General features: G+C 31.6%; 4 protein-coding genes and 18 long non-coding RNA genes across 23 annotated transcripts; all 22 read left to right on the top strand.

Moving 5' to 3' along the window:
* Nucleotides 1-28,177: 28,177 nt before the first annotated feature.
* On the top strand, nt 28,178-36,106 carry LOC127110550 (protein SCAR2). Of its 2 annotated transcripts, none has more exons than XM_051046126.1 (10): nt 28,178-28,578; nt 29,821-29,984; nt 30,146-30,269; nt 30,387-30,516; nt 30,864-30,922; nt 31,018-31,928; nt 32,028-35,011; nt 35,099-35,185; nt 35,281-35,385; nt 35,473-36,106. In XM_051046126.1, the coding sequence occupies exons 1-10, from the start codon at nt 28,424-28,426 to the stop codon at nt 35,524-35,526; spliced, it is 4,773 nt and encodes a 1,590-aa protein (XP_050902083.1). In that variant the 5' UTR covers nt 28,178-28,423; the 3' UTR covers nt 35,527-36,106. The 2 variants fall into 2 exon arrangements, with proteins under 2 accessions (XP_050902083.1, XP_050902082.1); XM_051046125.1 differs by having other exon boundaries at nt 30,861-30,922.
* Nucleotides 36,107-38,856: 2,750 nt separating this feature from the next.
* LOC127110539 (solute carrier family 40 member 2) lies at nt 38,857-42,236 on the top strand. Its single transcript, XM_051046116.1, has 7 exons — nt 38,857-39,139; nt 39,364-39,514; nt 40,133-40,329; nt 40,420-41,071; nt 41,234-41,371; nt 41,510-41,620; nt 41,724-42,236. The coding sequence occupies exons 1-7, from the start codon at nt 39,021-39,023 to the stop codon at nt 41,856-41,858; spliced, it is 1,503 nt and encodes a 500-aa protein (XP_050902073.1). The 5' UTR covers nt 38,857-39,020; the 3' UTR covers nt 41,859-42,236.
* Nucleotides 42,237-61,133: 18,897 nt separating this feature from the next.
* LOC127110549 (uncharacterized) lies at nt 61,134-61,849 on the top strand. The gene is made up of 2 exons (XR_007797336.1): nt 61,134-61,227; nt 61,554-61,849. It is a non-coding gene; the product is annotated as an uncharacterized LOC127110549 (long non-coding RNA).
* A 4,385-nt stretch (nt 61,850-66,234) lies between these two features.
* Nucleotides 66,235-67,115, top strand: LOC127110542 (uncharacterized). The gene is made up of 3 exons (XM_051046119.1): nt 66,235-66,564; nt 66,705-66,830; nt 66,918-67,115. The coding sequence occupies exons 1-3, from the start codon at nt 66,235-66,237 to the stop codon at nt 67,113-67,115; spliced, it is 654 nt and encodes a 217-aa protein (XP_050902076.1).
* Nucleotides 67,116-68,519: 1,404 nt separating this feature from the next.
* On the top strand, nt 68,520-69,135 carry LOC127110537 (uncharacterized). The gene is made up of 2 exons (XR_007797335.1): nt 68,520-68,610; nt 68,931-69,135. It is a non-coding gene; the product is annotated as an uncharacterized LOC127110537 (long non-coding RNA).
* Nucleotides 69,136-71,564: 2,429 nt separating this feature from the next.
* On the top strand, nt 71,565-72,267 carry LOC127110509 (uncharacterized). Its single transcript, XR_007797312.1, has 2 exons — nt 71,565-71,658; nt 71,975-72,267. It is a non-coding gene; the product is annotated as an uncharacterized LOC127110509 (long non-coding RNA).
* Nucleotides 72,268-74,519: 2,252 nt separating this feature from the next.
* LOC127110527 (uncharacterized) lies at nt 74,520-75,306 on the top strand. Its single transcript, XR_007797325.1, has 2 exons — nt 74,520-74,695; nt 75,012-75,306. It is a non-coding gene; the product is annotated as an uncharacterized LOC127110527 (long non-coding RNA).
* Nucleotides 75,307-77,513: 2,207 nt separating this feature from the next.
* Nucleotides 77,514-78,300, top strand: LOC127110531 (uncharacterized). Its single transcript, XR_007797329.1, has 2 exons — nt 77,514-77,689; nt 78,006-78,300. It is a non-coding gene; the product is annotated as an uncharacterized LOC127110531 (long non-coding RNA).
* A 2,200-nt stretch (nt 78,301-80,500) lies between these two features.
* Nucleotides 80,501-81,287, top strand: LOC127110530 (uncharacterized). Its single transcript, XR_007797328.1, has 2 exons — nt 80,501-80,676; nt 80,993-81,287. It is a non-coding gene; the product is annotated as an uncharacterized LOC127110530 (long non-coding RNA).
* A 2,195-nt stretch (nt 81,288-83,482) lies between these two features.
* LOC127110529 (uncharacterized) lies at nt 83,483-84,269 on the top strand. The gene is made up of 2 exons (XR_007797327.1): nt 83,483-83,658; nt 83,975-84,269. It is a non-coding gene; the product is annotated as an uncharacterized LOC127110529 (long non-coding RNA).
* A 2,199-nt stretch (nt 84,270-86,468) lies between these two features.
* Nucleotides 86,469-87,255, top strand: LOC127110526 (uncharacterized). The gene is made up of 2 exons (XR_007797324.1): nt 86,469-86,644; nt 86,961-87,255. It is a non-coding gene; the product is annotated as an uncharacterized LOC127110526 (long non-coding RNA).
* A 2,202-nt stretch (nt 87,256-89,457) lies between these two features.
* On the top strand, nt 89,458-90,244 carry LOC127110528 (uncharacterized). Its single transcript, XR_007797326.1, has 2 exons — nt 89,458-89,633; nt 89,950-90,244. It is a non-coding gene; the product is annotated as an uncharacterized LOC127110528 (long non-coding RNA).
* Nucleotides 90,245-92,530: 2,286 nt separating this feature from the next.
* Nucleotides 92,531-93,242, top strand: LOC127110536 (uncharacterized). The gene is made up of 2 exons (XR_007797334.1): nt 92,531-92,631; nt 92,948-93,242. It is a non-coding gene; the product is annotated as an uncharacterized LOC127110536 (long non-coding RNA).
* A 2,296-nt stretch (nt 93,243-95,538) lies between these two features.
* Nucleotides 95,539-96,243, top strand: LOC127110532 (uncharacterized). Its single transcript, XR_007797330.1, has 2 exons — nt 95,539-95,632; nt 95,949-96,243. It is a non-coding gene; the product is annotated as an uncharacterized LOC127110532 (long non-coding RNA).
* Nucleotides 96,244-98,558: 2,315 nt separating this feature from the next.
* Nucleotides 98,559-99,263, top strand: LOC127110533 (uncharacterized). Its single transcript, XR_007797331.1, has 2 exons — nt 98,559-98,652; nt 98,969-99,263. It is a non-coding gene; the product is annotated as an uncharacterized LOC127110533 (long non-coding RNA).
* A 2,323-nt stretch (nt 99,264-101,586) lies between these two features.
* Nucleotides 101,587-102,297, top strand: LOC127110535 (uncharacterized). Its single transcript, XR_007797333.1, has 2 exons — nt 101,587-101,686; nt 102,003-102,297. It is a non-coding gene; the product is annotated as an uncharacterized LOC127110535 (long non-coding RNA).
* Nucleotides 102,298-104,641: 2,344 nt separating this feature from the next.
* LOC127110534 (uncharacterized) lies at nt 104,642-105,346 on the top strand. The gene is made up of 2 exons (XR_007797332.1): nt 104,642-104,735; nt 105,052-105,346. It is a non-coding gene; the product is annotated as an uncharacterized LOC127110534 (long non-coding RNA).
* Nucleotides 105,347-107,700: 2,354 nt separating this feature from the next.
* On the top strand, nt 107,701-108,412 carry LOC127110508 (uncharacterized). The gene is made up of 2 exons (XR_007797311.1): nt 107,701-107,801; nt 108,118-108,412. It is a non-coding gene; the product is annotated as an uncharacterized LOC127110508 (long non-coding RNA).
* A 2,352-nt stretch (nt 108,413-110,764) lies between these two features.
* On the top strand, nt 110,765-111,468 carry LOC127110507 (uncharacterized). The gene is made up of 2 exons (XR_007797310.1): nt 110,765-110,858; nt 111,174-111,468. It is a non-coding gene; the product is annotated as an uncharacterized LOC127110507 (long non-coding RNA).
* A 5,393-nt stretch (nt 111,469-116,861) lies between these two features.
* LOC127110521 (uncharacterized) lies at nt 116,862-117,532 on the top strand. The gene is made up of 2 exons (XR_007797322.1): nt 116,862-117,011; nt 117,328-117,532. It is a non-coding gene; the product is annotated as an uncharacterized LOC127110521 (long non-coding RNA).
* Nucleotides 117,533-119,698: 2,166 nt separating this feature from the next.
* On the top strand, nt 119,699-120,402 carry LOC127110522 (uncharacterized). Its single transcript, XR_007797323.1, has 2 exons — nt 119,699-119,791; nt 120,108-120,402. It is a non-coding gene; the product is annotated as an uncharacterized LOC127110522 (long non-coding RNA).
* A 4,774-nt stretch (nt 120,403-125,176) lies between these two features.
* On the top strand, nt 125,177-125,690 carry LOC127110541 (LRR receptor-like serine/threonine-protein kinase FEI 2). Its single transcript, XM_051046118.1, has 2 exons — nt 125,177-125,474; nt 125,566-125,690. Exons 1-2 carry the CDS (start codon nt 125,177-125,179, stop codon nt 125,688-125,690), a joined length of 423 nt encoding a protein of 140 aa, XP_050902075.1.
* Nucleotides 125,691-144,179: the final 18,489 nt, after the last annotated feature.

Raw genomic sequence — 144,179 nt, 5'->3', positions numbered from 1 at the left:
AATGTTTCTTGTTTTCAGTTTATATGCATGAAAGCCATACGTGTTGCCCGACACGTAATGGTTCATTGTAAGGGCCACCTCATGTTCATAAATTTGCATTTTCTGCATCATTAATAAATGGATGTTTTTCAGTCAAAAAGCGGTGTTCCCTGTTTTTCATTTATTTTTGCAGTTTCAAAACAAATAAAAATGGCAATGTATGTTTTCATTTTTCCTTTTTTGATTTGTCTCGTTCCGACTTCGAAAAATAATTCTCCGGATCTCGTTGATAACAATTTGGTTACCCCTCATATGAATTCGACAAACCGATCTATCTTGCTGAAGAAGAAGACGAAGAAGATTGTGATTTGCTGGAATTAGCCAGATTGTTTAAACAGGAGGAGGAGGTGATTCAGCCGCCTGAGGGGCGGATTGAGATTGTTATTCCAAGCACCGCCGAGGTCAGAAGGGAAAGGAAGGAAATTGGGGCCGCTTCAGGGGCAAGTCGAAAGCAGAATGGTAGCCCTGTTGAAAGTGCAGGTGGATACCTTCGCCTGGTCATGTCAGGATACGCCAGGGTTGAACATCGATGCCGTTGTGCACAAGCTACCATGGAAAGGAGACTGTCCTCTAGAGAAGCAGAACGCCAGTGCCTGTATCAGAGAGCCATGGTGACTTTGTTTCATGAGATGATTCAGCATGAAATTGAATGCTATGACATGATAGCAAAGTCCCAAACAGAAGTGGGGCATCTGGCAGATCTGGGCAAGTCGTTTGACCAGTGGAGATAATTCAGACTGAGGTTGAATTAGAATGAGTGCACTATCAGAGTGCGATCCGGTAAGATGTTGGGGGTTCATCATAAGTGGAAAAGAGGAATCGAGGTTCATCCTGCTAAAAAAAAAAAAAAAAAAAAAAAAAAAAAAAAAAAAAAAAAAAAAAACGCCTGGACCAAGGAGAAAAAGAAAGAGAGAGGTTTGTGGTTCCTTAGAAAGATTGAACTACCTGTCATGGTTCACATCTCACCTAACAGCCACGTGGGAACCCATTCAAGATGTTGAAAAAAAAAAGATCAAACGGTCAGGTGAAATAATGATTGCCAAGGGGCATTGGAAAAAAAAGAGAATAAGTTGCAGGAACTTCTGATTCTGATGCCTTCTGTGAAAGGAGCAATTGTTAATCTGTACTTGACAGCCTTCGAGGGGTCTACGAGGTGTACTGGGTCAGCATGACGCGTCTTGTCGAAAAGAGCATGCAATTTACCTTAGCAAAAAGTTTACCGATTGTGAAACAGTACATTCACTGTTCGAGAAAACTTGCTGTACTTTGGCATAGGCTGCTCGCCGACTGAGACAGTAGATGCTGGTTCATACCACTTTGTGGATTTCCGAGATGGATCCGATTAAGTATGGGTTTGAGAATCCAGCATTGACCGGGCGGGTTGTGAGAGTGCAAAAGAATATTGACTGACTTGTGCTACTCTCAGAAAGTAATCAAGGGGTGTATTGTCTGATTACATCTCTCTGCAACCCGTTGAGGTTATCAACCGATGAAGTTTGAGTTCCCTGATGAGGACATCTCGAGGTGCTCTAATCGAAAGATTGAGAGTGACCGATCCCGGAGGAGGGGCCTGACCCTGAATCCGAACGGATTCTGATGTCTGATGGGGAGGTTAAGGTGAATGAGCTTTTGTTGCCCGGATAACGTTTGAATGCACCAACGATGGCGGCAGAATACGAAGTTGATATCCTGGGTATCGAACCTCGGTGCGTCTATTGGGGCAACTCCTTTCTCATTGGTATATGGGATGGAAGCTGTGTTACCTGTTGAGGTTCAGATTCCCTCTTTGAGAGTCCTGATGGACGTGAAATTGCAAGAGGCTGAATGGGTAAGGACCCGGTACGAGGAGTTGAGCCTAATTGAAGAAAAGAGGCTGGCAGCCATCTGTCATGGGCAGTTGTATCAGCAGAGGATGAAGCGTGCTTTTGACAAAAAGGTGCGACCTCGGGTGTATCACGTAGGTGATATGGTGTTGAAAAGGATCCTTCCTCCTCAAAACGATCGTGGGGCAAATGGACACCCAATTATGAAGGTCCGTTCGTGGTCAAGAAGGTTTTCTCTGGCGGAGCCTTGTTGCTAACGACCATGGATGGTGAGGATTTTCCATCCCCTGTGAATGCGGACGCAGTTAAAAAATACTTCGTATGAATTGACCCGTTGGACGAAAAGAATAAAATAGTCCAGGCAAAAATGGGCATCCCGGCGAACCAAAAACAGAAAGAAAGGTTCGGGCAAAAATTAGGGATAAAAAGAAAAATGTACACCCGGCAAGTCGAAAACCTGAAAAGGCGACTTGGGCAAAAAGGGGTATCCCGGTGGACTGAAAACCCGCAAGGGCGGTCCAGGCAAAAGAGGGATTGAAACGAACAACTGCGTCCAGCATGATCGTTTGTGCTTTGGTTAAAGCATCATGGATAATACCCGGTAGGGATCAATCAGAAACGTCTTGTTCAGAAGGCAGAAAGCACGGAGAGTCTGAGGACATATGGGGTGTAACCGAGTTGGAACTCGATGAGATTACGGGTTTCACATTGCCACTAGGATAGATTTTTCCTTTTGAGCGCAATTACCTCTTTTTAGGAATTGCTTCCTTTTGTATTGCTCATTTGAGCCACACTTTTTCCAATCAATAAAATGCATATTCAGTCAAATAATTTTGTTTTTGTTTTTCATTACCGCTTTGATTACAAAAACATCCAGATATTTTTGATAAAGAATCTTGCATTTTAAAACATACAGGTTCCTTCCAATGCATGTTTATAAGATTGAAAGCTTGAAATCTTATTTGGAAGGTTGAGTGACCCAAGTGTTGAAATCTTGACACGCCTGGGGCACGGTTTTATCTAACGATCTGTCTTGCAGGAACTGTTGGATATTTTCACTCACTTGCAGGTTGTGATGTGGAAGCTTTGACAAAACAGGTCCCCAGAGAGTCCGGTCAGGGACGAGTGTATGAAGAAGGACGAAGACGTTGAGGCGTACGACGATCCTTGATGGTAATCAAGAAGACTCTTCAAAGTCGGAAGACTTGAAAGTATGCAATTCCCCGCAGAGTTCGATCAGGGACGAAGGAGGAACGGTGGAGAGACGACGACGAGAGACGTCCCACGACCTTTGGAATTAATCAAGAAGACTCTTCAAAGTCGGAAAATTGAAATTTCTTTATAACTCCCATGAGTACGTTCTCGTCGAGCGCGGAGCGATTTGGGGATACAAGATGATGGAGCAGAAAAGGTCCAGACGAGTCTGGAGTTCTCAAAAGTGGAAAGCTGATACGAGACTGGAAGGTAGATACTGTGGTTCGACGAGTCGACGGGTGTTCTGTGCCAACTTTTCTCATTTCCCAGCTAAGTCCCCAAGCAGAATTATAGGACTAGCTCCTCAGCAGATCCAAGGTCTGTGACTTCCTCAGCCGAGTCAAGATGGTTATCCCATGCAGGTTCAAAACGATGTTTCCTCAAGCAGTCAGGTCTGAAGATTGCTACTCCCCGAGTGGAGCGGGTTTCAATGAAATATATCTCCAGCGGTTCCCCGAGTGGAGCGGGTTCTTTTCAAAGAAATATATCTCCAACAGCGTTCATCCTATCGGAGGATTGAACAAGTTCCCGTAGTGGACAGATATCGGCATCCCCCAGCTGAGTTGATTCTACCTATGGATTGCATGGGTTGTCCCAGCGGAGTAGTATGCAGTTCCCTAGCAGGATCAGGATGGTTATCCCCGGCAGGTGATAGAGTGATGTTTCCCCAGATGAGTCTGGAGATTGCTGTTCCCCTGGCAGAGTCTCTGTGAGTATTTCCCCAATAAAGTCAGCAGGTATCTGTGAGGGTTTTCCCGAAGCAGAGTCAGGATTGATGTCCTCAACAAGTCAAAGACTGTTGTATCCCCACAGAGTGTTGGTGGTGTTTATCCCCAGCAGTTTCTCGAGCGGATGGGGTGCAAAGGAGGTTCTTCCCCAGCAAGGGTTGCCTATTTCCCAGCAGCAGTGTTATTCCCCAGCAGGGTGGAGTTGGAGCAGTGACGAGTTCCTCAGCAGAGAGTCTCGTATTCCCCAGAGGAGTCCCTTGAGGGGGATGTTTTTATTTTTGTGCATTCATCATGTGAAAAATAGCATGGCATATTGCATGGAAAAATAAATGGTCGCGTAGCATTTCCATAATTATGGAGCATTACGCAGGAAAAATCGATCATGCATCATTAAAAGCATGTGTTAGTCTCAAGCTGTGGTTACCGTTTGAGAGGTAATGTTGCATCAAGGTTTCTGTCGAGCGGAGATGGGAATGATAATCCAAGTTTTCCGGAGTTCAGACCGAGGCGGTGATCAGACCGAAGTGGCGCTCAGGCCCAGTTTCCGATTCTCAGATCGAAGAAGTTTCCGACAATCAGGTTGAAGTACTTGTGGTATTCAGACCAGTTTTCCGGAGTTCAGACCGAGGCGGTATCCAGACCGAAGTGGCGTTCAGGCCTAGTTTCCGATTCTCAGATCGAAGAAGTTTCCGACAATCAGGTTGAAGTACTTTTTCCGGTGTTCAGACCAAGGCGGTGATCAGACCGAAGTGGCGCTCAGGCCCAGTTTCCGATTCTCAGATCGAAGAAGTTTCCGACAATCAGGTTGAAGCACTTGTGGTATTCAGGCCAGTTTTTCCGGAGTTCAGACCGAAGTGGTGTTCAGATCAATTTTCCGGAGTTCAGACCGAAGCGGAGTTCAGACCGAAGTGGTGTTCAGACCAATTTTCCGGAGTTCAGACCGAAGTGGTGTTCAGACCGAGGTGGTGTTCAGACCAATTTTCCGGAGTTCAGACCGAAGCGGAGTTCAGACCGAAGTGGTGTTCAGACCAGTTTTGCCGGAGTTCAGACCGAAGCGGAGTTCAGACCGAAGTGGTGTTCAGGCCAGTTTTTCCGGAGTTCAGACCGAAGTGGTTTTCGGACCAGGTAGAAGAAAAGAAGATTTCGGGGTTCAAGAAAATAAGAAAAAGAAGCAAGAAAATTTCGGGGTTCAAGAAAAGCAAAAGAAAAAGAGTTGATAATCCTGAGTGGATGTGTGGTGATCAGGCCATGGTTATCCCTGTGTTACCATTTATTTTGGTATCCAGGTCGACGTTTTTCGAGTTTGTTTCTTCGCCGATGCTGACAGGCGTTGTTAATTATTATCCCATCAGAGTGCAAATTGTTCGTCTGTTCTTGGTATTCAATCACTCTTCATCCTGATCATCCGAAAGCCGAGGCTATTTCGTATCGACAGGTTCACAGTGGATTGAATAGGGGCAGCTGTAACACCTCAAAATTTGCCCTCCTTTCTTGGGACTAGCATTAACATATTTGCATATCATTTTAGGGCATTAGGCATTTCATATTGCATAGCATGTGGTTACATTGTGCAAGCCATTCTCCCAAATCTTGATCAGAAGATGGAGAGTCCAAGTGCAAGCCTAGGGCTTGTTGATTGATCATGGCCATCTGAGGATTGGGCTGTGAGATTAGGGTTTCATGATTCTCAATGGATGTTGGTCTTCATCTTGATTGTATTGATACATCATCATCATCATGGTTGGATGTCATCAGAAGATTGAAGAAGATTCCTTGAGATTAGGGTTTTGACCACTGGTCAACCCTAATCAGTTGCATTGGGCCAATCAAGGCTGGATCAGGAGATGGGGTTTATGATGGTTATGGGGTTCATTTTGTGATTATATTGTGCTAATTGAGGCTAGGGTTTCACCCTTGAGCCATTTCAGTTGAGGATTGGGGCTCAGTTTGATCTATGCATTGCCAAATTTATCTATCTGATGAAAAGTCAACTGTGGTCAACTGTACATGATCTGATGGATTTGGAGGTGGAAATGAGTTGGATACACTTCATTCATGTTGGAACAAGTGTTATATGACATCTCAAAGCTTAAAAATGAAGGAAATCAAGTCAGGACAAAAACTGCCAAAAATAGAAAGTGACTTGTAATTGAAGTTTCCAAAAATGGAAAGTTTTGGACCTCAAAGCCACGTGTCCAAGGAAGCTTCAAATGAAAATTTGTTCAACATGAAAGTTGTAGATCTTGTTCTCACCTTTCCAAAAAGTCCAAGAACTTGAAAATCCAATGTATGATTGGAAAGTTATGGCTCAGTGAATTTCAAAAATGACCCGTAATCAGGAGGCCATAATTTCCACATGCTTTATCCAAATTGCAAGTTCTTTATATGCACAAACTCCATTTGACATGTACTTCAAGGGTGCATCATTGGATTTGTCCAAAAATGGCCAAGGCAAAAAGTCACTTTTCAACTGGACAGTTGAATTGGACCAGGGGCAAAATTGTCCAACTCTCAAAATAATTGGAATTTTGAGATGGGACTTTTTTCTACACCTCATAAATGGAATTTGGAGTGTGTTGGAATCACCATTTCATACATAGGCCTTGTAAATTGGAATTTGGCTTGGAGAATGCAAGGGTTAAAAATGGACAAATGCATCCACATGGTGATTTTGAGATTTACACATCCAATGGGCATGAGGAAAGTTTCTACAGCTCACATATGACAATTGGAAGGTGTAAGTGCTGTCAAAACAGGTGGCATGAGCTGGCATAGTGGAATTACATTTTTGCCCTTTCTTACAAATTACCATTTACACTAACAATGCATTTGGCTAATTAAGTGGATTAAGGGATAATTAAGCTCATGTATATAAACCTAAACACTTGTTAATCATAACAGAAATCACAGTTACCAAAGTTGGATCTGAAAACTCTTCATTCTCTCAAAATTTCATCAAGAACTCAACACCTTCAATTCCAAGATTCATCATCAATTCTACACCAAATCTCGAAATTCCTTTTGATCTGAACTCCTTGCATCATCCTCTAAAACTGTTTGTGGTATTTGGAGTGGAAGAGGCATTGAATCGCGACTGCATCTTCAAGAGTCATCAATGGTGAAAGTTGATTTGGAGCAATAGGAGCAAGATCAAGTGAATTCAAGCTTTGCCTCGCCTTTCCTCATGCTCGTGCTGTAGCTGTTTCACCAAATCGCGCGCCAACTCGTCCCGTTTCACTGCTGCCATTTCCAGGTTGGTGTAATTTCGACTTTCACCGAATGCTTCGTGCTTATGTGCGTTAGGAAGAGCATGTTATGTAGATTGTAGTGGTGCTTGTAGTTTAGCAAATGATGAACCATAGGAGGAGAAATCTAAGTTCGAAATTATGAACACAAACCCTAAGTGATTCGATCCGTTCGATTTAGGAACAATTAGGACAAATAGAGTGGATATTTGGATTGTGTGTGGAGAGACGAGTCCAACGGATATCTACTTGTTCGTTCTCATTGACTTTTCGTGTTCTTCGAATTTTTGAAAATCTGGAAAATGTTGGAGTGAGAACGATGACTGTAGCGTGTTTGATCCAAAAATGCATTTGAAAATTCAAATCCGGTGTTTCCCGCTGGCGCCACTTTTATTTACAGCTATGCCATTGTCATTTTTTAATTAATTCATTTAATTATTAAAAATTGATAACACCTTTAAAAAATGCATAAAAAATAGTAGAAAATTCAGAAAAATATGGAGATTTTTTCTATGGTTTCCTTGTTGACTTTAGGATCTTTTTGACCTATTGGTCAAAGTTGTGCTTGGTAAAATTATTATTTGGCATAGGCTTGTTTCACATGTATCCATTTTTGCTACACTTTGCCAATTGATTCATGAAATGCACATATTGTAAAATAAATTCTTGGCAATTTTTGTGATGATTGTTGACTGACTGAGGTTTATTTCCATGTAAATTTCATGCATTTTTGATACCTGGTCATGTAGTTATGAATTTTGGAACTTAGGTGTGACAATTTGTGTCACACCTCTTGATGTCAACTTGTTGAATTTAATTGATGGACCTATACTTGTTGAATTAATGTGAAATTTTGCATGATGCTTAGTTAACATGTTAGGAAGCTATGAGAATTTTTGGGGAATTTTTCATTGCATTTTCAAATTGATTGTGATTTTTCATTTCTGTTGACCAATTGTGCAAGCTTGTGTGACATAGGTTGGTAGATTGATTGGGAAATGCTCATATGGTGCTGTATGATCATGAAATTTGATATGCTTGTAGTAGACACATGTTAGGACCTCCCTGTTTTGGTCTCATCCATTTCTTTATTGTTTTCATTGAGTTATGAATTTTTGAAGTGGAAGCATGTGTTGATGTTGTGATTTGGAGCCTATAATTGTGTCTGTTTTTGTTGATTTTCATTGACATGGTTCCATTTGCCCAATTAAGCTCAAATTTGGTGTGCCATACCTGGATTAGCCCCTGTTTAGGTGTATTTAATTTGAGAATTTTTGGATTTATTTTGATGTGGATTTGAATGCAATAGTTCTGTTTGTATGCTTGGTGCTTCATTTGAACTAGTTTGCCTTATTTTGTGCATAACATGAGCATGATGGATGATATAAACATGAGACCAATGATGTTTGCTCTTGTTTGACTTTAATTTGAGATTGGTGGGTGAATACCTTGCTGTTTAGGAATTTTTATTGCCTTTGGACCCTAGGCTTAGCCTAGTGGTCTAGTTGCTAATGTTTGCTTGATTTTTCAGGATCAAAAGCATAATGCACATGGAGAATGATCCAAATCAATTTTAAATGATGTGGTTTGATGTTTGTACACTAACATAACATTGTTTTGTAGGTGGTAAAGCTTAGGCTTAAGCTTTGAGCTTGCCTTGTGTTGTGTATTGAGTTGTATAGTTTGATTGATTGAACACTTGCTGTTTGGTTTTGTCTGTCTGAGTACTAACTGTGTTTGATTGTTTCCAGGTACTTTAGTTGCTCAGTTCCTTGTGAACTTTTGCTTTGCGTTGCTTAAGCAACTTGCATAGAGGTAAAATCTCTTGACTTCATGTAGTCTGGAGACCCGGCTGTTACCGGGCCGGGCAAATAAATGTCTGAAGTCCTCCTTAAGAGGCAATGATTGTGGTTGTTTATTTTTAAGCCCAAGCAGGTGAAAGTCCTTTAAATAAGGCAATTGGTGGAAGGTAGGGGTATGCAGCCTACCCCCCACTCTTCAGTTGAGTCTTCTCCTTGCTCCCATTACATGGTTGTAGCATTGAGATCCTAGCCCAAGATCTGTGCAGTGCACAATCGAGTCAGTGTCATCGAGTATAGAAGGGTTCCCCCATTCTGGACCCATGCTCATTTGTCAGAAGCTCTCCCTGGTTAGGGATAAGAGCTGTGAGGTCTGATCCTCACTTCACCCATCATCTGCTTCACCTTAGCCTCGTAATGGCAAGGTTAAGAGCAAATCCAGCCTGTACAGACGACTCGCTTCGGCAGTCAAACCTATTGTGTGAGCCCCTTGTTTGGCTATAGTGCGTGCTATGTGGATATCTGATTGACATGCTTGTTTGAGATGCTTGTTCTCATTTCATGTATGATATATGATTGTATGCTTGTGTGCTGGCTTCTTTCCTGGTTAGGATAGGCTTGTGTATGCAAGTAGGATAGAAAACCGAACTTAGGTGAACGATGCATGACAACATTAGGCTCGAGTCTCAGCTCCCTAGTCGTGTGTCTCTCCCCGGTTTCTGGTTAGCAATTTAGTCCCTTTCAGGGGAACTACATCGCCCTGATCCTCGTTCCAGACGAGGTATGTAGGCAGGTGGTCGTGCGAGACCACTCCGGGCAACCTTTTTCTTTTTTGCGTGTGTTTACTTGTTATCTGATTATGTGTTTTGGGTTCGGATGCTGACGTAAGCCCAGTGATTGGCAGTCGGGCTCCACGTTTGCCCTTTTGAGTGTGTTTTGGTTCGGATGCCGACGTAATTCCATCCAGTGGTTGTCGGGCTCCATGTTTGCCACCCTTGCTTGTTTGTGTGTTTTGTGTTGTTTGGCGTGCGTAAGCCGAACTACAGTGGCTCTGATTCTTGTTCCAGACAAGATATGTAGGCATAAGGTGCGACGCCTTATCGAGCTCGTTCCTCCTAACCCCACCTGCGTTCCCCGTGTGTGTGTGTGATGTTTAGCAACCTTTTCTTTATTCTAGGACGTGGATCCCGTCGAGTACGACGGACGTGAGGGGTGCTAATACCTTCCCCTTGCGTAACCGACTCCCTTACCCTTTCTCTCTGGTCGCGAGACCATGTTCTTTCCAGGTTTCTCTGAGCGTTTCCTTTCCCTATCTTGGGATAAATAACGCGCAGTGGCGGCTCTGTGTGTTTTTATTTTGAGCTTCGCCGGTTGATTTTTCGCAGGATGCGACACCCTCTAGCACTAAATCCTTTATCTTTTCTTTTTCTTTTCTATGATATATAGTGACTGTGATCGAAATTCAAAATAGGAGTGTGATACTCACAATGAGTGTGTGGTAACACAATCTCTTGTAACATTGTTATGTTTTTTTGTAGTTTAACAAAAAATCAAGAGAGGATAGTTGACCAATCATTTAATTTAATTGATCAATCTCATAACATTCACCAAGAACCAAAGAAACCCATTTTTCCGAGAACCTTGAGAGAACCCAATAGTGTTTTCTTCATTCACCAACACATATCTCATTGTTGATACCTTGTATTAACCTCTTAAAATATGGATCTTCTGGGAATTAATTGTGTATGTGTGAGATTCTTCATATATTTTTCACCATCCTTCAACCTTTGTCAATAACCCTTTTTATGGATCTTCAACTATAAAGATTGGGTTTGAGAGGTAAACTAAAGGTACATTAAGGAATATAATGTTTTTGTTTAAAGTTATGTTTTGTGTATCAGGTGGAAGAATCATTTCTTGAGCATGGATTATGATTGTGTGTTGTTCATCAAGATATAAAAGTTTTTCTATACTCCATTGAAGACTTTGGTGAAACCATGGAAAGGTTGTCGCAGAAAAAAATTGGGAGTCGTCCAATTATTTTAAGCTCAAATGAGTCTTTGTTAAATATGAGGAAAGAGTGATGCAAAAATGGAACTTGGGGTAGGTTATGGTTAATAACAAGATTATTGGATCAAGATCATTGAAGATCTTGAATGTAGTAGTTGAGTATCTGCATCAACATAAGGGATAATCAATTGATCTATGTGTAAGCTAATGAAGTGTGGTTATTAGTGTTCAGATTGATGATAATTCATTGTATTAAAGTACTTGTACATTAAGTCTTGAAATAATGGAAGACCTGGTTTTTTATGGTTTTAGAACCATTAAATACTAGAGTAGGTACTTGTGAGGATGATAGCACTGGACCAATATATATCTGTTTGTAATCTTTTTCTTTCCTATCTCTCTTTAATTATATGCATCTGTCATGTAACAGTTGCATTATAGCACCACTTGTATGCCATCTATACTAGATCGTGCTTATAGTGGTTTATTGTGTAAGCATAATTTCGTGTTGCATAAAACCTATTGAACTTTCTTTAAATTCAAATATGATTAAAACATTTCTATGTTGAGTATTTGAGTTGCTTGAATTAAGAAACTTGGCTTATCCGGTTTGGTTGTGTCTTTGAAAAGAATCTTGGTTAGAAATCATCTTGATGAGTTTTTAAGCTCTCATCTTTTATGTTTTTGCTTTCGCCCATAAATCTATGATTTTGTTTTAAAAGTTTATGAAATTGTTTTAAAGGGGAACGATTTATTCAAGTTTAATGATATGAATATAATTTTTTATGTTTTTGCTTCCGCCCAACATCGTTGTTCTTAAATATGAATTGATTATTAACCTCTTCCAAAAATGATCTCAAGTTTAATGATATGAATATAATTTTTTGTTTTTGCATCCCAATATTGGATTATTAATACTTGAGTTTAATATTGACCTCTTCCAATAATGCTTATGTATGCTGAATCTTTATTTGTTTATTTGAGATTTAAACGTTTTTGTTATTCTCAAACAAGTTATCATGTCAACACTTTTTTTACTTTCTTATGCAATATTGTTGTAGTGTGTATTTAACTTCTAATGTTGCAGTATGTATGCTACAAATTTAAGTTTTCCTCCATCTTAGATAACCCTAGAAGCAGGTCTATATGAGACACATATATCAGGTTAACATTTTCTTGCATTATTGTTTTCTGATTTCGTTGTTTTGATTTGGACAGATAGATCAAAGTCAAAGTAGTATAGAAAGAGTCTTAGAGCGAGGGCAATGTTATTATTAGTGTATTCAACTTTGTGTATTCATTGGGTTATGTATGAAACTATTTGAGACAGTTTGAAATGTATGTGAACTGTTTGAAATTTAAATGTATGCAAACTGTAACAAATGTATGCAAACTTGTTTTTCATACTAATTTTCAAACTGTTTATCAAACTATCTTCAACCTGATTTTCAAATTGTTTCCAACCTGTTTTCCTTTATATGGCATGTTCATTATAGTCACCTGATACTATCTCTTAAAATGTATTCAACAAAGCCAATAAAGAAAGAGAAATTTTTTCAAGAATAAAATAATTTGATTTTGAACTTTCCTTTGCCATGGTCTTGTAAGTAGAAACATTAGATAAATCTAGAGATTGGTAGTGTGTGAGATTAGTAGTGTATGAGATTAAATAAATTTAAAGTTTTCCTTTATGTGTGATTGGTAGTGTATGAGACTACTTGAAATGTATGCAAACTGTTAGAAATTTTCTGGTACTGTTTGTTAGTTGTTGATTGTATGATCGGTGGTTGTTGATTATGGCTCCGTAATTATTTCAGTGAGGGTTTACCCTAATCAAGATCTAACGATTCAACATTTCAATAATGAAGTTGGTTCAGCAGTAACAACTCCAATTGCTGGACCCGGATTTGTTAATATGTAACCTACAAAGAAGAGGAAATCTAGTGCAAGTGGTTCTAGGCAATCATCTGCTTGCTGGGAACATTTTATTAGATTACTTGATGACTTAGTTGATGCACCAAGTGTAGCTTGTAAACACTACCATAAAAAACACTAGTGTAACTCTAGGACTCACGACACCACCAACATGAACCATCATGTTTTAAAATGTCCAAAGAATCCCCTTGTTGTGTCAACTCATCCTACCAAACTATTCTTACATACCCAACTATAGTGCAATTGAGGGTGAAAGTTTTAAATTTTATTCTAAAGTAATACAACCTCAATCTATCATCCCATCTAGGCGTACCATAGCTAGGGTTTTTTTTCAACTACACTTGGCTACAAAGCAAAAGTTAAAAGTCTTATTTAAGTTTAACTACAATAAGGCAAGACTTACTACTGATGGTTGGACTTATATCCAAAATCTTAACTACTCGACCCTTACGACACACTTTATGGATAATGAATAGAACTACTAAAAAGAATTATAAGCTTTGTCGTAATTCCACACCACATGGGTGAAATTGTATGTTAGAAGATTAAATAAGTGTTAAGGGATTGGGGAATTAGGAATGTGTCTATCATAACTATTAATAATCCCATTGCAAATGATGTTGATGTAGCATATCTGAAGAAAAAAACAGCAAATATGAATCGGTTGTTGTATGATGAAGAATGTTTATATATAAGGTGTCCTGCTCACATATTGAACTTGGTGGTAAATGAGGGTTTAAAAGATAAACATTTATTTATAACCAATGTTAGGGATGTTGTTAGATTTGTCAAGTCATCACCTCATAGGGTAGCCAAGTTTAAAGAATGCTTTTAATTTGCTGGAATATCTTGCAAAAAACCAGTATGTCTCGATATTTCAATGCGTTAGAATGCAACATATTTGAAGCTAGAGGCTGCAGAGAAGTTTCAACTTGCTTTTGAAAAGCTTGATGTTGAAAAGTCAAGCTACATGGAGTTATTTGGAAAGAGTAACCCCCTAGTAGTGTTGCTTGGGACATTGTTAGGGCTTTTTCTGCTTTTCTAAAGTTATTATATGAAGCAACTAAGGTTTTTCTATAACACTCTAACCCCAAAACTCTTATTTAAAAAGATCATGCAAATTATTTATTTTAAAATCAACACAAGGTGTCACACCTCTCTCATAAAACATCCTTCTCAACTTAAAAAGTAAGCAGCAGAAATTAAAACATCACCAGCTCAACATAAATATCTTATACTTTCATAAAACTACTTAGTTCCAACATAAGGAAATAAATCCAACAAACTCTCAAGAAATCATCAAACAACTAAAAATCCGCCCCAATGTTACACTATTAGAGCAAAATATGGAAATACTACGTACACTCGAAATGGTAAATAAAATGAAACATGTATCTACATTAATCCTTCCTCATAGCAGCAACTAATGTTACTTTACCTGGGTATTTGTACCATTGGTACAACGAGCCACACAAACAAACAAGGTGGTGAGAAATACGTTCATGGTGTATATAAGCAGTTAGGATGGTTCAACATCAATATTCAACAACCACACAAAATAGTTCACAGACATAAAACAATCAAAGATGCAACTTTATGTAATTCAATGTGATTCATCACTCCTAACTTAACATGCATGTAGTACCAAGTTTTTGGATTTCATATTTATGTTACTAATTGATCCACATATCTGGTTCCTCATCTGAACCAACAATTCCACCAATGAATTTAAGGCTTGCCCCTGGTTCCTCATCTAAACCAACGATTCCACTAATGAATCAGATGCATGTCTCTGGTTCCTCGTTTGAACCAACGATTCCACCAATGAATATGATGTATGAAATGTAACTAACAACATAAATATGCTACTCAACAACAATTCCTCATCTGATCCGAAAACTACGCCAATAACATACCACCATTGTAGTTCCTCATCTAAACTACTCATCTCAATAATATATACGTGTAAGCACAACTCAACACATGCATATGATTATATTTTCATTCAACATTATTCACCATTCACCACCAGGGAAAATATTAACATATGTACTCAACAACACTCATCAGTAGAGTAAACATATTATTACTCATGTAAGCCCACTAACAAGGTAAGAAAATTATTATACATGCTCAACATTACTCTTCAACAAAGTAAAACATATTATTACTCATGTAAGCTCATCAACAAGGTAAGAAAATTATTATACATGCTCAATATTACTCATCAATAGGGTAACAATAATATTCTACAACTCTCACATTCAACAGGGTCAACCCATAATCCAACAGACAACTCAATACAACACATTATTATTTACTTCAACTCTAACATTGTCAAAAGGACTCCAAAACAATATGTCTAACTTTAAAATAGCCCCAAAAATTATAGACTTATGATAAAATTATGAAACTCTTCATTTCAAAAGATCGTTAAATCGTATTTCTAACGCAATTGACCGCACCTCAAACGAACTTATGAAACTCAAGTTACGCGCAAAATAATATGACCAACACAAAATCTAAATTTGACTACACCTCTGGTATAAAAACCAGAGAACTTATATTGTTGTAGCGCTGCTAGACCCAATTTCCCCACTTCAAAAGAAAGATCATTGTGTTAGTTTTCTAACGCAATTAACGACACCTCAAACGGACTTATGAAACAAGACGATCGATCTCGTTGTATGTCTATCTATGATTTTCTGCATTTTTCTCCATATTAAATAGATTCAAAACTCTCATATTTTGCCTATTTGAGTTTTCACTTCCCCAAATACATTCACACAGATAAGCATAGCCATTGAAAATTAATTTTTTTAACTCTCGCCTTATCATAAGGCAATAACAAAATTGACTCTCTCCTTATCAAAAGGCATCAACGTGTATATCAATTACTCTCGCCTTATCAAAGGCATTAACGTAGGTTAACCAATGTTAATAGGAACTTAAAAGAAAAACATACAGATTCATATGTGCCCATCTTATCATAAGTCACAACCCTTACTTATTTAATCAATTCCGCCTTATCAAAAGGCATCAACAAATTTATCAAATCATAGTGCATACCAAATGAGAATTCATATCATATTACTCAGGAGTAAAAACATTATCAATTGAAAGACTCAAAGGGTTTTACCCAAACCCTTTTTGGCCACAAAGAACAATTACATATTAAAGGGAAAAGAGAGAAGACAAGAGGGTAAGAAAACCTTATTATCCCTCTGTTTAACCACCCATATATAAATAATCCCCTACCTCAAAGTTGCAGAGTGATGAACTTCACCATTTGGGATTTCTCTATGTTCTCCCAACGCTCTCGTAGGTTTCGTTCGACCTCTTTCTCATTTTTTCTCTCAAATTTCACGATCTGACTAAAAGTCTATTCCAATTCCCCTTTTAAAAATAAAACCCTATTCTTCTTTCTAATATTTCTCTTAATTCCACTTATTTTCACTATTACCACCTCTTCCCTCTATTTTTATAAATTTTCTAATTCTTGCCCAAAAACCAAGTAATCTCATATTTTTATTATTTTTAATATTATTTAAATATTTAATTAATTTTTAATAAAAGCTCAACCACCCAACATTTAAATAACACTTAATTAAATAAAATCATATCAAAACTCAAATAATTATAAAATAAATAAAATTAAAAATATTAAAATAATACTAATAATATTAAAACTAAAACTGGGGTGTTATATTTTTCACCTCTTAAAATGTGAGTTTGCATACTGCTTTTCACCCGGTGTTTGCCATTTATTGTGAGCTAAAGCAAGCTATTATGAAGTTAAATGATTTTTTTTTAAGTTTGGGTGGGGAGATGATGGAAAAGTATAATATATATTATGGGGGGTGCTGATAAGATGAGAAAAATGATATATTTTGGTATTATTCTTGATCCAAGATACAAGTTGAGTTATATTGAGTGGACTTTTAAGGATATGTATGAAGCTGGATCCAAGATTGCTGGTGAGTTGGTCAAATCCATAAATTAGATTTTACAAAAGTTGTATGATTGGTGTAAGCAAGCTTGTGAACAAAAATATAATTCTAGACAACCTCTTGGTAGTGGTGGAAACAATGTTTCTAATGATGAAACAATTACAATTGTTTCTCGTTCTTCACTTATGGCTAGAGTCAATGCTTTTGAACAACATTTAGATGAATAAGACTCAGTTGATCAACAAAATGAGATTGGGGGTTATAATTTTAGTAAATTTGTCGAAAGAGATCCTAGTTTTGACATTCTTATATGGTGAAAACGTAATCCAGTTGAATATCCTATTTTATCTACAATGGCTAAAGATATTTTAGCCATATCAGTGTCTATAGTTGCTTTCGAAAGTAATTTCAGCATGGGAAGAAGAGCCATAGAAAGTTATATGAGCTCTCTAATAACTGGAATGACATGGACATTAATTTGCACCTGAATTAGTTAAGACCTTCTTTTACCTATTTCAAAGACATGAACCTCATGGAAGATTTTGAGCTTTCAGAAGATATTGTAACAGGTAAACTTATTACTTTATTTTGAATAAATAAGATGTTGTAATGTTATATAGTTATATCTTTCTAAAAAATGTTTATGTCATTATTTAAGAGTTTCAAGAAATGTCTTCAGCAACAAGAGGAGGATCTGGAAATTCAGGTGTCTCATCATCACAGTCTTAACCACAACCTTCTGTTTTGCTTGAAAAATATGGATATATGTTTACTTAATTAATTTTATTTACTTATTACTCTGTTTTTTTTAATACTTAACATTTTTTTGTCCAATTTTCCAATTCAACAATGTTTTTTGATTTTTTTGGGGTCATGCGTGACTTATATATCACTACTCAATGGCTGAATGAATAATATATATTTTGTCCTGTGGATTTTGAAGAAACTAGCTAGGCAAGTTTTGGTAATAATAAACAAGTACTTTCCCTTTTCTATACAATGAAGGAGAAGGGTGATCCAAAACGCAGCGGAATTTAAAAGTTCTCCTTTAATGATCCTTACGAATGGGCATGATCAGTGATAGAATCGTTACCTCTTGTGGTGATTATAACCTTTGATGCAGATCTACGGAGCGATCACGAACGTTGAACAATGACAACGCCTCTACTCAGTCCACACGAACGAATTCCTTCAATCTCAGTGCTAGCTGCTACGAATGAAGGCTTTGAGTGAGAGAGAGAGAGAGAGAGAGAGAGAGAAACGAAATTGCAACTGCAATAATGCTTCTACACAAGGGTTCTATTTATAAAACCACTTGTGTGGGCTGCAAGCTAAAAAGCCCACTCAAGTGTATATGGCCCATATCTTATAATATGCCAAAATCACTTAAGCGCATGGTACCTTACCATATTTCGTATTCTACTTAAGTACAACGTACCTTACGATGTTCTATAATTCACTTAAGGGCACCGTACATTACGGTATTCCTTAATTACTATATCTTTCATCAATCCGTCCTTTGTGTGTGACCCTATAGGTTTTCGCGGCATTGGACATTATATTAAATCACGTATCTAACATAATAAACAGTGAGCGGTATCTAGCAACACATCACTGCTACCCAAGACACGAAAATGTCATGTGATCTGACAAATCCTTCTGTGATAATAATTATGTGTATAATTACCCTTTTGCCCTTATGTCTATATTGAACACAAGGCATAGACCGTGTCATCCTTGTCCATTTCAATATTGGGCCCATAGACATTTATCCTATTACGCAGGATGGGCAAATTCCATCTAGGTCACTCATGTCCCTTAGCATGCTTCGTGGAGTACCCATCAACTGTCTTTATGGTCATCCAATTACGGACAACGTTTGATCAGCAATAAGGCACTCGACTCTACATCTAGGGTCCATAGTGGTTTCAGGTCGAAGGGTGGTATACACCATTATCACCATGAGAATAACTTATGACACCTTGCATAACATTCTATATAGTATTCTCATAGCGGGTCAATCCAGTATAAATGTTACTCTTAATATTCATACATATGTTTAAGACTTGATAACTCTTTATCCATGATCCATGAGATGTGATCATCAGTCTATAAACATAATAGTCTTAATGCTTTAATGTTATCCCACTTCACAATAAAGCTTGACTACGGATACTTTAAGAATAATATCCTTATGTTTAATGTGATCTCATGATTAAGTCATACTTGATACATTAAATGGACTAGCTATTCTAGGGACTTTATTAAACAAACATAATAAAGAAAAAACCTTTTATTATTAATGAATAATTCGATACAAGTACCAAAAGTATTGGCCTCTAGGGCTTACACCAACAATCTACCACTAGCACTAGAGCCAATCAGGCATACCCCTAATGCCCATAGATCTAGTATGCCCATCATGCTTCTGCTGCGCAAGAGGCTTTGTTAGTGGGTTAGCAATATTGTCAAGTGTAGGTACTCTGCATATTTTCATATCTCCTCTATCTATTATCTCTCGAATGAGGTGATAACACCTAAGTATGTGTTTAGATCGTTGGTGAGATCTAGGCTCTTTGGCTTGTGCGATAGCACCATTGTTATCACAATAGAGACCAATGGGATCCACAATGCTAGGAACTATGCCAAGTTCACTAATGAACTTTTTGATCCAAACAACTTCCTTTGCTGCACTTGAGGCAACAATATACTCGGCCTCGGTTGTAAAATCAGCAACTGTATCTTTCTTTGAACTTTTCCAGCTCACAGCGCCACCGTTTAAGCAAAACACATAACCAAATTGCGATCTAAAGTCATCCTTATCTGTCTGGAAGCTAGCATCGGTGTATCCAATTACAGCCAACTCTTCCTGACCTCCATATATCAAGAATGAGTCCTTAGTCCTTCTCAAATACTTAAGGATATTCTTGACAGCTACCCAATGGGCATCACCAGGATCAGATTGGTACCTACTCGTTGCACTTAAAGCATACGAGACATCTGGTCGAGTACATAACATGGCATACATGATAGATCCTATTGCAGATGCATATGGAATCTTATTCATGCGATCCCTTTCTTCCTTAGTTGAAGGGGATTGTGTTTTTTATAGACACATGCCATGTTGCATAGGTATGAATCATTTCTTGGAATCATGCATATTAAAGCGTCTCAGCACTTTGTCTATGTACGTACTCTGACTTAGGCCAAACAGTTTTTGTGATCTATCTCTATAGATTCTGATTCCTAATATATAGGTTGCTTCACCTAGGTCCTTCATAGAAAAAGCATTTCCCCAACCAAGACTTTACTTGTTGTAGGGTAGGGACATCGTTTCCAATGAGTAATATGTCATCTACATATAATACCAGGAAAATGATCATGCTCCCACTAACCTTCTTGTAGACACAAGGCTCATCTTAGTTCTTGATGAATCCATATTATTTTTCCATTTCATCAAAACGAAGATTCCAGCTTCTGGAAGCTTGCTTCAATCCATAGATTGATCTTTGTAACTTACATATCTTTTGGGCTTCTTCTGGTATGTCAAATCCTTCAGGCTGTGTCATGTACACATCCTCAAGAAGATTCCCATTAAGGAAATCAGTTTTGACATCCATCTGCCATATTTCATAATCATGATATGCAGCGATAGCAAGTAAAATCCGAACAGATTTAAGCATTGCAACTGGTGAAAAGGTTTCATCATAGTCAACCCCATGAATTTGTTTATATCTTTTTGCAACCAGTCTTGCCTTATAGGTATGTACCTTACCATCCATGTCAGTCTTCTTTTTGAAGACCCACTTGCATCCTATAGGGTTAACTCCTACAGGAGGCTCTACAAGGTCCAAACTTGGTTTGTGTACATGGAATCCATTTCAGATTTCATGGCTTCTAGCCACTTCTCAGACTCGGGACCAGTTATGGCCTCTTGGTAGGTCACGGGCTCATCTTGATCCATGATTAATACAACACCTTGATAAGTTATGAGATATCCATATCTCTCAGGTTGGTGACGTATCCTGCTTGACCTACGCTGGTTTTGTTCTACTTGAGCAGGTTGCTCTTCCACAACTACTTGTGTTTCCTGCTCAAATTCCTCCATAGGTGTATCGATGCTTTGTGAATCTTGAATTTCTTCAAGCTCTACTTTCCTCCCACTGATTCCTTTGGAAATAAAATCCTTTTCTAGGAAAACTCCAGTTCGAGCGACAAACACTTTGCCCTCAGAAGGATTGTAGAAGTAATACCCTCTTGTTTCTTTAGGATACCCCACAAATAAGCATTTGTCAGATTTGGGCTCAAGCTTAGTTGAAATTTGTCATTTCACATAAACTTCGCAACCCCAAATCTTCATGTAAGACATATGTGGTTTCTTACCACTCCATATCTCATATGGTGTCTTCTCAACCTTTTTGGATGGAACATGGTTAAGTGTGTAAGCTGCTGTCAATAATGCATGTCCCCAAAAGGAGTTTGGAAGATCGGCGTGACTCATCATGGATCGGACCATGTCTAACAGGGTTCGATTTCTTCTCTCAGATACACCATTCCATTGGGGTGTTCCAGGAGGAGTAAGTTGGGATAGGATCCCACACTATTTCAGATGGTCATCAAACTCTAGGCTTAAATACTCACCACCTCGATCTGATAGAAGAGTTTTAATATTCTTACCTAGTTGGTTTTGCACTTCATTCTTGAATTCCTTGAACTTTTCAAAGGACTCTGATTTGTGTTTCATTAAATACACATAACCATATCTACTGAAATCATCAGTAAATATGATGAAGTACTGAAAACCTCCTCTGGCTGGTATGTTCAGTGGTCCACATACATCAGTATGTATGAGTGCCAAAAGATCATTAGCTCTTTCACCTTTTCCCTGTGAATGGAGACTTTGTCATCTTTCCAATTAAACAAGATCTGCATGTCTCATATGATTCATAATCAAAAGAGTCAAAGAGTCCATCTTTATGGAGTTTGGAAATGCGTTTCTCATTTATGTGGCCTAATCGACAATGCCAAAAGTAAGTTGGATTTAACTCATTAGGTTTCATCCTTTTAGTATTAATGTTATAAATAGGCATTTCAAGATCAAGGACATATATTCCATTGTTCATTTGTGCAGTAGCATAGAATATATCATTCAAATAAATTGAACAACAATTGTTCTTTATTATAAATGAAAAACCAAACTTGTCCAAACAAGAAACGGAAATAATATTCCTGCTAATTGCAGGTACATAATAACAGTTCTCTAACTGAATTATTAAACCACTAGGTAAAGTCAATACATAAGTTCCTATGACTAAAGCAGCAACCTTTGCTCCATTGCCAACTCGTAGGTCAACTTCACCTTTTGCCAAATCTCTACTCCTTTTTAGTCCCTGCACATTGGTACAAATGTGAGAACCACATCCAGTATCTAATACCCATGATGCAGAAGTAGATAAATTAATTTAAATAACAAAAATACCTGAAGTTGAAGTCTCTACTCCATTCTTCTTATCTTCCAGGTACTTTGGGCAGTTTCTCTTCCAGTGTCCGGTCTTACCGCAATGGAAGCATGTGCCTTATTTTGCTATGCCTCCACTAGGCTTCAAAGTAGCAACAGTGGGTTTGGGTTTGGCAACTTCCTTGCCTTTCCCTTTATCACCCTGCTTGGTGGGCCTTTTGTTCTGTCTCTTTCCATTTCCGATCATCAGAATGGACTTCCCTTTTGACTTCAGATTCTGCTTAGCAGTTCTTAACATGACTAGCAGTTCAGGAAGAGATTTGTCCATATCATTCATATTGAAATTTATGACAAATTGACTGAATCTATCTAGCAACGATTGCAAGATTAAATCAGTCGCAAGTTCCTTTCCGAGGGGAAAACCCAACCTCTCAAGGTTTTCCACATACCTAATCATCTTGAGCACATGGGGACCTATAGGGGCTCCCTCAGCTAACTTGCCTTGAAAAAGGGCTTTTGAAACTTCAAACCTTTCATGCTTTGCTTGCTCTTGATAGAGCATCTTGAGGTGTTCGATCATATCGAACGCTGCCATGTTCTCATGTTGCTTTTGCAACTCTGAGTTCATGGTAGCTAGCATGAGACAAGCAGTTTCATTGGCATCATCGACATGCTTCTTATAAGCATCTCTTTCTGCCTTAGGTGCAAAACTAGGAGGTTCCTCTTCAGGAACAAGTTTCTCCAAAACATACAGCTTTCTATCATGTTTGAGGACAATCCTCAGATTTCGGTGCCAATCTAGAAAATTTGTCCCAAACAATTTTTCCTTGTCAATGATTGATCGCAAAATGTTGTTAGAGGTGTTTGTTGTCATGGTAATATACATGAAAATAATGAAAATATAAGTATCAATAACATATTTAATTAGACCTTTAATTAAATATGCTCCCACTATTTTACTCAAAACAAATGACCCTCACCATTTGATTCGGAAAATCCCGTTGGAAGATTTTCTAGTGGGTCGAGATCCATATTTCACTTTATTTTAAGTCCGCGTAGGCGGATTACACAAAACTAGGTTATTTAGGTAGGAACTCCTTCCAATTGTATCTAATACAACTCTCGAATGTTTTAGTTGGGTGAATAACTCCTTATTCCAATCCATCACATGGATCATTTCCAAGTCTTGCTTCTAAACATATATAATCTTATTATATTTTGCTTAGTTAAGTTTGACCCATTGTTTTAGCAATTGGATATTATAATTATCCCATCGCACCTTACTAATATAGAACATGCACCTCGCGTAGGCGAAACCTACATTATCCGATACTAGTCTTGATGAGTGCTAAAACTTAGAAAGCATAAACTTAATATTTAATTTGAGAGAATTTGTAATTATTCTGATCTCACTGACTTATTTATCATATAAATCGTCTCTCACATGCATCAAAATACATTCACATGCATCAACATACATTCACATGCATCAACATACATACATAATGAAACAGTTATGGCCCCTAGCGCAATTGTTCTCCCAAGCCAATGAGAGAACCTAAGTTAACCTAATAACGATCTAAGCTTCTCCAAGCAAGATCTTCAAGGTTGTCCTCCTTTGATATTGACTTCTTCTCTTTCTTCATAACATTACATTACATAAAAGAAACTCGTTTTACATACGAGGGAGTGAGATGCGAAAAGAAGTTACATTATGAGATTAAAAGAGAGGCACGACATGCGGGTCGTATTTTAAAAACCCAAAACAAAATAAAGGAAAACTAAGGCCATAACCGATCACCACAAGACAATAATAATAAACACATTATTATTATTAATTTTAATTCTTTTAATTAATTAAAACCAAATTAAATTTCGGTGATCGATCACACTACGCAGAGTTAGTCGGGGGTCCGCTGCCCAGTCAGCGGACTGTGGTTCCGCTGACCGTTCAGCGGACGAGGGTCAAGGGGGCAGCGCCCCTGGCCGAAAATTTTAATGAACAATTCATTTGAAATCGACGTCGTTTTTCGCATCAACACTTGATACTTTAAAGCACAACTCTTGTGCAGTCACAACCCTAATCGCATAACTCTTTGACAACACAACCCTTGTGCCGTCATTAACCCTAATGCATAACTCTTTGACAACACAACCCTTGTGCCGTCATTAACCCTAATGCATAACTCTTTGACAACACAACACTTGTGCCGTCATTAACCCTAATGCACCAATTTCAGACCGTCAAACACATCTCGATTGTTGATTCAGTATGATTGATCAACGCGTCATTGCTTCACCATACTAATGTCGGATCAAGAAGCAAACGACCATTGATCGCTCAAAGGAAAACAACCATTAAATAGTATATCATATATACCGTATTTTGCATCAGGATTACTTATATCATATATATAACTTGATCGATCGCAATTTAATTACTCGTTTATTCTTTGATTCATTTTGTCTTTTAATCGTATTAATACAGAAAATACATAAAATAAGCAGCTATCAGATGCATGGTTTCGTAAGTGGCTCTGATACCACTGGAGGAGAAGGGCGATCCAAAACGCAATGGAATTTAAAATTTCTCCTTTAATGATCCTTACGAATGGGTATGATCAGTGATAGAATTGTTACCTCTTGTGGCGATTGTAACCTTTGATGCAGATCTACGGAGCGATCACGAACGTTGAACGATGACAACGCCCCTACTCAGTCCACACAAATGGATTCCTTCAATCTCAGTGCTAGCTGCTACGAATGAAGGCTTTGAGAGAGAGAGAGAGAGAGAGAGAGAGAGAGAGAGAGAGAGAGAGAGAGAGAGAGAGAGAGAGAGAGAGAGAGAGAGAGAGAAACGAAAATTGCAACTGCACAAATGCTTTTGCACAAGGATTCTATTTATAGAACCACTTGTGTGGGTTGCAAGCTAAAAAGCCCACTCAAGTGTATGTGGCCCATATCTTATAATATGTCAAAATCACTTAAGCGCGTGGTACCTTACCATAATTTGTATTCTACTTAAGTACACCGTACCCTACGATGTTCTACAATTCACTTAAGGGCACCGTACATTACAGTATTCCTTAGTTACTCTATCTCTCATTAATCCGTCCTTTTGTGTGTGACCCTGTAGGTTTTCGCGGCATTGACAATTATATTAAATCACGTATTTAACATAATAAACAGTGAGCGGTATCTAGCAACACATCACTGCTATCCAAGACACGAAAATGTCATGTGATCTGACAAATCCTTTTGTGATAATACTTATGTGTACAATTACCCTTTTGCCCTTATGTCTATATTGAACACAAGGCATAGACCGTGTCATCCTTGTCCAGTTCAATATTGGGCCCACAGACATCTATCCTGTTACGCAGGATGCGCAAATTCCATTTAGGTCACTCATGTCCCTTAGCACGCTTCGTGGAGTACCCATCAACTGTCTTTATGGTCATCCAGTTACGGAAAATGTTTGATCAACAATAAGGCACTCGACTCTACATCTAGGATCCAAAGTGGTTTCAGGTCAAAGGGTGGTATACACCATTATCACCATGAGAATAACTTATGACACTTTGCATAATATTCTATATAGTATTCTCATAGCGGGTCAATCAAGTATAAATATTACTCTTAATATTCATACCTATGTTTAAAACTTGATAACTCCTTATCCATGATCCATGAGATGTGATCATCAATCTATATACATAATAGTCTTACTGCTTTAATGTTATCCCACTTCACAATAAAGCTCGACTATGGATACTTTAAGAATAGTGTCCTTATGTTTAATGTGATCTCATGATTAAGTCACACTTGACACATTAAACGGACTATCTATTCTAGGGACTTTATTAGACAAACATAATAAAGAAAAAGCCTTTTATTATTAATAAATAATTCGATACAAGTACCAAAAGTATTGGCCTCTAGGGCTTACACACTTTGTTCTTGTGCAAATCATTCAGTTCTCAACACTAGTGTTTCCCAGACCCTGAGAATCAAGATTTGTGATTCTCTCTAAATTCGAACTTCAATTTAAAGCGAATTTCAGAACCGAAATCAATCACACACCTCACCACACTCGTGTTTCCATGTGAATCGAATCGGAGCTATATATACCAATTGTTGGAGTTCAATAATGAACAATTCATAAAAATTTGAGAAGATGAGAGAGAGAGAGAGAGAGAGAGAGAGAGAGTTTGCTAACTAACTTTTCTCAAAATGGAAGAACTGAAATCTGTTACAAATTCAACTTAATTTGAGTTTATATAATACCCAAATTCAAACCAAATTCAAATGCAAATAAAACTCAAATACAAATATAAATGAAATAAAAACTAAATTAACTTAAGTATTAAAGTACCTTCAAGATATAAGTAACTAACTCAATAATTATGTCGATCAATCACATATTCACCTAACAAAAACTTAAATGCCTAGGCTTAATTAATCACATACATAATCACCTCTATTATACTCACTAATATACTTTTTTTTACCAAAAGATTAATAATACTTATAAATTTGAAAATTGAGGATTGAGTTTGATATTTTATATTTCACACCAACTAACATCATAAAATGTCTACTATCATAGTCGTCTCAAACTTTTGAGAAATCCTGTATAAGAAGTTAAAATTACCTTTAATTGAATGATAAAATCTTTTTAAGAGACCCTATTTAACCGTAAAATAATCGTGGAATATGTATATGTAGGCCTTTTTTACCGTATCTTATTAGACAATAAAATATGAGATCCTGTGCTGTAGCCCGTCTTACATACCCCCAAAAACGACCTGTATAATATAGCTTAAAAATGCATTATATAATACACACATTTCATTAAACCCATCCTAACAAATAAGAAGAATTTAATTAAAAAAAGGGAAACAAAAATAAGTAAAAAACAGATTTAACAAAAACTAAAGTTAAATTATCTTGGTTGAGCATGAACAATTCTCTCTACGGCAATTTCTTTTCAGTTCCAACAACTTTAATCACAACACTTTCGGGTTTGATTGTTTTAATTAAAAAATAATTTCTTTTTGTATTTTTAAAAATAGATTTTATTTTTTAAAATATTATATTCTTTTTTATATTTGTTTTTCTTAATTGAAAATTTATTTTGATATTTTATAATAAAAATATAGAGATTAATTACTATACACTGTCAGTGTAAAAAATTTTACACTATCGGTTCATCACCATTACCCGTTTGTATTACTTTATAGATTTTTAAAATAAAAGTCAAACTTCTTTTAATATCCAACGTCTATAATTAAGTGATGGTGTAAAACTCTTTTACACTGACAGTGTATTTCAATTAATCTCAAAAACATAATCAAAATTATAATTTAAAAAAAAAATTATATTTTAAAAATAATTTTTATAAAAAATATTTGAAATATTTAAAATTAAGTAATTTTTTTTAAAATTTTAATATTTGACTTTTTTAATAAAATAATAAAATATTTAAAATAATATTTTAAAAATAATTATTCAAATCAAACATTCATTTAAATTTTTTAATTTTTTTTATATAAATACATTCTAAAAATTATTTTATAAAAACAAAAATAAATTTAATAACGTTTAAAAAAAAGTTAAAGTTTATTCATTCACCTATAGATACAGATGAATAACTTTTTTATGTTTCTTTCATTTTTCAATCTATTAAAGAAACAATTGCATCGTCCATCATATTGAATAAAAAACTAATATCGCCACGCACTATTCAAATTACAAGATTTAATTACCTATTAACAAAATCTAGGAGATAAATTTCCCACTGCTATAATTTAAGAGGCAAAAGAAAAGTAGTTTTTATTTTTTAATTTTCAATATTTTCTTCAAAAAATAAACAGTATCTACCGATATTACCCTTACTTGAATCCGTGTCCCGCATCCGTCACTCTCTTCACGTCTGTCAGAATGTGACTCTCGCACACACAGCGACCACCGTATATTCATTCATTTCATTTCTAAAAAGTAAAATAATAATTAATTAAAACAATAACTCTCTCTCTCTCTGTACATTTATACATTTTCTTTCTCTCTCTTCCATGGTGGAACACGGAGGAGCCAAACTCGCCGGAAGAACGAAGAAGATCGAAGTACTATCACAAAATCTAGCATCTGTGAATAGCTGAATTCGTTCCAGAAGAAGAAAAATGCCGCTCTCGAAGTACCTTATACGGAACGAGTACAGCTTGGCGGATCCCGAGCTGTACCGCGCCGCTGACAAAGATGATCCCGAAGCTCTTCTCGAAGCCGTCGCCATGGCTGGTCTCGTTGGACTATTGCGCCAGCTCGGCGACCTCGCTGAGTTAGTTTCATTTCTAATTTGTTCTTTGATTTTATCGATTCTGAATTAGTACAGAATTTTGAAAGGAAGAATGATTTTTACTTGAGTAAGTTTAATTAGGCGAGATTTTGTGATTATTGGAGTTAATTTTATTCTGTTGCTGGATTTAGTAACTGTTCGGTTGAATTGTGAATTAGTGGAATATATAGATGCTAAATTTGGTTGATGATTGTTAATTTTGTTATGATTTGATTATGGATTTTGATTTTTTTTCTTTTTATTGAATTGTTGGACTTTGTATGTGTAGAGTTTTGATGGGATAAAACCAGTTGAATGAAGAAAATGAGTGGTTGTAGTGTGCAGATTGGGTTGGTTTGGACGTGGTTGACTGATCATTGACTTGAATTTAAATGATGAAACATCATAGTTTCTGATAGGTTTAGGTCATGCTTTCATCAAATTTGAAAAGTAGGCTGTTGGAAAAGTGTTTTTGTTTGAGTTTTTAGGAATCAGATAAGGAGATAATGCAATTCAGTGGACCATTATATGATTGGATAATATTACATAATTACATTACATTGGTTAATGTGATTTTTGTAATGGGGTTTGTTTGAGGCTATAAAGGCTTAAGCTTAGGATCTTTTATGGACAGCTTCTTTAATAATCATCTGAGCAAACCCTTTGTGGCTTAATCTAGTGAATTCAGTTTAAGTAATTCTGAGCGGAAAATGTATGTATCTTGCCGGAGTTGTGATAGTTTCTTACTAAGAAGTTAGTTCTAATTGTCAGAGTTCCACCAAAGTTGTTTCCTTACATTTTTAGCGGTGACAATTTTAACCTGACCTTGAGTTTTGCCTTTTTAAATTAGATTTTTTTTTACCGTCATCAGGTGCTGTTAAGTACTGTTAGGAACCAAGAAGATTCAGTATTTGAAGGCTTGCTTACTCTAGGAGACTTAGGGACCAATTAGGATGCATTATAGAGTGATAACTGGATACTTGGTATTTGGGTTAGTGAGGGGATGGTTAGAGTAGTTACGGCTTACGAGGCCCATTATATAGATATGATCGTATAGGTGGAAAAGGCATTCTTTGAATTTAGTAATAACTGTTTTACATTTGGAGAAAAAAATTCTCTCTTGGAGGAGATTAATAACAGTTTCTTCTCTGAATCTCTTCTATCCTACTTTTCTTTCTCTTAACCTTTTTTTTTATTTTAGAGGGTTTATCAAATTCCATGCATTTATCTTCTCTTTTTGGTTAGGTTTGCTGCTGAGATCTTCCATGATTTACATGAAGAAGTAATGGCTACCGCTGCAAGAGGCCACAGTCTTACAGCTCGTGTTAAACAGCTTGAGGCTGAAGTTCCTTCACTTGAAAAGGCCTTTTTCTCTCAAACTCACCATTCATCATTTTTTACTAATGGAGGTTAGATTTCTCATGCTTAGTTACACTGTATGTTATTGGTGCTTGCCGTCATGATTTGAATACTGTTTATCTTTAAAATGATGGTATTTTGGTTTAAGCTGTAACCTTTAGATGTAATGGTGACTTTTCTAACTTAAATAATCTTTCTTATTGCAATGAAGGGATTGATTGGCATCCCAATCTTCAGTCTGAACAAAACCTTGTTGCCGGTGGAAACCTACCTCGATTGATAATGGATTCCTATGAAGAATGCCGCGGTCCCCCAAGACTGTTCCTTCTGGATAAGTATGGTGGTCTTATTTATCAGATATATATGATTTCAACATAAATGAAACATTATTATTCTGTGATAGATGTTTGAAAAATTTTCTTTTTGGCTTTTGGCTTTTGGCTTATTTAAAGGTTTGATGTGGCTGGGGCTGGGGCATGTCTGAAGCGTTATACTGATCCATCATTCTTTAAAATGGAGTCAGCTTCATCTGTAAGAGCCACAGTACAAGTCCACAGGGAAAGAAGAATTCGTAAAGTGAAGGTACAAATTTTCTTATTCTACCATTTATTGAAAAGTCTCTTATGGGAGAATGGTTGCAAACGTGTGATCCTAATGAGCTTTATGCTGTGTGATGTTGGCTGGGATCTTGCTGTAAGTTTGTAAATTATAATTGAAAATTTGAAATCAAATGATGTGAATTATGAAGTCCATATAAATGGCGGTGCCTTTGATACATACATATATGACCATATGTGCTATAAGCAGATAAGTGTTTGGTGCTGTTTTTTCTTCTTAATTATTCTAGGGTTGCAATAAAGAACTCTATGCAATGGAAAATTGTATACTTTTGCAAACTCGATTATATAATTATGTTTCATTTCCAGCAGAAGAAAGGAGCACGTCTAAGGGACGTTGAAGCTCCTAATGCTGTACCAACACATTCAAAGTAAGTCCAATCATTTTGTTGTGGTACATTGGTATTCAACTGGTTAGGTCTTTAAGTTGTTGACTGGTGTCTCAAATTTATTTCCATCTTTGCAGATTACATCAGCTGCTTCTTGAGGAACGTATTGAGAATGGTTATAGTAATCCAGCTCGCCTAGTGAAGCTGAAGAAAAGACAATTGAATGGACCTGCTGTTGAAGCAAAATCTGGAAAAAGTTACATGGAGAAATTTCTAGAAACTCCCTCGCCTGATCCGAAAATGATTTATGAAACTTCAATCTTTCCGCTGCCCGTGAAACCGGCACCAGATGATTCTAGCGAAGCAGGGATTAAAAGTCTTGAAATCAGTAGCATTAAAAAGTCGATTGGAGATGAAAACTCTTGTTCACCCCCTTATGAGCAGGAGTTTGAACTTAACCAATTTCCAGAAGAGGTTGGTGAGGCAAATGGAGATCTTGTGATGGTGAAAGAACAAATCTCAGTGGGTGTAAGGGATGAAATGTCTTTTAATGATGTCAAGGTGTCTGATGAAAGAGAATTGGCAATCAATGAACAAAAGAAAATAGAAGGCAGCTTAGTTAGGTACAATTCTGATGATGTGACCAGTGAGGTTGACAACTACATGGATGCTTTAACTACCATGGAGTCAGAATTGGAAACAGACGATGAGTATAAACCTAAGAAAAGCTTCTTGAATCTTAAAAAGGCAACAAATACCAATAATAAAGAACGTCAACTACAAGCTCGATTTTCAGATTCCCAATCATTTGGAGGCTCTTCAACATCTGATGACATTAGCTCATTCAAACAAGAGACAGCTGAGGAAGATATTGAAGTGAAAACTCGGTTATCAGATTCTCACTCAACTGGAACCTCCTCAACATCAGACAATAATAGCTCATTCAGAGGAGATGGAGACGAGCATGTGGAACTGCAAGCTCACTTTTCAGATTCTCAATCTACTGGAAACTCCTTTACGTCAGATGTAAATAGTTCTTCCATGAAAGGTAAATCTTATTTCCTTCACTCTAATTCATTGAGCACTGTGGTTGAAAATGTAAAATCAGAACCTATTTTATTCTCAACTACTAAATATCATGAAGCAGAGATTGAAGGCATGCCATCCAACCAGCTTCCCGAAATTGTTGAGTTTCAAAATGCAGATAATAGAAAGCCTGTCATGCGTGATGATGCCCATGTTCATGAAGAAGGGGTTTCTGACTCTCGGCAAACAAATTCTGAGCCGATGACTTCAGAAAAGATGTTGTGTTCTTATCTTGAGCCTACCAAACCAGTGATGCTACCTGCAGTGACTCAGTCAGATGATAGCGTTTCTGACAATATTGAGCTTAATACAAGATTAGGCAATGGTGCAGACAGATCAGATCTTGTTGAACCTGTTGCTTCCAAACCTTCTTCTCCCTCCCTTATAGAAGATGATACGTGCCCCGTGTACTCTTCTGACAAAATTTCATCAGACAACTTGGTTGATGATTCCCTTTGTAATGATTCACAAGAAGGTTCCCTTTGTCCATCCATCAAAGAATTAGACTTGAATTCAGGTCTTAATGTGGTGCTTGACCGCCTAGACTCAAAAGATGAGGATTGTATTGATATTGCATGCCAACTTAATCCAACTGTTGTGAAGGTTCCTCCAGTGAGTTTCCTTAATGGCGAGCTATCTTCTGGTATATCTCACAATAATCCACAGGATGGACTGGGCTCAACAGAAGTTGAAGTTCCGTTTTCTGATCTTCAATCAAATGATGTAAACATACCTAAAATGGTGCATGGCAATGAAATAAATGGATTCAGCAGCAGTGTTGATCCTGTTGAAGGTGATGGTCAAATAGAAAATCCATCTTATAATCATGTGATGGTAAATAGTGCGATCACTGAAATTGTTGAGTCAAAAGCTCAACCCGTTCCTTCTGTTGATAATGCTCAAAATGATGTGGGTATCATTACTTGTCCAGCTTCAAGTATGATTTGTTCTCCATCAAGAAGCCTTTCGAATTCGCAAGAACTAGTCCACGCTTCTTCAGACTCTTATCCGATGGAATCCAATGAAGTGGGATTGACTCAAATTTCCATGGACTCAAATACAGAGACGAGCAAGAGTCAATTGGCACCATTGTCAGATACAACGTCTAATATCATGTTTTCTCCAATGAGTAATCTCATAAAAATAGAAGAATCTGTTTCTGCTTTTTCAGATCCAAATGAGAAAGAGACAGAAGACCATGAGGCAGTTGCTAGAGAATCTTTGACAGCACTAGAAGGACAGATGGTAGCGGGTCATCCAGAACTTGTTTCTTCAGATGTACAAATGAACCTTAACAAATTGGTGCATTGTGATCCTCAAGATTTGGAAAATAATATTGAAAAGTCACCTCCTAGGAAGAAAATCATACAGAGTGTTTTCCAGGATGATGCGAAAATGGTGCCTGGATTTTCTGGGTTTGACACCCAGCAGTCAGAATCTACTAGTTATGGCCAGAATGACAGAAATGGTTTTTCATCTATACCTGATAACAAGTTGGAGTCTGAAACTTATTTAGAGCCACACTTACAATCTCAACTTGATGAACAGAATGGAGAGTTCTCGCTCAAATATGAGGAAAACTTTTCCTTTGAGAAATCTCAATCTCAGCAGATGCATATAAATCAATTGAAACAAGAAGACACTCATGCTACATCTGAATCTGTCTCAGAAGCCCCTGCAGATGAATCACCATCATTTTATTCTTCACCACAGTCATCTGGCATGGAAATTAACCCTACACAATATGTCACAGATCCATTGAAGCCTCTTCTCCCTGATCTCTTTCCTAAGGAAACTGAAAACAAACTTGATGAGATGCCACCTATGCCTCCTCTACCTCCCATGCAATGGAGAATGGGCAAAGTTCCACATGCTTCCCTAGATTCACACAGAGAGGAGTTAGAAGTTCATCCGGCTTCAGTTCAACCAATGCAGCCAGTTATGCCAGATACAAAGTCTCAATTTGGTTTTACAGATTCTGATGGAGATACCCTATTTCATCAGAATCCATTTTTGCCAATCATGGCTTTGGAAAGTGATAAGCCCCAACATTCTTCTGCCGTAGGTGTTTCAGGTCATCCAGTTGCTTTACCTTTTCAGTTTCCTATTGTGGTTAATGAAACAAATGGTCAGTATAATTACCTAGTGCTGGACAGGAACCAGATTCAGAACCCCTTATTAACGCTACCCATGGTACCTACGAGCATGCATCCACCACTTGGTTACTTTGTTGCTTCTGATGGAGAAATAGTACAGCCTTCAAACCCTTACGCACCAGTACTACCGGCTACTGCATCTGGATGTGATTCCACATCTCCCCAAGTGGAACCATTTCAACATCCAACTCAAGTAATGACAGAGACTAGTGCAGATGATAAAACACTTGAGCAGCCTATGCATAATGTAGTGTGTAGAGACGGGCCTCCAAACAGTCATGTTATTGCTTCTGATGGAGAATTGGTACATAATTCAAACCCATTCCTTCCAATACCACCCGTCGAATGTGCTAACTCAGGACATGATTCCATCTCTCCTATAGAAAACGTTGGTGAATCTCCTAGTCAATTAATGACTGAGACAAGTTCAGATGATACGACATTTCCGCAGCCTATGAGTAATGTTATATCTATGGACAGTCACATTGTCATTTCTGAAGAAGAAACGGTACCAAATTTTAACCCAGGCCCTCCTGTACTATCAGCTGAATCTGCTGTTTCTGAACACGGTTCCATCTCTCCGCAAGAAAAACTAACTCAACCTCCAAGTCATTTACTGAGGGAGACTAATTTGGAAGTAAAAACACCTAATCATTCTGTAAGTAATGTAGAAGGGGAACAGGGACGATTGGGTATTTCACTCATGTTGCCACCAAACATGGAAAGAAATCAGAGTTTCCAGCCCTTTGAGGGGGAAATGTCTTCCTTGGGTCCATCTGCTCAAACATCAGATTTTGAGAGTGAAAGAACAAATGTAAAACCAAGGCATAAGATTCCTCGTCCTCGAAATCCTCTAATTGATGCTGTTGCTGCTCATGACAAAAGCAAGGTGAGTCAGTTTCTACTTCTTTTATGACTCGAATCACTTTTTGAGGTCTTAACTGTTGAATAACACTTTGCCTTTGAACAACTGCAGCTTAGAAGGGCTACTGAACGGGTTATGCCTCAAATTGCACCAAAGGTAGATGAAAGAGATTCTTGGTTAGAACAGATAAGAACAAAGGTCCGAGCTTGCAACTTGTTTCTTTATACTGATTTTACCCTTTTTTTTTAATTTTCAAAGAAATCTTGTATTTAAAATTACTTTTTGGCTCTCAGTCCTTCAACTTGAAACCTGCTGTTGCTAAACGACCTAGCATTCAAGGTCCAAAAACAAATATGAAGCTTGCTGCCATCTTGGAGAAAGCTAATTCAATTCGCCAGGTTCTCCCTCTTAACCTGTTTACTTTATTGTTAACTATTGCCATATCCTTTTTCTTGAGGGTCAAGTAACCTTGATTGTTGAAATAGGCTTTGGCTGGAAGTGATGAAGATGATGATGCGGATAGTTGGAGTGATTCTTGAATTTACTCTGTCTGGAAAGTGTTCTCAGCTGGTGGATATTTTTGATGCCATCTTTGAACCAGGTCTAAAAAGTCATTCTCCCATGTAATGAATACGAAATAGCCATGAAGTCATTCTAGTTCTTACATGACTCCAAATATATCCTCCTCGATTCTGTTCACATATTTATGCATGAAACTTGGTCCTAGCATGCAAATTAGCATCAACGTGGATCCGTTTTCTGAGGTGAATTCACTTCACTTGAGACAGATAAGTCTCAGCATGCAAGCGCTGTACTAGTCCAGATCAATCAATCAACAAATACCCTCATGTATACCGTTCATATAAGCTTGTGTATAGTTAGTTGTATTTGTCATGAATATCCAATTTTGTAACTCTGTAGTATAGGGTTTTGTGATGATTTACCCACTTGTTGTAGTTCATCATGTCCAGTGTAGCAAAATCATTTTAGTGTGCAGTTTCTAGCATTACCTTTGTTCATTTATACACTCTCTTTTTATGAGTACTGTTGTCATGTATGAGCAACAATAGTGGAAACATGGCAGTGCTAAATAAAGGGGATAAAGATGTCGAATGCCTACCTCTATTGGTGAATGCATACTATATATGACAAGTAATTTTTTCATAACAAGTCCTTACTGATAATTTACTGTTGTATACAATGGTTTACTTGTTCATTTTCCTTCTCATTTATATCCCTTCTCATCTCTTTTATTTCTTGGGAAGCAGGACTCAATCATCCTTTCATACACAACTAGAGAGATAAATTAAGGGGATAGTTCATTAGACTCTGCCGAAATTTCAAAAATATTTTTAGATTTCAGATTTTAAAATCCGGATGTGTCTCAAATACACAACTCTGAAATGCATTAAAACTAATGTTAAAAAATAGTATGGATTTTGGGCACGCTCAATGTCTCTCATGATGTTTGTCTGAAGTTCAAACTCCAGATTCTTTCTTGATATCACAAATTAATTTTTAAATGCAAGATACAATAATGTTTAGGAGTTTTTTGAAATTTGAAATCTGGATTATATATTTTTATTTTAAAATCAAAAGCTAGATAAATATATAATTATTTGTTATTACATACACAAAATACATAAATGTTATATTGATTTTTGTTAACAGAAATTTAACATGACAATTTCATGAAATGGTTAATCACGTTTCAATATTTTTAGAATATTAACTCTTTGTTGTGTAATAGTGAAATGAAGTCTCAAACTTGAGTAAAGAAATCTCAAATTTGTTTATTTGAAAAAGGAAGTCTTATACTTATATGTGTAAGCAAAGAAGTCTTTTGTTTGAGTGCTTTAACAGTTGTAATTAGATTTGGTTATAGTAGAAGTTCCTTGGAAACACAAAAAGATTGAATTACTCTCAAATTGTGAGAGGAACTCAGATAAACTTTGTGTTGTTGTTTTTATTTTTCTGCTTCTATATTTACATATTTAACTAATGTCAACTCTGATCATCCAAGTTAAATTTTGGTTCAGAATCTTATAAGGTCCTTCAGAAGTCAAATGTAATTTCCGAGTCAGACTTTGAACATTGTGTTCAGACTATGGTAAGAAACCATCAAAAGTAGAAGCTACCAAAGCTTAAAAGAAAAAAAAATCATCACACCGTCAGATCATGAATGTCGACCTTTAACCTATCTTCCACCGCCAGATCAAATCTTATGACGATTAACACAATGTGACAGGTTAAATGAAAGTAATTTAACCACTCATCTTATATAAGCTCCATACAAACTAGTAGTATATATCATTTTTTACTTTCACATTAAATTGATTCTCAAATACTTCACTGACTTAAATGTCGAAGTGCTAATCTTATAATCCCAACATCACACTAGAAAATCTCGTTACCTTCATTATATAATGCGGAACATTACATCATGTTAATCGAAACAAAATAAAACTTTCTAAAATTTTAGTGCAAAGAGCAAGTTTACCATTCGTAATCAATTATTTATCTTCATATACTAAGTCCTTATCAAACTTCTAATATTTTTTTTAAATATCCAAACGTCTTATTAGTGATGAGATCATCATTTTTCTAAGATAATATTTTAATCCAGACATTGCCATCACTAACTAGTTCAATATAAAACTTCTCCAGTGTAATCTTGGCCAATAAAAATATGATAAAACAAATGAAGCTTTCTGCAAACATAATCTATTGTTCCATGAGTCAGTCGATGGCAAACTTCAACTTTATTATCTAAGATATATTAATTTTAAAACTTCGCCTTCATGTTAATGGTAAGCTCTTTTTTTTGGGTAAGAATATGATATGGTAAGCTGTTTATAGTTGTGGAAAGCTACACATTTTTTAATGACGTTTAGTGAATGAAAAATGATACTACTAGTAACATCCTTAAAATAAAAGTATGATTATTTAAATTAAGGATATGCAAAAAAAAAAAAATTTATAAAAAAAAACAAATAATTATTTCTAGTCATTTCAAATTATCTCAAAAATATTGTGAGAAAACAAAAGTGTCAACTTTATGAAACATGTTAGCAATTGGCATTATTCAATTGTTAAACGGTCCCTCCATATTTGGCTTAAGTGGCAACAAACACAACACATATAAGATTCCATCGATTAGTCAGAGAAACTTTTATTTAATAGTTTTGAGTAAACTATCATTTTCAAACCACCGAATACTTTAAATTTATTTAATTTTAATATTTTTTAAAATTTAATTGAAATACATGGATATTATAAAAAAATTTTACACCGTCAATTAATCATAGACGTTGGATATTAAAATAAATTTAACTTTTATTTTAAAAATCTATAAAATAATATAAATAGGTGATGATGATGAATCAATAATATAAAATATTGACAGTGTATAATAATTAATCCCTATTTTTTATGCATCATAATCATTCAATTGCATTATTTTAAAAAAAATTTAAATAAAAATTAATTTTTTTAAATAATACACTATTTTGAAGGAAGTTTGAATAAAAGTTAATTTTTTTAAATAAAGCCATAGTTTCATAAAAGTAAAAAAAAATCCATCTCCCAAGGGTTGGGTACTTTTTAAAACTTAAAATTGTAAAACGTTAAATATCTGCAAAATTTTGAAAATAAATATATAATTTAAAAAATTTGACCAAGATACAACCGAGTCCGTCTTAATAACTATAATAATAAAAATAATAATGCTCATTTAATTAATATTTTTTAATAATTTTAAAAAAGTGTTAAGTTTTTTATAAAAAGAAAAAGATAATAATAATTGACTTTGATGATATTAATAACTATTTTACAATTATTTAAACCATAATTTAAACTATACATCATTTAAGATTACTATGTCAAACTCTTTTGACATTAACACATGAATAACATAAATTGCATGTAGCATGTTGATAAACTTATAATCGTATATGATAACCGTTGTGAATTCTGATACTAAATAACAGTAAAAAATTAATGAAAAAAAGAGTCTTAAATTCTTGAATTGATCATGGATGAAAGAGAAGCTTTGAGAGAGAGTATTCTATCTCAAGAACCAGAATTTCACTCTTCTTCTTCTTTGATCTCTTACTTATACGTTGGCCACTTTTTAGCTAGATGGGGTTCCAGGTTCTTCTTTCACCACTTTTTATAGTATTATTCAATTTGATTCCTATTTTCCTTTTGATTTCACTGCCATAAAGTTTTAACCTTTTCCCCTTTTTCTGTTTTTTATAATCATTCTTTTTGTCCTGGAACAAATTATAAATTATCTAATTTGCTTGTTGTAACTATGACTCAATAAAATAATTGATTGAGATTTTTGTGATCACTGTTTGTTTGTTTGTTTGCAGAATGTGGGAATTCTCTGTTGGTTTATATATGATAAGTATTTGGCCAGACTCGTTGCTGTATGCAGCAATATATGGTGCTGTTGAATCTGCTTCCATTGCTTTGTTTGGTCCCATAATTGGAAAATGGGTTGATAAGTTAACTTATCACAAGGTGCGTGTGATTCCAAATATACTCGCAAGTTTTTAGAAGTTCAGTGTAGATTAGTTACAGATTAATCATGATAAAACAAATAGAGACTCTATTTAAGCAGAGTTTAGCAGTGACAACATTTTATAAGATCCTATTTAAATACGATTTAACTTAACTGGAACAAATTTCAGATCATGTGCGGTAGCCTGCCTTTCACACCCTGGTACTTAAGGTCACGTTGTGGTTGCATAGACATTCAAAGTTTTGATGTTGCGGCCGAAATTGCGGTTGAAGACCTCTTTTTAAGGTCTTGAACCAATTATCTTTCACTTGTGTACTTCAAAGGGATAGAAAGTTCTTCAAATAGAGTGAATGAATATCTGAAATCAATTATGTCTGATTGATACATCCATGAATCTAAAAACATACTTGAGATCTTTCATATTGTACTTTTCTTGTCAAAAGTATATGTATCAATATTTCACCCTTTATGTTAATCATAACATATGCTTAAGCTTCTTTTCTTTTACTCTACTTAAACAACGAGATATGGACAAAATTTGAAGATAGTTTAGTTTCAGTTTGCTTAAAATAATTCCTTGTTAGTTGTTGTTTATGAACTTCATTTTTTATTGGCAGGTTTTGAAATTATGGTTGGTGACGCAAAATCTATCGTTTATTATTGCTGGTGCCGCTGTAGTTTCCTTGCTTGTCTTCTCATCTTTGAAGTTAACAAATTTCCCAGTTTTCTTACTACTGGTGGTGATAATCAATATCTGTGGTGGCATTGGAGTACTTTCAACTCTTTCTGGTACTATCCTGATAGAAAGAGAATGGTAACATTCTTTAACTTTTTGAGAAAAGTGATTAATACCATGCTTTAAGGAAAATTATTGTATGAAAATTATGTTTATTTTTTGTTGCAGGTTGTTGGTTATTTCCGAAGGTCAACCGCCAGAGTTACTGACAAAGATGAATTCAGTTACGAGACGCATCGATCTAACCTGCAAGTTACTTGCACCTGTTATAACTGGTTTCATAATAAGCTTTGTATCACTAAAAGCATCTGCTATAACACTAGCACTTTGGAATAGTGTTTCTGTTTGGGTGGAGTATTGGCTTTTTACATCTGTGTATATTGGGATTCCGGCTTTGCGTCAAAGTAGCCAAAGGAGAACGGAAAGGCTCTTGCAAAGTGATCTAGAAAGGACTAATTCGAATTCTGAGGGAGATAGTTTGCTTATTGATACCAGTGATAGCTCGGAATTGGTAGATGGAAAAAGCAGGAAAAATTTTTCTGAGTGGATTTCGAAAATCTCTTATGTTGATGCTTGGAGAGTTTATTTACGGCAAGAAGTTGTCTTTCCTGGACTAGCTCTGGCTTTGCTGTTTTTCACTGTACTCAGCTTTGGAACTTTGATGACAGCCACTTTAGAATGGGAAGGTATACCTGCATATGTTATCGGAATAGCGCGAGGAATAAGCGCTGTAATTGGAATAGCTGCAACAGTTTTATATCCTGTTCTACAGCATCATATATCGGCTATTCGAACTGGACTTTGGTCTATCTGGTCTCAGGTACATACTCACAAAGTGACACGTTAAGCACACTTTTACAAAATGGTCTGCGACACTGATCCGTGCTGCAACATCGAAGTTTTTGATATTTAAAACTTTTCATTGTGAACAATTGTGCAAAATATAATGATATTTACATGGTTACATATTATTTGGATGCAGTGGACTTGTCTACTACCTTGTTTAGCTGCAATTTGGATCCAAACTGGGATGTTATCGTCGTATATTTTGATGGGAAGTGTCGCTATATCTCGGCTTGGATTGTGGATGTTTGACTTATCTGTACTTGAACAGATGCAGGCAAGAAATAACGGCTCGTATTTTTCCATATTGTTTCAAATTTGAAATCTATCTTTTGAATGTTTATGATGAATCAAAGTTCCTTTTCTTCTTAATCATCTTGGCCTGATTATTTTCATTTCAATTTTCTTGGAATAGAACCTTGTTCCTGAATCGGATCGTTTAATCGTTGGAGGGGTTCAGAATTCACTTCAGTCCTTTATGGACTTATTAGCCTATGTTATGGGAATCATAATATCTGATCCAAAGGTGTGTTTAAAAACTATCCAAATATATATATTTTCTCTATTCTTGGCTTACACATACAAAGAATCACAAATGTACTGATTCTGTTATCTATATGTGTGTCCAGGAGTTCTGGAAGTTGAGTTTATTATCATTTCTGGCTGTCACATTAGCTGCATTCCTCTACTGCATCCATGTGTTCCGCGTGCGGAAGCATATCTTTCACTTTGACAAACTTATCTGGTGTAATTCTTCTGCATGAGCACCGAAAGTTGCGCACAAGTATATCTTTCACTTTGTCAAACTACTCTGATGTAATTCTTCTACATGAGAATCGAAAGTTGTGGGGTGAACCAAGATAAATTGAGGCCTAAAGCAAGACGAGGTCTCGGAGGGAATAAATCACAAGAAAGGTCTTGTGTGCAAGTTTTGTTAGACATGGTAAAGTTGGAACCATAAAAATAGTAGGTTACATAAAAATAGTAGGCCTCTTGTCATCTCTATAGTCTTGAAATCTACTAAAATTGGTTCTCTGTTTATTGTAGTCCTAAAATTTACTACCTTCCTCTCCTATTAAATTAACAAAAATAAATTGTTGCTTTATGATTTTGTTGAAATATATTATTTCCCTTTATCATTATTCAATTTTTATGGTTGTTTATGTTGAAATATAATATATTAGTTTTTTTTATAATATTAATTTTTAATCTATTTTTTAAATATTATATTTCTTTTGAAATTAAGGAATTGATTAAGTTTACTTTTTAAAATATAGGTTTAAATGCACTTTTGATCCTCCTAGATCGAACATTTTAAATTATTGGTCTTCCTATTACAAAATCAGTCATTTTGGTCCCTTAATTTTGACGGCCTTTGATGATTAGAATAATTTTTTTATTTATAATGACATGACATTGTTGACTAAATTATCTATTTTTTTTATAAAATAAATTAATATTTTTAATCAAATAACTGCTTTTAAAAACTTATTTCTTAAAATTTTCAAAATTTATTTTTGGAACTTGAGACACATCTCTCCATGTCTCTCTTACTTATATGCTTCATTTTGAAATCAATAGATTTACTACATTTTATAAATATTAATTCCATTTATTCAAAACTTAACGTAAGATTTCTCTGAATTTTCTCTCCGCTAACAAAACTGTTATTGCTCTTTTTCATTATAGACTTAGACCCTCCCTTCCATTTCATTCTTCACATTTTTTTCTTCTTCACTTTTTCTTTGTAACACAATACACAATGTTTTGCACAGTACTCTAAAATGTGAGAACCTTGTCGATGTTCATAAGAGAAAACTATATTTGGTGGTGATTCGATCTTTTTGTAGTTTATGCAAAGAACACCCCTTATTTTTCTAAATTGCTTAGACAATTTATTCCAGAATTCTTCTCTCATGATATACAATATGTGGACCTAATTTACATTACAACATAATATGAGTATTATTATACAAAAAATGAGTGTTTTAAAGCATTATTCAAATATCTAAAATTCATAATTCTCTAAGTACAATCATTATTATGACTTTTGTTAATTATTATTGTTTCTAGATTGTATTGTGTGGTCGTTCCCTTCATGGTGATTGAGAATTTTTTTTTGCCTTTCATGGTCCACTCCCAGAAGAAAGAACACAACCCAAAAAATTCAATTTTTTCCCTTGCTTCACCCCTATTGTCCCTACTGCTTTCGAGAAGGATGACATCATTGATCTCAAGTTTATGGACCCAAAAGCTAGAGTTTTCCGGTCGATGCCTACTCTTGGCAAAAAAGAATACCTAGCCTGGATCGACAGGGTGCAAAACAAACGTCAAGCCCAATGGAAGACAGCTGGCATCTTCGACGCCATCCAAATCTCAAGGCATACCCATAGGGTCAATCTTTACATGTTGCTTTCTTCGCTCTATTTTTGGGAAGGTTCGACTAACACCTTTCACCTTCCCTGTGGGATGCTGACGCCCACTCTTTTCGACGTGACAACCATCACTAGTCTTTCACCTTTGGGCGAAACCTTTGACCCAACTCATTTGACCGAGAACATATTTTCTTTCAAACGTCCAAGTCTCAAATTTTATATTGTTGATCATCATGTCAAAGACTCTGACGAAGTTTCTGACGAGGAGCATATTTCCTTTCTCACTTTGTGGCTTTCTTACTACGTGTTTTGTCCCAACTCTCTGCAGATAGCCAAGAGTTTCATTCCTCTAGCGATTCAACTACACGAGGGTTGACACGTTTCATTGGATAAATTTCTATTGGCGTCCCTTTATCATTCCTTGGGACTTGCCTCCTTGAAGCTGAAACTTCTTCATTCCACTTCTAAGGCTTTGAACCCGTCGATCCCTCTGTGGTTGCTACAACATTAGCTAAACGCCACTTTTGAATATAAACTGGGTTACCTGGTGTTAGAGCGAATTATGCATTTGACATAGGAACACCCAATCAAAGGTGTCCGACTGACCTTGACTACTTGTCAAAAGATTCCAACAACACCCTCTTCACGAAGTACATAAATCTGTTTAGCGAAACCACTACTTTCGTGTCAGGCATGGCTCCTTTTGCTGATCAAAACTTTGGTCCGACATGGTTTACGAATTCCTTTCCTGGCGTCTCTCCACAAGTTGATGCACAATCGAACGCTGTGTGAAGAGTATTTATGCCTCCCATAATGATGTCCTTCAGGATTGAGACTAGGACGAAAGGGTATGGGTTCATGAATTACCAACCCAACCCGGTGGCTCGAAAATTCAGTCTAAGCCAAATGCTTCAAAAATCTTTGGTGTCTCATTCTTCCGACATCGTGTGGGCAGGGTCGACAATTGAGCACCGACGACCATGTAGCTTGCCTAAAGTTCCACAAGAAAACTCAACAACTTGAGCTTCCTGTATTCAAATTCCAACATTCCTTCTTCACCACTGAAGACTTTGACAAGTGGTGGAATGTATATCAATGTCAATACTTCTCTAGCTCAATGTTTTTGTAGAAACTAGTTGATGCCTTTTCCGTCTTAGCTGGTGAACCATCGACTGACAAACCCACTCCAACTGATCTTATTGAGGATTCCCGAATCGTTGACGATGCTAAGACTCCTCCTAAAAAGGTAACCATTGTTTTCCTAGATTTTCTTTTATTCGTTAGGAAAACAAACTGACTATTTGGTGAATTTGCTTTCAAGGGTCAGAAACGTGTCCCAGCTGCATCAGCCCCAAATAAGCCCCCTAAAAAACCAAAATCATTAGTTGCTAAAGGTGAGGGTTCTGATACCAGCACACATTCTCAAATCCTACCTTCTTCGACGGTTCCACCCTTGATTCCAACCACCCCTCTTAAAAAGAAGAAAAATGTTCCAGCCAAAAACCGGCTCAGAAAGCCGTTTCTTCGAGCGTTGCGAGGACTTCTACTCTTGACAATCTCTTTGAGATTTTTAAACCTATTGGTCATGAAGAGCCTACTCAAGCTTCTCCTCCCAAATGTAAAACTCCTAAGGTATTTGACACTTCTCCTCATCTAATTTTTGTGGAATTATCCCTTGATACTAATTCCACATTCTTTCCTCAGGGTTCTCCGGCTAATTCGACTTGTATTGCAAATGCTGATGATGCAACCGTAGTTGTGGATCTGACGGAGACCACTGATCCCTTGAACCCCCAAAGGCAAGATGATTTTCAAAGTGTGTCGATTGAAAGCAATCAAGATCCCGACACCTATCACATTCAAGGTCCTTCAACTGCTGTTGGCAGTGAGACCCATTCATTGATAAAGGAAAATCAATTCCCCAAGCCTCTAAGAAAGGTGCCCCCCTTGTGCAAGATAAAAGTTCCAATAATTATCTTCAGAGGAGATTCTCTCTCTGAAACAACAAAATTCAGCAGAGACTTTGAGAAGGCTGCAAAAGCTTTGCCAAGTGTCAATTGATGCTTAGCCCTCTAGCTCGACTGCCATGCCTATTCCAGAAATGCATGCTCCCATCATTCTCAAACTCCAAGGTGAGACGAGACTTAGCCTTGTCAAAGACCTCCCTCTATGTTGGCACACTGACTTCCAAATTAAAATGAAGCTCAACAAGATGAGACGAGAATGGGACTTCACCGAAATTTGTGAAAGGAAACTCAATGATTTTGAGACCAAGAAGCAAGGGCGTTTCAACCAACAACAAGCCTTTAACCAGCAAATCTCAAACTATCAGGCTCAAATGGATGAACTCTCCAAGAAAATTGCTGAAGTCAAGAAACAAAAAGCCTCCTTGGATTCAACTGAGACTCTGCCAAATCAAGATGTTATTGATCAGGAAGTTTTCAAAGGAATTGCACATGGTGAGAAGGCCCTTGAAATTAAAGAAAGGATTGACCAACTGCAGGAGAAAAGGGACCTCCTCGACAACAAGATTGATCATGAGAAGACCCTTTTTGACGACTTTAAGTCTAGATTTCCTGCCTAATGTATTTCTCTGTCGTGACAATGTAACTCCGCTTAGAGGTTTTGTATGCCATCTTGGCTTTTTCCATTTTGGTTTTGATAATTAATGATAAGTTTTATTACCTTTTGATTTGAATCTCTTGGAGCATAGGTTTATATTTTTTCAAATATTTCCCATTTACCCTTAAGATTCGTCGATCAATACCCAACTATTGAATTTCATAGGCATTATTTATAAACATTTGGATTACTTGAAATAGTCCCTCCCAATTTGGTGACCATTTTCCTAAAGTTCGATCTCTTTGATCCATAGGTAAGATCACCTTCCAAACGTAATCATTTATTGCAAAGGTTTTTATCTTAACCTTTTTATTATACGCTTTGGCTACACACGCTTTTTGTCGTAACATCATGTCTATTGTAACCAACCTTTCTTCGTCTAAATCAGTCATTTTGTCAAACATCAGTCCCAATATTGTTCCGACGGGATGTCATTTTGTCGCTTCACCATAACTGATTGTAAATAGATTTCTGCTGGCAACACGACATCATGCCCAAATGTCAAACGAAAAGGCGTTGAATTGGTTGCCTCCTTTGGGGATGTTCGACAAGTCCATAGAATTTGATCTAATGTTTTATGTCAATTCTTAGGTTTCTTGGCAACATGTTTTTTGGTCATACCAATGATCACTTTATTGGATGCCTCGACTTGGCCATTTGCTTGGAAGTAGTAAGGTGTGGAAGTAACCAACTTGAATCATGTTTCAGCAGCAAACTCCTGCATTTTTTGACCAACGAAAACTGAACCTTGATCTGTAGTAATGGTTTCAGGAATTCCAAACCTATACACAATGTGTTTTTAAATGAATTCTATCATAAACTCTTGATCCACTTTTATCAAAGGGATAACTTCTATCCATTTTCTGAAATAGTCTATACCTACCAGGATAAATTTTTGTTGTTTCGACGAGGCTCATGGAATCTCACCGAGGACATCTAACGCCCAACCTCGAAAGGGCCGAGGCTTGATGATTGCTTACAACTCATTTTCAGATTCATGATAGGCTTTATACCCAGATGCAATTAATGCTAAATCGTTAGCTTCTTGGTTCTCTATTCTAGGCACATATGTGATGCTGACAACCTCGAAGCACTCTAATAGCATTTCGCCATTGCGAAATACATCAACAAATTTTCTTTAATGCACTTATATTCTCGTGTGATTTGTTTGATCACTAGCTTAGAATCACCCTTTATCTCGACCTTCTTGGCTCCTAAATCCCTCAAGATTTTGAGGCCAGTGATTAGGGCTTCGTATTCTGCTTCATTATTGGAACAATTTTCATTGACTTTACATTTGAACTTTGTCGGAATGCCTTGTGGGGATAATATTAAGATCCCAACACCTGTTCTGTTTTTGTGACTTGACCCATCGAAGTATAACCTCAATGGGTTCGTGTCGACCATGTTTAGTGATGGTTCAACTATTGCATGGTCTACAATAAAATCTGCCACTATTTGGCCTTTCATAGCCCTCAAAGGCATATAGTTAAAGAAAATTAAGTTAATGCTAATGCCCATTTCCCAATTCGACTATGTAGAATGGGTTTAGACAACATATGTTTAATAACATTAAAATGAGACGAAACATAAGCATCAACTGGTTTTATATATTGCTTTAATTTCATACATGAGAAGTACAAGCATAAGCATAGTTTTTCAATCATATTGTATCTAGTTTCAGCATCTATTAAAAGTTGACTGAGGTAATAGATGGGTCTTTCGACACCACTGTCATCCTCTTGTGCTAGCATACTTCCTATGGTCGTATCCGATGCAACAATATATAAACTCATATTCTTATTCATACTAGGTGGAAATAAAATGAGAGGCTTTGTGAGGTACTCTTTGATTGCGTTGGAAGCCTCATGTTGCTCTTGTTCCCAGTGAAACTTACTTTCCTTCTTGATCTTGAGCAATGGTGAGAAAACCTTCGTCTTGCCACTTAGATTTGATAAAAATATTATCAAGAAGTTTATCTTCCCTAACAAAGACTGGAGTTGCTTCTTTGTCGAAGGAGGCTTGATATCCAAAATTGCTTTTGTTTTGTTTTGGTTGATCTTGATGCCTTTTTTATGCACCACGAAACCCAAGAAGTCTCCTAATATACACCAAAAGCACATTTTAATGGATTCATTTTTAATCCATATTTTCTCATCCTCTCAAATGAGCATTGAAGATGGTCCAAATGACCATTTTCAGATGAAGACTTTATCACAATATCATGAATGTATACCTGCATAAATATTTCAATAAAATCATGGAATATGACACTCATGGCTCTTTGATAGGTTGTTCCAACATTTTTTAAACCCAACGACATCACAACCCATTCGTATGTTCCCAAAGCTCCGGGGAATTGAAACACCATCTTGGGAATATCATATTCTCCTATGAGAATCTGATTATAGCCAAAATAACCATCAAGCATACTCAAGTATTTGAAACCTACAGCTAAATCGACTAGCATTTCTGCCACTGGCATCAAATACTCATCTTTTGGAGTTGCATTGTTTAAGTCTCTAAAATCTATGCAGACTCTAACTGTTCCGTTTTTCTTGATAACAAGTACTATGTTGCTAACCATTCGACGTACCTTACAATTCTGATGAACTAACTTTTGAGTAGTCTCTCGATCTCTTGCTTAATCTTCAATGTGATTTCTGGAGCAAATCATCGAGGATGTTGCTTTACTGGCCATTTTCCTGGTTGAATAGGCAATCGATGTTCTACTATGCTTTGATTTAGGCCAGACATTTTTCCATAGTCCCAAGCAAAACAATCTCTGTACTCTTTCAATACTTTGATAAGTTTAGCCTTCATATTTGACCCAACTTTAATGCTTATATAAGTTTGTCTTTTTATGACCCTATCTCTTAGATCTATCTCCTCGAGTGGGTCTTGTGCTTGCATTTTCTACAACTCATTTAATGGGTCTTTCTCAAACCCCAAAGGCTTATTGTCATAAATGTAATCTAGCCTTCGGCTTTTTGAAGCTGTTGTTTGACCTTGTTGTCCATCTTCACATTCTTCGAATTTGGCTTTGATATCCAAATTTTGTAGTTTCTCAGCTTCTAGTGCCGATTTTATTTTATTTTTATCCAAATAGGCTGAAATTCTAGCCAAACTTTCTGACTCAATGGTCATCTTCATCGACTGCAGGCCACCCTGTAGGTGGATTTACCAATTTAGGCTCCATTGCCTCTTCAGCATCCCATATATAGCCATAATCATGATCTAGATTCAAGACACGACATGTGTTGACAGAAGTGTAGGATCCTGATTCATCATCACAGGGTGCGATATTCGTCAAATGTTGGTCAGAGGATTTCTTTGCCCCCTTGGCTTCGTCGATCTTGTAATAACTCTGATCAACTTCGATATTCTCAACAATCCCATCTTTTCTCTAGATAATTAACCTTTGGTGTAAGGTTGATGGAACTTCCCCTATTCCATGGATCCACTCCCGTCCTAAGAGCAAGTTGAAATTCTCTTTAGAGTTTATCACCATGAAAAGCGTCAATTATGTGGTTGTACCAATGGCTAGTTCGACTTGGATAACCCCAAGAATGTTACTGGTTTTTCCTTCATAATTAGATAAAACCATTGTATTGTCGGAGATCAGCATCACATTTTCCTATTTTCTTAAACAAAGCATGAGGAATTAAGTTGACAACTTCTCCTCCATCCACGAACACTTTATTCATTGCTACTCCATCGACCTTTACCCTTATGAACAATGGTTTCAAAATGATACATCATTCATGGACTAGGCTTTTCAAACATAGCCTTTTGTTCCTCCACCATGCCACTATTCATAACATAGTAGCATAATGGGTTGTCTTCAATAGTTCATCTGGTACGAAATCCTCGTCTGCTTCAGACACTTTCGACACCATATCATATTCGGCAGGCAATATGCCACAGTTGGCGATGAAATCTTCACCATAAGTATCATCGTTAGTATCATCATACATATAGGCATCTAGTGAAGGATTGTATTCTTTATCAGACTGGGGGGAATACTCAGGTTCTTCCTCATCCGACTGAGGAGAATATTGATGTTCCTGCTCATTCGACTGAGGAGTGTATTTAGGTTTTTTATTGTCCTTGACCAGAGATGTGCATTTTGTGATTTGGGTTACTATTATTCCTTTCTCTCCCGAAGAGTCCATGGTCATGGCTATTGTCTAGTTTTCCACGATTTCCCCCTTTTCAAACCATATTCCTTTTGGATATTGTCTTTTCTGTCCAGAAGTTCCGACAGGTTTCAGCTGTGAAGTCGAAGCCTCTTTCCTAGCTTTCTTGTTTCTCCGATAATTCCTCAATTGCGTTCTTGTCATAGGGTTTTTCCCTTTCTAATTAGAGGAAACCACAGAACCTCTGGGTACCACCCACTTCTCTGAAGTCCTTGCTTCTTTCTCCAGATCAAACACTTTCCACTTTGGCCTTTTGCTCCCCTTCTAATTCATAGGTTCCACCCAATTCTCTTGTGGATATCCGACGGAGGACGAAAGGTCTTTGGTCGAGGTTACTGGAATTTCCTTATATACACTTCATCTCGATGAGGTGCCCCACTTTTGTCGAACACAAACATTGTGATGTTAGGATTTTCCTCTTCTAGTTCCTTCTTCTTGTCAGCTTCATACTTATCAACGACTTTCTCATTGAAAACAACACTGGACCTTGGACATAGAACCGCCTTCGACCCACTCACTCTGCATTTCTCCTGGAAATTAGTCAAGTCTTCTCCAGCTTGAGGATAAATTTCCTCTAATTCGTCTTCAGTCTTTTTTAGAAACTATCAGTAATTTCAACCATCATGCACTCAAAAGATTCAGCAACCAAAGACTCATTGAGACCATCAGTAGTCTCAACCATCATGCATTCGAAAAGCTCGGAATATAAGGATTCTTTGACCTTCAAAGGATCTATGTCTACTTGCATCTTTGGCCTTTCGCCAAATTGAAGTCCGCCATTCTTCAAAGCTTTTTGCACCAAATCCCTAAAAAGAACACATTGAGATGTTTTATGACAAAGAAAATTATGAAACTTACATAATCCTCTTTTCTTTTTCTGCTATAATAAGGGATCTTTTAAACCTTGAGGAATAATAATTTGACCATCTTTAACTAACAAATCAAATATCTCATCACATTTAGACACATCGAAAGTGTAAGTTTTAACAACGTATTTATCTATTTTCTCCGTTTCGACGAGACTTTTCCCATTTGATGGTTTCAACAATTTACACGTTTAAGAAGGTCCTGGCTTAAGCTCAACCACATTGACCTCGCTTTCATCGACAAGCTCTTCATCGTTAGAAGAGTATTCGTCAGCTGCTACATAAGACACTTTCTCTTTCTTAAGGTATCTACCAGTTTTGGTTTTTCAGCTTTCAAGCGTTCGATCTGTTAAACTTTATCAGCTAATTGTGCCATATCCCTAAGATATTGTGTGTCTAATTTTTTCATGATAGAATAGTCTAAATCGCCTGCAACTATTTCAAATAATTCGTTCTCAGGGACTTGAGTAATGAATCTTGATTTTAAAAGTCTAAACCTGTTAATATATTGATCGACTGACTCAACAGTCTTTCATTTGACGCTGGCCAGCTCTTTCAAACTTATTTTCGACTGTCCCATGTAGAAATGTTCATGGAACAATCTCTCTAATTACATCCACGTATGGAAGGATTGTGGAGGTAGAATCGTAAACCAAATGAACACATTCTTTGTGAGGGAACTTGGGAAATATTTCATTTTCAGGTCCTCATTGTTTACTATGTCACCAGCTTCAGTTTGATATCTGGAAACATGTTCGACAATGGACTCTTTAGTGTCTCCGACGAACTTGGTGAACTTTGGAACCTTCCATCCCCTAGGTAATCCTTGTTGTAAAACAAAGTCTAGTAATGGAGACGAATACGTTAGCCTTTGATGGCCTGGGTTTACCCCATTTCGAACCATGATTCATTCGACAATGGCCTCTAAATTTTGTTCCCCAACCATTGCATCTTATCGTACCTGTATGACCCCATGGTAGGGATCTTGACTTCTATTGACTAACACAACAGGAGGCTGTTGGGCCACCCTGGGTATTGGTTCAACCACCTGGTGTTCTTGGTCAATCGTTTTGCCGAACAACTCCTCATGTCTGACTGGGGTTTCCGGTCGAGGTGGAGGTGAGGGAGTCTTTCGAACTTGTGCTCTGGGAGCCCCTAGGAAATCCCCTATTCGGGTCATTTGAGTTGCCAGTTATTGGTAACTCTAAGTTGAATCTTGAATTAACGATCTAAGTATGGTGCCCATTTGCTGAGTCAGCATATGGACCATTTCATGATTACTTTTGTCCATCTGTTATCTCATGACTGCGACAAAGCTCGATATGAAAGTTGGGATCGGCTGAGGTGACAAACCAAAACCTGGGGGTTGACTGAATTGGTTTGCCAAAGGTCCTAACCCATGGTAGGGTGGGAATGACGATGATGGATTTTCACCAAATGTCGAACTGCTACCAAACATCAAACTACTATTATGTATACTTGCCATAAATTCAGTTGGCATTCCTAAGGTTCGATGCATGGGCACTGTGAAATTGGGCATATATTTCCTTGAAGTCCCATTAGGCCTTAGAATCTTAGGATGACGTGGTGTCAATATTGGTCCACTATGCGTAGTCGAAACCGCAGACGCAGTGCCAGAACTAACATCAGATGTTTGCGACACAACTGTACTTCCTCCCGAAGATGGTTCTTCGTTTGGATTTGGACGTGGTATTACCATTTTACCACTACGTAATTGCATATACTTAACATAACGGGTCCCACCGAGTGCGTCAATTTGTTTGCACGTGGTTCTTGCGGGAACAATCTCTAGCCTCCTATTGAGGTTTACTTACAGGATTTGCTACAAAATCCTAGACTAAGTGTTAAGTTTATGGGATGTTTTTTTTAAATGTTTGGATTAAGAAAACGGTTGACAGGAAATGCTTGTAAAAGGTGCAATTAAAATAGATGAATGAAAGACAAGATAAACCATAAATGGCAAAGTAGATAAAAAAGACTTGGTAATTTAAATTGCTTGAAGGTAAATGTGAACGCAAGCATACATTTTTGTAGAAATGAACTCTTTTCTCTAAACGCTTGATACTTTGAGTGTTTTCCCTCTACAATGTTACAAATGCGACCCTCTAAAATTAGAAATCAAATCTACTTAAATAGTAATAAGAAATAACTGCTACATTGTCGTTGGCCATCTACAATGTGGCACACGTCTAAACCTGCAGCTCCACATCTTTTGCAAATTCCCCCATGTTCTGCTCAACTTATTATCTCGTTTTTGCTTATTTGGCTTCGACTTCGTCTGCCTCATTCCCCACCGATATCCTTTTCGACCCAGCCTATATCCTTTGGCCCATCTTTCCTGTCGAAAGTCTCGCTCTTACTCCTTATTTTTTTCTAGTTAAAATTTACTAGTTAACACATCTATAAGCTCAGAGTCCTCTGAGCTGGCAACTTCATATCTCTCAACTTATTTTTCCGCAACCACTAACTGGTTTTAAAGATTTTGGTTGTTTACTAGTATGGTAGCCTCCCCTTGACCTGTATGGTTGATGGTGTTCTCAGTGTTTCACATAAAGGGATCTTCTGTAACCATAGGGTTCTTATTCCTTTCACCATGATCATCAACATGCTCCTTTTCAGGTACCGAGGAAAGAGTTTCACTAGTTTCAATATACACACCCTTTTCTTTTCTACTTAACAGGGACAAACCTTTCCTTGTTTTTCTTGCTTTTACCTCTGCTCAAGTCTGCATCCTGACCATTCTTCCTTCTATAATTATCATTAGAATGACCAATACATATACAAAAATTACAGAAATCATCCAGTCTTTCATATTCGATCTCCACAAAAACATAAAACCAATTCTTTCCACCAGAATTTTGTGTCTTAACTCTTTGGTGAGGTCCAAATCCACCAAAACTCGCATATACTGGCCAAAGGATATGTCAAATAAAGGCTTATTAGAGGTGGAGTCAATCAAAATGGGGATACCAAGGCTGTTAGCAATGGAAAATATTATTTTTGGTCTTTGAAGCTAGCGGAAATATACCCGAACGTATTGCACGCTCAAACATACAATAGAGTCGCCAGCAGACTTTATTTATTCCTGAAGAAAAGGGAAAACATCGATAAAACCGGGGGAAAGAGATATGCTGGGTAATGAAGTTTGTTATGCAAGGGGAAGATATTAGCACCCCTATCATCCATAGTACTCCGTGGAAGCCGTTGTGATTTTTCTCGCTCGAATAAGTGTTATATCTAAAGACTACTCGCAAAAGAATGGGAAAAAGAAAAGAAATAGATAAAGTGCTCGGTGAGGATTGGGGCCATCATGCCTATGTATCCTCATAGTGCAGTGAAGAATTCTGAGCTTTGTAGTTCGAAGAACTAGTGGTAGGAGGTGAAAAGAATTATGTTCCCTGTAATTTATTCCCCCGTAAGTTAGTGAGTTTTTGATTTTGTTCCCTGTAATTTATTTATTTTTGTCTGACACCCTATATCTCACTTTTGTGTTACTTTTAGTCCTTAATACTAAAATCCACAGGAAAATCCGCAGAAAACCTGTAGATTTTGACTTTAGGGACTAAAACCAACCCAAAAAGTGAGATATAGGGACTCAGACCAAAATAAATAAATTACAGGGACCAAAACCAAAAACTTGCTAACTTATAGATACCAACAGACTATTTAAGCCTAAATTTCATTCCAAAGCTGAAAAATTATTCCAAATAATTTTTGTGCAAAATCTACTTTTATATATATATATATATATATATATATATCATTGCAATGTCGTTTTGTTTAGGAAAAAAATAGCATTTAACCCGTTGGTTTTCCAAAATCGCTGATATGCCTGCTTTGATTGGTTTTGGCCAGTTCTAGCCGATTTCCACTGATTCAATAACTTACCTGATCCAACAATAATTATTTAATTGTTTAACTAGTTTTGACATGCTTTGATTGTTTAACTCTTCTAAGAAGTTGAATTTTTTAATTTTTTTTGTTTAAACAAGATATGTAGATCAATAACAATTCAATTATGGTTCAATCAATTCTCAATTCGAAATAACATTAGATTGAGATTTTTAATGTAAAAATAATGAAGCAACGTCACACGCAAACTAATTTTAAATTTTGGTTGATTCAAGATTGGTTACCAGTATTTTGGTCCCTCCCGGATGAGTTTGTATAGGGCCTTGTGTTGCAACATGCGACCAGGATTACCGCGGCAAGGGATTTGGAAAGGGGACAATGTTATACTCATCTTGAGAAGACAACATGTTGTTTTCACTAATGAATTTTATTGTATGAGTTCAATAAAAATAATAACACGTGCACTTGAGTTTAACTTTGGAACTTACTTTGTGTAAGAAATTTGTGTAAATCTTGAAAATTCTATAAATACTATTATGAATAAGTGAAATTTAAAATGGAATATATATTATTTGAATTCTCTTTTTTTATTTTAAATATTACTTAAATATTTAATTATTTATGTTTTCAAGTTGAATAAACAAGGTGTTTTAAAGTTATCAAAAACATGGTACCCTTGAAATCATAAAAAAATATATTATACATGGATAGTTAGTGAGAGTGGATTTAAAGACACCAGATAAAGAATTTATTGGAGTTATGCAAATATTCTAATTTTAAATTCTTAATAAGAGGTAATCAAGTGTTTCGTCAAAATTATGATTGATGAAGTATATCTTAAATTGTGTTTTGAAGAAAATCCTTATTCATATCCTAATAATGGTGTTTATTTAAAAAAATCTTAGTTCGATGATTAGTTAGATCTTAAAATCAATGTTTTAACAATCGAAAAGGGTCATCAAACCGTTGAGGGTATTGAGTCACTGGTTCATTAGTCGAACCACTGGATCATAGGTCGAACCACATGACTAAACTAGATAAAATTGGAAAAGTCATTTAAACAAATTTCTCTCTATAAAAAAACTATATAGTTATTAAACCTGTCGAACAGGTGACTCGGTCTCTAAAAAAATCATGACACCTACAAAACTTCAAATTATAATAATTTCACAAGTTCATTATTTAAAGTCAAAAGCTAAATATAATCATCACGCACAATAAAATAGTACAAAATACAAACCTAAATGAATATTGAACAATGTCTAATTGGAACATAATTTGAATAAAAAAATAACCGCATGATTTGTGTTTATAGCTTGTCTAATTGTTCAAAATAATTTTTTAACAAAATCTAGTTTTATATATATATATATATATATATATATATATATATATATATATATATATATATATATATATATATATATATATATATATATATATATATATATATATTATATATATATATATATATATATATATATATATATATATATATATATATATATATATATATATATATATATATATATCGTTGCAATGTCATTTTGTCTAAAGAAAAAAAAGATAGTATTTAACCCGCTGGTTTTCCAAAATCACTAATATACTGGTATTGGGCAGTTTTAGACGGTGTAAACTGATTTAATAGCTTGCCTGATCCAACAATAAGACCAAATTGGTGACCCTTTCAGTTTTCTGTTTGACCAATCGGTCTAGTTCGATTTTTAAATCACTATTTCAAATACAAATGAATTATGTCTCCAATGATTTAGTTTATTTGGGAGAGCCTAGTAGTGAAACAAGAATTGAATTATATGTTTAGAAAACACAGTATTAGAAAAAATATTAATAAAGTAAGAGAATCTTCGACTGAGATAGATTTACAAGATAAAGACTCAAACCTTTTAAACACTTGCTTTGGATGAGAAAAGAAATAGTCGTTTGGTCATAATTACTTGTACAAGCACTCTACATTTCTTCACTAGCATGTGAGACTTGTAAATAAAATGATAAAATTATAACCAAATAATTAGGGTTGAAATATTTTGTTGTTCAATTCTTAAGAAAATCTTTGTACTCGAGTCACCATAAAAATCTAAATAATAAAACATTGCAAAATTAACGACCAAAATAATACATTTAAAGCTACTAATAATATATTTATAATTTAAAGAGACTATTCCGGTGTTAAAAAACTTTTTGTGTTCGGAAATTGGTGTAAAGTTTAATCGGTTAATTTTTAAACAAACTCGTAATTTGACGAGGACTAAAATAACTCCTATGTAATTTGACCCCATTTTTTTTGTCATTTGGTTAAAATTGAGTACCATTTTTTATAATAAATTTATGAATTTTAATATTATAATAATCTATTCAATTAAACTATATGTTTATAACTATATATTACACATAATTTTAAGAATTTATCAATCTATTTATTATACTTTAATCATTAAAGTTGATGATAGGTATTAAGTCATTCATGAATAATATCATTTTATATTCCTTTCAAAATTCAATAAAAAATGAAATTATTTTCAATATTATCAAATTCATTTTTATTGACCACTTTATTTATTTAAATCTAACCTATCTTTCTTACTTTAAGATTCAATTAATAAATTTATATAAAGTTAATAGTCAAATGAGATATTAAAATACCAATATAGTTTTAAGGCCTATATAATAGAAGTTATGTTAGTCTTACTCATTACAAAGAAATAAAATTTAAGTTGAAATCTTACAAAATGGTCCGTCACACCAATCATTCTTGTTTTCTTAAATGTTTTATACCTTGTTTGAATGGTTAGTTCGGGTAAGAATGAAATTTTATTTTTATTTTTGAGTTTCAATTTTTATATACAATTTACTAACACAAAATATTTTTATTGAAACATATATTGCATCTTTATATTAAAAAGAAAGTAAAAAAGACTTGTTTAAAAAATTATATGATTGTTTAACTCTTCTAGTTTAATTTTTTAATTTTTTGTTTAAACAAGATATGTAGATCAATAACAATTCAATTATGGTTTAATCAATTCTCAATTCGAAAGAACATTAAATTGAGATTTTTAATGTAAAAATAATGAAGCAATGTCACACGCAAACTGATTTTAAACTTTGGGTGATTCAGGATTGGTTACCAGTATTTTGGTCCCTCCCGGAGGAGTTTGTATAGGGCCTTGTGTTGCAACGTGCAATCAGGATTGCCGCGACAAGGGATTTGGAAAAGGGGACAATGTTATACTCATCTTGAGAAGACAACATGTTGTTGTTTTCACTAATGAATTTTATTGTATGAGTTCAATAAAAATAATAAAACATGCACTTGAGTTTAGCTCTAGAGCTTACTTTTTGTAAGAAATTTGGGTAAATCTTAAAAATTCTATAAACACTATTATGAATAAGTGAAATTTAAAATGGAATATATATTATTTGAATTCTCTTTTTTTATAAAATATTTTAATTATTTATGTTTTCAAGTTGAATAAAATGGATGTTTTAAAGTTATCAAAAATATGGTTCCCTTGAAATCACAAAAAATGTATTATACATGGATAGTTAGTGAGAATGGATTTAAAGACACCAAATAAAGTATTTATTTGAGTTATGCAAATATTCTAATTTTAAATTCTTAATAATAGGTAATTAAGTGTTTGGTCAAAATTATGATTGATGAAGTATATCTTAAATTATGTTTTGAAGAAAATCCTAGTTTATATCCTACTATTGGTGTTTATTTAAAAATAATCTTAGTTTGATGATTAGGTAGATCTTAAAATCAAAGTTTTAACAATCGAAAGGGTCATCAAACTGTTGAGGGTATTGAGTCACTCGTTCATTAGTCGAACCACTGGTTTACATGTCAAACCCATGACTAAATCGAATAAAATTGGAAAAGTCGTTTTAATAAATCTGTCTTTATTAAAAAATATATAAAGTTATTAAACCGGCCGAACAGGTGACCGGTCTCTAAAAAAATCATGACACCTATAAAACATCAAATTATAATAATTACACAGGTTCATTATTTAAATTCAAATGCTAAATATAATTATCGCACACAACAAAATAGTAGAAAATACAAATCCAAATAAATTTTGAACAAAGTCTAATTGAAACATAATCTGAATAAAAAAATAAGTGCAGTTTCTTATAAATTTAATTCCATTGTTGGAAAATTGTTCCAAATAATTTTTTAACAAAAAATAATTATTATATATATATATATATATATATATATATATATATATATATATATATATATATATATATATATATATATATATATATATATATATATATATATATTATTGCAATGTCATTTTGTCTGAAGAATAAAGAAATAACATTTAATCTGCTGATTTTCCAAAACTGCTGATTTACTGGTTTTGGCCTGTTCTAGTCGGTTTCAACTGATTTAATTGCCTGATCTAACAATAAGACCAAATTGGTGACCCTTTCAATTTTCTGTTTGACCGGTCAGGCTAGGTCGATACTTAAAGCACTATTTTAAAAACAAACGAATTATGTGTCTAATGATTTAGTTTATTTGGGAGACCCTAGTAATGAAACAAGAATTGAATTATATGTTTTTAAAATAAAGTATTAGAAACAGTATATATAATGTAAGAGAATCTTCAACGGAGATTGATTTACAAGATAAAGACTCAAACCTTTTAAACACTTGCTGTAACACCCACATATAATATATGTCTAGAATACCTATTATACATAATGTAATACTGGTACTGAAAGACATAAGCGCCTAACGACAACAGTGTACATATTACGTGCCCAATAGAAAATGCTACATGGCACAAGATATACACAAAGGTGCCTAAAATAAAACTACGAACTAGACCATTGTAGAATGATCTCAAAAAAATATCTATGCAGCAGAGAAGCCATCTAAAACATCCGGTAAGCAAGACATCACTCTATCTTGTCCTTAGCCTTCGTCTGATCAGAACTACCTGAAAAAAAATCAACAACATGGGGTAAGATTATAATCCCAATGGGTTCCCTATCTTATGGGTCCACTCGGCTCTACAGGGTTTTCTAATCAATATCCAACTTAATCCGACAAAGGAAAGAAGACTTAAGTGATGGGAAAAATCTCGCAATGTATGGCAACATGCTCATGAGTTCCCACAACTCAAAATAAGTCACTATTCAGATTCACGAAACATCAATCCCTGAGCGGACTTATGTCTAAGGCAAGCTCAGTTCATGCATGCTCGTATGTTCTATACAAAGCGTCCCACTCTCAACTATAGCAACCATTCATTTATGACCTTCACATAAGCATCGTGCGAATGAATGTCGCTTCCCAATGTTATCTAAGTTATAAGTCTAACTTATGACCTAAGAATGATCACTAGGTTAACTCACTAGATTCAACATGCAATTCTCACATTCAACATTGATTCAATATAAATATAACATAACAAGTGATTAATAATTGATGGAATGCATTTAGAAACATTAGAGAAATGAGATTTGAAGTTTTAGTCATGAGCCAATCGATTGGTTGGGGAAGCCCAATCGATTGGTTTATCTCACATTTCTGTTTTTCAAAGAATGCAGAGGACCAATCGATTGGTCATGAGTGTCAATCGATTGACAACTGAACATTTCTACTTTTTCAAAGTCAATAAGTCTGTGCAATCGATTTGCGTCCACTGTCAATCGATTGGTAAAAATTGAGTAATATTTTTTATAATAAATTTATTAATTTTAATATTATAATAATCCATTCAATTAAAATATATGTTTATAATTATATATTACACATAATTTTAAGTATTTATAAATCTATTTATTATGTTTTAATCATTAAAATTGACTATAGGTATGAAGTCATTGATGAATAATATCATTTTATGTTCCTTTCAAAATTCAATAGAAAATGAAAGTTATTTTCAATATTATCAAATTCATTTTATTGACCACTTTATTTATTTAAATCTATCTTTCTTACTTTAAGATTCCATTAATAAATTTATGTAAAGTTAATAGTCAAATGAGATATTAAAATACTAACACAGTTTTTAGGCCTATATAATAGAAGTTATGTTAGTCTTACTCGTTACAAAGAAATAAAATATAAATTGAAATCTTACAAAATGGCATGTCACACCAATCAATCTTGTTTTTTGAGTGTTTTATGCCTTGTTTTGATGGTTAGTTCGGGTAAGAATGAAATTTTATTTTTATTTTTGAGTTTCAATTTTAAAGTAGAATTTACTAACACCAAATGTTTTTTACTGAAACATATATTGCATCTTTATATTCAAAAGAAAGTAAAAAAGACTCGTTTAAAAAATTATGTGATTGTTTAACCCTTCTAAGAAGTTGAATTTTTTAATTTTTTGTTTAAACAAGATATGTAGATCAATAATAATTCAACTATGGTTTAATCAATTCTCAATTCGAAAGAACATTAGATTGAGATTTTTAATGTAAAAATAATGAAGCAATGTCACACACAAACTAATTTTAAACTTTGGTTGATTCAGGATTGGTTACGAGTATTTTGGTCCCTCCCGGAGGAGTTTGTATAGGGCCTTGTGTTGCAACATGCGACCAGGATTGCCGTGGCAAGGGATTTTGAAAAGGGGACAATGTTATATTACTCTTGAGAAGACAACATGTTATTGTTTTCACTAATGTATTTTATTCTATGAATTCAATAAAAATAATAAAACGTGCACTTGAGTTTAGATCTAGAACTTACTGTTTGTAAGAAATTTGTGTAAATCGTTAAAATTCTATAAACACTCTTACGAATAAATGAATTTTAAAATGGAATATATATTATTTGAATTGTCTTTTTTTATAGAATGTTACTTAAATATTTTAATTATTTATGTTTTCATGTTGAATAAAATGGATGTTTAAAAGTTATCAAAAATATGGTTCCCTTGAAATCACAAAAAATATATTATACATGGATAGTTTGTGAGGGTGGATTTAAAGACACCAGATAAAGAATTTATTTGAGTTATGCAAATATTCTAATTTTAAATTCTTTATAAGAGGTAATCAAGTGTTTGGTCAAAATTATGATTGATGAGGTATATGTTAAATTGTGTTTTGAAGAAAATCCTTATTTATATCCTACTACCGGTGTTTATTTTAAAAAAATATTAGTTTGATGATTAGGTAGATCTTAAAATCAAAGTTTTAACAATCGAAAGGGTCATCAAACCGTGAGGGTATTGAGTCACTCGTTCGTTAGTCAAACCACTGGGTCACAGGTCGAACCGCATGACTAAACCGAATAAAATTGGAAAAGTCATTTTAATAGATCTGCCTTTATCAAAAAAGATAAAGTTATTAAACTGGTCGAACAGGTGACTCGGTCTCTAAAAAAATCATGACACCTACAAAACTTCAAATTTAAATAATTTCACAAGTTCATTATTTAAATTCAAATGCTAAATATAATCATCACACACAACAAACTAGTACAAAATAGAAATCCAAATAAATTTTGAACAAAGTCTAGTCGGAACATAATCTGGATAAAACACTAACTGCAATTTCTAATAAATATAATTCCAGTGTTGGAAAATTGTTTCAAATAATTTTAAAAAAAATCTTATATATATATATATATATATATATATATATATATATATATATATATATATATATATATATATATATATATATAGATAGATAGATAGATAGATAATGTCATTTTACCTGAAGAAAAAAAAATAGCATTTAACCCGCTGATTTTCCAAAACCACTGATTTACTGATTTTGACCAGTTCTAGTCAGTTTCAACTGTTTTAATAGCTTGCCTGATCCAATAATAAGACCAAATTGGCGACACTTTCAATTTTCTGTTTGACCGGTCAAGCTAGTTCGATTCTTAAAGCACTATTTCAAATACAAATTAATTATGTCTCTGATGATTTAGTTTATTTGGGAGACCCTAGTAATGAAACCAGAATTGGATTATATGTTTAGAAACAAAAGTGTTAGAAAAAGTATAAATAATGTAAAAGAATCTTCTAAGGAGAATGATTTACAAGATAAAGACTCAAACCTTTTAAACACTTGCATACGATGAGAAAATAAATAGTCGTTTTTATCATAATTACATGTACAAACACTCTACATTTCTTCACAAGCATATGAGATTGTAAATAAAATGATAAAATAATGACCAAATAATTAAGTTAGTGTTGAAATGTTTTGTTGTTAAATTCTAAGAAAATCTTTGTACTCGAGTCACCATAAAAATCAAAATAATAAAACATTGCAAAATTCATGACCAATATGATACAATTAAAGCTACTAATAATATATTTTATAATTTATAGAAACTATTCAAGTGTTAAAAAAATTGTTGTGTTCGGACATTCGTGTAAGGTTTATTCGGTAAATTTTTTAAACCAACTCGTAATTTGACGAGGGCTAAAATAAATCCTATGTAATTTGACCCCATTATTTTGTCATTTGGTTAAAATTGAGTAATATTTTTTATTATAAATTTATTAATTTCAATATTATAATAATCTATTCAATTAAACTATATGTTTATAATTATATATTACACATAATTTTTAAGTATTTAATAATCTATTTATTATATTTTAATCATTAAAATTGACTAGAGGTATTAAGTCATTGATGAATAATATCATTTTATATTCTTTTCCAAATTCAATAGAAAATGAAAATTATTTTCAATATTATCAAATTCATTTTATCGACCACTTTATTTATTTAAATCTAACCTATCTTTCTTACTTTAAGATTCAATTAATAAATTTATGTAAGAGTTAATAGTCAAATCAGATATTAAAAAACTAATACAGTTTTTAGGCCCATATATTAGAAGTTATGTTAGTCTTACTCGTTACAAAGAAATAAAATATAAATCTATTTATTATATTTTAATCATTAAAATTGACTATAGGTATTAAGTCATTGGTGAATAATATCATTTTATATTCCTTTAAAAATTCAATAGAAAATGAAAATTATTTTGAATATTATCAAATTCATTTTATTTACCACTTTATTTATTTAAATCTATCTTTCTTACTCTAAGATTCAATCAGTAAATTTTTGTAAAGTTAATAGTCAAATGAGATATTAAAAAACTAATATAGTTTTTAGGCCTATATAATAGAAGTTATCTTTGTCTTACTCGTTATAAAGAAATAAAATATAAATTTAAATCTTACAAAATGGCCTCTCACAACAATCAATCTTGTTTTTTTTTGAGTGTTTTATGCCTTATTTTTATGGTTAGTTTGGGTAAGAATGAAATTTTATTTTTATTTTGGAGTTTAAATTTTAAAGTACAATTTGTTAATACCAAATATTTTTTATTGAAACATATATTGCATCTTTATATTCAAAAGAATGTAAAAAGACTCGTTTAAAAATTATGTGATTGTTTAACCCTTCTAAGAAGTTGAATTTTTTATATTTTTTAATCAAGATATGTAGATCAATAACAATTCAATTATAGTTTTATCAATTCTCAATTCAAAAGAACATTAGATTGAGATTTTTAATGTAAAAATAATGAAGCTATGTCAGGCACAAACTAATTATATTTTGGTTGATTCAGGACTGGTTACTAGTATTTGGTCCCTCCGGAGGAGTTTGTATAGGGCCTTGTGTTGCAACGTGCGACCAGGATTGCCGTGGCAAGGGATTTGGAAAAGGGGGACAATGTTATACTCATCTTGAGAAGACAACATGTTGTTGTTTTACTAATAAATTTTATTGTATGAGTTCAATAAAAATAATAAACGTGCACTTCAGTTTAGCTCTGGAACTTACTTTTTGTAAGAAATTTGTGTAAATCTTTAAAATACTATAAGCACTATTATGAATAAATGAAATTTAAAATGGAATATATATTATTTGCATTATCTTTTTTTATAAAATATTACTTAAATATTTTAATTATTTATGTTTTCATGTTGAATAAAATGGATGTTTTAAATTTATCAAAAATATGGCTCCCTTGAAATCACAAAAAATATATTATACATGGATAGTTAGTGAGGGTGGATTTAAAGACACCAGATAAAGAATTTATTTGAGTTATGCAAGTATTCTAATTTTAAATTCTTAATAATAGGTAATCAAGTGTTTGGTTAAAATTATGATTGATAAAGTATATCTTAAATTGTGGTTTATGAAAATCCTTATTCATATCCTACTACTGATGTTTATTTAAAAATAAATAATAGTTTGATGATTAGGTAGATCTTAAAATCAAAGTGTTAACATTCGAAATGGTCATTAAACCGTGAGGGTATTGAGTCACTCGTTCGTTAGTCGAACCACCGGGTCACAGGTCGAACCGCATGACTAAACCGAATAAAATTGGAAAAGTCATTTTAATAGTACTGTCTTTATCAAAAAATATAAAGTTATTAAACCAGTCGAACATGTGACTCGGTCTCTAAAAAAATCATGACACCTACAAAACATCAAATTATAACAATTTCACAAGTTCATTATTTAAATTCAGATGCTAAATATAATCATCACACACAACAAAATAGTACAAAATACAAATACAAATAAATTTTGAACAAAGTCTAATTGGAACATAATCTGGATAAAAAAATAACTGCAATTTCTTATAAATTTAATTCTAGTGTTGGAAAATTATTTCAAATAATTTAAAAAAAATCTAGTTATATATAATTTATATATAATATATATATATATATATATATATATATATATATATATATATATATATATATATATATATATATATATATATATATATATATATATATATATATATATATATTATTATTGCAATCTCATTTTGGCTAAAGAAAAAAAAGATATCATTTAACCCGCTGATTTACTGATTTTGGTCACTTCTAGTCAGTTTCAACTGTTTTAATAGCTTGCCTGATCCAACAATAAGACCAAATTGGTGAGCCTTTCAATTTTCTGTTTGACCGGTCAAGCTAGTTCGATCCTTAAAGCACTATTTCAAATACAAATGAATTATGTCTCTGATGATTTTGTTTATTTGGGAGACCCTAGTAATGAAACAAGAATTGAATTATATCTTTAGAAACAAAAGTATTAGAAAAGTATAAATAATGTAAGAGAACCCTCCCAGTCAAGTATCTTGGAGTGCCGCTGAACTGTAGAAAGCTCACCATCAACAATTGCCAAGGGCTGCTAGATAGAATGACTGTTAGAATTAACCATTGGTGTAGCCGTCTTTTGTCGTATGCAGGTAAATTACAGTTGGTGAAAAGTGTGGTGTTTGCTATAACCAATTATTGGATGCAAATATTCCTCCTACCCAAGAAGATCATTAGGCACATTGAAAGCATGTGTAGAAGATTCATTTGGGCTGGAAATGACGAGAAGAGTAAAAGAGCGCCGGTGGCATGGGACCATGTGTGTGATTCGATTGCAAATGGTGGAAGGAACATCATAGCCTTAGGGGAATGGAATAAAGCCACCATTGGCAAGCTTCTATGGAGTTTGAGCGAGAAGAAGGATAAAATGTGGGTTAAATGGATGCATAGTTACTACTTGAAGAATAGAGGGATGGAGGAATACCAGCCCAACAACAACAGTTCATGGTTAATGAAGTCCATTTGTAAACATAAAGCTGAATTGATGTCTAATGATATTGGGATGAATTCCAGGCCAATGATATGTATAACACTCGAAGAATGTATCAGCATCTGCGTGGGGACAAGCCAAGAGTTGATTGGAGGAGGTTAATGTACATAAACATGGCTAGACCAAGGGCTGTTTTTACTCTTTGGCTGGTTTGTCAGGACAGATTGCAAACCAAAGACAGATTGATGAGACACGGGACTTATACTGATGGGAATTGTCTGTTTTGTAATATGCAGGAAAATAGAGGCCATTTATTCTTGAGTGTGCGATCACAAAGAAGATTTGGAAGGAGACTCTCAATAGGCTTGGGCTGGAGTATATCCATATTGATTGGAATGAGCATACTGCTTGGCAACAAGCTAAAGGGAAGGGCAACAAAATGCGCATTTTCAAAGCTGCGCTGGCTGAAACGGTTTACCACATTTGGTGGGTGAGAAACAGGATTTGTTTCCAACAGGGGAGGAAGGAAGAGCTTCAAAGCCAACATATTCATGACATACTTATGGATAGATTTAGAATGAATAGAAAATTGACAGCGTATTGTAATAGTGTTTAGTGGTCATCGTTTGTATTCGTGTCGGTTGGGGCCTGGATCTGAGGATCGGCGTGTACTTCTTTGTTTTTGGCAATAAAGATTATTATTATTCCAAAAAAAAAAAAAAATGTAAGAGAACCTTCAACAAAGATTGATTTACAAGATAAAGACTCAAACCTTTTAAACACTTGCATACGATGAGAAAATAAATAGTCATTTTATGATAATTACATGTACAAGCACTTTACATTTCTTCACTAGCATGTGAGACTTGTAAATAAAATGATAAAATAATGACCAAATAATTAAGTTAGTGTTGAAATGTTTTGTTGTTAAATTCTAAGAAAATCTTTGTACTCGAGTCACCATAAAAATCAAAATAATAAAACATTGCAAAATTCATGACCAATATGATACAATTAAAGCTACTAATAATATATTTTATAATTTATAGAAACTATTCAAGTGTTAAAAAAATTGTTGTGTTCGGACATTCGTGTAAGGTTTATTCGGTAAATTTTTAAACCAACTCGTAATTTGACGAGGGCTAAAATAAATCCTATGTAATTTGACCCCATTATTTTGTCATTTGGTTAAAATTGAGTAATATTTTTTATTATAAATTTATTAATTTCAATATTATAATAATCTATTCAATTAAACTATATGTTTATAATTATATATTACACATAATTTTAAGTATTTAATAATCTATTTATTATATTTTAATCATTAAAATTGACTAGAGGTATTAAGTCATTGATGAATAATATCATTTTATATTCTTTTCCAAATTCAATAGAAAATGAAAATTATTTTCAATATTATCAAATTCATTTTATCGACCACTTTATTTATTTAAATCTAACCTATCTTTCTTACTTTAAGATTCAATTAATAAATTTATGTAAGAAATAATAGTCAAATCAGATATTAAAAAACTAATTTAGTTTTTAGGCCCATATATTAGAAGTTATGTTAGTCTTACTCGTTACAAAGAAATAAAATATAAATCTATTTATTATATTTTAATCATTAAAATTGACTATAGGTATTAAGTCATTGGTGAATAATATCATTTTATATTCCTTTAAAAATTCAATAGAAAATGAAAATTATTTTGAATATTATCAAATTCATTTTATTTACCACTTTATTTATTTAAATCTATCTTTCTTACTCTAAGATTCAATCAGTAAATTTTTGTAAAGTTAATAGTCAAATGAGATATTAAAAAACTAATATAGTTTTTAGGCCTATATAATAGAAGTTATGTTTGTCTTACTCGTTATAAAGAAATAAAATATAAATTTAAATCTTACAAAATGGCCTCTCACAACAATCAATCTTGTTTTTTTTGAGTGTTTTATGCCTTATTTTTATGGTTAGTTTGGGTAAGAATGAAATTTTATTTTTATTTTGGAGTTTAAATTTTAAAGTACAATTTGTTAACACCAAATATTTTTTATTGAAACATATATTGCATCTTTATATTCAAAAGAATGTAAAAAGACTCGTTTAAAAATTATGTGATTGTTTAACCCTTCTAAGAAGTTGAATTTTTTATATTTTAAATTAAGATATCTAGATCAATAACAATTCAATTATAGTTTTATCAATTCTCAATTCAAAAGAACATTAGATTGAGATTTTTAATGTAAAAATAATGAAGCTATGTCAGGCACAAACTAATTTTATATTTTGGTTGATTCAGGACTGGTTACTAGTATTTTGGTCCCTCCCGGAGGAGTTTGTATAGGGCCTTGTGTTGCAACGTGCGACCAGGATTGCCGTGGCAAGGGATTTGGAAAAGGGGGACAATGTTATACTCATCTTGAGAAGACAACATGTTGTTGTTTTTACTAATGAATTTTATTGTATGAGTTCAATAAAAATAATAAAACGTGCACTTCAGTTTAGCTCTGGAACTTACTTTTTGTAAGAAATTTGTGTAAATCTTTAAAATACTATAAGCACTATTATGAATAAATGAAATTTAAAATGGAATATATATTATTTGCATTATCTTTTTTTATAAAATATTACTTAAATATTTTAATTATTTATGTTTTCATGTTGAATAAAATGGATGTTTTAAATTTATCAAAAATATGGCTCCCTTGAAATCACAAAAAATATATTATACATGGATAGTTAGTGAGGGTGGATTTAAAGACACCAGATAAAGAATTTATTTGAGTTATGCAAGTATTCTAATTTTAAATTCTTAATAATAGGTAATCAAGTATTTGGTTAAAATTATGATTGATAAAGTATATCTTAAATTGTGGTTTATGAAAATCCTTATTCATATCCTACTACTGATGTTTATTTAAAAATAAATAATAGTTTGATGATTAGGTAGATCTTAAAATCAAAGTGTTAACATTCGAAATGGTCATTAAACCGTGAGGGTATTGAGTCACTCGTTCGTTAGTCGAACCACCGGGTCACAGGTCGAACCGCATTACTAAACAGAATAAAATTGGAAAAGTCATTTTAATAGTACTGTCTTTATCAAAAAATATAAAGTTATTAAACCGATCGAACATGTGACTCGGTCTCTAAAAAAATCATGACACCTACAAAACATCAAATTATAACAATTTCACAAGTTCATTATTTAAATTCAGATGCTAAATATAATCATCACACACAACAAAATAGTACAAAATACAAATACAAATAAATTTTGAACAAAGTCTAATTGGAACATAATCTGGATAAAAAAATAACTGCAATTTCTTATAAATTTAATTCTAGTGTTGGAAAATTATTTCAAATAATTAAAAAAAAATCTATTTATATATATATATATATATAATATATATATATATATATATATATATATATATATATATATATATATATATAAAATTATTATTGCAATCTCATTTTGGCTAAAGAAAAAAAAGATATCATTTAACCCCTGATTTACTGATTTTGGTCAGTTCTAGTCAGTTTCAACTATTTTAATAGCTTGCCTGATCCAACAATAAGACCAAATTGGTGATCCTTTCAATTTTCTGTTTGACCGGTCAAGCTAGTTCGATCCTTAAAGCACTATTTCAAATACAAATGAATTATGTCTCTGATGATTTGTTTATTTGGGAGACCCTAGTAATGAAACAAGAATTGAATTATATGTTTAGAAACAAAAGTATTAGAAAAGTATAAATAATGTAAGAGAACCTTCAACAAAGACTGATTTACAAGATAAAGACTCAAACCTTTTAAACACTTGCATACGATGTGAAAATAAATAGTCATTTTATGATAATTACATGTACAAGCACTTTACATTTCTTCCCTAGCATGTGAGACTTGTAAATAAAATGATAAAATTATGACCAAATAATTAAGTTAGTGTTGAAATGTTTTGTTGTTAAATTCTTAAGAAAATCTTTGTACTCGAGTCACCATAAAAATCAAAATAATAAAACATTGCAAAATTCATGACCAATATGTTACAATTAAAGCTAGTAATAATATATTTTATAATTTATAGAAACTGCTCAAGTGTTAAAAAAATAGTTGTGTTCGGACATTCGTGTAAAGTTTATTCGGTTAATTTTTAAACCAACTCGTAATTTGAGGAGGACTAAAATAACTCCTACGTAATTTGACACCATTTTTTTGTCATTCGATTAAAATTGAGTAGTATTTTTTATAATAAATTTATTAATTTTAATATTATAATAATCTATTCAATTAAACTACATGTTTATAATCATATATTACACATAATTTTAAGTATTTATAAATATTTATTATATTTTAATAATTAAAATTGACTATAGGTATTAAGTCATTGATGAATAATATCATTTTTATTCCTTTCAAAATTCAATAGAAAATGAAGATTATATTTCAATATTATCACATTCATTTTATTGAACACTTTATTTATTTAAATCTAACCTATCTTTCTTAATTTAAGATTCAATTAATAAATTTATGTAAAGTTAATAGTCAAATGAGATATTAAAAAACTAATACAGTTTTTAGGCCTATATAATAGAAGTTATGTTAGCCTTACTCGTTACAAAGAAATAAAATATAAATCTATTTATTATATTTTAATCATTAAAATTGACTATAGGTATGAAGTCATTGATGAATAATATCATTTTATGTTCCTTTCAAAATTCAATAGAAAATGAAAATTATTTTCAATATTATCAAATTCATTTTATTGACCACTTTATTTATTTAAATCTATCTTTCTTACTTTAAGATTCCATTAATAAATTTATGTAAAGTTAATAGTCAAATGAGATATTAAAAACTAATACAGTTTTTAGGCCTATATAATAGAAGTTATGTTAGTCTTACTCGTTACAAAGAAATAAAATATAAATTGAAATCTTACAAAATGGCATGTCACACCAATCAATCTTGTTTTTTGAGTGTTTTATGCCTTGTTTTGATGGTTAGTTCGGGTAAGAATGAAATTTTATTTTTATTTTTGAGTTTCAATTTTAAAGTAGAATTTACTAACACCAAATGTTTTTTATTGAAACATATATTGCATCTTTATATTCAAAAGAAAGTAAAAAAGACTCGTCTAAAAAATTATGTGATTGTTTAACCCTTCTAAGAAGTTGATTTCTTTTTAAACAAGATATGTAGATCAATAACAATTCAATTATGGTTTAATCAATTCTCAATTCGAAAGAACATTAGATTGAGATTTTTAATGTAAAAATAATGAAGCAATGTCAGACACAAACTAATTTTAAATTTTGGTTGATTCAGGATTGGTTACCAGTATTTTGGTCCCTCCCGGAGGAGTTTGTATAGGGCCTTGTGTTGCAACGTGCGACCAGGATTGCCGTGGCAAGGGATTTGGAAAAGGGGGACAATGTTATACTCATCTTGAGAAGACAACATGTTGTTGTTTTCACCAATGAATTTTATTGTATGAGTTCAATAAAAATAATAAAACGTGCACTTCAGTTTAGCTCTGGAACTTACTTTTTGTAAGAAATTTGTGTAAATCTTTAAAATACTATAAACACTATTATGAATAAATGAAATTTAAAATGGAAGATATATTATTTGCATTGTCTTTTTTTATAAAATATTACTTAAATATTTTAATTATTTATGTTTTCATGTTGAATAAAATGGATGCTTTAAATTTATCAAAAATATGGTTCCCTTGAAATCACAAAAAATATATTATACATGGATAGTTAGTGAGGGTGGATTTAAAGACACAAGATAAAGAATTTATTTGAGTTATGCATATATTCTAATTTTAAATTCTTAATAATAGGTAATCAAGTGTTTGGTTAAAATTATGATTGATAAAGTATATCTTAAATTGTGTTTTGAAGAAAATCCTTATTCATATCCTACTACTGGGGTTTATTTTAAAAAAAATCTTAGTTTGATGATTAGGTAGATCTTAAAATCAAAGTTTAAACAATCGAAAGGGTCATCAAATCGAGAGGGTATTGAGCCACTCGTTCGTTAGTCGAACCACCGGGTCACAGGTCGAACCACATGACTAACCCGAATAAAATTTGAAAAGTCATTTTAATAATACTGTCTTTATCAAAAAATATAAAGTTATTAAACCGGTTGAACATGTGACTCGGTCTCTAAAAAAATCATGACACCAACAAAACATCAAATTATAACAATTTCACAAGTTCATTATTTAAATTCAAATGCTAAATATAATCATCACACACAACAAAATAGTACAAAATACAAATACAAATAAATTTTGAACAAAGTCTAATTGGAACATAATCTGGATAAAAAAATAACTGCAATTTCTTATAAATTTAATTCTAGTGTTGGAAAATTGTTTCAAATAATTAAAAAAAAATCTATATATATATATATATATATATATATATATATATATATATATATATATATATATATATATATATTAATTATTATTATTGCAATCTCATTTTGGCTAAAGAAAAAAAGATAGCATTTAACCCGCTGATTTACTGATTTTGGTCAGTTCTAGTCAGTTTCAACTATTTTAATAGCTTGCCTGATCCAACAATAAGACCAAATTGGTGATCCTTTCAATTTTCTGTTTGACCGGTCAAGCTAGTTCGATCCTTAAAGCACTATTTCAAATACAAATGAATTATGTCTCTGATGATTTGGTTTATTTGGGAGACCCTAGTAATGAAACAAGAATTGAATTATATGTTTAGAAACAAAAGTATTAGAAAAAGTATAAATAATGTAAGAGAATCTTCAACAAAGATTGATTTACAAGATAAAGACTCAAACCTTTTAAACACTTGCATACGATGATAAAATAAATAGTCGTTTTATGATAATTACATGTACAAGCACTTTACATTTCTTCACTAGCATGTGAGACTTGTAAATAAAATGATAAAATTATGACCAAATAATTAAGTTAGTGTTGAAATGTTTTGTTGTTAAATTCTTAAGAAAATCTTTGTACTCGAGTCACCATAAAAATCAAAATAATAAAACATTGCAAAATTCATGACCAATATGTTACAATTAAAGCTAGTAATAATATATTTTATAATTTATAGAAACTGTTCAAGTGTTAAAAAAATAGTTGTGTTCGGACATTCGTGTAAAGTTTATTCGGTTAGTTTCTAAACCAACTCGTAATTTGACGAGGACTAAAATAACTCCTACGTAATTTGACACCATTTTTTTGTCATTCGGTTAAAATTGATTAGTATTTTTTATAATAAATTTATTAATTTTAATATTATAATAATCTATTCAATTAAACTACATGTTTATAATCATATACTACACTTAATTTTAAGTATTTATAAATCTATTTATTATATTTTAATAATTAAAATTGACTATAGGTATTAAGTCATTGATGAATAATATCATTTTATATTCCTTTCAAAATTCAATAGAAAATGAAGATTATATTTCAATATTATCAAATTCATTTTATTTTATTTATTTAATTCTAACCTATCTTTCTTAATTTAAGATTCAATCAATAAATTTATGTAAAGTTAATAATCAAATGAGATATTAAAAAACTAATACAGTTTTTAGGCCTATATAATAGAAGTTATGTTAGCCTTACTCGTTACAAAGAAATAAAATAGAAATCTATTTATTATATTTTAATCATTAAAATTGACTATAGGTATGAAGTCATTGATGAATAATATCATTTTATGTTCCTTTCAAAATTCAATAGAAAATGAAAATTATTTTCAATATTATCAAATTCATTTTATTGACCACTTTATTTATTTAAATCTATCTTTCTTACTTTAAGATTCCATTAATAAATTTATGTAAAGTTAATAGTCAAATGAGATATTAAAAAACTAATACAGTTTTTAGGCCTATATAATAGAAGTTATGTTAGTCTTACTGGTTACAAAGAAATAAAATATAAATTGAAATCTTACAAAATGGCATGTCACACCAATCAATCTTGTTTTTTGAGTGTTTTATGCCTTGTTTTGATGGTTAGTTCGGGTAAGAATGAAATTTTATTTTTATTTTTGAGTTTCAATTTTAAAGTAGAATTTACTAACACCAAATGTTTTTTATTGAAACATATATTGCATCTTTATATTCAAAAGAAAGTAAAAAAGACTCGTCTAAAAAATTATGTGATTGTTTAACCCTTCTAAGAAGTTGATTTCTTTTTAAACAAGATATGTAGATCAATAACAATTCAATTAGGGTTTAATCAATTCTCAATTCGAAAGAACATTAGATTGAGATTTTTAATGTAAAAATAATGAAGCAATGTCAGACACAAACTAATTTTAAATTTTGGTTGATTCAGGATTGGTTACCAGTATTTTGGTCCCTCCCGGAGGAGTTTGTATAGGGCCTTGTGTTGCAACGTGCGACCAGGATTGCCGTGGCAAGGGATTTGGAAAAGGGGGACAATGTTATACTCATCTTGAGAAGACAACATGTTGTTGTTTTCACCAATGAATTTTATTGTATGAGTTCAATAAAAATAATAAAACGTGCACTTCAGTTTAGCTCTGGAACTTACTTTTTGTAAGAAATTTGTGTAAATCTTTAAAATACTATAAACACTATTATGAATAAATGAAATTTAAAATGGAATATATATTATTTGCATTGTCTTTTTTTATAAAATATTACTTAAATATTTTAATTATTTATGTTTTCATGTTGAATAAAATGGATGTTTTAAATTTATCAAAAATATGGTTCCCCTGAAATCACAAAAAATATATTATACATGGATAGTTAGTGAGGGTGGATTTAAAGACACAAGATAAAGAATTTATTTGAGTTATGCAAATATTCTAATTTTAAATTTTAATAATAGGTAATCAAGTGTTTGGTTAAAATTATGATTGATAAAGTATATCTTAAATTGTGTTTTGAAGAAAATCCTTATTCATATCCTACTACTGGTGTTTATTTAAAAAAAATCTTAGTTTGATGATTAGGTAGATCTTAAAATCAAAGTTTTAACAATCGAAAGGGTCATCAAACCGTGAGGGTATTGAGCCACTCGTTCGTTAGTCGAACCACCGGGTCACAGGTCGAACCGCATGACTAAACCGAATAAAATTGGAAAAGTCATTTTAATAATACTGTCTTTATCAAAAAATATAAAGTTATTAAACCGGTCGAACATGTGACTCGGTCTCTAAAAAAATCATGACACCTACAAAACATCAAATTATAACAATTTCACAAGTTCATTATTTAAATTCAAATGCTAAATATAATCATCACACACAACAAAATAGTACAAAATACAAATACAAATAAATTTTGAACAAAGTCTAATTGGAACATAATCTGGATAAAAAAAATAACTGCAATTTCTTATAAATTTATTTCTAGTGTTGGAAAATTGTTTCAAATAATTAAAAAAAAAATCTAGTTATATATATATATAAAATTATTATTGCAATCTCATTTTGGCTAAAGAAAAAAAAGATAGCATTTAACCCGCTGATTTACTGATTTTGGTTAGTTCTAGTCAGTTTCAACTATTTTAATAGCTTGCCTGATCCAACAATAAGACCAAATTGGTGATCCTTTCAATTTTCTGTTTGACCGGTCAAGCTAGTTCGATCCTTAAAGCACTATTTCAAATACAAATGAATTATATCTCTGATGATTTGGTTTATTTGGGAGACCCTAGTAATGAGACAAAAATTGAATTATATGTTTAGAAACAAAAGTATTAGAAAAAGTATAAATAATGTAAGAGAATCTTCAACAAAGATTGATTTACAAGATAAAGACTCAAACCTTTTAAACACTTGCATACGATGATAAAATAAATAGTCGTTTTATGATAATTACATGTACAAGCACTTTACATTTCTTCACTAGCATGTGAGACTTGTAAATAAAATGATAAAATTATGACCAAATAATTAAGTTAGTGTTGAAATGTTTTGTTGTTAAATTCTTAAGAAAATCTTTGTACTCGAGTCACCATAAAAATCAAAATAATAAAACATTGCAAAATTCATGACCAATATGTTACAATTAAAGCTAGTAATAATATATTTTATAATTTATAGAAACTGTTCAAGTGTTAAAAAATAGTTGTGTTCGGACATTCGTGTAAAGTTTATTCGGTTAATTTTTAAACCAACTCGTAATTTGAGGAGGACTAAAATAACTCCTACGTAATTTGACACCATTTTTTTGTCATTCGATTAAAATTGAGTAGTATTTTTTATAATAAATTTATTAATTTTAATATTATAATAATCTATTCAATTAAACTACATGTTTATAATCATATATTACACTTAATTTTAAGTATTTATAAATCTATTTATTATATTTTAATAATTAAAATTGACTATAGGTATTAAGTCATTGATGAATAATATCATTTTATATTCCTTTCAAAATTCAATAGAAAATGAAGATTATATTTCAATATTATCAAATTCATTTTATTGAACACTTTATTTATTTAAATCTAACCTATCTTTCTTAATTTAAGATTCAATTAATAAATTTATGTAAAGTTAATAGTCAAATGAGATATTAAAAAACTAATACAGTTTTTAGGCCTATATAATAGAAGTTATGTTAGCCTTACTCGTTACAAAGAAATAAAATATAAATCTATTTATTATATTTTAATCATTAAAATTGACTATAGGTATGAAGTCATTGATGAATAATATCATTTTATGTTCCTTTCAAAATTCAATAGAAAATGAAAATTATTTTCAATATTATCAAATTCATTTTATTGACCACTTTATTTATTTAAATCTATCTTTCTTACTTTAAGATTCCATTAATAAATTTATGTAAAGTTAATAGTCAAATGAGATATTAAAAAACTAATACAGTTTTTAGGCCTATATAATAGAAGTTATGTTAGTCTTACTGGTTACAAAGAAATAAAATATAAATTGAAATCTTACAAAATGGCATGTCACACCAATCAATCTTGTTTTTTGAGTGTTTTATGCCTTGTTTTGATGGTTAGTTCGGGTAAGAATGAAATTTTATTTTTATTTTTGAGTTTCAATTTTAAAGTAGAATTTACTAACACCAAATGTTTTTTATTGAAACATATATTGCATCTTTATATTCAAAAGAAAGTAAAAAAGACTCGTCTAAAAAATTATGTGATTGTTTAACCCTTCTAAGAAGTTGATTTCTTTTTAAACAAGATATGTAGATCAATAACAATTCAATTATGGTTTAATCAATTCTCAATTCGAAAGAACATTAGATTGAGATTTTTAATGTAAAAATAATGAAGCAATGTCAGACACAAACTAATTTTAAATTTTGGTTGATTCAGGATTGGTTACCAGTATTTTGGTCCCTCCCGGAGGAGTTTGTATAGGGCCTTGTGTTGCAACGTGCGACCAGGATTGCCGTGGCAAGGGATTTGGAAAAGGGGGACAATGTTATACTCATCTTGAGAAGACAACATGTTGTTGTTTTCACCAATGAATTTTATTGTATGAGTTCAATAAAAATAATAAAACGTGCACTTCAGTTTAGCTCTGGAACTTACTTTTTGTAAGAAATTTGTGTAAATCTTTAAAATACTATAAACACTATTATGAATAAATGAAATTTAAAATGGAATATATATTATTTGCATTGTCTTTTTTTATAAAATATTACTTAAATATTTTAATTATTTATGTTTTCATGTTGAATAAAATGGATGTTTTAAATTTATCAAAAATATGGTTCCCCTGAAATCACAAAAAATATATTATACATGGATAGTTAGTGAGGGTGGATTTAAAGACACAAGATAAAGAATTTATTTGAGTTATGCAAATATTCTAATTTTAAATTTTAATAATAGGTAATCAAGTGTTTGGTTAAAATTATGATTGATAAAGTATATCTTAAATTGTGTTTTGAAGAAAATCCTTATTCATATCCTACTACTGGTGTTTATTTAAAAAAAATCTTAGTTTGATGATTAGGTAGATCTTAAAATCAAAGTTTTAACAATCGAAAGGGTCATCAAACCGTGAGGGTATTGAGCCACTCGTTCGTTAGTCGAACCACCGGGTCACAGGTCGAACCGCATGACTAAACCGAATAAAATTGGAAAAGTCATTTTAATAATACTGTCTTTATCAAAAAATATAAAGTTATTAAACCGGTCGAACATGTGACTCGGTCTCTAAAAAAATCATGACACCTACAAAACATCAAATTATAACAATTTCACAAGTTCATTATTTAAATTCAAATGCTAAATATAATCATCACACACAACAAAATAGTACAAAATACAAATACAAATAAATTTTGAACAAAGTCTAATTGGAACATAATCTGGATAAAAAAATAACTGCAATTTCTTATAAATTTATTTCTAGTGTTGGAAAATTGTTTCAAATAATTAAAAAAAATCTAGTTATATATATATATAATATATTATTATTGCAATCTCATTTTGGCTAAAGAAAAAAAGATAGCATTTAACCCGCTGATTTACTGATTTTGGTTAGTTCTAGTCAGTTTCAACTATTTTAATAGCTTGCCTGATCCAACAATAAGACCAAATTGGTGATCCTTTCAATTTTCTGTTTGACCGGTCAAGCTAGTTCGATCCTTAAAGCACTATTTCAAATACAAATGAATTATATCTCTGATGATTTGGTTTATTTGGGAGACCCTAGTAATGAGACAAAAATTGAATTATATGTTTAGAAACAAAAGTATTAGAAAAAGTATAAATAATGTAAGAGAATCTTCAACAAAGATTGATTTACAAGATAAAGACTCAAACCTTTTAAACACTTGCATACGATGATAAAATAAATAGTCGTTTTATGATAATTACATGTACAAGCACTTTACATTTCTTCACTAGCATGTGAGACTTGTAAATAAAATGATAAAATCATGACCAAATAATTAAGTTAGTGTTGAAATGTTTTGTTGTTAAATTCTTAAGAAAATCTTTGTACTCGAGTCACCATAAAAATCAAAATAATAAAACATTGCAAAATTCATGACCAATATGTTACAATTAAAGCTAGTAATAATATATTTTATAATTTATAGAAACTGTTCAAGTGTTAAAAAAATAGTTGTGTTCGGACATTCGTGTAAAGTTTATTCGGTTAGTTTCTAAACCAACTCGTAATTTGACGAGGACTAAAATAACTCCTACGTAATTTGACACCATTTTTTTGTCATTCGGTTAAAATTGATTAGTATTTTTTATAATAAATTTATTAATTTTAATATTATAATAATCTATTCAATTAAACTACATGTTTATAATCATATACTACACTTAATTTTAAGTATTTATAAATCTATTTATTATATTTTAATAATTAAAATTGACTATAGGTATTAAGTCATTGATGAATAATATCATTTTATATTCCTTTCAAAATTCAATAGAAAATGAAGATTATATTTCAATATTATCAAATTCATTTTATTTTTATTTATTTAAATCTAACCTATCTTTCTTAATTTAAGATTCAATCAATAAATTTATGTAAAGTTAATAATCAAATGAGATATTAAAAAACTAATACAGTTTTTAGGCCTATATAATAGAAGTTATGTTAGCCTTACTCGTTACAAAGAAATAAAATAGAAATCTATTTAATATATTTTAATCATTAAAATTGACTATAGGTATGAAGTCATTGATGAATAATATCATTTTATGTTCCTTTCAAAATTCAATAGAAAATGAAAATTATTTTCAATATTATCAAATTCATTTTATTGACCACTTTATTTATTTAAATCTATCTTTCTTACTTTAAGATTCCATTAATAAATTTATGTAAAGTTAATAGTCAAATGAGATATTAAAAAACTAATACAGTTTTTAGGCCTATATAATAGAAGTTATGTTAGTCTTACTGGTTACAAAGAAATAAAATATAAATTGAAATCTTACAAAATGGCATGTCACACCAATCAATCTTGTTTTTTGAGTGTTTTATGCCTTGTTTTGATGGTTAGTTCGGGTAAGAATGAAATTTTATTTTTATTTTTGAGTTTCAATTTTAAAGTAGAATTTACTAACACCAAATGTTTTTTATTGAAACATATATTGCATCTTTATATTCAAAAGAAAGTAAAAAAGACTCGTCTAAAAAATTATGTGATTGTTTAACCCTTCTAAGAAGTTGATTTCTTTTTAAACAAGATATGTAGATCAATAACAATTCAATTAGGGTTTAATCAATTCTCAATTCGAAAGAACATTAGATTGAGATTTTTAATGTAAAAATAATGAAGCAATGTCAGACACAAACTAATTTTAAATTTTGGTTGATTCAGGATTGGTTACCAGTATTTTGGTCCCTCCCGGAGGAGTTTGTATAGGGCCTTGTGTTGCAACGTGCGACCAGGATTGCCGTGGCAAGGGATTTGGAAAAGGGGGACAATGTTATACTCATCTTGAGAAGACAACATGTTGTTGTTTTCACCAATGAATTTTATTGTATGAGTTCAATAAAAATAATAAAACGTGCACTTCAGTTTAGCTCTGGAACTTACTTTTTGTAAGAAATTTGTGTAAATCTTTAAAATACTATAAACACTATTATGAATAAATGAAATTTAAAATGGAATATATATTATTTGCATTGTCTTTTTTTATAAAATATTACTTAAATATTTTAATTATTTATGTTTTCATGTTGAATAAAATGGATGTTTTAAATTTATCAAAAATATGGTTCCCCTGAAATCACAAAAAATATATTATACATGGATAGTTAGTGAGGGTGGATTTAAAGACACAAGATAAAGAATTTATTTGAGTTATGCAAATATTCTAATTTTAAATTTTTAATAATAGGTAATCAAGTGTTTGGTTACAATTATGATTGATAAAGTATATCTTAAATTGTGTTTTGAAGAAAATCCTTATTCATATCCTACTACTGGTGTTTATTTAAAAAAAATCTTAGTTTGATGATTAGGTAGATCTTAAAATCAAAGTTTTAACAATCGAAAGGGTCATCAAACCGTGAGGGTATTGAGCCACTCGTTCGTTAGTCGAACCACCGGGTCACAGGTCGAACCGCATGACTAAACCGAATAAAATTGGAAAAGTCATTTTAATAATACTGTCTTTATCAAAAAATATAAAGTTATTAAACCGGTCGAACATGTGACTCGGTCTCTAAAAAAATCATGACACCTACAAAACATCAAATTATAACAATTTCACAAGTTCATTATTTAAATTCAAATGCTAAATATAATCATCACACACAACAAAATAGTACAAAATACAAATACAAATAAATTTTGAACAAAGTCTAATTGGAACATAATCTGGATAAAAAAAATAACTGCAATTTCTTATAAATTTATTTCTAGTGTTGGAAAATTGTTTCAAATAATTAAAAAAAAATCTAGTTATATATATATATATAATTATTATTGCAATCTCATTTTGGCTAAAGAAAAAAAAGATAGCATTTAACCCGCTGATTTACTGATTTTGGTTAGTTCTAGTCAGTTTCAACTATTTTAATAGCTTGCCTGATCCAACAATAAGACCAAATTGGTGATCCTTTCAATTTTCTGTTTGACCGGTCAAGCTAGTTCGATCCTTAAAGCACTATTTCAAATACAAATGAATTATATCTCTGATGATTTGGTTTATTTGGGAGACCCTAGTAATGAGACAAAAATTGAATTATATGTTTAGAAACAAAAGTATTAGAAAAAGTATAAATAATGTAAGAGAATCTTCAACAAAGATTGATTTACAAGATAAAGACTCAAACCTTTTAAACACTTGCATACGATGATAAAATAAATAGTCGTTTTATGATAATTACATGTACAAGCACTTTACATTTCTTCACTAGCATGTGAGACTTGTAAATAAAATGATAAAATTATGACCAAATAATTAAGTTAGTGTTGAAATGTTTTGTTGTTAAATTCTTAAGAAAATCTTTGTACTCGAGTCACCATAAAAATCAAAATAATAAAACATTGCAAAATTCATGACCAATATGTTACAATTAAAGCTAGTAATAATATATTTTATAATTTATAGAAACTGTTCAAGTGTTAAAAAATAGTTGTGTTCGGACATTCGTGTAAAGTTTATTCGGTTAGTTTCTAAACCAACTCGTAATTTGACGAGGACTAAAATAACTCCTACGTAATTTGACACCATTTTTTTGTCATTCGGTTAAAATTGATTAGTATTTTTTATAATAAATTTATTAATTTTAATATTATAATAATCTATTCAATTAAACTACATGTTTATAATCATATACTACACTTAATTTTAAGTATTTATAAATCTATTTATTATATTTTAATAATTAAAATTGACTATAGGTATTAAGTCATTGATGAATAATATCATTTTATATTCCTTTCAAAATTCAATAGAAAATGAAGATTATATTTCAATATTATCAAATTCATTTTATTTATTTAATTCTAACCTATCTTTCTTAATTTAAGATTCAATCAATAAATTTATGTAAAGTTAATAATCAAATGAGATATTAAAAAACTAATACAGTTTTTAGGCCTATATAATAGAAGTTATGTTAGCCTTACTCGTTACAAAGAAATAAAATAGAAATCTATTTAATATATTTTAATCATTAAAATTGACTATAGGTATGAAGTCATTGATGAATAATATCATTTTATGTTCCTTTCAAAATTCAATAGAAAATGAAAATTATTTTCAATATTATCAAATTCATTTTATTGACCACTTTATTTATTTAAATCTATCTTTCTTACTTTAAGATTCCATTAATAAATTTATGTAAAGTTAATAGTCAAATGAGATATTAAAAAACTAATACAGTTTTTAGGCCTATATAATAGAAGTTATGTTAGTCTTACTGGTTACAAAGAAATAAAATATAAATTGAAATCTTACAAAATGGCATGTCACACCAATCAATCTTGTTTTTTGAGTGTTTTATGCCTTGTTTTGATGGTTAGTTCGGGTAAGAATGAAATTTTATTTTTATTTTTGAGTTTCAATTTTAAAGTAGAATTTACTAACACCAAATGTTTTTTATTGAAACATATATTGCATCTTTATATTCAAAAGAAAGTAAAAAAGACTCGTCTAAAAAATTATGTGATTGTTTAACCCTTCTAAGAAGTTGATTTCTTTTTAAACAAGATATGTAGATCAATAACAATTCAATTAGGGTTTAATCAATTCTCAATTCGAAAGAACATTAGATTGAGATTTTTAATGTAAAAATAATGAAGCAATGTCAGACACAAACTAATTTTAAATTTTGGTTGATTCAGGATTGGTTACCAGTATTTTGGTCCCTCCCGGAGGAGTTTGTATAGGGCCTTGTGTTGCAACGTGCGACCAGGATTGCCGTGGCAAGGGATTTGGAAAAGGGGGACAATGTTATACTCATCTTGAGAAGACAACATGTTGTTGTTTTCACCAATGAATTTTATTGTATGAGTTCAATAAAAATAATAAAACGTGCACTTCAGTTTAGCTCTGGAACTTACTTTTTGTAAGAAATTTGTGTAAATCTTTAAAATACTATAAACACTATTATGAATAAATGAAATTTAAAATGGAATATATATTATTTGCATTGTCTTTTTTTATAAAATATTACTTAAATATTTTAATTATTTATGTTTTCATGTTGAATAAAATGGATGTTTTAAATTTATCAAAAATATGGTTCCCCTGAAATCACAAAAAATATATTATACATGGATAGTTAGTGAGGGTGGATTTAAAGACACAAGATAAAGAATTTATTTGAGTTATGCAAATATTCTAATTTTAAATTTTTAATAATAGGTAATCAAGTGTTTGGTTACAATTATGATTGATAAAGTATATCTTAAATTGTGTTTTGAAGAAAATCCTTATTCATATCCTACTACTGGTGTTTATTTAAAAAAAATCTTAGTTTGATGATTAGGTAGATCTTAAAATCAAAGTTTTAACAATCGAAAGGGTCATCAAACCGTGAGGGTATTGAGCCACTCGTTCGTTAGTCGAACCACCGGGTCACAGGTCGAACCGCATGACTAAACCGAATAAAATTGGAAAAGTCATTTTAATAATACTGTCTTTATCAAAAAATATAAAGTTATTAAACCGGTCGAACATGTGACTCGGTCTCTAAAAAAATCATGACACCTACAAAACATCAAATTATAACAATTTCACAAGTTCATTATTTAAATTCAAATGCTAAATATAATCATCACACACAACAAAATAGTACAAAATACAAATACAAATAAATTTTGAACAAAGTCTAATTGGAACATAATCTGGATAAAAAAATAACTGCAATTTCTTATAAATTTATTTCTAGTGTTGGAAAATTGTTTCAAATAATTAAAAAAAAATCTAGTTATATATATATATATATAAAATTATTATTGCAATCTCATTTTGGCTAAAGAAAAAAAAGATAGCATTTAACCCGCTGATTTACTGATTTTGGTTAGTTCTAGTCAGTTTCAACTATTTTAATAGCTTGCCTGATCCAACAATAAGACCAAATTGGTGATCCTTTCAATTTTCTGTTTGACCGGTCAAGCTAGTTCGATCCTTAAAGCACTATTTCAAATACAAATGAATTATATCTCTGATGATTTGGTTTATTTGGGAGACCCTAGTAATGAGACAAAAATTGAATTATATGTTTAGAAACAAAAGTATTAGAAAAAGTATAAATAATGTAAGAGAATCTTCAACAAAGATTGATTTACAAGATAAAGACTCAAACCTTTTAAACACTTGCATACGATGATAAAATAAATAGTCGTTTTATGATAATTACATGTACAAGCACTTTACATTTCTTCACTAGCATGTGAGACTTGTAAATAAAATGATAAAATTATGACCAAATAATTAAGTTAGTGTTGAAATGTTTTGTTGTTAAATTCTTAAGAAAATCTTTGTACTCGAGTCACCATAAAAATCAAAATAATAAAACATTGCAAAATTCATGACCAATATGTTACAATTAAAGCTAGTAATAATATATTTTATAATTTATAGAAACTGTTCAAGTGTTAAAAAAATAGTTGTGTTCGGACATTCGTGTAAAGTTTATTCGGTTAGTTTCTAAACCAACTCGTAATTTGACGAGGACTAAAATAACTCCTACGTAATTTGACACCATTTTTTTGTCATTCGGTTAAAATTGATTAGTATTTTTTATAATAAATTTATTAATTTTAATATTATAATAATCTATTCAATTAAACTACATGTTTATAATCATATACTACACTTAATTTTAAGTATTTATAAATCTATTTATTATATTTTAATAATTAAAATTGACTATAGGTATTAAGTCATTGATGAATAATATCATTTTATATTCCTTTCAAAATTCAATAGAAAATGAAGATTATATTTCAATATTATCAAATTCATTTTATTTATTTAATTCTAACCTATCTTTCTTAATTTAAGATTCAATCAATAAATTTATGTAAAGTTAATAATCAAATGAGATATTAAAAAACTAATACAGTTTTTAGGCCTATATAATAGAAGTTATGTTAGCCTTACTCGTTACAAAGAAATAAAATAGAAATCTATTTAATATATTTTAATCATTAAAATTGACTATAGGTATGAAGTCATTGATGAATAATATCATTTTATGTTCCTTTCAAAATTCAATAGAAAATGAAAATTATTTTCAATATTATCAAATTCATTTTATTGACCACTTTATTTATTTAAATCTATCTTTCTTACTTTAAGATTCCATTAATAAATTTATGTAAAGTTAATAGTCAAATGAGATATTAAAAAACTAATACAGTTTTTAGGCCTATATAATAGAAGTTATGTTAGTCTTACTGGTTACAAAGAAATAAAATATAAATTGAAATCTTACAAAATGGCATGTCACACCAATCAATCTTGTTTTTTGAGTGTTTTATGCCTTGTTTTGATGGTTAGTTCGGGTAAGAATGAAATTTTATTTTTATTTTTGAGTTTCAATTTTAAAGTAGAATTTACTAACACCAAATGTTTTTTATTGAAACATATATTGCATCTTTATATTCAAAAGAAAGTAAAAAAGACTCGTCTAAAAAATTATGTGATTGTTTAACCCTTCTAAGAAGTTGATTTCTTTTTAAACAAGATATGTAGATCAATAACAATTCAATTATGGTTTAATCAATTCTCAATTCGAAAGAACATTAGATTGAGATTTTTAATGTAAAAATAATGAAGCAATGTCAGACACAAACTAATTTTAAATTTTGGTTGATTCAGGATTGGTTACCAGTATTTTGGTCCCTCCCGGAGGAGTTTGTATAGGGCCTTGTGTTGCAACGTGCGACCAGGATTGCCGTGGCAAGGGATTTGGAAAAGGGGGACAATGTTATACTCATCTTGAGAAGACAACATGTTGTTGTTTTCACCAATGAATTTTATTGTATGAGTTCAATAAAAATAATAAAACGTGCACTTCAGTTTAGCTCTGGAACTTACTTTTTGTAAGAAATTTGTGTAAATCTTTAAAATACTATAAACACTATTATGAATAAATGAAATTTAAAATGGAATATATATTATTTGCATTGTCTTTTTTTATAAAATATTACTTAAATATTTTAATTATTTATGTTTTCATGTTGAATAAAATGGATGTTTTAAATTTATCAAAAATATGGTTCCCCTGAAATCACAAAAAATATATTATACATGGATAGTTAGTGAGGGTGGATTTAAAGACACAAGATAAAGAATTTATTTGAGTTATGCAAATATTCTAATTTTAAATTTTTAATAATAGGTAATCAAGTGTTTGGTTACAATTATGATTGATAAAGTATATCTTAAATTGTGTTTTGAAGAAAATCCTTATTCATATCCTACTACTGGTGTTTATTTAAAAAAAATCTTAGTTTGATGATTAGGTAGATCTTAAAATCAAAGTTTTAACAATCGAAAGGGTCATCAAACCGTGAGGGTATTGAGCCACTCGTTCGTTAGTCGAACCACCGGGTCACAGGTCGAACCGCATGACTAAACCGAATAAAATTGGAAAAGTCATTTTAATAATACTGTCTTTATCAAAAAATATAAAGTTATTAAACCGGTCGAACATGTGACTCGGTCTCTAAAAAAATCATGACACCTACAAAACATCAAATTATAACAATTTCACAAGTTCATTATTTAAATTCAAATGCTAAATATAATCATCACACACAACAAAATAGTACAAAATACAAATACAAATAAATTTTGAACAAAGTCTAATTGGAACATAATCTGGATAAAAAAAATAACTGCAATTTCTTATAAATTTATTTCTAGTGTTGGAAAATTGTTTCAAATAATTAAAAAAAAATCTAGTTATATATATATATATAATTATTATTGCAATCTCATTTTGGCTAAAGAAAAAAAAGATAGCATTTAACCCGCTGATTTACTGATTTTGGTTAGTTCTAGTCAGTTTCAACTATTTTAATAGCTTGCCTGATCCAACAATAAGACCAAATTGGTGATCCTTTCAATTTTCTGTTTGACCGGTCAAGCTAGTTCGATCCTTAAAGCACTATTTCAAATACAAATGAATTATATCTCTGATGATTTGGTTTATTTGGGAGACCCTAGTAATGAGACAAAAATTGAATTATATGTTTAGAAACAAAAGTATTAGAAAAAGTATAAATAATGTAAGAGAATCTTCAACAAAGATTGATTTACAAGATAAAGACTCAAACCTTTTAAACACTTGCATACGATGAGAAAATAAATAGTCGTTTTATGATAATTACATGTACAAGCACTTTACATTTCTTCACTAGCATGTGAGACTTGTAAATAAAATGATAAAATCATGACCAAATAATTAATTTAGTGTTGAAATGTTTTGTTGTTAAATTCTTAAGAAAATCTTTGTACTCGAGTCACCATAAAAATCAAAATAATAAAACATTGCAAAATTCATGACCAATATGTTACAATTAAAGATAGTAATAATATATTTTATAATTTATAGAAACTGTTCAAGTGTTAACAAAATAGTTGTGTTCGGACATTCGTGTAAAGTTTATTCAGTTAATTTTTAAACCAACTCGTAATTTGACGAGGACTAAAATAACTCCTACGTAATTTGACACCATTTTTTTGTCATTCGGTTAAAATTGAGTAGTATTTTTTATAATAAATTTATTAATTTTAATATTATAATAATCTATTCAATTAAACTACATGTTTATAATCATATATTACACATAATTTTAAGTATTTATAAATCTATTTATTATATTTTAATAATTAAAATTGACTATAGGTATTAAGTCATTGATGAATAATATCATTTTATATTCCTTTCAAAATTCAATAGAAAATGAAGATTATATTTCAATATTATCAAATTCATTTTATTTTTATTTATTTAAATCTAACCTATCTTTCTTAATTTAAGATTCAATTAATAAATTTATGTAAAGTTAATAGTCAAATGAGATATTAAAAAACTAATACAGTTTTTAGGCCTATATAATAGAAGTTATGTTAGTCTTACTCGTTACAAAGAAATAAAATATAAATCTATTTATTATATTTTAATCATTAAAATTGACTATAGGTATGAAGTCATTGATGAATAATATCATTTTATGTTCCTTTCAAAATTCAATAGAAAATGAAAATTATTTTCAATATTATCAAATTCATTTTATTGACCACTTTATTTATTTAAATCTATCTTTCTTACTTTAAGATTCCATTAATAAATTTATGTAAAGTTAATAGTCAAATGAGATATTAAAAAACTAATACAGTTTTTAGGCCTATATAATAGAAGTTATGTTAGTCTTACTGGTTACAAAGAAATAAAATATAAATTGAAATCTTACAAAATGGCATGTCACACCAATCAATCTTGTTTTTTGAGTGTTTTATGCCTTGTTTTGATGGTTAGTTCGGGTAAGAATGAAATTTTATTTTTATTTTTGAGTTTCAATTTTAAAGTAGAATTTACTAACACCAAATGTTTTTTATTGAAACATATATTGCATCTTTATATTCAAAAGAAAGTAAAAAAGACTCGTCTAAAAAATTATGTGATTGTTTAACCCTTCTAAGAAGTTGATTTCTTTTTAAACAAGATATGTAGATCAATAACAATTCAATTATGGTTTAATCAATTCTCAATTCGAAAGAACATTAGATTGAGATTTTTAATGTAAAAATAATGAAGCAATGTCAGACACAAACTAATTTTAAATTTTGGTTGATTCAGGATTGGTTACCAGTATTTTGGTCCCTCCCGGAGGAGTTTGTATAGGGCCTTGTGTTGCAACGTGCGACCAGGATTGCCGTGGCAAGGGATTTGGAAAAGGGGGACAATGTTATACTCATCTTGAGAAGACAACATGTTGTTGTTTTCACCAATGAATTTTATTGTATGAGTTCAATAAAAATAATAAAACGTGCACTTCAGTTTAGCTCTGGAACTTACTTTTTGTAAGAAATTTGTGTAAATCTTTAAAATACTATAAACACTATTATGAATAAATGAAATTTAAAATGGAATATATATTATTTGCATTGTCTTTTTTTATAAAATATTACTTAAATATTTTAATTATTTATGTTTTCATGTTGAATAAAATGGATGTTTTAAATTTATCAAAAATATGGTTCCCCTGAAATCACAAAAAATATATTATACATGGATAGTTAGTGAGGGTGGATTTAAAGACACAAGATAAAGAATTTATTTGAGTTATGCAAATATTCTAATTTTAAATTTTTAATAATAGGTAATCAAGTGTTTGGTTACAATTATGATTGATAAAGTATATCTTAAATTGTGTTTTGAAGAAAATCCTTATTCATATCCTACTACTGGTGTTTATTTAAAAAAAATCTTAGTTTGATGATTAGGTAGATCTTAAAATCAAAGTTTTAACAATCGAAAGGGTCATCAAACCGTGAGGGTATTGAGCCACTCGTTCGTTAGTCGAACCACCGGGTCACAGGTCGAACCGCATGACTAAACCGAATAAAATTGGAAAAGTCATTTTAATAATACTGTCTTTATCAAAAAATATAAAGTTATTAAACCGGTCGAACATGTGACTCGGTCTCTAAAAAAATCATGACACCTACAAAACATCAAATTATAACAATTTCACAAGTTCATTATTTAAATTCAAATGCTAAATATAATCATCACACACAACAAAATAGTACAAAATACAAATACAAATAAATTTTGAACAAAGTCTAATTGGAACATAATCTGGATAAAAAAATAACTGCAATTTCTTATAAATTTATTTCTAGTGTTGGAAAATTGTTTCAAATAATTAAAAAAAAATCTAGTTATATGTATATATATATATAATTATTTTTGCAATCTCATTTTGGCTAAAGAAAAAAAAGATAGCATTTAACCCGCTGATTTACTGATTTTGGTTAGTTCTAGTCAGTTTCAACTATTTTAATAGCTTGCCTGATCCAACAATAAGACCAAATTGGTGATCCTTTCAATTTTCTGTTTGACCGGTCAAGCTAGTTCGATCCTTAAAGCACTATTTCAAATACAAATGAATTATATCTCTGATGATTTGGTTTATTTGGGAGACCCTAGTAATGAGACAAAAATTGAATTATATGTTTAGAAACAAAAGTATTAGAAAAAGTATAAATAATGTAAGAGAATCTTCAACAAAGATTGATTTACAAGATAAAGACTCAAACCTTTTAAACACTTGCATACGATGAGAAAATAAATAGTCGTTTTATGATAATTACATGTACAAGCACTTTACATTTCTTCACTAGCATGTGAGACTTGTAAATAAAATGATAAAATCATGACCAAATAATTAATTTAGTGTTGAAATGTTTTGTTGTTAAATTCTTAAGAAAATCTTTGTACTCGAGTCACCATAAAAATCAAAATAATAAAACATTGCAAAATTCATGACCAATATGTTACAATTAAAGATAAGAATAATATATTTTATAATTTATAGAAACTGTTCAAGTGTTAACAAAATAGTTGTGTTCGGACATTCGTGTAAAGTTTATTCAGTTAATTTTTAAACAAACTCGTAATTTGACGAGGACTAAAATAACTCCTACGTAATTTGACACCATTTTTTTGTCATTCGGTTAAAATTGAGTAGTATTTTTTATAATAAATTTATTAATTTTAATATTATAATAATCTATTCAATTAAACTACATGTTTATAATCATATATTACACATAATTTTAAGTATTTATAAATCTATTTATTATATTTTAATAATTAAAATTGACTATAGGTATTAAGTCATTGATGAATAATATCATTTTATATTCCTTTCAAAATTCAATAGAAAATGAAGATTATATTTCAATATTATCAAATTCATTTTATTGAACACTTTATTTATTTAAATCTAACCTATCTTTCTTAATTTAAGATTCAATTAATAAATTTATGTAAAGTTAATAGTCAAATGAGATATTAAAAAACTAATACAGTTTTTAGGCCTATATAATAGAAGTTATGTTAGTCTTACTCGTTACAAAGAAATAAAATATAAATCTATTTATTATATTTTAATCATTAAAATTGACTATAGGTATGAAGTCATTGATGAATAATATCATTTTATGTTCCTTTCAAAATTCAATAGAAAATGAAAATTATTTTCAATATTATCAAATTCATTTTATTGACCACTTTATTTATTTAAATCTATCTTTCTTACTTTAAGATTCCATTAATAAATTTATGTAAAGTTAATAGTCAAATGAGATATTAAAAAACTAATACAGTTTTTAGGCCTATATAATAGAAGTTATGTTAGTCTTACTCGTTACAAAGAAATAAAATATAAATTGAAATCTTACAAAATGGCATGTCACACCAATCAATCTTGTTTTTTGAGTGTTTTATGCCTTGTTTTGATGGTTAGTTCGGGTAAGAATGAAATTTTATTTTTATTTTTGAGTTTCAATTTTAAAGTAGAATTTACTAACACCAAATGTTTTTTATTGAAACATATATTGCATCTTTATATTCAAAAGAAAGTAAAAAAGACTCGTCTAAAAAATTATGTGATTGTTTAACCCTTCTAAGAAGTTGATTTCTTTTTAAACAAGATATGTAGATCAATAACAATTCAATTATGGTTTAATCAATTCTCAATTCGAAAGAACATTAGATTGAGATTTTTAATGTAAAAATAATGAAGCAATGTCAGACACAAACTAATTTTAAATTTTGGTTGATTCAGGATTGGTTACCAGTATTTTGGTCCCTCCCGGAGGAGTTTGTATAGGGCCTTGTGTTGCAACGTGCGACCAGGATTGCCGTGGCAAGGGATTTGGAAAAGGGGGACAATGTTATACTCATCTTGAGAAGACAACATGTTGTTGTTTTCACCAATGAATTTTATTGTATGAGTTCAATAAAAATAATAAAACGTGCACTTCAGTTTAGCTCTGGAACTTACTTTTTGTAAGAAATTTGTGTAAATCTTTAAAATACTATAAACACTATTATGAATAAATGAAATTTAAAATGGAATATATATTATTTGCATTGTCTTTTTTTATAAAATATTACTTAAATATTTTAATTATTTATGTTTTCATGTTGAATAAAATGGATGTTTTAAATTTATCAAAAATATGGTTCCCCTGAAATCACAAAAAATATATTATACATGGATAGTTAGTGAGGGTGGATTTAAAGACACAAGATAAAGAATTTATTTGAGTTATGCAAATATTCTAATTTTAAATTTTTAATAATAGGTAATCAAGTGTTTGGTTAAAATTATGATTGATAAAGTATATCTTAAATTGTGTTTTGAAGAAAATCCTTATTCATATCCTACTACTGGTGTTTATTTAAAAAAAATCTTAGTTTGATGATTAGGTAGATCTTAAAATCAAAGTTTTAACAATCGAAAGGGTCATCAAACCGTGAGGGTATTGAGCCACTCGTTCGTTAGTCGAACCACCGGGTCACAGGTCGAACCGCATGACTAAACCGAATAAAATTGGAAAAGTCATTTTAATAATACTGTCTTTATCAAAAAATATAAAGTTATTAAACCGGTCGAACATGTGACTCGGTCTCTAAAAAAATCATGACACCTACAAAACATCAAATTATAACAATTTCACAAGTTCATTATTTAAATTCAAATGCTAAATATAATCATCACACACAACAAAATAGTACAAAATACAAATACAAATAAATTTTGAACAAAGTCTAATTGGAACATAATCTGGATAAAAAAATAACTGCAATTTCTTATAAATTTATTTCTAGTGTTGGAAAATTGTTTCAAATAATTAAAAAAAAATCTAGTTATATATATATATATATATATAAAATTATTATTGCAATCTCATTTTGGCTAAAGAAAAAAAAGATAGCATTTAACCCGCTGATTTACTGATTTTGGTTAGTTCTAGTCAGTTTCAACTATTTTAATAGCTTGCCTGATCCAACAATAAGACCAAATTGGTGATCCTTTCAATTTTCTGTTTGACCGGTCAAGCTAGTTCGATCCTTAAAGCACTATTTCAAATACAAATGAATTATATCTCTGATGATTTGGTTTATTTGGGAGACCCTAGTAATGAGACAAAAATTGAATTATATGTTTAGAAACAAAAGTATTAGAAAAAGTATAAATAATGTAAGAGAATCTTCAACAAAGATTGATTTACAAGATAAAGACTCAAACCTTTTAAACACTTGCATACGATGAGAAAATAAATAGTCGTTTTATGATAATTACATGTACAAGCACTTTACATTTCTTCACTAGCATGTGAGACTTGTAAATAAAATGATAAAATCATGACCAAATAATTAATTTAGTGTTGAAATGTTTTGTTGTTAAATTCTTAAGAAAATCTTTGTACTCGAGTCAGCATAAAAATCAAAATAATAAAACATTGCAAAATTCATGACCAATATGTTACAATTAAAGATAGAATAATATATTTTATAATTTATAGAAACTGTTCAAGTGTTAACAAAATAGTTGTGTTCGGACATTCGTGTAAAGTTTATTCAGTTAATTTTTAAACAAACTCGTAATTTGACGAGGACTAAAATAACTCCAACGTAATTTGACACCATTTTTTTGTCATTCGGTTAAAATTGAGTAGTATTTTTTATAATAAATTTATTAATTTTAATATTATAATAATCTATTCAATTAAACTACATGTTTATAATCATATATTACACATAATTTTAAGTATTTATAAATCTATTTATTATATTTTAATAATTAAAATTGACTATAGGTATTAAGTCATTGATGAATAATATCATTTTATATTCCTTTCAAAATTCAATAGAAAATGAAGATTATATTTCAATATTATCAAATTCATTTTATTGAACACTTTATTTATTTAAATCTAACCTATCTTTCTTAATTTAAGATTCAATTAATAAATTTATGTAAAGTTAATAGTCAAATGAGATATTAAAAAACAAATACAGTTTTTAGGCCTATATAATAGAAGTTATGTTAGTCTTACTCGTTACAAAGAAATAAAATATAAATCTATTTATTATATTTTAATCATTAAAATTGACTATAGGTATGAAGTCATTGATGAATAATATCATTTTATGTTCCTTTCAAAATTCAATAGAAAATGAAAATTATTTTCAATATTATCAAATTCATTTTATTGACCACTTTATTTATTTAAATCTATCTTTCTTACTTTAAGATTCCATTAATAAATTTATGTAAAGTTAATAGTCAAATGAGATATTAAAAAACTAATACAGTTTTTAGGCCTATATAATAGAAGTTATGTTAGTCTTACTCGTTACAAAGAAATAAAATATAAATTGAAATCTTACAAAATGGCATGTCACACCAATCAATCTTGTTTTTTGAGTGTTTTATGCCTTGTTTTGATGGTTAGTTCGGGTAAGAATGAAATTTTATTTTTATTTTTGAGTTTCAATTTTAAAGTAGAATTTACTAACACCAAATGTTTTTTATTGAAACATATATTGCATCTTTATATTCAAAAGAAAGTAAAAAAGACTCGTCTAAAAAATTATGTGATTGTTTAACCCTTCTAAGAAGTTGATTTCTTTTTAAACAAGATATGTAGATCAATAACAATTCAATTATGGTTTAATCAATTCTCAATTCGAAAGAACATTAGATTGAGATTTTTAATGTAAAAATAATGAAGCAATGTCAGACACAAACTAATTTTAAATTTTGGTTGATTCAGGATTGGTTACCAGTATTTTGGTCCCTCCCGGAGGAGTTTGTATAGGGCCTTGTGTTGCAACGTGCGACCAGGATTGCCGTGGCAAGGGATTTGGAAAAGGGGGACAATGTTATACTCATCTTGAGAAGACAACATGTTGTTGTTTTCACCAATGAATTTTATTGTATGAGTTCAATAAAAATAATAAAACGTGCACTTCAGTTTAGCTCTGGAACTTACTTTTTGTAAGAAATTTGTGTAAATCTTTAAAATACTATAAACACTATTATGAATAAATGAAATTTAAAATGGAATATATATTATTTGCATTGTCTTTTTTTATAAAATATTACTTAAATATTTTAATTATTTATGTTTTCATGTTGAATAAAATGGATGTTTTAAATTTATCAAAAATATGGTTCCCCTGAAATCACAAAAAATATATTATACATGGATAGTTAGTGAGGGTGGATTTAAAGACACAAGATAAAGAATTTATTTGAGTTATGCAAATATTCTAATTTTAAATTTTTAATAATAGGTAATCAAGTGTTTGGTTAAAATTATGATTGATAAAGTATATCTTAAATTGTGTTTTGAAGAAAATCCTTATTCATATCCTACTACTGGTGTTTATTTAAAAAAAATCTTAGTTTGATGATTAGGTAGATCTTAAAATCAAAGTTTTAACAATCGAAAGGGTCATCAAACCGTGAGGGTATTGAGCCACTCGTTCGTTAGTCGAACCACCGGGTCACAGGTCGAACCGCATGACTAAACCGAATAAAATTGGAAAAGTCATTTTAATAATACTGTCTTTATCAAAAAATATAAAGTTATTAAACCGGTCGAACATGTGACTCGGTCTCTAAAAAAATCATGACACCTACAAAACATCAAATTATAACAATTTCACAAGTTCATTATTTAAATTCAAATGCTAAATATAATCATCACACACAACAAAATAGTACAAAATACAAATACAAATAAATTTTGAACAAAGTCTAATTGGAACATAATCTGGATAAAAAAATAACTGCAATTTCTTATAAATTTATTTCTAGTGTTGGAAAATTCTTTCAAAATATATATATAAAAATATATAATCTATATATATATATATATATATATATATATATATATATAAATTATTATTGCAATCTCATTTTGGCTAAAGAAAAAAAAGATAGCATTTAACCCGCTGATTTACTGATTTTGGTTAGTTCTAGTCAGTTTCAACTATTTTAATAGCTTGCCTGATCCAACAATAAGACCAAATTGGTGATCCTTTCAATTTTCTGTTTGACCGGTCAAGCTAGTTCGATCCTTAAAGCACTATTTCAAATACAAATGAATTATATCTCTGATGATTTGGTTTATTTGGGAGACCCTAGTAATGAGACAAAATTGAATTATATGTTTAGAAACAAAAGTATTAGAAAAAGTATAAATAATGTAAGAGAATCTTCAACAAAGATTGATTTACAAGATAAAGACTCAAACCTTTTAAACACTTGCATACGATGAGAAAATAAATAGTCGTTTTATGATAATTACATGTACAAGCACTTTACATTTCTTCACTAGCATGTGAGACTTGTAAATAAAATGATAAAATCATGACCAAATAATTAATTTAGTGTTGAAATGTTTTGTTGTTAAATTCTTAAGAAAATCTTTGTACTCGAGTCAGCATAAAAATCAAAATAATAAAACATTGCAAAATTCATGACCAATATGTTACAATTAAAGATAATAATAATATATTTTATAATTTATAGAAACTGTTCAAGTGTTAACAAAATAGTTGTGTTCGGACATTCGTGTAAAGTTTATTCAGTTAATTTTTAAACAAACTCGTAATTTGACGAGGACTAAAATAACTCCAACGTAATTTGACACCATTTTTTTGTCATTCGGTTAAAATTGAGTAGTATTTTTTATAATAAATTTATTAATTTTAATATTATAATAATCTATTCAATTAAACTACATGTTTATAATCATATATTACACATAATTTTAAGTATTTATAAATCTATTTATTATATTTTAATAATTAAAATTGACTATAGGTATTAAGTCATTGATGAATAATATCATTTTATATTCCTTTCAAAATTCAATAGAAAATGAAGATTATATTTCAATATTATCAAATTCATTTTATTGAACACTTTATTTATTTAAATCTAACCTATCTTTCTTAATTTAAGATTCAATTAATAAATTTATGTAAAGTTAATAGTCAAATGAGATATTAAAAAACAAATACAGTTTTTAGGCCTATATAATAGAAGTTATGTTAGTCTTACTCGTTACAAAGAAATAAAATATAAATCTATTTATTATATTTTAATCATTAAAATTGACTATAGGTATGAAGTCATTGATGAATAATATCATTTTATGTTCCTTTCAAAATTCAATAGAAAATGAAAATTATTTTCAATATTATCAAATTCATTTTATTGACCACTTTATTTATTTAAATCTATCTTTCTTACTTTAAGATTCCATTAATAAATTTATGTAAAGTTAATAGTCAAATGAGATATTAAAAAACTAATACAGTTTTTAGGCCTATATAATAGAAGTTATGTTAGTCTTACTCGTTACAAAGAAATAAAATATAAATTGAAATCTTACAAAATGGCATGTCACACCAATCAATCTTGTTTTTTGAGTGTTTTATGCCTTGTTTTGATGGTTAGTTCGGGTAAGAATGAAATTTTATTTTTATTTTTGAGTTTCAATTTTAAAGTAGAATTTACTAACACCAAATGTTTTTTATTGAAACATATATTGCATCTTTATATTCAAAAGAAAGTAAAAAAGACTCGTCTAAAAAATTATGTGATTGTTTAACCCTTCTAAGAAGTTGATTTCTTTTTAAACAAGATATGTAGATCAATAACAATTCAATTATGGTTTAATCAATTCTAAATTCGAAAGAACATTAGATTGAGATTTTTAATGTAAAAATAATGAAGCAATGTCAGACACAAACTAATTTTAAATTTTGGTTGATTCAGGATTGGTTACCAGTATTTTGGTCCCTCCCGGAGGAGTTTGTATAGGGCCTTGTGTTGCAACGTGCGACCAGGATTGCCGTGGCAAGGGATTTGGAAAAGGGGGACAATGTTATACTCATCTTGAGAAGACAACATGTTGTTGTTTTCACCAATGAATTTTATTGTATGAGTTCAATAAAAATAATAAAACGTGCACTTCAGTTTAGCTCTGGAACTTACTTTTTGTAAGAAATTTGTGTAAATCTTTAAAATACTATAAACACTATTATGAATAAATGAAATTTAAAATGGAATATATATTATTTGCATTGTCTTTTTTTATAAAATATTACTTAAATATTTTAATTATTTATGTTTTCATGTTGAATAAAATGGATGTTTTAAATTTATCAAAAATATGGTTCCCCTGAAATCACAAAAAATATATTATACATGGATAGTTAGTGAGGGTGGATTTAAAGACACAAGATAAAGAATTTATTTGAGTTATGCAAATATTCTAATTTTAAATTTTTAATAATAGGTAATCAAGTGTTTGGTTAAAATTATGATTGATAAAGTATATCTTAAATTGTGTTTTGAAGAAAATCCTTATTCATATCCTACTACTGGTGTTTATTTAAAAAAAAATCTTAGTTTGATGATTAGGTAGATCTTAAAATCAAAGTTTTAACAATCGAAAGGGTCATCAAACCGTGAGGGTATTGAGCCACTCGTTCGTTAGTCGAACCACCGGGTCACAGGTCGAACCGCATGACTAAACCGAATAAAATTGGAAAAGTCATTTTAATAATACTGTCTTTATCAAAAAATATAAAGTTATTAAACCGGTCGAACATGTGACTCGGTCTCTAAAAAAATCATGACACCTACAAAACATCAAATTATAACAATTTCACAAGTTCATTATTTAAATTCAAATGCTAAATATAATCATCACACACAACAAAATAGTACAAAATACAAATACAAATAAATTTTGAACAAAGTCTAATTGGAACATAATCTGGATAAAAAAATAACTGCAATTTCTTATAAATTTTTCTAGTGTTGGAAATTCAAATAATTTCTAAATATAAAATTAATATATATATATATATATATATATATATATATATATATATATATATATATATATATATATATATATATATATTAATTATTATTTTTTTAAAAGAAAAAAAGATAGCATTTAACCCGCTGATTTACTGATTTTGGTTAGTTCTAGTCAGTTTCAACTATTTTAATAGCTTGCCTGATCCAACAATAAGACCAAATTGGTGATCCTTTCAATTTTCTGTTTGACCGGTCAAGCTAGTTCGATCCTTAAAGCACTATTTCAAATACAAATGAATTATATCTCTGATGATTTGGTTTATTTGGGAGACCCTAGTAATGAGACAAAATTGAATTATATGTTTAGAAACAAAAGTATTAGAAAAAGTATAAATAATGTAAGAGAATCTTCAACAAAGATTGATTTACAAGATAAAGACTCAAACCTTTTAAACACTTGCATACGATGAGAAAATAAATAGTCGTTTTATGATAATTACATGTACAAGCACTTTACATTTCTTCACTAGCATGTGAGACTTGTAAATAAAATGATAAAATCATGACCAAATAATTAATTTAGTGTTGAAATGTTTTGTTGTTAAATTCTTAAGAAAATCTTTGTACTCGAGTCAGCATAAAAATCAAAATAATAAAACATTGCAAAATTCATGACCAATATGTTACAATTAAAGATAATAATAATATATTTTATAATTTATAGAAACTGTTCAAGTGTTAACAAAATAGTTGTGTTCGGACATTCGTGTAAAGTTTATTCAGTTAATTTTTAAACAAACTCGTAATTTGACGAGGACTAAAATAACTCCAACGTAATTTGACACCATTTTTTTGTCATTCGGTTAAAATTGAGTAGTATTTTTTATAATAAATTTATTAATTTTAATATTATAATAATCTATTCAATTAAACTACATGTTTATAATCATATATTACACATAATTTTAAGTATTTATAAATCTATTTATTATATTTTAATAATTAAAATTGACTATAGGTATTAAGTCATTGATGAATAATATCATTTTATATTCCTTTCAAAATTCAATAGAAAATGAAGATTATATTTCAATATTATCAAATTCATTTTATTGAACACTTTATTTATTTAAATCTAACCTATCTTTCTTAATTTAAGATTCAATTAATAAATTTATGTAAAGTTAATAGTCAAATGAGATATTAAAAAACAAATACAGTTTTTAGGCCTATATAATAGAAGTTATGTTAGTCTTACTCGTTACAAAGAAATAAAATATAAATCTATTTATTATATTTTAATCATTAAAATTGACTATAGGTATGAAGTCATTGATGAATAATATCATTTTATGTTCCTTTCAAAATTCAATAGAAAATGAAAATTATTTTCAATATTATCAAATTCATTTTATTGACCACTTTATTTATTTAAATCTATCTTTCTTACTTTAAGATTCCATTAATAAATTTATGTAAAGTTAATAGTCAAATGAGATATTAAAAAACTAATACAGTTTTTAGGCCTATATAATAGAAGTTATGTTAGTCTTACTCGTTACAAAGAAATAAAATATAAATTGAAATCTTACAAAATGGCATGTCACACCAATCAATCTTGTTTTTTGAGTGTTTTATGCCTTGTTTTGATGGTTAGTTCGGGTAAGAATGAAATTTTATTTTTATTTTTGAGTTTCAATTTTAAAGTAGAATTTACTAACACCAAATGTTTTTTATTGAAACATATATTGCATCTTTATATTCAAAAGAAAGTAAAAAAGACTCGTCTAAAAAATTATGTGATTGTTTAACCCTTCTAAGAAGTTGATTTCTTTTTAAACAAGATATGTAGATCAATAACAATTCAATTATGGTTTAATCAATTCTAAATTCGAAAGAACATTAGATTGAGATTTTTAATGTAAAAATAATGAAGCAATGTCAGACACAAACTAATTTTAAATTTTGGTTGATTCAGGATTGGTTACCAGTATTTTGGTCCCTCCCGGAGGAGTTTGTATAGGGCCTTGTGTTGCAACGTGCGACCAGGATTGCCGTGGCAAGGGATTTGGAAAAGGGGGACAATGTTATACTCATCTTGAGAAGACAACATGTTGTTGTTTTCACCAATGAATTTTATTGTATGAGTTCAATAAAAATAATAAAACGTGCACTTCAGTTTAGCTCTGGAACTTACTTTTTGTAAGAAATTTGTGTAAATCTTTAAAATACTATAAACACTATTATGAATAAATGAAATTTAAAATGGAATATATATTATTTGCATTGTCTTTTTTTATAAAATATTACTTAAATATTTTAATTATTTATGTTTTCATGTTGAATAAAATGGATGTTTTAAATTTATCAAAAATATGGTTCCCCTGAAATCACAAAAAATATATTATACATGGATAGTTAGTGAGGGTGGATTTAAAGACACAAGATAAAGAATTTATTTGAGTTATGCAAATATTCTAATTTTAAATTTTTAATAATAGGTAATCAAGTGTTTGGTTAAAATTATGATTGATAAAGTATATCTTAAATTGTGTTTTGAAGAAAATCCTTATTCATATCCTACTACTGGTGTTTATTAAAAAAAAATCTTAGTTTGATGATTAGGTAGATCTTAAAATCAAAGTTTTAACAATCGAAAGGGTCATCAAACCGTGAGGGTATTGAGCCACTCGTTCGTTAGTCGAACCACCGGGTCACAGGTCGAACCGCATGACTAAACCGAATAAAATTGGAAAAGTCATTTTAATAATACTGTCTTTATCAAAAAATATAAAGTTATTAAACCGGTCGAACATGTGACTCGGTCTCTAAAAAAATCATGACACCTACAAAACATCAAATTATAACAATTTCACAAGTTCATTATTTAAATTCAAATGCTAAATATAATCATCACACACAACAAAATAGTACAAAATACAAATACAAATAAATTTTGAACAAAGTCTAATTGGAACATAATCTGGATAAAAAAATAACTGCAATTTCTTATAAATTTATTTCTAGTGTTGGAAAATTGTTTCAAATAATTAAAAAAAAATCTAGTTATATATATATATATATATATATATATATATATATATATATATATATATATATATATATATATATATATAAATTATTATTGCAATCTCATTTTGGCTAAAGAAAAAAAAGATAGCATTTAACCCGCTGATTTACTGATTTTGGTTAGTTCTAGTCAGTTTCAACTATTTTAATAGCTTGCCTGATCCAACAATAAGACCAAATTGGTGATCCTTTCAATTTTCTGTTTGACCGGTCAAGCTAGTTCGATCCTTAAAGCACTATTTCAAATACAAATGAATTATATCTCTGATGATTTGGTTTATTTGGGAGACCCTAGTAATGAGACAAAAATTGAATTATATGTTTAGAAACAAAAGTATTAGAAAAAGTATAAATAATGTAAGAGAATCTTCAACAAAGATTGATTTACAAGATAAAGACTCAAACCTTTTAAACACTTGCATACGATGAGAAAATAAATAGTCGTTTTATGATAATTACATGTACAAGCACTTTACATTTCTTCACTAGCATGTGAGACTTGTAAATAAAATGATAAAATCATGACCAAATAATTAATTTAGTGTTGAAATGTTTTGTTGTTAAATTCTTAAGAAAATCTTTGTACTCGAGTCAGCATAAAAATCAAAATAATAAAACATTGCAAAATTCATGACCAATATGTTACAATTAAAGATAATAATAATATATTTTATAATTTATAGAAACTGTTCAAGTGTTAACAAAATAGTTGTGTTCGGACATTCGTGTAAAGTTTATTCAGTTAATTTTTAAACAAACTCGTAATTTGACGAGGACTAAAATAACTCCAACGTAATTTGACACCATTTTTTTGTCATTCGGTTAAAATTGAGTAGTATTTTTTATAATAAATTTATTAATTTTAATATTATAATAATCTATTCAATTAAACTACATGTTTATAATCATATATTACACATAATTTTAAGTATTTATAAATCTATTTATTATATTTTAATAATTAAAATTGACTATAGGTATTAAGTCATTGATGAATAATATCATTTTATATTCCTTTCAAAATTCAATAGAAAATGAAGATTATATTTCAATATTATCAAATTCATTTTATTGAACACTTTATTTATTTAAATCTAACCTATCTTTCTTAATTTAAGATTCAATTAATAAATTTATGTAAAGTTAATAGTCAAATGAGATATTAAAAAACAAATACAGTTTTTAGGCCTATATAATAGAAGTTATGTTAGTCTTACTCGTTACAAAGAAATAAAATATAAATCTATTTATTATATTTTAATCATTAAAATTGACTATAGGTATGAAGTCATTGATGAATAATATCATTTTATGTTCCTTTCAAAATTCAATAGAAAATGAAAATTATTTTCAATATTATCAAATTCATTTTATTGACCACTTTATTTATTTAAATCTATCTTTCTTACTTTAAGATTCCATTAATAAATTTATGTAAAGTTAATAGTCAAATGAGATATTAAAAAACTAATACAGTTTTTAGGCCTATATAATAGAAGTTATGTTAGTCTTACTCGTTACAAAGAAATAAAATATAAATTGAAATCTTACAAAATGGCATGTCACACCAATCAATCTTGTTTTTTGAGTGTTTTATGCCTTGTTTTGATGGTTAGTTCGGGTAAGAATGAAATTTTATTTTTATTTTTGAGTTTCAATTTTAAAGTAGAATTTACTAACACCAAATGTTTTTTATTGAAACATATATTGCATCTTTATATTCAAAAGAAAGTAAAAAAGACTCGTCTAAAAAATTATGTGATTGTTTAACCCTTCTAAGAAGTTGATTTCTTTTTAAACAAGATATGTAGATCAATAACAATTCAATTATGGTTTAATCAATTCTAAATTCGAAAGAACATTAGATTGAGATTTTTAATGTAAAAATAATGAAGCAATGTCAGACACAAACTAATTTTAAATTTTGGTTGATTCAGGATTGGTTACCAGTATTTTGGTCCCTCCCGGAGGAGTTTGTATAGGGCCTTGTGTTGCAACGTGCGACCAGGATTGCCGTGGCAAGGGATTTGGAAAAGGGGGACAATGTTATACTCATCTTGAGAAGACAACATGTTGTTGTTTTCACCAATGAATTTTATTGTATGAGTTCAATAAAAATAATAAAACGTGCACTTCAGTTTAGCTCTGGAACTTACTTTTTGTAAGAAATTTGTGTAAATCTTTAAAATACTATAAACACTATTATGAATAAATGAAATTTAAAATGGAATATATATTATTTGCATTGTCTTTTTTTATAAAATATTACTTAAATATTTTAATTATTTATGTTTTCATGTTGAATAAAATGGATGTTTTAAATTTATCAAAAATATGGTTCCCCTGAAATCACAAAAAATATATTATACATGGATAGTTAGTGAGGGTGGATTTAAAGACACAAGATAAAGAATTTATTTGAGTTATGCAAATATTCTAATTTTAAATTTTTAATAATAGGTAATCAAGTGTTTGGTTAAAATTATGATTGATAAAGTATATCTTAAATTGTGTTTTGAAGAAAATCCTTATTCATATCCTACTACTGGTGTTTATTTAAAAAAAATCTTAGTTTGATGATTAGGTAGATCTTAAAATCAAAGTTTTAACAATCGAAAGGGTCATCAAACCGTGAGGGTATTGAGCCACTCGTTCGTTAGTCGAACCACCGGGTCACAGGTCGAACCGCATGACTAAACCGAATAAAATTGGAAAAGTCATTTTAATAATACTGTCTTTATCAAAAAATATAAAGTTATTAAACCGGTCGAACATGTGACTCGGTCTCTAAAAAAATCATGACACCTACAAAACATCAAATTATAACAATTTCACAAGTTCATTATTTAAATTCAAATGCTAAATATAATCATCACACACAACAAAATAGTACAAAATACAAATACAAATAAATTTTGAACAAAGTCTAATTGGAACATAATCTGGATAAAAAAATAACTGCAATTTCTTATAAATTTATTTCTAGTGTTGGAAAATTGTTTCAAATAATTAAAAAAAAAATCTAGTTATATATATATATATATATATATATATATATATATATATATATATATATATATATATATATATATATATATATATATATATATATAAATTATTATTGCAATCTCATTTTGGCTAAAGAAAAAAAAGATAGCATTTAACCCGCTGATTTACTGATTTTGGTTAGTTCTAGTCAGTTTCAACTATTTTAATAGCTTGCCTGATCCAACAATAAGACCAAATTGGTGATCCTTTCAATTTTCTGTTTGACCGGTCAAGCTAGTTCGATCCTTAAAGCACTATTTCAAATACAAATGAATTATGTCTCTGATGATTTGGTTTATTTGGGAGACCCTAGTAATGAAACAAAAATTGAATTATATGTTTAGAAACAAAAGTATTAGAAAAAGTATAAATAATGTAAGAGAATCTTCAACAAAGATTGATTTACAAGATAAAGACTCAAACCTTTTAAACACTTGCATACGATGAGAAAATAAATAGTCGTTTTATGATAATTACATGTACAAGCACTTTACATTTCTTCACTAGCATGTGAGACTTGTAAATAAAATGATAAAATCATGACCAAATAATTAATTTAGTGTTGAAATGTTTTGTTGTTAAATTCTTAAGAAAATCTTTGTACTCGAGTCAGCATAAAAATCAAAATAATAAAACATTGCAAAATTCATGACCAATATGTTACAATTAAAGATAATAATAATATATTTTATAATTTATAGAAACTGTTCAAGTGTTAACAAAATAGTTGTGTTCGGACATTCGTGTAAAGTTTATTCAGTTAATTTTTAAACAAACTCGTAATTTGACGAGGACTAAAATAACTCCAACGTAATTTGACACCATTTTTTTGTCATTCGGTTAAAATTGAGTAGTATTTTTTATAATAAATTTATTAATTTTAATATTATAATAATCTATTCAATTAAACTACATGTTTATAATCATATATTACACATAATTTTAAGTATTTATAAATCTATTTATTATATTTTAATAATTAAAATTGACTATAGGTATTAAGTCATTGATGAATAATATCATTTTATATTCCTTTCAAAATTCAATAGAAAATGAAGATTATATTTCAATATTATCAAATTCATTTTATTGAACACTTTATTTATTTAAATCTAACCTATCTTTCTTAATTTAAGATTCAATTAATAAATTTATGTAAAGTTAATAGTCAAATGAGATATTAAAAAACAAATACAGTTTTTAGGCCTATATAATAGAAGTTATGTTAGTCTTACTCGTTACAAAGAAATAAAATATAAATCTATTTATTATATTTTAATCATTAAAATTGACTATAGGTATGAAGTCATTGATGAATAATATCATTTTATGTTCCTTTCAAAATTCAATAGAAAATGAAAATTATTTTCAATATTATCAAATTCATTTTATTGACCACTTTATTTATTTAAATCTATCTTTCTTACTTTAAGATTCCATTAATAAATTTATGTAAAGTTAATAGTCAAATGAGATATTAAAAAACTAATACAGTTTTTAGGCCTATATAATAGAAGTTATGTTAGTCTTACTCGTTACAAAGAAATAAAATATAAATTGAAATCTTACAAAATGGCATGTCACACCAATCAATCTTGTTTTTTGAGTGTTTTATGCCTTGTTTTGATGGTTAGTTCGGGTAAGAATGAAATTTTATTTTTATTTTTGAGTTTCAATTTTAAAGTAGAATTTACTAACACCAAATGTTTTTTATTGAAACATATATTGCATCTTTATATTCAAAAGAAAGTAAAAAAGACTCGTCTAAAAAATTATGTGATTGTTTAACCCTTCTAAGAAGTTGATTTCTTTTTAAACAAGATATGTAGATCAATAACAATTCAATTATGGTTTAATCAATTCTCAATTCGAAAGAACATTAGATTGAGATTTTTAATGTAAAAATAATGAAGCAATGTCAGACACAAACTAATTTTAAATTTTGGTTGATTCAGGATTGGTTACCAGTATTTTGGTCCCTCCCGGAGGAGTTTGTATAGGGCCTTGTGTTGCAACGTGCGACCAGGATTGCCGTGGCAAGGGATTTGGAAAAGGGGGACAATGTTATACTCATCTTGAGAAGACAACATGTTGTTGTTTTCACCAATGAATTTTATTGTATGAGTTCAATAAAAATAATAAAACGTGCACTTCAGTTTAGCTCTGGAACTTACTTTTTGTAAGAAATTTGTGTAAATCTTTAAAATACTATAAACACTATTATGAATAAATGAAATTTAAAATGGAATATATATTATTTGCATTGTCTTTTTTTATAAAATATTACTTAAATATTTTAATTATTTATGTTTTCATGTTGAATAAAATGGATGTTTTAAATTTATCAAAAATATGGTTCCCCTGAAATCACAAAAAATATATTATACATGGATAGTTAGTGAGGGTGGATTTAAAGACACAAGATAAAGAATTTATTTGAGTTATGCAAATATTCTAATTTTAAATTTTTAATAATAGGTAATCAAGTGTTTGGTTAAAATTATGATTGATAAAGTATATCTTAAATTGTGTTTTGAAGAAAATCCTTATTCATATCCTACTACTGGTGTTTATTTAAAAAAAAATCTTAGTTTGATGATTAGGTAGATCTTAAAATCAAAGTTTTAACAATCGAAAGGGTCATCAAACCGTGAGGGTATTGAGCCACTCGTTCGTTAGTCGAACCACCGGGTCACAGGTCGAACCGCATGACTAAACCGAATAAAATTGGAAAAGTCATTTTAATAATACTGTCTTTATCAAAAAATATAAAGTTATTAAACCGGTCGAACATGTGACTCGGTCTCTAAAAAAATCATGACACCTACAAAACATCAAATTATAACAATTTCACAAGTTCATTATTTAAATTCAAATGCTAAATATAATCATCACACACAACAAAATAGTACAAAATACAAATACAAATAAATTTTGAACAAAGTCTAATTGGAACATAATCTGGATAAAAAAATAACTGCAATTTCTTATAAATTTATTTCTAGTGTTGGAAAATTGTTTCAAATAATTAAAAAAAAATCTAGTTATATATATATATATATATATATATATATATATATATATATATATATATATATATATATATATATATATATATATATAAAATTATTATTGCAATCTCATTTTGGCTAAAGAAAAAAAGATAGCATTTAACCCGCTGATTTACTGATTTTGGTTAGTTCTAGTCAGTTTCAACTATTTTAATAGCTTGCCTGATCCAACAATAAGACCAAATTGGTGATCCTTTCAATTTTCTGTTTGACCGGTCAAGCTAGTTCGATCCTTAAAGCACTATTTCAAATACAAATGAATTATGTCTCTGATGATTTGGTTTATTTGGGAGACCCTAGTAATGAAAAAGAATTGAATTATATGTTTAGAAACAAAAGTATTAGAAAAAGTATAAATAATGTAAGAGAATCTTCAACAAAGATTGATTTACAAGATAAAGACTCAAACCTTTTAAACACTTGCATACGATGAGAAAATAAATAGTCGTTTTATGATAATTACATGTACAAGCACTTTACATTTCTTCACTAGCATGTGAGACTTGTAAATAAAATGATAAAATCATGACCAAATAATTAATTTAGTGTTGAAATGTTTTGTTGTTAAATTCTTAAGAAAATCTTTGTACTCGAGTCACCATAAAAATCAAAATAATAAAACATTGCAAAATTCATGACCAATATGTTACAATTAAAGATAATAATAATATATTTTATAATTTATAGAAACTGTTCAAGTGTTAACAAAATAGTTGTGTTCGGACATTCGTGTAAAGTTTATTCAGTTAATTTTTAAACAAACTCGTAATTTGACGAGGACTAAAATAACTCCAACGTAATTTGACACCATTTTTTTGTCATTCGGTTAAAATTGAGTAGTATTTTTTATAATAAATTTATTAATTTTAATATTATAATAATCTATTCAATTAAACTACATGTTTATAATCATATATTACACATAATTTTAAGTATTTATAAATCTATTTATTATATTTTAATAATTAAAATTGACTATAGGTATTAAGTCATTGATGAATAATATCATTTTATATTCCTTTCAAAATTCAATAGAAAATGAAGATTATATTTCAATATTATCAAATTCATTTTATTGAACACTTTATTTATTTAAATCTAACCTATCTTTCTTAATTTAAGATTCAATTAATAAATTTATGTAAAGTTAATAGTCAAATGAGATATTAAAAAACAAATACAGTTTTTAGGCCTATATAATAGAAGTTATGTTAGTCTTACTCGTTACAAAGAAATAAAATATAAATCTATTTATTATATTTTAATCATTAAAATTGACTATAGGTATGAAGTCATTGATGAATAATATCATTTTATGTTCCTTTCAAAATTCAATAGAAAATGAAAATTATTTTCAATATTATCAAATTCATTTTATTGACCACTTTATTTATTTAAATCTATCTTTCTTACTTTAAGATTCCATTAATAAATTTATGTAAAGTTAATAGTCAAATGAGATATTAAAAAACTAATACAGTTTTTAGGCCTATATAATAGAAGTTATGTTAGTCTTACTCGTTACAAAGAAATAAAATATAAATTGAAATCTTACAAAATGGCATGTCACACCAATCAATCTTGTTTTTTGAGTGTTTTATGCCTTGTTTTGATGGTTAGTTCGGGTAAGAATGAAATTTTATTTTATTTTTGAGTTTCAATTTTAAAGTAGAATTTACTAACACCAAATGTTTTTTATTGAAACATATATTGCATCTTTATATTCAAAAGAAAGTAAAAAAGACTCGTCTAAAAAATTATGTGATTGTTTAACCCTTCTAAGAAGTTGATTTCTTTTTAAACAAGATATGTAGATCAATAACAATTCAATTATGGTTTAATCAATTCTAAATTCGAAAGAACATTAGATTGAGATTTTTAATGTAAAAATAATGAAGCAATGTCAGACACAAACTAATTTTAAATTTTGGTTGATTCAGGATTGGTTACCAGTATTTTGGTCCCTCCCGGAGGAGTTTGTATAGGGCCTTGTGTTGCAACGTGCGACCAGGATTGCCGTGGCAAGGGATTTGGAAAAGGGGGACAATGTTATACTCATCTTGAGAAGACAACATGTTGTTGTTTTCACCAATGAATTTTATTGTATGAGTTCAATAAAAATAATAAAACGTGCACTTCAGTTTAGCTCTGGAACTTACTTTTTGTAAGAAATTTGTGTAAATCTTTAAAATACTATAAACACTATTATGAATAAATGAAATTTAAAATGGAATATATATTATTTGCATTGTCTTTTTTTATAAAATATTACTTAAATATTTTAATTATTTATGTTTTCATGTTGAATAAAATGGATGTTTTAAATTTATCAAAAATATGGTTCCCCTGAAATCACAAAAAATATATTATACATGGATAGTTAGTGAGGGTGGATTTAAAGACACAAGATAAAGAATTTATTTGAGTTATGCAAATATTCTAATTTTAAATTTTTAATAATAGGTAATCAAGTGTTTGGTTAAAATTATGATTGATAAAGTATATCTTAAATTGTGTTTTGAAGAAAATCCTTATTCATATCCTACTACTGGTGTTTATTTAAAAAAAAATCTTAGTTTGATGATTAGGTAGATCTTAAAATCAAAGTTTTAACAATCGAAAGGGTCATCAAACCGTGAGGGTATTGAGCCACTCGTTCGTTAGTCGAACCACCGGGTCACAGGTCGAACCGCATGACTAAACCGAATAAAATTGGAAAAGTCATTTTAATAATACTGTCTTTATCAAAAAATATAAAGTTATTAAACCGGTCGAACATGTGACTCGGTCTCTAAAAAAATCATGACACCTACAAAACATCAAATTATAACAATTTCACAAGTTCATTATTTAAATTCAAATGCTAAATATAATCATCACACACAACAAAATAGTACAAAATACAAATACAAATAAATTTTGAACAAAGTCTAATTGGAACATAATCTGGATAAAAAAATAACTGCAATTTCTTATAAATTTATTTCTAGTGTTGGAAAATTGTTTCAAATAATTAAAAAAAAATCTAGTTATATATATATATATATATATATATATATATATATATATATATATATATATATATATATATATATATATATATATATATATATATATATAAATTATTATTGCAATCTCATTTTGGCTAAAGAAAAAAAAGATAGCATTTAACCCGCTGATTTACTGATTTTGGTTAGTTCTAGTCAGTTTCAACTATTTTAATAGCTTGCCTGATCCAACAATAAGACCAAATTGGTGATCCTTTCAATTTTCTGTTTGACCGGTCAAGCTAGTTCGATCCTTAAAGCACTATTTCAAATACAAATGAATTATGTCTCTGATGATTTGGTTTATTTGGGAGACCCTAGTAATGAAAAAGAATTGAATTATATGTTTAGAAACAAAAGTATTAGAAAAAGTATAAATAATGTAAGAGAATCTTCAACAAAGATTGATTTACAAGATAAAGACTCAAACCTTTTAAACACTTGCATACGATGAGAAAATAAATAGTCGTTTTATGATAATTACATGTACAAGCACTTTACATTTCTTCACTAGCATGTGAGACTTGTAAATAAAATGATAAAATCATGACCAAATAATTAATTTAGTGTTGAAATGTTTTGTTGTTAAATTCTTAAGAAAATCTTTGTACTCGAGTCACCATAAAAATCAAAATAATAAAACATTGCAAAATTCATGACCAATATGTTACAATTAAAGATAATAATAATATATTTTATAATTTATAGAAACTGTTCAAGTGTTAACAAAATAGTTGTGTTCGGACATTCGTGTAAAGTTTATTCAGTTAATTTTTAAACAAACTCGTAATTTGACGAGGACTAAAATAACTCCAACGTAATTTGACACCATTTTTTTGTCATTCGGTTAAAATTGAGTAGTATTTTTTATAATAAATTTATTAATTTTAATATTATAATAATCTATTCAATTAAACTACATGTTTATAATCATATATTACACATAATTTTAAGTATTTATAAATCTATTTATTATATTTTAATAATTAAAATTGACTATAGGTATTAAGTCATTGATGAATAATATCATTTTATGTTCCTTTCAAAATTCAATAGAAAATGAAGATTATATTTCAATATTATCAAATTCATTTTATTGAACACTTTATTTATTTAAATCTAACCTATCTTTCTTAATTTAAGATTCAATTAATAAATTTATGTAAAGTTAATAGTCAAATGAGATATTAAAAAACAAATACAGTTTTTAGGCCTATATAATAGAAGTTATGTTAGTCTTACTCGTTACAAAGAAATAAAATATAAATCTATTTATTATATTTTAATCATTAAAATTGACTATAGGTATGAAGTCATTGATGAATAATATCATTTTATGTTCCTTTCAAAATTCAATAGAAAATGAAAATTATTTTCAATATTATCAAATTCATTTTATTGACCACTTTATTTAATTAAATCTATCTTTCTTACTTTAAGATTCCATTAAAAAATTTATGTAAAGTTAATAGTCAAATGAGATATTAAAAAACTAATACAGTTTTTAGGCCTATATAATAGAAGTTATGTTAGTCTTACTCGTTACAAAGAAATAAAATATAAATTGAAATCTTACAAAATGGCATGTCACACCAATCAATCTTGTTTTTTGAGTGTTTTATGCCTTGTTTTGATGGTTAGTTCGAGTAAGAATGAAATTTTATTTTTATTTTTGAGTTTCAATTTTAAAGTAAACACCAAATGTTTTTTATTGAAACATATATTGCATCTTTATATTCAAAAGAAAGTAAAAAAGACTCGTCTAAAAAATTATGTGATTGTTTAACCCTTCTAAGAAGTTGATTTCTTTTTAAACAAGATATGTAGATCAATAACAATTCAATTATGGTTTAGTCAATTCTAAATTCGAAAGAACATTAGATTGAGATTTTTAATGTAAAAATAATGAAACAATGTCAGACACAAACTAATTTTAAATTTTGGTTGATTCAGGATTGGTTACCAGTATTTTGGTCCCTCCCGGAGGAGTTTGTATAGGGCCTTGTGTTGCAACGTGCGACCAGGATTGCCGTGGCAAGGGATTTGGAAAAGGGGGACAATGTTATACTCATCTTGAGAAGACAACATGTTGTTGTTTTCACCAATGAATTTTATTGTATGAGTTCAATAAAAATAATAAAACGTGCACTTCAGTTTAGCTCTGGAACTTACTTTTTGTAAGAAATTTGTGTAAATCTTTAAAATACTATAAACACTATTATGAATAAATGAAATTTTAAATGGAATATATATTATTTGCATTGTCTTTTTTTATAAAATATTACTTAAATATTTTAATTATTTATGTTTTCATGTTGAATAAAATGGATGTTTTAAATTTATCAAAAATATGGTTCCCCTGAAATCACAAAAAATATATTATACATGGATAGTTAGTGAGGGTGGATTTAAAGACACAAGATAAAGAATTTATTTGAGTTATGCAAATATTCTAATTTTAAATTTTTAATAATAGGTAATCAAGTGTTTGGTTACAATTATAATTGATAAAGTATATCTTAAATTGTGTTTTGAAGAAAATCCTTATTCATATCCTACTACTGGTGTTTATTTAAAAAAAAATCTTAGTTTGATGATTAGGTAGATCTTAAAATCAAAGTTTTAACAATCGAAAGGGTCATCAAACCGTGAGGGTATTGAGCCACTCGTTCGTTAGTCGAACCACCGGGTCACAGGTCGAACCGCATGACTAAACCGAATAAAATTGGAAAAGTCATTTTAATAATACTGTCTTTATCAAAAAATATAAAGTTATTAAACCGGTCGAACATGTGACTCGGTCTCTAAAAAAATCATGACACCTACAAAACATCAAATTATAACAATTTCACAAGTTCATTATTTAAATTCAAATGCTAAATATAATCATCACACACAACAAAATAGTACAAAATACAAATACAAATAAATTTTGAACAAAGTCTAATTGGAACATAATCTGGATAAAAAAATAACTATAATTTCTTATAAATTTATTTCTAGTGTTGGAAAATTGTTTCAAATAATTAAAAAAAAATCTAGTATATATATATATATATATATATATATATATATATATATATATATATATATATATATATATATATATATATATATATATATATATATATATATATATATATATATATATATATATAAATTATATTGCAATCTCATTTTGGCTAAAGAAAAAAAAGATAGCATTTAACCCGCTGATTTACTGATTTTGGTTAGTTCTAGTCAGTTTCAACTATTTTAATAGCTTGCCTGATCCAACAATAAGACCAAATTGGTGATCCTTTCAATTTTCTGTTTGACCGGTCAAGCTAGTTCGATCCTTAAAGCACTATTTCAAATACAAATGAATTATGTCTCTGATGATTTGGTTTATTTGGGAGACCCTAGTAATGAAAAAGAATTGAATTATATGTTTAGAAACAAAAGTATTAGAAAAAGTATAACTAATGTAAGAGAATCTTCAACAAAGATTGATTTACAAGATAACGACTCAAACCTTTTAAACACTTGCATACGATGAGAAAATAAATAGTCGTTTTATGATAATTACATGTACAAGCACTTTACATTTCTTCACTAGCATGTGAGACTTGTAAATAAAATGATAAAATCATGACCAAATAATTAATTTAGTGTTGAAATGTTTTGTTGTTAAATTCTTAAGAAAATCTTTGTACTCGAGTCACCATAAAAATCAAAATAATAAAACATTGCAAAATTCATGACCAATATGTTACAATTAAAGATAATAATAATATATTTTATAATTTATAGAAACTGTTCAAGTGTTAACAAAATAGTTGTGTTCGGACATTCGTGTAAAGTTTATTCAGTTAATTTTTAAACAAACTCGTAATTTGACGAGGACTAAAATAACTCCTACGTAATTTGACACCATTTTTTTGTCATTCAGTTAAAATTGAGTAGTATTTTTTATAATAAATTTATTAATTTTAATATTATAATAATCTATTCAATTAAACTACATGTTTATAATCATATATTACACATAATTTTAAGTATTTATAAATCTATTTATTATATTTTAATAATTAAAATTGACTATAGGTATTAAGTCATTGATGAATAATATCATTTTATATTCCTTTCAAAATTCAATAGAAAATGAAGATTATATTTCAATATTATCAAATTCATTTTATTGAACACTTTATTTATTTAAATCTAACCTATCTTTCTTAATTTAAGATTCAATTAATAAATTTATGTAAAGTTAATAGTCAAATGAGATATTAAAAAACTAATACAGTTTTTAAGCCTATATAATAGAAGTTATGTTAGCCTTACTCGTTACAAAGAAATAAAATATAAATCTATGTACTATATTTTAATCATTAAAATTGACTATAGGTATGAAGTCATTGATGAATAATATCATTTTATGTTCCTTTCAAAATTCAATAGAAAATGAAAATTATTTTCAATATTATCAAATTCATTTTATTGACCACTTTATTTATTTAAATCTATCTTTCTTACTTTAAGATTCCATTAATAAATTTATGTAAAGTTAATAGTCAAATGAGATATTAAAATACTAACACAGTTTTTAGGCCTATATAATAGAAGTTATGTTAGTCTTACTCGTTACAAAGAAATAAAATATAAATTGAAATCTTACAAAATGGCATGTCACACCAATCAATCTTGTTTTTTCGAGTGTTTTATGCCTTGTTTTGATGGTTAGTTCGGGTAAGAATGAAATTTTATTTTTATTTTTGAGTTTCAATTTTAAAGTAGAATTTACTAACACCAAATGTTTTTTATTGAAACATATATTGCATCTTTATATTCAAAAGAAAGTACAAAAGACTCGTCTAAAAAATTATGTGATTGTTTCACCCTTCTAAGAAGTTGATTTCTTTTTAAACAAGATATGTAGATCAATAACAATTCAATTATGGTTTAATCGATTCTCAATTCGAAAGAACATTAGATTGAGATTTTTAATGTAAAAATAATGAAGCAATGTCAGACACAAACTAATTTTAAATTTTGGTTGATTCAGGATTGGTTACCAGTATTTTGGTCCCTCCCGGAGGAGTTTGTATAGGGCCTTGTGTTGCAACGTGCGACCAGGATTGCCGTGGCAAGGGATTTGGAAAAGGGGGACAATGTTATACTCATCTTGAGAAGACAACATGTTGTTGTTTTCACCAATGAATTTTATTGTATGAGTTCAATAAAAATAATAAAACGTGCACTTCAGTTTAGCTCTGGAACTTACTTTTTGTAAGAAATTTGTGTAAATCTTTAAAATACTATTAACACTATTATGAATAAATGAAATTTAAAATGGAATATATATTATTTGCATTGTCTTTTTTTATAAAATATTACTTAAATATTTTAATTATTTATGTTTTCATGTTGAATAAATTGGATGTTTTAAATTTATCAAAAACATGGTTCCCCTGAAATCACAAAAAATATATTATACATGGATAGTTAGTGAGGGTGGATTTAAAGACACAAGATAAAGAATTTATTTGAGTTATGAAAATATTCTAATTTTAAATTCTTAATAATAGGTAATCAAGTGTTTGGTTAAAATTATGATTGATAAAGTATATCTGAAATTGTATTTCGAAGAAAATCCTTATTCATATCCTACTACTGGTGTTTATTTTTAAAAAAAAAACTCTTAGTTTGATGATTAGGTAGATCTTAAAATCAAAGTTTTAACAATCGAAAGGGTCATCAAATCGAGAGGGTATTGAGCCACTCGTTCGTTAGTCGAACCACCGGGTCACAGGTCGAACCGCATGACTAACCCGAATAAAATTGGAAAAGTCATTTTAATAATACTGTCTTTATCAAAAAATATAAAGTTATTAAACCGGTCGAACATGTGACTCGGTCTCTAAAAAAATCATGACACCTACAAAACATCAAATTATAACAATTTCACAAGTTCATTATTTAAATTCAAATGCTAAATATAATCATCACACACAACAAAATAGTACAAAATACAAATACAAATAAATTTTGAACAAAGTCTAATTGGAACATAATCTGGATAAAAAAATAACTGCGATTTCTTATAAATTTAATTCTAGTGTTGGAAAATTGTTTCAAATAATTAAAAAAAGTTATATATATATATATATATATATATATATATATATATATATATATATATATATATATATATATATATATATATATATATATATATATATATATATATATATTTAAAATTATTATTGCAATCTCATTTTGGCTAAAGAAAAAAAAGATAGCATTTAACCCGCTGATTTACTGATTTTGGTCAGTTCTAGTCAGTTTCAACTATTTTAATAGCTTGCCTGATCCAACAATAAGACCAAATTGGTGATCCTTTCAATTTTCTGTTTGACCGGTCAAGCTAGTTCGATCCTTAAAGCACTATTTCAAATACAAATGAATTATGTCTCTGATGATTTGGTTTATTTGGGAGACCCTAGTAATGAAAAAGAATTGAATTATATGTTTAGAAACAAAAGTATTAGAAAAAGTATAACTAATGTAAGAGAATCTTCAACAAATATTGATTTACAAGATAACGACTCAAACCTTTTAAACACTTGCATACGATGAGAAAATAAATAGTCGTTTTATGATAATTACATGTACAAACACTTTACATTTCTTCACTAGCATGTGAGACTTGTAAATAAAATGATAAAATCATGACCAAATAATTAATTTAGTGTTGAAATGTTTTGTTGTTAAATTCTTAAGAAAATCTTTGTACTCGAGTCACCATAAAAATCAAAATAATAAAACATTGCAAAAGTCATGACCAATATGTTACAATTAAAGATAATAATAATATATTTTATAATTTATAGAAACTGTTCAAGTGTTAACAAAATAGTTGTGTTCGGACATTCGTGTAAAGTTTATTCAGTTAATTTTTAAACAAACTCGTAATTTGACGAGGACTAAAATAACTCCTACGTAATTTGACACCATTTTTTTGTCATTCGGTTAAAATTGAGTAGTATTTTTAATAATAAATTTATTAATTTTAATATTATAATAATCTATTCAATTAAACTACATGTTTATAATCATATATTACACATAATTTTAAGTATTTATAAATCTATTTATTATATTTTAATAATTAAAATTGACTATAGGTATTAAGTCATTGATGAATAATATCATTTTATATTCCTTTCAAAATTCAATAGAAAATGAAGATTATATTTCAATATTATCAAATTCATTTTATTGACCACTTTATTTATTTAAATCTATCTTTCTTACTTTAAGATTCCATTAATAAATTTATGTAAAGTTAATAGTCAAATGAGATATTAAAAAACTAATACAGTTTTTAGGCCTATATAATAGAAGTTATGTTAGTCTTACTCGTTACAAAGAAATAAAATATAAATTGAAATCTTACAAAATGGCATGTCACACCAATCAATCTTGTTTATTGAGTATTTTATGCCTTGTTTTGATGGTTAGTTCGGGTAAGAATGAAATTTTATTTTTATTTTTGAGTTTCAATTTTAAAGTAGAGTTTACTAACACCAAATGTTTTTTATTGAAACATATATTGCATCTTTATATTCAAAAGAAAGTAAAAAAGACTCGTCTAAAAAATTATGTGATTGTTTAACCCTTCTAAGAAGTTGATTTCTTTTTAAACAAGATATGTAGATCAATAACAATTCAATTATGGTTTAATCAATTCTCAATTCGAAAGAACATTAGATTGAGATTTTTAATGTAAAAATAATGAAGCAATGTCAGACACAAACTAATTTTAAATTTTGGTTGATTCAGGATTGGTTACCAGTATTTTGGTCCCTCCCGGAGGAGTTTGTATAGGGCCTTGTGTTGCAACGTGCGACAAGGATTGTCGTGGCAAGGGATTTGGAAAAGGGGGACAATGTTATACTCATCTTGAGAAGACAACATGTTGTTGTTTTCACCAATGAATTTTATTGTATGAGTTCAATAAAAATAATAAAACGTGCACTTCAGTTTAGCTCTGGAACTTACTTTTTGTAAGAAATTTGTGTAAATCTTTAAAATACTATAAACACTATTATGAATAAATGAAATTTAAAATGGAATATATATTATTTGCATTGTCTTTTTTTATAAAATATTACTTAAATATTTTAATTATTTATGTTTTCATGTTGAATGAAATGGATGTTTTAAATTTATCAAAAATATGGTTCCCTTGAAATCACAAAAAATATATTATACATGGATAGTTAGTGAGGATGGATTTAAAGACACAAGATAAAGAATTTATTTGAGTTATGCAAATATTCTAATTTTAAATTCTTAATAATAGGTAATCAAGTGTTTGGTTAAAATTATGATTGATAAAGTATATCTGAAATTGTGTTTCGAAGAAAATCCTTATTCATATCCTACTACTGGTGTTTATTTTTAAAAAAAACTCTTAGTTTGATGATTAGGTAGATCTTAAAATCAAAGTTTTAACAATCGAAAGGGTAATCAAACCGTGAGGGTATTGAGCCACTCGTTCGTTAGTCGAACCACCGGGTCACAGGTCGAACCGCATGACTAAACCGAATAAAATTGGAAAAGTCATTTTAATAATGCTGTCTTTATCAAAAAATATAAAGTTATTAAACCGGTCGAACATGTGACTCGGTCTCTAAAAAAATCATGACACCTACAAAACATCAAATTATAACAATTTCACAAGTTCATTATTTAAATTCAAATGCTAAATATAATCATCACTGTCGCACCTCGAAAAATTGGGGATACGACTTTAAAGCGAAGCGCAATCGCACGCTCGCAATGATGGACTGAACAGAGTCGCCACCGAACTTTATTTATTCCTAAAAAGGAAAGGGGAAATATCGATAAAACCCAAGACAAAAGAAAAGGATAAGATATGGTCATCGCAACCAATATCAGGGTTCGGGAGTCGATTACGCAAGGGGAAGGTATTAGCACCCCTCACGTCCGTTGTACTCAACGAGAATAATTAGGTCAATTGTGTGCATTAGTGTTAGTTTGAAATGTTAGGCTTTTCGAATTATTAAGTGGGAAAGAAAGAAGAGAGGAAAATATTTTTGAGTTTTTGACGAAGGACTAAACCTAAGTTTTTTATTAGTGGGCCTGACAAGATTTACAAATCCTGCTCCTACGTATCTCAAAAGAGAAATCAAGGCTTACGTAGTTCTGGGTAGAAAAATGTTTGTTTTTTAGTCGATTTTAGCGAAAGCTACTTTGTGTCAAATCGACGAAAACATTGTTGGACTACCCAAAACAGGTGGAAAAACATTGCCTTGCATTGTTTTGAAACAAAGTACCTTTCGTTTGTGAAAAGGTTTAAGAGGTCAATCGCACGGCGGCAAGAAAAAGAAATTGATTGGTTTTATGTGTTTTGAATAATGGCGAGAACTTGGATGAGCGAGATATACATCTCGAATCCTAGCCTCAGGAGTGCGTGGTATACACCACGTTCCATTTCCATCTTATTTGAAAAAAGCGTTTAATAAGAAATAAGTGTTTTGAATTTGATTGAGAAAGAGTTTGGAGAAACCGCATTGACAATTTTAAATGTTGGCGAGAGCTAAGATAGGCGAGGCATACGTCTCGAATCTTAATCTCAGGAGTGCACGGTATACACCGTGTTCCATTTCCACCTTTATTGAAAAAGTATTAAGTTAGGAATTAGGTATTTTGAAGTTTGAAAGACGAGTACTTGTGACCTACAAGCTCTTATAGCTTGGGTCTAATACTCGGGACTACGTCTGGACATTCCACCCAGGCAGTCTGTTTCTTTCCAATATTTGTTAAGAAAATGATTCGAATATTTATAAATGTTTTGGAGAGAAGACGAATATTTATGGCTTGCAAGCTCTTACAGCTTGAGCCTAATATTCGGGATTACGACTGGATATTCCCTCCAGGTAATCTTTTTCTTCCAACTTTATTAAGAAGATGGTTTGAGATATTTACATGTGTTTTGGAGAGAAGACGAATATTTATGGCTTGCAAGCTCTTACAGCTTGAGCCTAATATTCGGGATTACGACTGGACATTCCATCCAGGTAATCTTTTTCTTCACGTTTTATTTAGGAAACGATTTGAATATTAGAGTGTGGAAGTGAAGACGAATATTTATGGCTTGCAAGCTCTTACAGCTTGAGCCTAATATTCGGGATTACGACTGGACATTCCATCCAGGTAATCTTTTTCTTCACGTTTTATTTAGAAAACGATTTGAATATTAGAATGTGGAAGTGAAGACGAATATTTATGGCTTGCAAGCTCTTACAGCTTGAGCCTAATATTCGGGATTACGACTGGACATTCCATCCAGGTAATCTTTTTCTTCACGTTTTATTTAGGAAACGATTTGAATATTAGAGTGTGGAAGTGAAGACGAATATTTATGGCTTGCAAGCTCTTACAGCTTGAGCCTAATATTCGGGATTACGACTGGACATTCCATCCAGGTAATCTTTTTCTTCACGTTTTATTTAGAAAACGATTTGAATATTAGAGTGTGGAAGTGAAGACGAATATTTATGGCTTGCAAGCTCTTACAGCTTGAGCCTAATATTCGGGATTACGACTGGACATTCCATCCAGGTAATCTTTTTCTTCACGTTTTATTTAGAAAACGATTTGAATATTAAATTAAAACAATTAAAGTACCGAGGTTTGAAATTATTGAAAGTTTAGTTGATGTTGCTTAAGAGGTCATTGTAAGAAGGCCCAAGAGTAAGCCATGTGAGGTTGATGGTGATGCTTAAAAGCAATCGACTTACAAGGGTATGGAAATGGGCTCGACGTTGAATCGAGAATTAAGTGATATTTATCATTATTACTCTTTTTAATGTTTTTTTTATCAATGAAATTGAGATGATTTATCATGATTGAAACATATCTCACACATAAAAATAAATAATTCACATAAATCCCAAAGAAAGAATAATCACCTAAGTTATGTTAAAAATAAAATTATAAAAACGAATAAATAATAGAAACACGTTAGTTAAGTAGTAAGACCATATAATCAAATGTGAGGATTAAAGAAATATGAGAAAATCAAAAATGTTGAAAAACCAAGACCACACACATGGGTGTCGAACACAGGACCAAAGAGGAGTTGAGCTACCTCCATTTCCACCAGGCCATGACTAACTTACTGTTAGACTTGCAGTGGCCCAAATATATAAACAACGTAATAAATAAATAAATAAATAGAAAAAAATAAAAAACGAATAACAAAATGCCAGCATGGGCCGAGCATTTGGGCCAGAGGAGAACCCAACGGTCTTTGAACCGGGGAGATTCGGATCACACCAAAACCTGCTCCAAATTGGCCCACAATGACGTGGTGGGAACCGACCCAGCCCTAGCCACGTGGCTGTTGGGCGGTGGGACTAGGTGACGAACAGTCACAAATAGTGACCAACAGTCAGCTGCTCATGGGGAAACGGCAAAAAGAACATCAAATATACGTTGGGTATAGCAAACACCGCTAGCACTGTTTCCCAAACCAACCGGACCGTTAATGATAATATTAACAATTACTCAAAATAAAACCAAAGGAAAAACAAAAGCCAGAGTAACGGTGGTGTTCGTCTCTTTATAAAAAATCCACCTTCCCTCAAACAACTTCTTTCATTTTTTGAAAAGCACAAATGGTGACGAAGGTAACACCGACAATGGAGTTTAATCTAGCAACATCCAACTATGGTAAACAAAACAACAAGCATAAAGGGAAGGTAATAACCTATGAAACCGCGAATGCGACAACGGTTTGGTCGCTCTTCGAACTGCTTCCACTACCCTTCGTGTTCCGGAATGGTGGCTTCAGGTAATGGCAATTGCGATTGAAACTCTCCGATTTCCTTCTCTCTTTTCTCGTTTTTTCTTGTGAACCGTCGGCCGCCCCTCTTCTCTAGGGTTTTTGTGAATAGTGGATGCGCCTCTCTTCTCTAGGGTTTTTGTGAATAGTGGATGCGCCTCCCTTGGGTTTATGTGAATAGTAACCCCTTTTATATATGACCTCTCTGATGTGTTCCCTGTGGTGTAGTGGAGCGCTGTCCGTATGGAGGATGCTGGAGGTTTTTGTCTTCACTCAAGTTGGTGGTCCCTCTCGTCTGCTTTTCTGTACCGTTGGTAGTGACCAGGAGCTAAGGCACCTATCCATGTAGTGGAGCGTGAGTTCTGAAATTGTCTGCTCAAGCTTGGTGGTCCCCCCTCAACTCTCATCCTATTTTTTTACCACAGGTAAATCACTGTTGTGAAACCACTTGAGTATACATTTTTGAATTAATGGCACATGGTCGTGTTAATCTCATCTGCTGCTGATACTTGCAGGACATACATCACGCCGGGTTGAATTTCAGCTGAGGTTTGCAAGCGACATGATTTGTTCGTGGATTAAGTTGGTGTCGGTGTGATGTCGCATAACTATTTTGACACGGTTTTGGTGGGTTATCGCAGGATCATGGACCCTAAGCTGGAGCAAACTAATTTGGATGGTAATTCAAAGATTACATCATTCGGAATTGAATGATTAGAGATGCCCGAAGCAGAGAGTGGGGTTGGGCTAGGGGACACCGCCTGTGAACTTGCAGGACAAATGAAGGTAAGTGTGGTGTTTCTTGGGCCTGAAGCTCACTACCGTTAAATTGAACTTGCTGAGTCCCTAACATGGTAGACATTAAATTCAAACCATAGTTTTGAGCACTTTGAACAGCCAGAATCGGATGGCCCTCAGGAGTTAACAATACCTCCTGCTTTGGTTGCTCAATCTTTGAATCATTATCAGTTATAGAAATGCCTTCTGAAGCCAGTGTCGTTTTAACTAGATAAGATGAAGAATGTGCATAATCAACATGACCTCCATGTTCAGTCAATGGCGCACTTTGGTTGTGTTCAGTACGGTTCATCATGACATCATTGATTGGCCGAAGAGATTGCATATAGCCATTGGAGCTGCACAAGATTTATGTTACCTGTATAACGATTGCTCGCCACCTATTGTTCACCGAGACGTGAAAGCAAGTAACATTCTTTTGGATTCACAATTCAACACTAAAGTTGCTGATTTTGGTCTCGCCAAGATACTGATCAAACCAGAAGAACTTGCCACCATGTCAACTGTGGCTGGCACATTTGGATATATTGCTCCAGGTAAAAAACAGTTTCAAATTCCCGTTTTCTCATAAAATTTGACTATCTTAAGTTATTAGATCTCAATGTTTATTTTGTGCATGAATTGCAGAATATGCTCAATCAATTAGAGTTAACGAGAAGATAGATGTTTACAGCTTTGGAGCAGTTCTATTGGAATTGACAACTGGAAAAGAAGTTAATCCTGGATACGAATACTTGTCGCTTGCAGAATAGGTGTGACGCCATATTCAGATAGGAACCGATATAGAAGAGCTTCTGGACAAAGATGCTGTGAAACCAAGTAACACAACATCTTCAAATTCAGGAGTATGTGCACTTCAACACTTCCAGCTAGTAGACCATCAATGAAGGAAGTCTTGAAAATATTGATCGGTTGCAGAGATCCGCAAGCCAATGCAGGGACGATCGTTGGTATCTATGATGATGCTCCACTTCTTAAGAATTCGAAATGGGAAAAGCAGGTGGAATATTTAGAATAACAGTTAAGAAGTTTGCATTTAAGACATCTGAACTAACTTTACTATGTGCAACTTCAACAGGTACAGGAGGAATGGCTGCAATTGATTTGCCAAAGAATTCTTCATAAAGAGATGTTTGGAGCTTGTTCAGTTCGAATGCCTTGTCATCCGATTGCAAGAGTCCCTGACTGAACTGCGTGATATTGAATGAGATTCCTGATACTCGAATGTGATGAATGGATGCAGTAACGAGTCTGATGCAGAAGGTGTTAAATCTGGTTCCTTGTGAAGGTATTTCAACAGAAAAGTCCTTTGCTTCAGTAGACAGTTGTTCAGGTGTTGGTGGATGAGGTCTAGTTGTCCCAATGTAGAAAAAGAGTTGACACAGTCATCTTTGCAGCACCAACTCCAAGAACAAGTTTTTGATTTTGTTTGACACTTAATGCCGGTCATAAACTTGTGAAGAGTTTTACAAGGTACTGTTGCAAGACGGCGTTTTTAAGTCGACAATGGTATGCGAACAATGGTTATGTGGTATGCTGCAAACTTGCTTTTTGTGAATTTTGAAAATTAAACTTGTGCTTCTTTATTGGTTTCAGGTGATACCGTAACTGCAAGTGCTTCATCCTGAATTTTGGGTGACGGCGGTTGAAAAATGACCGAGCCTGTTGAAATGCATTAAGACGCCTGTAGAAAGGAACAATTCTCCATTGATGGATTGCGGAGAGGTTCTCAAAACTCTGAGCACACATGCCCATCAATCTCATTTTTCCTGTTGCAGGAGATTCCAGGAGCCAAAAACTGCCTTACTATTTGGTAGAGGAGGAAAACAGGAGAGTGAAGTGGTTCAGGAGAAGGAGAGATAAAGGTGGCAACATGAGATGAAGAACAGATTGAGCTGTCTTGCTTTGAACTCAATGTAGCTATGAAGCAGCTGAAAGTTGTTGAAAAAAAAGTGTTTGAGACTGCCTCAGAAAGTTTTTTTGATTAATGCATGTCTGGTGTACTACGGCAAAATCATTTCATATTTCCATAAATTAGCGTCTTTTACCAATAATCACCGCATGAGCAAATCCCATCTTTAAAATGATGGAAACGGTTTGAGTCCCTCACAATTATTTCTCTCTCAGTAATTCCACGCACGTTTTTAAATATCCTAATTGGACTTCTTGGATGCCTCTCCCCGAACAAGACAGGGATTAGATCAGAAGCAGGACCCTTATGCACACCTTTACTCAACTGTACTAATGCCTCTTTCATCCTGTGATACGTCACCTTATTTGCAATTTTTTTCAGCCTTAGGGGATTGTTTAAACCATCTTCTGGTATATCATCAAAAGCAGCAGTAATTGATGAGTCCTTTAATCTGTAAACTACACCTTGCCCAAGAGCAGGAGAACCTAAATCAGCCTTGTTGAGTTTTAAAACAACAACATCATGAGTACCAAACCTGTGTAATTTGAAAATATGTGAAATCCAACCAATTCATTTATCCGTTCCACGTAACCACCTTTGATTTCTCTAAAGTCAACAACACAAGGAGATTGATACGCAAGAAATGGGATGGTAACAATGAAGTTGTACATCCTTAAATACCTAAAGACTTGATTTCCTTCCTTTAGTATTTTTAGCCTCATTCGGTAGAAAACTGAAGCAAAATCAAGATAGCCAAAACGCAGCATGTCATATTCAAGAGTTCCTTTAGTACAGATGCAGACTTCCATTGCGATCGTATTTTATGATATATATCTAATCCATTGAGAATAGATGCTTGATTCCGGCGACGACCATGCTTGGTCTCTCTTGAAAAAAACCACATGATAATGAACCTCCCTTAAGACATGGTAAGCCACCCTAATCCAAACACAATAATCCTTGAATTTCCTTGATTACCAACGACGCGGAATGTGCCCATGTATCTAAATATGTTGACAGCAGAACTTCGCCTTGAATGCGCAAAATACAACAAGGTGCAACAATAACAAAAGAGGAGACCACTTGATGCTCACGAAAATAACAGGGGGTACCATGTTAGAGGAAACAAACATCGTGAGGAACAAAGAAAATGAATGAAATAATGATATGAATATCAGGGTCAAAATCGGGGTGTGAGAGTTGCCCCTATTTAAGTATCTTCAACCAGAGAATATGAAGTAGGACGACCTTCATATGATCATAGGAGAAGATATTTAAATACTAAGAAAACCCTGATTTTGATCCTGAAATGAAAATGCTATGATATGATATGCATGGATGCAAGATTCTCTTTTTTTTTTAATTTTCTTCCCTGCTAGGGATATGGTGGACCCTTGACAGGAGATGCTACTTGACATACCAATCTGTGGGGAATACTGATGGTCCACAGGGAGACAGACAAATGGTAAAAACCAACTCGCTGGGGAAAACAATCTTGCTGGAGAATCAGACACACACTAGAGAGTACTCAAAGTAAAATTTGATTAACGACACTTGGAATACAAGAGATTTCGGCAGTAAGTTCACACATGACTTACTAAAACCGAATAAGAAAAACCTCTACAACAGGTTCATACATGACCTGACAACATTGGAACAAAAGGTTCAGCAACAGGTTCATACATGACCTGATAATACTGGAATAATCAAAGAAAAAGATTCTTCAAAATAGGTTCTGACATGACCTGGTAACACAGGAATAAAAGCTCAACAGCAGGTTCATACATGACCTGACAATGCTGGGGAATACCAAGAACGGTTCTGACAGCAAGTTCAAACATGACTTGACAACAAACAGAAAAATCAAAAGAGTGTGTCAACAAGTTCATACATGACCTGAAAACACTGAAATAAACATAGAGAAAGATACTTCAAAACAGGTTCATACATGACCTGGTAATACTAGAATGAAAGCTCAACAGCAATGGGTTCATACATGACCTGACAATGCTGGAGAATATCAAGAATTTCTGACAATAGGTTCAGACATGACCTAACAAACTCAGAAAAATTCAAAAAGAGTATATCAATAGGTTCATACATGACCTGATGACAATACTTGAATACTTCGAGAAAATTTCCAGAACAAGTTCATACATGACTTGCCGACACTAAAATAAAAGGTTCAGCCATAGGTTCATACATGACCTGGTAAAACTGGAATAAAGGCTCAACAGCAACTGGTTCATACATGACCTAACAATGCTGGAACATTTTGAGAAAATTTCCACAACAAGTTCATACATGACTTGACAACATTGGAAAGATTCTTCAAAAACAGGTTCAGACATGACCTGGGAATATTGGAATAAAAGCTCAACAGCAACAGGTTCATACATGACCTAACAATGCTGGAACATCCAAAGAATTTTCAACAGCAGGTTCATACATGACCTGTCAACACTTGATTATTCAAAGAATTTTTAACAGGCCGATTCATACATGACCTGACGACGCTTGGAAAAAAATCGAAGGGAGTTTTACCAATAGGTTCATACATGACCTGAGAACATTGGAAAACATACAAAGCAAGTTTCATCAATAGGTTCATACATGACCTGACATCACTTGGGAAAAAACAAAGGGAGTTTTACCAATAGGTTCATACATGACCTGAGAATATTGGAAAACATACAAAGGAACATCATTGGAGCTTTCTAACACGAAGAACCTCCAAGCTTCTGGAAATTTTTCAAGATAATAAGTCATACATGACTTTCACGGAACCATCAGGAAAGACAGGGTAATTAAACTTTCTGTACGTGCCAACAACAATTGGACTTTGAAAATGACTGCGAAAACCGGGTGTTGGTTTAAGGGCACCAAAGACAAACCAGAATTAGAGGTCAAGGGATATAGGATCAACAACAAGACCTAGGTCAATGCAAAATGAGCACGAAGTACATTTCGGCTATGCATGGTTTGGATTTTGCTTATATGCATGATGTATGAATGATCATGAAATGCAAATGCTGACAATATACAGACTGGAAATTAGGGAAAGCTTTATGGAGGTACTGAATCCTCAACACCAATAACTCAACCAAAGGAGTGTGTAAATGCATCAAAGGAGGATCCGTCAAGCTGAACAGTTATAACTGGCCCAATAATCCTTCCAGAGAATGATAAATTTGTGCTCTCTGGAGATGAATATTGATCATCCAAGGGGAGTCTTGCAACTTGAGACTTGCAGGGAAAGACGAAAGATTTCCTTTTAATATTTCCACATGTCAAAGCAAAAATTGTGTTTCTCAATATGTTGAAAAATTCTTTTTTGAGTTCAAAATTTCATTATTAACAAATAAATGACATTTTGCATAACAAAGAAAACCAGAGAAAAACAGCAAATGATAGAATTTGATGGGCAAACTTGTATTTATTCAAGAATGGTAGCACGCAAATGGCGTAGCTCCATGGAATGTTACAAATTTGAAAATGGCAATAGGAAAAGGTTTACATTGAATCGCAATGACTACTACTATCCCTAATAACAATGACTCCACGAGACCTCGCTTCTGAAGGGAGTAGCTAGATTGATCTTTCATTTTTTAGCTCTTCTGTGTTGATCAGTGACGAACTGATGCAGTCTATGCCTCTTGTCCCTAATTTTTGCCTGGATCGCCCTTTCGGGTTTTCAATCCACCGGGACGCTCCTTTTTGCCTAAGTCGCCCTTTCAGGTTTTCAACTTAGCGAGCTACCATCCCTTTTTTTTTATCCCTAACTTTTGCCTGGACCGCCCTTTCGGGTTTTCAGTCCACCGGGATTCGTTAGGCATAGTATCTTTTGACTGCATCAGAGTTCACAGGGTGAATGAGCTCTTCGCCATCCATAGTTGTGAGAAATAGAGCACCTCCAGAGTATGCTCTCTTTACAACGTATGGGCCTTCATAGTTGGGAGTCCACTTCCCACGTGAATCTTTGTGTACTGGCAAGATCTTCTTGAGCACGAGATCTCCTTCCTTGAACTCTCGAGGACGGACCTTTTTGTCAAAAGCTTTCTTGATTCGTTGCTGGTACAATTGTCCATGGCACAGAGCGGTCATACGCTTCTCATCAATGAGATTAAGTTGATCATAGTTGTTTTGGATCCATTCAGCTTCATCCAGCTTGGCTTCCATCAATATTCTCGTGGAAGGTATCTCTACTTCGATTGGGAGGACTGCGTCCATCCCATATACTAAGGAGAATGGGGTTGCCCCTGTTGAAGTGCGGACTGAGGTCCGATATCCATGCAAAGCAAAGGGTAGCATCTCGTGCCAATCCTTATAAGTTTTCACCATCTTTTGCAGGATCTTCTTGATATTTTTGTTGGCAGCTTCAACAGCACCATTCATCTTTGGACGATATGGAGAAGAATTATGGTGGTCAATCTTGAAACTCTCACATAATTCTGTCATTGTCTTGTTGTTCAAGTTTGAACCGTTGTCAGTGATGATCTTGCTTGGGATTCCATAGCGACAGATAATCTCCTTCTTGATAAAGCGAGCAACCACATGCCTCGTCACATTGGTATAGGAAGCAGCCTCTACCCATTTAGTAAAGTAATCGATGGCAACCAGGATGAAGCGGTGACCATTGGAAGCCTTAGGCTCTATAGCGCCAATCATGTCGATGCCCCACATTGAGAAAGGCCAAGGCGACGTCAAAACATTCAGTAGTGTTGGCGGTACATGCACCTTATCAGCATAAATTTGGCATTTATGACATTTTCTTGCATAGCTGAAACAATCGGACTCCATGGTCAACCAGTAATAGCCAGCTCTCAAAATCTTCTTGGCCATGGCATGTCCATTAGCATGGGTTCCAAAATATCCTTCATGAATCTCCTTGATCAACATGTCTGCTTCGTGTCTATCCATGCATCTGAGCAGAACCATGTCATGGTTTCTCTTGTAAAGCACATCATTGCTCAAAAAGAATTTGGACGACAACCTCCTCAGAATTTTCTTATCCAACAATGTAGCATCTTCTGGATACTCTTGACTTAAAAGATATCGCTTGATGTCATGAAACCATGGTTTACCATCAGTTTCTTCTTCAACCAGTTGACAGTAGGCAGGCTCATCTCTTCGCTCGATTCGAATAAGTGGAGCTTCATTATGGAATCTGACCTGGTACATTGATGCTAATGTTGCTAAAGCGTCAGCCACTTGATTTTCTACTCTTGGGATGTGATGGAAAGTGATATCGTCGAAGTATTCTATCATCTTCACAACATGAGCGCGATAGGGGACTAGCTTCGTATCACGAGTTTCCCATTCACCTTTGACTTGATAGATCACTAAGGCTGAATCTCCATACACCTCAAGGATCTTGATTCGGAGATCAATTGCAGCTTCAAGACCAAGGATACAAGCTTCATATTCCGCGACATTATTTGTACAATCAAAGCACAACCTTGCTGTGAAAGGGGTAAAGCCACCATTTGGATTCATCAAAACAGCTCCCACATCATGACCACTATAATTGGAAGAACCATCGAATGCGAGCTTCCATCGAGACCCTGGTTCTGGTCCTTCATCTGGGCCTGGGATCTCACAATCCTTTATCACCATTATATCCTCATCGGGGAAATCAAACTTCAATGGCTGATAGTCTTCAACTGGTTGGTGAGCAAGATACTCTGCTAACACACTTCCCTTAATTGCCTTCTGGGTTACGTACTGGATGTCGTACTCTGACAAGAGCATTTGCCAACGGGCGAGTCTTCCAGTCAAGGCAGGTTTCTCAAAGATGTATTTTATTGGGTCCATCTTCGAGATCAACAAAGTAGTATGGCAAATCATGTACTGCCTCAAACGACGAGCGGCCCATGCTAGCGCACAACAAGTTTTCTCCAAAAGTGAATATCGACTTTCACAATCGGTAAACTTTTTACTCAGATAGTAAATAGCATGTTCTTTCCGACCAGTTTCGTCATGCTGCCTCAGCACGCATCCCATTGATCCTTCAAGCACAATCATATACATGATTAATGGCTTTCCCGGGACAGGTGGAATCAAAATAGGAGGCTCTTTCAAGTATTGACAGATCTTCTCAAAAGCATTTTGACAATCAGAATTCCATTCAACAGCCTGATCTTTTCGAAGCAATTTGAAGATAGGCTCACACGTGGCCGTCATGTGTGAGATAAACCTTGAGATGTAATTCAAACGTCCGAGGAAACCTCTGACTTCTCACTCGGTGCGTGGAGCAGGCATTTCTTGTATAGCTCGGACCTTGTCAGGGTCCACCTCAATTCCTCGTTGACTAACGATGAAACCAAGCAACTTTCCCGAACGGACACCAAATGTGCATTTTGCAGGGTTTAATCGTAATCTAAACTTTCTGAGGCGTTCAATGTAACAACCCGTATAATATATATCTAGAATAATATCATACAAGTGTTAAATTTTGGTACTGTCACAACATAAGTGCCTAATGGCATCAAAATATATACATGTCCAAACTAAAACATCCATGGAACATGTTATACAATAATGCCTAAACAATAAAAATCTAAGAACTATGTACAATATCTTCATTGCACACAACTCCACAGCGGAAGATCATAATGAACAGCAACCCTTGAAACATCCATAACAGCTTCTCTTAGTTTCAACCTATAAAGAATTACTTGAAAAATAACAACAATGATGGGATGAGATAATAATCTCAGTGAGTTCTCCTATCCTATGGGTCCACTCGGCTCTACAGGGTATTCAACTCATATCCAACTCAAGTCAACAAGGGAACGAAGACTTGAGCGATGGGGAAACTATCTCGCAATTGTATGGCAACATGCATCTGAGTTCTCATAACTCAACCACGATCATTATTCAGATTCACGCAACATCGATCCCCAACCGGACCTACGTCTAGGCCAAGGCTTGGTTCACGCATGTCCGTATGATTCGACTTTCACGGTGGATATCCGGTTCCCCTATGGGACTTAAACCCACTTTTAAGAACCATCACCCGTACGGGACTCTAACCCACCTAGGGTATCTTTCACCGTATGGGACTCTAACCCACATAGGTGTCCACCTTTCCCCCATGTCCGCCATGGTTGGGGCTCAAACCCAATTGAGGCTCGAATCATTGGTCCCACATCCCAATGCTTACTCATCTAAGCATACCAATAGAGATGTGTACCACCACAGAAAAACACACATTCTGAATACATGATCGGTTCCACAAAACATTGGTTCCACGAACCATAACAAATTCATAAATCACAGGTGACTTCATTCACCATAATACACAAATAATAACATGGCATGTTCCATACAATGCGTCTCATTTTCAATCATGGTAACAATTCGTCCACGACCTCACATAAGCGTCGTACGAATGAATACCGTATTCTCATACATATATCACATATGTTCCATAACCTAGATCATATTTCTAAGTTATTAATCATGTCATTCTCCTAGGTTTCCTCACTCATCTTTGTAGAGTTTTAATCATGTTACTTCACCTTTCACATAACAACAATATTTAATTTTCATCATGATAAAATTCATGGCATTTATAAATCACATAACATTTTATAACATGGAACAATAATAATAGTCCTTTACGTTATCTTTCTAACGCATCCGGCCGTGTCCAAAACGGATGTATAATACTCAATTAATTCATTAATCTATCTTAATCAAGATTTAGATTAATATTTATTCATTGCATAAGCATTCAACAACAACCTCTCTAGCCTAGTGGTAAGGCATGTACAGTTTCAAAGGAGGTCCTGGGTTCGAACCCCACTGCAGACAAATTCTGCACAAACAGAAAATTTAATTCTGTTTCAGTGTTAACCGGTTAATTCTCAGTAACTCCTTTCCTTAAATAAGTCCACTTCTTTTCCTTAAATAACTCCTCTTTTATTTTCCTTTCCATCTACCATTTTTAACTACCATTTTCGCATAACACGATTTTTCAACACATAACATGGATAGGGATTATGCACACAACAAGTTTACCACAATTGACACAAATCCTAACCCCACAAATATAGATTATTTTCCCCCAAATGCTAAAACTATCTAAGAACTCACCTAGTAGAAGAAGATGATGAAGTTGGTGATGATGAAGATGAGATGGTGGTGCTTCCATGGCTTCCTTCTTCTCCTCCCATGAGTCTTCTTCTTCTCCTCTTCCTTCTTCTCTTTCTTTTCCTTCTGATATCTCTCTTCCTCCCTTACCTACTTATTCTTATCTTTTTCCTTTCTTCTTTTTCCTTTCTTTTACCACCACACCAATATATATATATATATATATATATATATATATATATATATATATATATATATATATATATATATATATATATATATATATATATATTATAATATTAGGTAGTAACAAAATATCCCAATTGATATTTTGTCTTCCAGTACCAATTGACCAATTATTAATGTTACCAAAAATGTTCTCTCTTGTAATTATTAATATTGGTCCGTCTCTTTATTAATAATTAATCCCTTTAGAGTTCACCAGTTACTATATTGGTCCCAATTGACAACATTTAGAGCACATAGGAGCTTCAATTGTTACAACTAACCAAAGATATAATACATAGGAATTCAATAGGTCTCAACTGACAACTAATTGAGCATTTAAGGGAATATGGGATATTACATTCTCCCCCCCTTAAATTGAAATTCGCCCCCGAATTTCCTTCACTAAGCAAACCAACAAACCTTGCATCAACATCTTAGACCAACACTTGACTTCTCTTCAATTTCAAGTCTCGGACATACTCATTCTTCTAAGTTGTCTTAGCTGACAAATTTCCTTCTTTCATGAACTCTCGAAACTTCTTGATTTCCATCACAATCTCATTCTGATATTGGATCAACATTTAAACTTGCTTCCACATAATTCCTCTTATATACCACTCAACATCAGTGGTTCACTTTCTTCCCCGAAACCACGACTTCCCTTCCTTGCACTAAGTTACACAAAACATAATTACAACATCTTATCTGGACTCGGTTAATCAATACTCATTAACTCTTCATAAGAAAATTTATTGATTCCTTAACCACACAAATATTGACTGCCCTGCTCTTGTTATTCCTTCAACAAATGCAACAACTTTGTAATCCATTTATCGATAATTTCATCAACTTCACTTGATCTGATAATGCATGCTACAAGCCTCTACTCCTACTAATTCACTTTTCCCGTACTACTCCAATGAGATAGAACCATTAGCACGAGATCGTCTTACTTTTATCCTTACCTCTATTCTTACGAGTAACTATCTCTCTGATCCCCATAGACTTGATTGAGCTCTTTCATCCATCACCTTCCAATGTGATACCCTGATTCTAATAGTGGAACACTTGGGATTCCTAGGCACTACTGTTTAGCTAACAATCCAAAAATAAACACACTTACCCTCAGAGTGCCTACTGTCCAAAATGGTACAAGAACCTACCGACTTCCATTAGTAGAATAAATTCCTTGATGACTCACAAAAGTGTAGAATAAGACCAACACTCTTCAGAAGGCAGGTATCCAGGAGTTACATTGCTACAACCATAAAACATAAAACATCCAAATTCATCATGTGTTCGATGTAGCTAAACCAAATTAGTTTGACAACATCCGGTTCTGGTTACTATATTCCATATCAAATCCTCTTATAGGGTTTTGATTCATTCAATATTTCTCCCGACACATGATCTCGACCAAAACAACATAACATCATCAAGGAACTTTAACTTATCAACAAAACACCACTTCTAAGGAACTTAAGCAATCTAGAACATAACTATGAGTGTCCATACATCTCGTAGAGTCACACACAATACTTCACACATATCTAGAGACAACATTTCACTTCGTATCCAAAACCATTCATCTCAATCATCCTGTCCCATCTTCCATAATCTTAGCTCATGCTCTCACTAGCATACCATCCGAGTTACATGTTTAACCGTAGGAATAACTGATTCTCGTCCCTCCTTGGAGGTAAAACTTCACAAATCCTTCCAATAATCTAGAGCATCATTGTACACATCCATTACCACTTCTCAGGGAGTCTACATCTAAGGCTATGAATCCGAATGAATTAATCAACTTCATACCATGACCAACCACTTCACACCTTATCAATTTATACCACATACCTAGCTAATCTCTTCCAGATCAGCACTTAGTAGGTCTCTTTCAAGTCCGTTCCGTATAGTTATTCATAATCATAATAGTGGTACTTCCCAGACTTACTTAAACTGAGTATGGTCTACCAAGTTGGTTTTCCCACACGTCTGACTTCCATGGTATCTCCTCAGATGACACACTACGCACTACACCTTCAGAAATCCCAATTTTAAAACTACCAATCTGACTTGTGGTGACTTGTAACTCCATCCTCAATTTGTACATCCACCACGGTACACTTATGACATTTAGGACATCCTTAGCTCCAACACGGTGTGAACGTCTATACTCCGCGACTAACCAACCAACCAAATACTTCTCAAGAAGATAAATAACAACCAGACTTCCAATAAGCCAATATTACTCTTTCAATCCAAATAAAATGCACTTAAGATGAACCTTATCATTGTCACACAATTATGGCTGGAATCTTCTTCTAAACCAATACCTACTACACACTTCATTATACCGGGGTTACTTGTCTCTATAACTTCCCACGAATAATCCTCATTGCCTCCCAATAAACTCTTGCAACATAAAATATTCCACATTCTACACTTGGTCCACATGCTCCAGCTTAGCTTATCTTTTGTTGGCTATCATCAACTAAACTTCTTAGAATGCAAGACTCACTGCTCAACAAAATGTATGTTACTTACATCCATCTCAAGACAAGGAATCCACTACACTTACTTGTGACCATAATACTGCTATCACATACTTCTCTTAACACCAAGGTTTAACTTCCTCTATTCCACTATGTAACACCCCAGATTGCTTTCAGGATTATCAACTAACCCCACAAATCAACACGGGCCTTTTTCAACATGTTTTGTCCTCACTCGCACGCTTTCCAGGAAACTTCCCAGAAGGTCACCCATCCCAATACTACTCCAAGTCAAGCACGCTTAACTATGGAGTTCTTATTGGTTAGGATACCGAAAGAAGATGCATCTTGTTGATATAGGTAGTACCAATTAATCCTTATAAGCCTTCTTTCAACCATGTAGTCTCATACCTGCACAGCCTCAGGATCCCTCTCATTCCGAGTGAATTCGATTTTACCCTAGAAGTTGCTAGGAGTGTCTCATTGTCATGCATCATGCATCGACAACCACTCCATCGCCCTCGGATGTTACATGTAACCACTCTTCGGCCTCTCCGACCTCGGGTGTTACACACTACATACTCTAGAAATCCTCGATATGAACAATCATCAACTACACACCCATAACTTTGTCTTAATGAATCTTAATGGTCCCATTGTGCCTCTATCTAAAATGTGCCCCATTACAACAGTTGTATTGCAACATCCACACTACTTCCGCACTCGGTGTTCACTTGTCTTCCCATGGTAATTCTCTCAGTTCCAATTACAAAACCATTCTACTAGACTTCCTTAAATCCAACTTAATTGCTCTTGTCCTCAACCAGTTCTCATACAACCAAAGCCCACTGGAGCTTCCATTACTATATAATGTGCGTTATCTGTCTCCAACACAAACTCTTATAATTGATCTTTAGGTAACTCATCATTCCGTGATGGTCTCTTACTAACACTGAACCGCTGACGAGCTATCTCAAATCCGATCTCCCTTCTAAAACTGAACATACTTGGTTTATCTTCTAACCTCCATTTGGTCCATACATGTTTCACTTGGAACAAACAACCATGTCCTCGAGTCTATCCTTAGACTTCGCCACTACCTTAGGCTCCCAAAAAAAACTGAACGTCCTTATCCCTCAAGTCTTCAACCACTTGCAAGGTACCATTCCAAATATATATATTCCATTAAGTACTCTTGTTCTTCCAAAATATTTTAGTGGCCTTAGAAACTGAAACACTAATACGCTACCTCACTTCTAGACCTTATGACATATGCGTAACATAACCATCCTTCCTACTTTACCATACAGAATTATTCACAATACTATTCCATATTAGTGAGTATATCTTACTCCACTAACAAATTCACTCATTCCTCAAAATTCTGACAATTCATCCAATAGAGATCCTTAACTTCTTAACTCTGTTAACACGGCAGAATCGCTTGGATGATACACTACTCTTCAATTCCATAATACCCAAATCATAACTCCTCTGAAACTTCAACTGGGCCATCAAGTTCTCCTTACTTTCTAACTCTTGGCTTGAGCCTATTCTCAAAGCACAAGTTCAACCCACACTTCGGAGTCCTCGTGGTCGCTCAACCATGATCCTACCTACCATGCACATAACATTAGGTTGATCAGGCCCAATACTACATACAATGATATTAAGAATCATGTTGGCTAAACACACATATGAGGCAGGAATAGATTTACTTATGATGTTTCAAGGCTAGGTCGAGAATCGACCTGCTCTGATACCAACTGTAACAACCCGTATAATATATATCTAGAATAATATCATACAAGTGTTAAATTTTGGTACTGTCACAACATAAGTGCCTAATGGCATCAAAATATATACATGTCCAAACTAAAACATCCATGGAACATGTTATACAATAATGCCTAAACAATAAAAATCTAAGAACTATGTACAATATCTTCATTGCACACAACTCCACAGCGGAAGATCATAATGAACAGCAACCCTTGAAACATCCATAACAGCTTCTCTTAGTTTCGACCTGTAAAGAATTACCTGAAAAATAACAACAATGATGGGATGAGATAATAATCTCAGTGAGTTCTCCTATCCTATGGGTCCACTCGGCTCTACAGGGTATTCAACTCATATCCAACTCAAGTCAACAAGGGAACGAAGACTTGAGCGATGGGGAAACTATCTCGCAATTGTATGGCAACATGCATCTGAGTTCTCATAACTCAACCACGATCATTATTCAGATTCACGCAACATCGATCCCCAACCGGACCTACGTCTAGGCCAAGGCTTGGTTCACGCATGTCCGTATGATTCGACTTTCGCGGTGGATATCCGGTTCCCCTATGGGACTTAAACCCACTTTTAAGAACCATCACCCGTACGGGACTCTAACCCACCTAGGGTATCTTTCACCGTATGGGACTCTAACCCACATAGGTGTCCACCTTTCCCCCATGTCCGCCATGGTTGGGGCTCAAACCCAATTGAGGCTCGAATCATTGGTCCCACATCCCAATGCTTACTCATCTAAGCATACCAATAGAGATGTGTACCACCACAGAAAAACACACATTCTGAATACATGATCGGTTCCACAAAACATTGGTTCCACGAACCATAACAAATTCATAAATCACAGGTGACTTCATTCACCATAATACACAAATAATAACATGGCATGTTCCATACAATGCGTCTCATTTTCAATCATGGTAACAATTCGTCCACGACCTCACATAAGCGTCGTACGAATGAATACCGTATTCTCATACATATATCACATATGTTCCATAACCTAGATCATATTTCTAAGTTATTAATCATGTCATTCTCCTAGGTTTCCTCACTCATCTTTGTAGAGTTTTAATCATGTTACTTCACCTTTCACATAACAACAATATTTAATTTTCATCATGATAAAATTCATGGCATTTATAAATCACATAACATTTTATAACATGGAACAATAATAATAGTCCTTTACGTTATCTTTCTAACGCATCCGGCCGTGTCCAAAACGGATGTATAATACTCAATTAATTCATTAATCTATCTTAATCAAGATTTAGATTAATATTTATTCATTGCATAAGCATTCAACAACAACCTCTCTAGCCTAGTGGTAAGGCATGTACAGTTTCAAAGGAGGTCCTGGGTTCGAACCCCACTGCAGACAAATTCTGCACAAACAGAAAATTTAATTCTGTTTCAGTGTTAACCGGTTAATTCTCAGTAACTCCTTTCCTTAAATAAGTCCACTTCTTTTCCTTAAATAACTCCTCTTTTATTTTCCTTTCCATCTACCATTTTTAACTACCATTTTCGCATAACACGATTTTTCAACACATAACATGGATAGGGATTATGCACACAACAAGTTTACCACAATTGACACAAATCCTAACCCCACAAATATAGATTATTTTCCCCCAAATGCTAAAACTATCTAAGAACTCACCTAGTAGAAGAAGATGATGAAGTTGGTGATGATGAAGATGAGATGGTGGTGCTTCCATGGCTTCCTTCTTCTCCTCCCATGAGTCTTCTTCTTCTCCTCTTCCTTCTTCTCTTTCTTTTCCTTCTGATATCTCTCTTCCTCCCTTACCTACTTATTCTTATCTTTTTCCTTTCTTCTTTTTCCTTTCTTTTACCACCACACCATATATATATATATATATATATATATATATATATATATATATATATATATATATATATATATATATATATATATATATATATATATATATATATTATAATATTAGGTAGTAACAAAATATCCCAATTGATATTTTGTCTTCCAGTACCAATTGACCAATTATTAATGTTACCAAAAATGTTCTCTCTTGTAATTATTAATATTGGTCCGTCTCTTTATTAATAATTAATCCCTTTAGAGTTCACCAGTTACTATATTGGTCCCAATTGACAACATTTAGAGCACATAGGAGCTTCAATTGTTACAACTAACCAAAGATATAATACATAGGAATTCAATAGGTCTCAACTGACAACTAATTGAGCATTTAAGGGAATATGGGATATTACATTCTCCCCCCCTTAAATTGAAATTCGCCCCCGAATTTCCTTCACTAAGCAAACCAACAAACCTTGCATCAACATCTTAGACCAACACTTGACTTCTCTTCAATTTCAAGTCTCGGACATACTCATTCTTCTAAGTTGTCTTAGCTGACAAATTTCCTTCTTTCATGAACTCTCGAAACTTCTTGATTTCCATCACAATCTCATTCTGATATTGGATCAACATTTAAACTTGCTTCCACATAATTCCTCTTATATACCACTCAACATCAGTGGTTCACTTTCTTCCCCGAAACCACGACTTCCCTTCCTTGCACTAAGTTACACAAAACATAATTACAACATCTTATCTGGACTCGGTTAATCAATACTCATTAACTCTTCATAAGAAAATTTATTGATTCCTTAACCACACAAATATTGACTGCCCTGCTCTTGTTATTCCTTCAACAAATGCAACAACTTTGTAATCCATTTATCGATAATTTCATCAACTTCACTTGATCTGATAATGCATGCTACAAGCCTCTACTCCTACTAATTCACTTTTCCCGTACTACTCCAATGAGATAGAACCATTAGCACGAGATCGTCTTACTTTTATCCTTACCTCTATTCTTACGAGTAACTATCTCTCTGATCCCCATAGACTTGATTGAGCTCTTTCATCCATCACCTTCCAATGTGATACCCTGATTCTAATAGTGGAACACTTGGGATTCCTAGGCACTACTGTTTAGCTAACAATCCAAAAATAAACACACTTACCCTCAGAGTGCCTACTGTCCAAAATGGTACAAGAACCTACCGACTTCCATTAGTAGAATAAATTCCTTGATGACTCACAAAAGTGTAGAATAAGACCAACACTCTTCAGAAGGCAGGTATCCAGGAGTTACATTGCTACAACCATAAAACATAAAACATCCAAATTCATCATGTGTTCGATGTAGCTAAACCAAATTAGTTTGACAACATCCGGTTCTGGTTACTATATTCCATATCAAATCCTCTTATAGGGTTTTGATTCATTCAATATTTCTCCCGACACATGATCTCGACCAAAACAACATAACATCATCAAGGAACTTTAACTTATCAACAAAACACCACTTCTAAGGAACTTAAGCAATCTAGAACATAACTATGAGTGTCCATACATCTCGTAGAGTCACACACAATACTTCACACATATCTAGAGACAACATTTCACTTCGTATCCAAAACCATTCATCTCAATCATCCTGTCCCATCTTCCATAATCTTAGCTCATGCTCTCACTAGCATACCATCCGAGTTACATGTTTAACCGTAGGAATAACTGATTCTCGTCCCTCCTTGGAGGTAAAACTTCACAAATCCTTCCAATAATCTAGAGCATCATTGTACACATCCATTACCACTTCTCAGGGAGTCTACATCTAAGGCTATGAATCCGAATGAATTAATCAACTTCATACCATGACCAACCACTTCACACCTTATCAATTTATACCACATACCTAGCTAATCTCTTCCAGATCAGCACTTAGTAGGTCTCTTTCAAGTCCGTTCCGTATAGTTATTCATAATCATAATAGTGGTACTTCCCAGACTTACTTAAACTGAGTATGGTCTACCAAGTTGGTTTTCCCACACGTCTGACTTCCATGGTATCTCCTCAGATGACACACTACGCACTACACCTTCAGAAATCCCAATTTTAAAACTACCAATCTGACTTGTGGTGACTTGTAACTCCATCCTCAATTTGTACATCCACCACGGTACACTTATGACATTTAGGACATCCTTAGCTCCAACACGGTGTGAACGTCTATACTCCGCGACTAACCAACCAACCAAATACTTCTCAAGAAGATAAATAACAACCAGACTTCCAATAAGCCAATATTACTCTTTCAATCCAAATAAAATGCACTTAAGATGAACCTTATCATTGTCACACAATTATGGCTGGAATCTTCTTCTAAACCAATACCTACTACACACTTCATTATACCGGGGTTACTTGTCTCTATAACTTCCCACGAATAATCCTCATTGCCTCCCAATAAACTCTTGCAACATAAAATATTCCACATTCTACACTTGGTCCACATGCTCCAGCTTAGCTTATCTTTTGTTGGCTATCATCAACTAAACTTCTTAGAATGCAAGACTCACTGCTCAACAAAATGTATGTTACTTACATCCATCTCAAGACAAGGAATCCACTACACTTACTTGTGACCATAATACTGCTATCACATACTTCTCTTAACACCAAGGTTTAACTTCCTCTATTCCACTATGTAACACCCCAGATTGCTTTCAGGATTATCAACTAACCCCACAAATCAACACGGGCCTTTTTCAACATGTTTTGTCCTCACTCGCACGCTTTCCAGGAAACTTCCCAGAAGGTCACCCATCCCAATACTACTCCAAGTCAAGCACGCTTAACTATGGAGTTC

The sequence above is a fragment of the Lathyrus oleraceus genome, unplaced genomic scaffold, assembly GCF_024323335.1.
Source record: "Lathyrus oleraceus cultivar Zhongwan6 unplaced genomic scaffold, CAAS_Psat_ZW6_1.0 chrUn0001, whole genome shotgun sequence".
Classification (NCBI taxonomy): Eukaryota; Viridiplantae; Streptophyta; class Magnoliopsida; order Fabales; family Fabaceae; genus Lathyrus; species Lathyrus oleraceus.
This window is presented reverse-complemented; position numbering and strand designations above follow the sequence as displayed.

Coding starts and splice junctions, on each gene's coding strand:
- LOC127110550 (XM_051046125.1), top strand. CDS start 28,424: ATGCCGCTCTCGAAGTACCTTATACGGAACGAGTACAGCTTGGCGGAT. Junction 28,579..29,820: donor CAGCTCGGCGACCTCGCTGA/GTTAGTTTCATT, acceptor CTTTTTGGTTAG/GTTTGCTGCTGAGATCTTCC. Junction 30,923..31,017: donor GCTGTACCAACACATTCAAA/GTAAGTCCAATC, acceptor CCATCTTTGCAG/ATTACATCAGCTGCTTCTTG.
- LOC127110542 (XM_051046119.1), top strand. CDS start 66,235: ATGACTGTTAGAATTAACCATTGGTGTAGCCGTCTTTTGTCGTATGCA. Junction 66,565..66,704: donor AGAAGAAGGATAAAATGTGG/GTTAAATGGATG, acceptor GATGAATTCCAG/GCCAATGATATGTATAACAC. Junction 66,831..66,917: donor CTGTTTTTACTCTTTGGCTG/GTTTGTCAGGAC, acceptor TGTAATATGCAG/GAAAATAGAGGCCATTTATT.
- LOC127110539 (XM_051046116.1), top strand. CDS start 39,021: ATGGATGAAAGAGAAGCTTTGAGAGAGAGTATTCTATCTCAAGAACCA. Junction 41,072..41,233: donor TTTGGTCTATCTGGTCTCAG/GTACATACTCAC, acceptor ATTTGGATGCAG/TGGACTTGTCTACTACCTTG. Junction 41,372..41,509: donor CTGTACTTGAACAGATGCAG/GCAAGAAATAAC, acceptor TTCTTGGAATAG/AACCTTGTTCCTGAATCGGA.
- LOC127110541 (XM_051046118.1), top strand. CDS start 125,177: ATGACCTCCATGTTCAGTCAATGGCGCACTTTGGTTGTGTTCAGTACG. Junction 125,475..125,565: donor ATTTGGATATATTGCTCCAG/GTAAAAAACAGT, acceptor CATGAATTGCAG/AATATGCTCAATCAATTAGA.